Source organism: Dendronephthya gigantea, unplaced genomic scaffold (assembly GCF_004324835.1).
Source record: "Dendronephthya gigantea isolate DGI-Jeju-01 unplaced genomic scaffold, DenGig_1.0 000011F, whole genome shotgun sequence".
Taxonomy (NCBI): domain Eukaryota; kingdom Metazoa; phylum Cnidaria; class Anthozoa; order Malacalcyonacea; family Nephtheidae; genus Dendronephthya; species Dendronephthya gigantea.
Window position 1 is genome coordinate 2484480 of NW_021163021.1, and position 144179 is coordinate 2628658.

At 36.6% G+C, this 144179-nt stretch overlaps 4 protein-coding genes, 1 long non-coding RNA gene and 1 pseudogene across 5 annotated transcripts; 5 read left to right on the forward strand and 1 right to left on the reverse strand.

Annotated features, from left to right (window-relative positions):
* Positions 1–51272: 51272 nt before the first annotated feature.
* On the forward strand, positions 51273–53933 carry LOC114518694 (52 kDa repressor of the inhibitor of the protein kinase-like). The gene is made up of 4 exons (XM_028538697.1): positions 51273–51308; positions 51407–51745; positions 52127–52675; positions 53301–53933. The coding sequence occupies exons 1-4, from the start codon at positions 51273–51275 to the stop codon at positions 53931–53933; spliced, it is 1557 nt and encodes a 518-aa protein (XP_028394498.1).
* A 2818-nt stretch (positions 53934–56751) lies between these two features.
* Positions 56752–58089, forward strand: LOC114518695. The gene has a single exon (XM_028538698.1). The coding sequence runs from the start codon at positions 56752–56754 to the stop codon at positions 58087–58089; it is 1338 nt and encodes a 445-aa protein (XP_028394499.1).
* An 8008-nt stretch (positions 58090–66097) lies between these two features.
* LOC114518696 lies at positions 66098–66789 on the forward strand (annotated as a pseudogene).
* A 39-nt stretch (positions 66790–66828) lies between these two features.
* On the forward strand, positions 66829–67617 carry LOC114518697. Its single transcript, XM_028538700.1, has one exon. The coding sequence runs from the start codon at positions 66829–66831 to the stop codon at positions 67615–67617; it is 789 nt and encodes a 262-aa protein (XP_028394501.1).
* A 37200-nt stretch (positions 67618–104817) lies between these two features.
* On the reverse strand, positions 104818–105903 carry LOC114518698. Its single transcript, XM_028538701.1, has one exon. It carries the CDS (start codon positions 105901–105903, stop codon positions 104818–104820), a length of 1086 nt encoding a protein of 361 aa, XP_028394502.1.
* A 31662-nt stretch (positions 105904–137565) lies between these two features.
* Positions 137566–140197, forward strand: LOC114518628. Its single transcript, XR_003686508.1, has 4 exons — positions 137566–137651; positions 138874–138930; positions 139034–139101; positions 139224–140197. It is a non-coding gene; the product is annotated as an uncharacterized LOC114518628 (long non-coding RNA).
* The last annotated feature ends 3982 nt before the right edge of the window (positions 140198–144179 follow it).

A 144179-nucleotide genomic window follows, 5' to 3' on the forward strand; every position in this document is an offset into this window, starting at 1 on the left:
AATTTGCCACTTTCGAATCGAACTCCTTCCATAGTATATCACTACTACCAGTACTTGGTTCTGCAGTTGCTACATCTTGAACATCTTCCACTTTTGGTAATGATGACATCTGCTGTACCAGATATTCTACTCCTTGTGTTGCTGTATTATTCCTAAACGCGAGTTTCTTGAGGCGAGGATCAAGTAGGGTGGACTTCACAAGTACAGGATTTGCTTCCAGATTGCTTCCAAAACGACGCTGCATTTGAGCAACCAACTCATTCTTTAATGGAAGTGATTCTTTATTCCCAACTGTGACTACAATCTTATGCAAAATTAACGAGACACTACATACTCCCGCACCCTGTTTCAATGTTGGGTAGTGATGGTTTTCACTATTCGAGGTGTTAGTCTTCATTAACTGTTAAAATACAACATTGAGATAGGGGGAGGGGGGATCAACATTGAAAATTCATGGTGGCTCATATTATATTGCATGGGATTGTCTATAGTATAGTAATAAAGGCGTGCCAGCACATTAACGCACTATGTCAAGTATGTGATGAAAATTATGACGCGTTGCAGTTCCAGCTAGAATTAGCGAGAAATGGGGAACAAGCGCAAGTCAAAATACACTAAAAAATTATGTAATGAACTAAAAAAGGAGAGGACAAAATACTTATAAGCCAGTGGTGCAAAAAGCCCAAACATAATGTTCACTAAAAGTTTCACAGAGACAAAGGCAGACAAAAGAAAACAGCTGAGTAAAGTGCAAGGATCCGGATGGCTATTGACTCTAAGACAAGAGCATTGGTGTTTTATTTGGCCAAAATGAAAGGACTTTCCATCAGAAAAGTACCAAAAGTATGCAACGTTTTAAGAGCAACCGTATGGAGGATTAGCAAAGTGGGTATGAACGACCAGAAATGTGATAAAACACCAAAAGAAACCAGGGGAAGACCACGGAAATTAAATGCGCGCCAGGAAAGAAAACTTCGGCGCTCCATTCAAACATTAAGACAGCGAGAGGGGAACTTCACAATCAAGAGACTCATGGAAAACTCTTGCATTTCCCAAAATGATGTCTCGGAGAGTACGATTTCTCGATTTCTGAATAGAGAGGGTTATTACTACCTACAAGCTCGTAAAAAGGGACTTTTAACAACAGCAGACATGAAGAAACGTAGAGTTTTTGCACACAGAATGAGAAACGAGTTTTCGGATGATATTTGGACAAAAACCATCGCATTTTATCTAGATGGCACGGGGTTTACCTATAAAAGAAATCCTTTGGATCAAGCTTTGTGTCCTAGAGCAAGAGTGTGGCGTAAAAAGAGTGAAGGACTAATGCAAGGATGCACCACAAAAGGGAGCAAAACAGGCACTGGGGGACGAGTGGTGAAGCTTATGGAAGCTATCAGTTTCGCCAAAGGTGTGATCATATGCGAACCGTATGAGAAAATGAATGGCAGTTATTTTGCGACGTTTATTGACGAGAACTTCGAAACAATGTTTTCAATGGCAGATAAAGGGCCAAGAAGACTGTGGATACAGGATGGAGATCCAAGTCAAAATTCAGCGATGGCTCGCGCAGCCATGCAACGTGCGAACTGTGAACTTCTAAAAATCCCTCCACGAAGCCCTGATCTCAACCCAATTGAAAATATTTTTAAATTAGTTTCAGATAGGTTGCGTGAACAAGCAATCAAATGCCAAATGACGAAGGAAACCTTTGAGGAATTCCAACTTAGATTGATATCTACAGTTAAATCTATTCCCGTAGACATAATAAACAATACAATCGCGTCAATGCCGAATCGCTTGGCAGAAATTATTAAGAAAAAAGGACAACATTTGAAATATTAGATTCTAGAACTTAAGCTTACAAATACTCTTGTGACTTAAATCATTTTATTATTTGCAAAAAGCCGATATTACTGCATATGATTATTATATACAATGTCCATGCATTGCAAGGACGAGGGCAAGGTAACATTATACGCATGAGAGAATATAGACCAAATGTCCTTTATATATGTTTAAACCGTGGTAAATGTAACATAGGAGTGACAACATCGAATAATGTACATATATCATATGTTTGTAGAACAATTGTCAGTGTATTATTGCCGATTCTTTGCATCAATAAGCTACATTGATTTATGATTGGAACGTTATTTAATAATTAACGAGTTACCGAGACGGTTCACCATTTAAAAATTTCCAAAATGAGACAGTTCAAATGCACCAGAGCAACATTAATAGTGCAACATTTCAAGTATTCACTATCATACACCGGCTCATGTCCTTTTTCATAAAAAAAAGTACGAAATGACGGAGATTGAGGTACTGTACAACGGTGACCCGTTGTTCTGAAAGTAGAATGACATCATCATTCTATTTCAGTTTACAACGAGTCACCATGCTGGTCCGTTCTTTTTAGGTCTTTTAAAATGCACCAGAGAATTAAAAAGCCTACTGTATATTGAATGACATTGGCTTCATTTTCACCTGCTCGTTTTCCGGAATTTGTGAAGAGAAACTAAAATGGCGCCATCTAACTCTCATCATCTCGGTCTCAACCGAATCCAATGCACCGCCACGCACGAAACTGAAGTGCTCTTTCGCCGTGCAGAATATGGGGGCATCTTTCTCAAAGACAATGTCTTGAGAATAATGCGTTTTCGGTGCTGGAAAACGTACCATCTGCCCTTCGAGCAACAATAACAGATTATGCCAGGGGATAATCTGCGCACACCATCGGAAGTCATTCAAAAATATGACTTCGCAACTCTCGACTCCAAGCAAAGCTTGTTGTAGCGGGATTGCTGAACATGTCATAAATAACGGTCAGTGGATCAAGAATAAAAGTCTTTCCACAGTTTGATGGCCCTGTTATTAGAACGTTCCGATATTTGCCCCTCCCTTGCTCGAGTAATAAACGTATAGCGCCCACAAACTCGGTCACATCGATGTTGTTTTGCATCAGTATATCTTGAGCAAATTCCAGCCATCTTTTGTCGCAATTTGGGATGCACTCTCCTTGGAAGGCAGCTTCGAGACGCTCCAAACGACTTTGTTGCAATCGCGCTAACAGTCTCGGTGCTTCGTTTAATTCCCATCCCACTCGGATTGCTTCATCGACCGTTTTGGCACCTCTATTTGCTATAAATTGAGCCAAGTCGGTTTTACCTTCCCTTTGCTGTTGCTGGGCAAACGCTAGAAGCTGAAGACGAGACCTAATTTTTTTGCTTACCACCAGTTGGGAAACTTCGTAGACACTCATTTGACGTTTACGGCCCTCTCCCTTCGTACTTCGTCCCGTTGTTCGACCTGTTGCTCCTCTGCGTACAGCCTCGGTTGATTGTGTGGTTTGAGGAGGTTGAGCGTTGGTAAGATCGGGATGACCCTCGGATTGAATATACTCTATATCTTCTTTTGTCGTGTAACTCCAAGCCCAAAAGTAATTGTCATGACGATTAGAAAAGTTAACATTAATACCGTGCTGCACCCGAATATAATTCCTTACTCTTAACCATCTATGCCTTTCCGACAATTTCACGGTCATGTGAAAATGAAATCCGGATTCTGCATGGTCTTCTTTGGCACATACCCATTGAATAACTTGCATATTACAAGATGTGAATGCATTCTGAATTACAGTCGCGAAACTTTCACGCGTTGGACACAAATCTACGTTCACTTGACTATACGTAATTAAATAAACACGTCTGACTTGGCGATTACGAAGCGATTCGTTTTGCATTATGTGTGTATAGTTTTTGATTAAATGGATGTTTTTAAAATACACACGTCTCTGTATTACGTTACTATCTGCTTAACGAGTTGCGAGCCGGTCATGCTTACTTTAGTGCTTATGTCAGTTAGCAAATTACTTCACAATTTTCGTTAATTAAGGGCCCATTAAGCAATTTTTATGTCATGCCTATATGTTTTTTACCAACAAACATGCATTTTATTGCCACATATATAAAATTGTACCATTAACATAATACTTCAACAAATGTACTAATTTTTCATCGTGTTCCGTTACATTTCTCTACGTTTAATCGTGATAAAAGAACTTGACAAAGTGGTAGTCTATTAAAATCTGTACTTATTAATCGTCTGCATTCCAAACATTCCCGCTCAAGACAATCTTATGCAAAATTAACGAGACACTACATACTCCCGCACCCTGTTTCAATGTTGGGTAGTGATGGTTTTCACTATTCGAGGTGTTAGTCTTCATTAACTGTTAAAATACAACATTGACATAGGGGGAGGGGGGATCAACATTGAAAATTCATGGTGGCACATATTATATTGCATGGGATTGTAGCTGTAGGGATCTTGCCATTGGTATTACCTTGGATATGCAGACATACTTTTCACCACTCATCTCCGTGGTTGCTAATTCAAAAGGCTGTAAAATATCTAAAGCATTCTTTAACAACTTCAAATCATTGCATGTAAAACACATTTCACTTTTTCCTTGGAGACACAGGGTAGTGGTAATGGCATCATGTTGCTCAAGTAAACGTTGGAACATATAAAATGTTGAGTTCCATCTGGTTTCAACATCTTGAATCAGCTTATTCTCGGGTATTTCAAGCTGTTTTTTAATGTCACAAAGTTTGTCCGAGGCTTTTGCACTATGATGAAAAAATGTGACAACATCCTTACATTTCTTTTTCAGAGCAACCAAATCTGGATCAGCTTCCAGAGCTGCTTTTACAATTAAATTCAAAGTATGTGCAAAGCAAGGCACATGTTTCCATCCAGTGATTCTCGCAGCAGCTATTGCTAGCGGGCACACAGCATACACTAGGATTCATTTTCAGACTTATCGAAATACTGCAAAACAGCACTCCGTGGACGCTTCTTGTTGGAATTGGCGCCAACGCTGGAGGTTGACGCCATATTGAATAATGAATACAGAATACTCAATACTGATTAGTGATTATTGAGGAAGGAATAGCCTACACAGCCCACAACTAACCCCCTAAAATTGTCAGGCAACACAAATTTGGACAAGTATCGAAACGATCGATATTTTAAAAAAGAATCGATATCATATTTTGGATATTGAGTATCGAAAGTATTGATATTTTTTTCGATTATCGCCCACCACTAATTTTAAGCCCAAACACAGCTATGTTTGAGCGGGTTTCACTGACGAAAATTAAGTTTGTAGTTGTGCGTATTGGTGCCGTTTACTCAACAAAATAATGGAACACAACATATCAACGCAAAGTAAAAATTGCTTGAAATCTTAAGCCAAAAGGAAATGTTTATCATCTCGCTTCAGGGGTATAATTTTTTGGGCTGATTGCGAAGGGACTAAATTTTCTCATGTAATTTTGGCAAATTACGAAGCAAGCATGGAATCTATGAAATGGGCTTATAAAATGTGACGTTTTGCTGTATTTTTGCTTCGTTGTTAGCAATTTGTATAGTCTCAACAGACTCGTACGCTGCAATATTTGATATGTGAAAAGGAAATGTAAGTATATGTTTTGGAAACTTCATTTTTTAACAGCAATGTTTACAGTATTAGAAGCATCTCCTATTTTGGCAATTGCTAAAATACAATGAGTTTCCGCTAAGTTTCTCATCTTTTGCTGATTTCCTATGTGTGTAGTAATAAATCCATATGCCATTTTGTTTTGAGTTTTGGGGTAATCCGCTTTCGCATCGCGGTCTCAATGACCGAAATAGTTGGCGATGCAAGATTTAATCCACATTCCAGATTTAATCCACATTCCTGATTTAATCCACATGCCATAATGCACAAATATCAGCAGCTGAGCTATTTCTTGAACAGAAAATTCCTTAAAACAAACAGGACATTCAACTCTTTTTGGTGAAAGGAATGATAGTAGGCTATACAAGCATGATATTAAAATGTTTAAACTAAAGTTAATTTATTGTTACTATAACTCAACCCCCTGCACATTCCAATTCTTCTACATTCATTGGCTGATGCTCACACTTCTTTGCTCCTTCATTTGCTCCTTCAGGTACAACCTATTCATGCTCATCAGCTGCTAATGCAAAATTACAATCCAGTATCCTATATAGATTTATATCTCACATTGTAGGTGACATGGGTTATTGTACAGTTATTGTCCAAATCAACACAATAAACAGAATTTTTTATTAATATATATGTATGTAAATAATGTATACATGGCACACATGCTATTTTTCAACTCATCCATATTTAGAAACAGGAATTATTGATAGTATACAGCAAATTTCAAACTTACTTTTATTATTTTTGCACTATTGCCACAGGGTTTTGAGCAATGCCAAAAATGGTTCTGTATTGATTGTCCCCAAAATGCAAGGCCTGCATTTCTTTTTGCTTTCACAGCCTATAATAATGAAAAGATATAATGCATAAGATACAATCAAGTAAATTGAAGACTTGTACATCTGTAGATACTGATGGAAATGTTGAGTAACTTATAATAGCTAATACCTGGGAGGTGAACATTTTATACAATTAATTTGTTGCAAATCTTACAGCATTAATTTTCTTAGCTATGTTTCCATGCTAAACATAATTTAATGCAAGATGTCTTTGTATTTGTTTTTATTTCTCTAAATAAAAATAGATAACAAATTTTATACTTACTGTACTTCAAAAAAACTTTGTGAATTCTAATTGGGTGACAGAAATTTAGTTGTTTCAAGCATACAGTTAACTCCTGTGGTTCAATATCTGTTACATTTTAATTACACTTACTCATCAATGCTACAATCTCAAGATGGCCATTTATCGCAACGTCCTTCAGAATAATTGTGGATGTGAGTAATGCATCCATCCATCCCTCTTTTAAACCCAATTCGCGCTATGTTGTTACTCTTTCCATCAGCTTTGCTCACATCAACAACATTCATTTGGAGGATGGCCTGATCATCCAGGTTAGATGCTATGTCTCAACAGAGAAAATATCATAAAAAAAACAGCAATTTGGTAACAAACTGAATAAGATTTGCTTCAAAAGTATTTAATAAATCACTGCAAACATAGTCCATGCTGCAAACAATTAGTGCACACTGCAAACAAAAGTTAAAATGCACTGTAAGAGAAATATGAAATTGGCAGCAAACAAAATTTCGAAAACACTGCAAACGAAAATTAAAATGCACAACTGCAAACAAAATTTAGAAAACACAGCAAACAAAAATTAAAATGTGCGCTGCTCTCTATTGTATCTCACTAGTGAGGTCGAGAAGGGCAGATTCATTTAGATCATCGAAAAAATCTATCCACCAATTTGAATGCTGCCTTCAGAAGTGAGACCACTGGCATTTGATTATTTGATTGCCGGTGCTAGTTACATATTAATGAAACTCATCTAATCCTTCAGCATCCAACATTCCATTCCAGCATATAGTCCATTTTCAGTTCCAGGATCAGTATACATTTATGTTGGGCATCAACCTGCAGCTTGTACATACTTTTAAAAATACAGTGCCTACAGTTTTTGGATTCTTTTTCGATCTTTGCACCTCAAGAAAAAGTATTCTTCAGCTGAATCTATCGCCAGCCATGTATAGAAAAGCCAAATGGCTTTTACTTATTATAACCATTGATATACACCAGCAGAAGTTTGGGCCAGGTGATACATATGTTCTCCATTTTAAATGCCTGAATTAGATTTAAATTAGTTTTCCTGCAACTCGTATTTATGCGTGCAGTATTGATCTCTTTTTTTGCTTCTTCAAATAAATAGCTACGGTAGATGAAGTCTTGATCTTTGCAACTTAAGGCCGGCGCACACTAAAGCCTATGTGCTTAGCAAAAAGTCATTCGTGGCCATTAGCGTAAGCCAGTCGCTCTCGTGTGCGGGCGACTTTTCCAGTGACTTTCGACATTTGTGCCAAAAGTCACCTGAAAAGTCGCCCGCTCACGAGAGCAACTGGCTTACGTCAATGGCCACAAATGAGTTTTTGCTAAGCACATAGCTCTAGTGTGCGCTGGCCTTTATGGCTTGATGCCTGTGGATTGAATATCCACTCGATTTCTTTGCTCAGACTGAAGTTCCTCATTCAATTCTTTGCTTGCTGCTTTAAAATTTGTGCCTTGGTTGCTCCTTATTCTTTCCGAACATCCATGAATGGCTATAAACCTCCTCAGTGCATTTATCATGGAATCTACGTCTAACAAATTAGCAATCTCAACGTGGTTAGCCTGAATCGTGAGACATGTAAAGATGCAACCGTAGCGCTTTACAACTGAACGACCTTGCTTCACCTGAAAGACCCAAAGAAATCAATTCCGATGTATGTAAAGGCGTCAGTCGATCGGCTGGGAGATTTGCCATGAATTGTTCTCAGGTCGAGCATTTTTCTGTCTACATTCTCCACACTTCTGTAAATTGCATCTTACAGCAGACCTTCCTTCCCAGACAACTCAAAACTTGCTTCTTAAGTTGGTCAGGACTGTTTCTTGTCCCATGGGTCCAAGATTCCGATGACAATCCTTTACGGCCAAATCAGTTACCAGATTCTTGTACGGCAGTATAATCGGGTGCTTTGTGTTCTTGTCAATAGGCACATTGTCCAAATGACCACCAGCAACAATGAGGCCTTCTTTAATTTGCAGGTCAAGGCGGTAAATGGAATGTCCTTTTCGAATTACCTTTCTGCTCGACTTGCAACTGGCACCTAACACTGCAGAATCTTCAGTACTTTGGGGAATTCCATCATCTGTACATGACGCAGTATTCCCTGCACAATGGCACAATGTGACTCAGCCACAGTCAGGTGCTTAATTATCCTTTTCAATTTACCAAAACACCAATTCTTATATTCTAACAACCCGGCAACCGATCTCTGTAATTTCCATATGCTCAATCATTCGATCCATTGGGTGATTGTCGCTGCTCATAGCGTACACTTGAACTTCCTTCCTCAGCTTGGGGTCTCCATCTGTCATTTTGGAAACTTCAATAATTTCCAGCCAATGACATATCTCTTTCCATAAGGACGGTGGATCAGTAATGGTACACTTGATGAATACTCATATCTGGTTCTCTTTGCACCAAAACTCTCAGCTTGACCGAAATAACTGTAGCAGAAAGTTCCAACCTCGGTATCAATATTTTTCTGATGGGCACCAACCTTGTTTTTGAAAACATGTGAAGCTCAACCAATGCCACCTCACCAAATCCTTCAAGTTTGAAACATCAACTGACTTGAACATTTTCAAGGTTTGGTAAATCTGACATCCATCTTTTCCACTGTGCTTGTTCTGGTCCTTCCACATTCTTATCCCATACCACCTTTCGCCATACCGTCTCTAGCAACAGCTTGGCTTTCATAATGTATGGTGAGATGATATCAAGGGGATCAAACACAGAATAGACTACAGACAACAAACTTCAATGGGTGATCTCTCAAACAGCATTCACTTTATCTCCAGATATCTCCCACACAAATTTGTCCTGCTCAAGGTTCCATTTCAATCCCAGCGTGCTTTCTGTTGGAAGCCTTTCGATTTCTAGGTTTGTATGAACCTAGCTTTGTGGCTTTCTGGGATGGCAAGCAGCACTTCTCGTTTATAGCTACACCACTTCTTCAAGTTAAAGCCCCCTCTAGCCAACAATTTCCACAATTGTTCAACGAGTTGGATTGCTTTCTCCACCATCGCAGTAGACTTCATCAAATTGTCAAAATACATGTTTTTCTTCACTGTGACAATTACTTCCTGCTTCCACCATCACCTGATGAAACATTGACTCGATATCGGCGACGAGTCCTACTGATTCTCCTCTGAAACGACTGAGAACCCCAACAAGATGGCTGACATCATCAGGCCCTTGTAGCAATTCTTTGTTCAGCGTGCCTGCTTGTATTTTGCAGCACAATCATAGACAATTCTTACTTCGTTTGGCTTCAACGGGTGCGTCATGGGGTGATGGGGAAGATACCGCAAAGGTTTGTCTTTTACTGCTAGCTCTTCATCAGGAACTCTCTCTGCATGTCCTTTGTTAATGTACTTGCCCATCGTTGTTTTGTACCTATATGCAAACTCACTGTCTCTCAACAATCACTGCTTCAATGATTCACTTCTTCTCATTGCTAACTCCCTGTTATTGGACAAGCATGGTGGATAAGAGCGCCATGGCAACGCAACTTGGTAATGACCATTTACTTATGCAAAGGATCCTTGCATCATCTCTAAAGCTTTCTTATCTTCAACCAAGTGAGCCGGCCTGGTATTGACTAATGTGTCTCCATAGACACGGCCTTCTATTTGTTGTTTAAGTGTGCAGTCTTGAAAATCTTTGCTCTCCTTCTCCATTGTACAATTTTGTCTGTTTGTTGTTGACCAGAATATCGCAGCAGAAACTCTGATTCCTTAGCATCTTGTGTAACTGGTGGTCTGTGGGCTTTGAGCTAACATTAGGAGATTCCTTTGCTTGAACCAAACAACAGTTTCGCCCATCTGATGACTGAATCAAGTTGACTGAGTGACCTGAATTCTCTTTCTCATCTTCAACTGGGCCCATCACTGTCCAACCTAGGCTATATCAAACTCCAATTGGTTTGCCCGTTCCACCGACTTTGTATTCAAGTGGCAAGAAAATTTGAGGGTTTTCTTTCAGGACGATAATTAATGCAGCTTCATGAAGATCAATACTTTGAAGATGTGACCATTTCTCAAGATCTTGCTTCTTTGGGATGATGTCCTTTGATATGGGAATGTCTCTTATGGTCCTTACAGTGTCCAAAGCTCTCATGCAAAGTATCTTTAGCCACTTTATAGCCTTCTTCTGCTGGGAGGTTTACACAACTTTCAATAGCTTCTTTGGCCTTTCTACAAAAATGTTGGATTACCAATTGCAATTTTGACGCTTTACTGTTGTTGTTTCTTTTGAGACATGTCTCAAAATTATGAATGAAGGAAAGAAACCTGTTGGAGTTTCCGTCAAAGTGCATATATTCTATCTTAGGTGTTGCAACAATTCTGTTAAGGGCTGTAACCAAGGCAGTGGTTTCAGTAGTTTCCATGTTATTAGACCCTTCTTCATTCGTTTCTGCATTCAAAGGAGGGGGGTGTCAATGATCCAAACTTGGGAATAACAGATAGCACCCTTGTGGTTCAGGAGAAGACACCTTTGATTTATTTCTTGTTGTATCAATGGGGCTTTGATCGTTTGACTATGAAACCTTTCGGGTTATATGGTGGTGCTTTTGGGTCTAGCCTTTGGGTCTATCCTTTTGCCTCATTTCTTTGCTTGGCCTCAGCTTGTTTACCATTTACCTTTGCTCATTATCTAGGTTGCACATTTGGATCACATCCTCAGGCTTTTCCCTGTCTAAACCTAGCATTTCATGCTTTCTTTCTTTTTGAATAGCTTGCTCACAGATGCTAATGCTTATTTGGGCTTCTTCCCTTTGCATTTGCACTTAAATTAGCCACTCTCATTCTGTAGCAGTAGCGTACTTCTTGCTATGTCATGCCTTTTTGGAATTTTGTCAATTTTCAACTGGGCAATTGCAAGCTTTTCTTTTTTTCTTGATAAGGTAGTCATTCTAGACATTTTGGAAGATATAGTTCCAATTGATGAACTATGACGGGATTCATTGCCAATACTTTTCTTACATTCCATCTTCTCTCTCTCTCTCTGCTCTTCATAAACATTTAAGGCTGCTTGTCGTTCTCGGTCATTGTCTATATCATCTGAATTTTTCTCATGCGTATTTATAAAATTACGCCAATTTGTCTTGTATGCCATTAACTTTGACTATTGCTTCAACTTTTTATTTCACTTACTAAATTTTAAACTTTTATTTTTTCACCCTCATGCACTCCCTATGGTGGTGTACTACAGGGATGTAAACTACCAAGAATCCACCCACTTATCTGCAGATTTCTGTGTACGATGTAGCTTCCTGAAAAATAGGAAACCTGATGTTTCATGCAAACACCATTCAGTAATGACACTATTAAATGTCAAAAATAATGTTTTCACAACCAACACAGACCACACTAATTATAAATTGATTTGTGTGTTTTGCAGGGTTGAACCAAATTCATTGTTTTTACAGCATGCTTGCAAGTTTATTCACCCTTTGTTGTTTCAACTGCAAAGACGGAACGCCTCAAGTGATGGTAAAGCAGAATGGGACCATGGTTGCTATTACTCAGAAGTGTGCTAACTGTACAGATGGATTTGTTTGGTGTTCTCAGCCTTTAATATTGAGTCGATTTCCTGCTGGTAATGTCATACTGAGTTTTGCTGTCCTGATTGCTGGGGCATGTATCAGCAAGATCCTGCTAGTCTTTCATCACATGGGTCTTGCAGTATTCTTTATTTGAACATACTTTAGACATCAAAGGTGTTTCATTTGTGTTTATTGTTGTATTTTTAGACCAATAAAACTGGTGGTAACAACAGACGGAGTTGGAGGGAGCAAAACAGTCCTTCAAATCACTGGCCAATGAGGTTTTGACATCAAAACATTTGTATCAGAGAGGCATCGTGGAATTGCAAAGTGAATTCGCCTTGAGCATAAAAAGACCACACACTGGCATGTTGCAAGATCTGCAGCTAAGAAGTTATTGCCACAGCAAAGAAAAGGGCTGTGAAATTATTGACAACTGGATGAAGGGAATCCGCTGTATGCAGTGGCGTAGCCAGCCTGACGATTTTGTCCTGCTATGTAAATTTCCAGTTATTATATATTGTGTCTTTAGAAATCTATTGTTTTCACAATCAGTGAACACGAAAATATTAGCATAGCGGGACAAATCGACAGGCTGGCTACACGCTACTGGCTGTATGTATTGGTGTGCAATGTCCACTAAGGCTGGGTTTAGTGCTCTTATTAAAGCGAAGTGGCTATCATTTATGCAGCATGTAGCAGACAAGCATAATGACCATCCGGACCCACTCTTCAGCAGTTGTAAACATGCAGAGATAGAACCAAGAAAATGCATTAAAAATTGGTATAGTGTTTTGCCAGTAATAATTCTGACAACCCTGAAATTCTCCTTATTTATTATAAATAATTTGCCTTGCTTAGGAAATCTTTGAATCAATAAGATAATTTTCTCATCAATTTACCCTTGTTATGTGTTGTTTCAATTTTGTAAAACTATAATAACTTAGATCTAATTTCAACCATTGTTACTTCTAATTTTCTTCATTTTTTTAAAAACAACTGTAGTGTAGCAATCTCATTGTTTGTATCCTGTAGAAATGTATTTTCAAGTTTATTATCATATTTGTGACACCGTCTGATCAGATGACATTTCAAAGTGCGTAGCTGATTTTAACTTGTGATTCCTGTACAAATACTTGCCTGATTTTACTAAAAACGGGACTACTTTAAAGAGGAAATTGTCCTTAGTAGATTCATGTTTTTTTAAATTGATATGTTGCCAATTCGCTATGATATTCACACTTTAAAGTGCATGCATTTTACATATTATTCAATATTACACATCAAAGCAGCCTAATCCTTAAAATATTGCCCAAAATACAAACAAAAACCGGTTGCAGTGGTTTAGTTCACATCTTCAGGACTATTTTAATATCTTTACTGTCAAAATCGAGCCTTTAGAAGATTTTTGCCGATTTTTTATATAAACATACATAATGATATGAATTATCACATTGGCGGCAATAATATTTCACAATAATAAAAATATTGAAAAAAATTTCGAGCAAAAAAGCGGAAAATCTAACCCCTTGGTCTAATTTTATGTCAGGAATCACTGAGCTATAATATAATGGAGAGAGCAACCATAGATGCAGAAATTCAAGATGGAAGTAGCATGCGGCCACCATCTTACTGTGACCACTATAGTGAACTATAGGAAAAATGTGATCTTTTCCGCTGTTTTTGTCTTGTTATCATGAGGTAGCGGACTAAATAAAATCAAACAAACATATTTTAATTAAACAACTTTAACTTTAAATGCTACATTACTAGTACACTAATACAAATGAATTCCAACTTCTTTCCCACCTTCATGCAATTCAGAACATATTAATTCAAGAACAACCGTGTTACAGCATGCCCAGACTGCACCAAAATAATAATCACTTTGTTTGTGACTGCCACAATTGACTACCACATGGTTAGTATTCTGCCAACTTCCAGGCCAGTGTGAAGGCCTGAAGTAGGTGTCTTGTTAATTATAATTTATTATTATTGAATAAGTCAAGACAAAGATATGATTTAGTATAATTTGTCTTTTTAAGGTTTGAAATGTGTAACTTGTAAATGTGGTACAAGTGGAGCTCAGAAACCTTGTCACACAATAGACACTTGTGCTTCATTAAAAGAGAACCAAGAGGAAGGTTTCGGCTCAAAAGGTCTTTGTTTGAGAAGGTCTTTGTTTAGGGTGTGTAGAACTAGAAACAACAGGTAATTTCTATTGTGAGTGCAGGCTTCGTTTTGCTCGAAAAAACGCTCACAGAGAATAAAACCAAAGACGTTGGTACGATGTTCTTGTCCTTAATTAAATGATTGTGTACCTAAACACACTATTGCTTAGACACAGTCGTTACTCAATCCGTTCATTGCTGGTATATCACCGTTCTTCGTTGTTGAATATCACAATGTAGGACAGGTAACGAATACTATAAACATCGTATTTACAATTAATAAAATATTTAACTCAAAGACATATTTACAAAGTTAACTTACATTTGTGTCCTTCACACGATTGATGAGAGTTCGGTGTACGGTTCACTCAGGTATCGATATTAGGTCTATCTCTAGCATTCGCACCCTTGTCGTTTTATATTACACACAAACAATTAGGGCTAAAGTTATGCATAACTTATGCCTACTTGTTTCACATCGGTTTAACAAGCCTTTTCTTTAGTTTTAAAAATGCAATACAAAATGTAACTTTAAAATGTAGTTTAAAACATCGCTATTTTATTAGACTATTCCAAAGATATTACACTGTTAAAAAATATATTATAAAACAAGACGCCAGCTTAGGTGTTAACTCCGGCATGTGTGCCACGCCTCCTTATTAATCTTATATGCAATGTTCCTAGTTCCTGAAAAGAAATTATTCTATGGCTCCTTGTTCCCTGATAATTGGCCAGTGACAATGTCACGAAAATTTAAAGCATGCAAAATGAGGCCGAATAGAGGCTAGTTTAATAATCGGAATGCTTGATCCTCATTTTTCACAATTAATAAATGATGGAGACCCTCAATATTATAACAAAAACTGATGCACAGAAATCACTGTACTTGGCGCTCTTTAAGTTGACTGACAAATCTGAAATTTACCAAAATATTACATCATCCCATGTTTGAATAACACGCCAAAACCACGCCTGTTACGTTTATTGACATGAAAAATGAATAACGTAAACAATGGTTTAAAAACAGATATATTTTCTCTAATGTTTGCTCCTATGTAAAAAGTATCATTTATAGAATCCTGTGAAAAAAGGAGTTATAAAATCTTTTGTTTTCTAGTAAAAAAAAACTAAATACAAATATTATTAACGTTGAACTCAAAATATTTCCACAATTATTTTTAAACTTTTCCATGACATCATCTTCACACTGATTGGCTGAGCTTCTCTATAAATATGGGTTGCAAACACTCTAATTTTCAATCAATATTGAATATTCATTCGATATTGAATATTCTTCTGCGACAGAGACTAAAAAAAAAAGAAATTGAAGAACGCTAGGAAGAACAGCAACATGACGTACGTAGAGATACTCCTCGACAAAGAACTGCTGGTGGCTAACGTGTCAAAGATGTCCCCATCGTCGGCTGCTCCACCATGAAAATCCAACAACTTTTTGAGTCAAACAACCTAACCTGCCCCAGATTCATCAACATTAAAGCAAAGGTCATGAAGATTGAAGAACCATACGATGTCAGTGCGTTTCCTGATATGAAAACCAAACGCGAAGTCGTCTTAGCTGATGAGACCGGCCAGATCAACTTGGTCATGTGGAGACAACGAGCAGAAAAAGTCTCATTTAACACCGACAATGTTATCCTTCTTGAAAACTTGGTAACAACTACCTTCAATGCCAAAATGAATCTGACCACCAGTTTTGAGACAACCATCAAGGTTCAGCCTGGAGAGAAAATAGAAGTTGTTGCGGATCTGGAAACTTTTGCTACAAAGATCAAAATGACAACGACCATATTGGCAATAAAAAACTTTCAGTATGCACGCAAGTGCTTCCTCTGTAAGTCAACCATTGTCCAAACAGCTGTCAACTTGTGTGATTGTGCATCCTGCAAGGGATCTTTCTTATCAAGACTAGCTACTGTAACAAACCAGTGCCTGGTGAAGCTTTTAGATAATAACTGGTACACAGCAACTCAATCTGTAAGTATATTAATTTCACAGTTAAATAATTTTAAATCATGTCAACCCACTCAACTATTCTTCTTAAGGTTTAACTAAGGTTACCTTCTTTATATCTAGATTAAATTAACAATTTCTTTACTCTCTCCTTAGGTTATCTTGAGCTTGTTGAACTGGACAGAGCCAAAACCTCAGCTGGATGAAAAAGATAAGGTTCTTCTGCTGACAACAAAATACACACTGGAGATAGACCCAAACCAAAACATCATAGAAAGTGCTATCGAATATGAAGATTCTGAAATGCCAAAAGATGACCTTGAAACTTTGGACATTAACTAAGTTATTAATTTACATTTTAGTCTTTTATATGCATATACAGGCTGTTTAAGTTTGAAATTGTAGTTTTTTCTGAATTATTTTTATCATTGTAAATACTTGCTTTCAAAAAATCCATTTTTAAATAAAAGTTAATTCAGACCTGCCAACCTCAGAGAGTAGAAAATCTGGAGATTTTCTTCTCCAGTGGTAAAAAATCTGGAGATTTTGCAAAAAGTTGTGAGAATGAATTAATTTCACTGTATTAATGTTCACATGGTATGTTTATCAATACAATACGAAAAACTGTTGAATGAGAACTTATTTATATATACAGTTCGTTTAGTGTTTCAAGTTTTTAATAACTTTGCTTTAGTTCTTGTGTTCCCTGTTATATGCTGCAGTGGCCTTCTTTGAAGAAGTTAATAGTTCATCATTGGGTATCTACTTATGGCAAGGTGTAATTGACTCGGGGTATGAACACTTCATAGCTAGAATACTAGACAGTGTGCCATCAAGCTTTAAACTTGAACGACTCTCAGTTTTGTTCTTTCGGACAATGCTAAACAGACGTTCTTCCTCTGCATTACTGTGAGGTATTATCAGAACTGCTTCTGCAATTTTTAGAAGACATCGAAACCTTTTAACTGAGGTACCAGGTTGCTTCATGTTCCCAATGTACCACCAGAGTATATCAGCACGATAATGAGTGACTTCTGTACCATCCTCTTCAACTCCATCAACAACTCTTGCAGCTTCCCAAGCATCCTTACCAATATCTGCATCACTTAATCCTTGATAATCACAGAATTCTTCATAAAGACTATCAGCTGAAATTTCTCTGAAGACTGGCTGATATCTGTTATAGAAATATTCCACATTCTCCCATTCTACCCTTATGCGCTCTGGAACGTTGATCCACGATGCATTTGTTATCACTTCATCGTTCAAAGGAAATTTTCTAAGAATGTAGTCCAGTGAACTTTTAAAATAATGGTGGGCAGCAACAAAAACCTTTTGATGTACAGCTGGAGTGATGCTTCCTTCGTTCAACAACTTGTTGAGTGTGAACTTGACCATACCTCCAAGGAAAATGGAGTTGTTTGGTTTGAATATTTCCCCATCTTCTAGGTTAAGATCTACAATTGCAATATCCCTAATAATGTCTGGTTTGACAATACGATTTGCAATTTTTTTGGCCAGAGCTATCATCGACTTTTGCAAAATATGTACTGTTGGCTCACTTCTCTGCAAGAGCTGATTAAAGTGAGTGAACAATTGAATTGAAGCATTGTGGAACAGAAGGACACATTCCATGATAGGGTTTGAAAATGCTTCCTTTAATCTCTTAAACCTTGCATCTTCAAAATTTTCACTCAGGAAGTAGGCCTTTCTAACGACAGCCATCGACAAGAGACATGCTTCAGAATTTTTTGGTACTCCTGATCACAAAACTCGAAATATTCTGTCAGCTTTCCTTTCCGCTTAGAACTTTAGTCGAACCAGTAAAACAAGTCTATCAAAAAATCTTCAACATTGATACCAACAATTTCTGTAAAGGAATCGTTCGCTTGGGTTGCAGCGAGGTGTGCCAAGTGACATGGGCATCCACAAATGAAGATATTTGGATTCATGTTTTTACAGCGTGATGCTATAGAATTATGACTGCCTATCATCGCATTTGTGTTGTCCACACTAAGGCTAACAGAGTTTATCCATGGCACTTGGTCTTCTGTGAACTTGTCATTCATGACATCAAATATAGCAGCTGCCTTCCCACCATCCTCTCCACTGGTGATACACATATCAAAAAACTGACTTGTAACTACTTTTGAGGAATTAACATCAAATATACGAATAGTTACAGGGTTCATTTTTTCAACTCCTGTGTCATTTGAGCCGTCTATTCCTAAACTAAAAGGATGGGTCTTACAATGATCTACCAAATATTTATGGCAGTGAGGTCCCATTGCCATATTCAAAACAGCAGATGTTTTGGTACGGCCTGAAGCATAAGATGATGCTATTTTACTATCCGGAAAAATTTCTTTAAACAGAGGGCCCAAGTGATCTGCTGTTGATATTGGCAGATTATGCTGCACGAGGAAGTTTGTTACCATCACCTCAGCTTTAGTAATGTTCTTACTTAATGCAGAATCACTAGGTTTTGTGAGAAATTGCGCAATTGACTGGCTCTTGTTGTTTGCTTTTACGTTTCTTTTGTGTGACTCGCGTTCGCAATGAACAATGACATCCCGCAGTCCTTGATGGTCACAACGAACAGACTTTCTACATGGCACGCAATGGAAACTATAAATATCATTAGCGACTGATTTCACTGGATACTTTTGAGCCCACGATGGATTGTATTTTACACGGTACTTCGCAGCTCCGTGAAACTTTCTCGAAGTTTGACTTCTTGCTTGCATTGTACTTGTTGTTGCGCCTTCGTTGCCAGATTCGGCACTATCGTGGTCATCTTCTGAGAATGACGATGTGATTGAGTTGCTGTCATTAAGATTCTGTTCCAATTCATTGCTTTCATCAATATTAAAATTTCGCTTTGCCATGATGCCATGTTGAATTTAAATAGAAGCCATGTGATCACTGAGCTATACTATATTACTGTGATGCGTAGTTTTTGTAATTTATGCATTAGCCTGGAAGTAAATTATCAAAACTAACTGACACCCTCTGGCCCGAAACTAGCAAATTTCCTGGGCATTTTTACAGTTACTTTTTAATACTTCAAGTTCAACTATAAAGAATTATAAACAAGTAATTGTAAATGTTGTCTGATTAAAATTGCAAGAAGTGAACTAGAAAATTAAAATCGTGAGAAAACTGAACCATGTCGTGAGACCGTGAGAAATGTACAAAAATCGTGCGACACACGGTGGAATCGTGAGAGTTGGCAGGTCTGGTTAATTGAACAGTATCTGATTGTTCACTTTCATTATTTGTTCTATACTTCCTAGTTTTTTTTACCCTTAAGTTTTCAATTAGACATTTATTAAGAATTTGTCACCCAGAATTACATACAATACAATACAATAGAATGTGATGAAAACATATATAAAGGTGACCAACTAACTGTAATAACCATAAAGGCCTAAAATGGACAGTTAGCAAGTCAGAAAAAGGAAATTACTTAATGAACTGGAGAGCTAAAATAGCAACTACTTTAGACAAAACTATAATAATGAATACGTACACATAATACATAATAGACCAGTAACAGCATAAGAGAACAAATTACAATTAATAATAACAATTAAGCAGAATCCACAACAAATAAATAATTAAAGAATACTGACGTTAAAGAATTCAAATGTACAATAAAAGATCAACTAGAATTGATATATCGTTGAAATATATTGTTTTTTATACCAACCTTAAAACGGGATTTAGCTTGTCTTTTCAAAGGCTCACTAATAGAATTCCAAATTTTAGGTCCGAAAAACCTTATGTTAAATTTACCATACTTAGTCCTAATATTCGGAATGAAATAGGAGAAATTAGACGCTGACTGTGTGTTATGTGAATGTTGAACAGTCAAAAAAAAGGAATTAAATAATTCTGGCAAGTTATTATTATGAAAATTATACATGAATATTGCAGATAGCAAAAAAACAAGATCATGCAGTTTAACAATTTTAAGATTAATAAATAAAGGATTAGTCTGATCCTTATAATGGGAAAATGTAATTAATGTAACAATCTTTTTCTGCAATATAAAAAGTGGATTTATTGATGATGAAGAAGTGTTACCCCAGACAACCAAACAGTAAGTTAAGTATGAATAAATCAAAGCATAATAACGGCTCTTAAGAATATCCAAACCAACAAAGTGTCTGATTCTTTAGATGTTACACCAATGTTACGTTTAATTTTCTTTGATATGCAGGAAACATGATCTTTCCAATTCAAATGGCAATCAATGACAACTCCCAAATATTTGATTTTGCGATCACGCTTCAAAAATGGATTATTTAAAGTTATCAGAAAATTATCCGCAATTTTCTTCTGAGGCGGATAGAAAATAATGAAATTTGACTTTCCGATATTAAGTGATAATTTATTAGCACGAAGCCAAGTGCCAACACGCTTGATTTGTTCATTAATGGTTGACTCCAATCTTGATAAATTTTTATCAGTGAGAAAAATATTAGAATCATCTGCAAACAGATGAAAATCTAAAATATCTGAGGACTTGTGGAAGTCATTTACATATGACAAAAAAAAGGATAGAACCTAGAACAGAACCTTGAGGTACTCCACAGGAAATATTAAGCATATCTGATTTAAAACTACCCAATGAGACAAATTGTTTCCTATTGCATAAATATGATTTGAACCAATCATTGGTAGTGCCTCTTATACCATAATATTCAAGTTTTTGCAATAAAATTTGGTGATTCACAGTGTCAAATGCCTTAGACAAGTCCAGAAAAATTCCACAAAAAAAATTACCATCTTCAATAGCTTTTTGAATTTTATCTATTATAGAAAAGACTGCATGCAATGTGGAGTGATTTGATCAAAATCCAAATTGTTTATCATACTATAAATTGTATTTAGTTATAAAGCTCATTAACTGCCGACATACAAGTCTCTCAAGAAGTCCACTAAAGACAGAAAGCAATGAAATAGGTCGATAATTATTAAGAATGAGTTGTGATCCATGTTTATAAACAGGAATAACACTAGCAATTTTGAATTTATCAGGTACAGTGCTAATAAAAATTGAAAAATTAAATATTTTTTCCAAAGGTACAGAAACATGTTCGTTTATTAATTTCAAAATTTTTATAGGTACACTAAATGGACCATAACTCTTAAACGTTTTTAAATCACTTATCTCAAGGGAAATTTCACTAGCACAGATATAGTTTGAAAAAAACTATTAACTTGTTGAAGTCCTGACGTAAATGTCATAGGAGATTTACCAGCCTCCGTAACATTATCAGCCAAATTCTTGCCAATATTAGTAAAAAAATCATTGAAAGAACTAGCTATTTGTGATACATCAGATATTTCATTATTTCCAACCAAAATTTTAGATGGCAAACTATTCCTTGAAGATTTTAAAGATATTATTTAATTCCTTTCCAAATATTTTTGATTTGGGATTTATTATGCATAAAATAATTGTTATAATGATGAATCTTACTAATTCGTATGAGATGATTTAGCTTATTTCTGTACAGCTTAAATTTAGTGTGATTTAGATTTAATACAACACTTTTAGATTTAATGAACTTCCTGTAGAGTTTGTTTTTAATTTTCAAAGATATCCTAATACCAGAACTTATCCAAGGTTTTGAGCGACATTTAACCTGCCTTTTACCCATTTTAGTATTGGGAATATGTTTGTCAATGAGGTTAGATAACACAGAGTGAAATGTTGAAATGTATCAAACATATTATTAACATCATTATCAGTAGTATCGCCTAACCAGTCTGTAGCTTTAACATCATGGAAAAAATTTGCCTCATTAAAAGAAAATCATACACAACATTTCCACTAATTGTATGATGACTTAGAGAATTAAAGAAAATATTGTCGGGTAGCTGAGTGAGAAGTAATACGGGTAGGTTGAAGAATATGTGGATTATAAAAGTAAGTTCCCAGAGAATTTAAGAATTCTTCAGTTGGCAAATGAGAATCAGAGTTTAATAGATTAAGATTGAAGTCACCTGTTAGAACACAATACTTTTGTTCATTATTAATCTTATCAAGGCTATTATTTAAGGAAGTCATGAAAGCTGAGACATCACTATGTGGATGTCTATATACAACACCAACAATAAGATTATGGTTAAATTTGACTGGTAATTCAATCTAAAGAGTTTTGAGTTCTGCCACAGACTCAGAAAGATCATGTCTAATTTTATAGCAAAAACTGTCATTTATAAAAAAACCAACCCCACCAGCATTAGATAGGCTAGGTTGTGAAACAAATGTATAGCCCTCCAGTTGATTATTGCATGAATTCTCCTGATTAAATCTTAGGTTGGTTGTGAAACAAATGTATAGCCCTCCAGTTGATTATTGCATGAATTCTCCTGATTAAATCTTATTCTAGTTTCAGTCAAGCCAATAATAGAGAAATCACAAGAGAAATCAGAAAGTGCTGATGCATGCGATTGCATGGTATTTGAATAAGGTGATGACTTGATCAATCATTATATAGCTATGCCTATAGTCTATAGATATATATTTCGATCGTAGGTAATATATTTTAGTGTTTCTATGTTTGAAGATTGACGTACTCTTTTGAAGGGTTTGTTCAAACAAATGCTTTGTTCACTGCTTTAGCTCGCTATACTTTTGTTCGCCCAATTTTGCAATATATAAAATATGTGAAATTTGATTGTCAAAATTTGAATCAAAGAACCAATACTCATTGTAATGAACAGATGGCAGTGTCTCAAATCTCAACCAACTTATGTTTAGTGGTTACAATCGATTGACATCTTGATCCTTATAAAAGTACTAATTTCACGCTGACTACGAAGGAATGAAAGGATTTAAATAATTTATGTTCTCTCAGTTGCAAAATACAAATACAAATTATTGAGCTGTATAAACTGGATTGTTGCGAATCTCTGATCTGTGTATTGCTGTTGCGAGTCCACGACATCTTCTGTGCCGCGGGTGAGTTTTGAGTTCATGTCCAATCTTCAGTTTGATCTTCTTTGCCTCTTGTCCTGCGGTTCGTAGTTGTTTTTAGCGGGTAATTAGACGGTTGGTACAGTCTGTGCTAGTTCTTATACTTGCTGTGCGTACTGTTTGTACGGCCTGTGCTAGTTCTAATACTTGCTGTGCGTACTGTTAGTCTGGCCTGTGCTAGTTCTAATACTTGCTGTGCGTACTGTTAGTACGGCCTGTGCTAGTTCTAATATTTGCTGTGTGTACTGTTAGTACGGCCTGTGCTAGTTCTTATATTTGCTGTGCGTACTGTTAGTATGGCCTGTGCTAGTTCTTATACTTGCTGTGCGTACTGTTAGTACGGCCTGTGCTAGTTCTTATGCTTGCTGTGCGTACTGTTAGTACAGCCTGTGCTAGTTCTTATGCTTGCTGTGCGTACTGTTAGTACGGCCTGTGCTAATACCTAAAATTTGATTGGCTTGGGATATTTAGATCAAGGTCAAGGTGAGAAATATTATATTGGACGATTAAATATTTGGATCAAGTTTAATTGAGGCAAATTATCGAGATTATTCAATTCAGAATACATATCAAAACTCAATATATATAAAGGTTATTAACTTAGCTGAATTAGGTTTAACGGATTTTGTCAAGATCCTTCATCTCAAGAATACTGATTGGTGGGCTGTTTTCATCCTTACAAAGGAAGATACAACCAGCTGATAACCAAATAAACTTATACTTTAATTGTCTCTTCTTCTGCAAACAGGAATTGAACAATTCTCGGTTTTGTTGAGTGAGACTCTCTCCAATGTAAATATTATGTTCAGTTGTTCTGGTCAGACCAATATCTTTCTTAGATTTACCACGATGATGTTTCCTAGCAGTGTAAAAGCCTGCTTTAAGACAATGATTTTCATCAACAAGGCTAGCATTCACATCTTCTAAACCCTTTATCTTCATAATGAAGTCGTCATACTGCTTACTGAAGAAAGAAATCGATTCTTCAAGCCTATCAATTTTTTCAATCTTAGATTGCAATTTCTCCAAATTTTTAACAACTGGATTCAGCTTTTTATCGAGGATTTTACTCATTGCTTGTTCAAGAGCTTTTTGATCCATTATGAATGAGTTTAAGAAAAAAGTAGAGAAGAAAATCAAGCAAATTATCAAAATACATCTTTTATACGCGTATAAAAAATACTTTATATCGGCTTATAACTAACCAGACTAACCCGACTTTTGCTTAAACAGGTTCAGAATATTTAATCAGTTCAAACCAGCGATTTGAGTTCATATTTTTTGTCAAGTTATCCATATCTCCAATCAAAACATTTTTTCGAACTTCCTTTGTTATTCGACGAGTAGTCGTAAAAAATTTTGAAACAGGAAATATTTCGTTTAATTACGTCATTGCGTCAAAGCATTTCATAACATTATAGCATCTGTGAGTGCACCGGTCCCAAGTCCCTCTCCGCGTGATATCTACTGTAACAATTCATTTCCATTGTTTTGAGAGAAGATTTGTGGATTTGTGCAACTGTGAGTGCACCGGTCCTGAGTCTTTTTCCACATGAAATTGACCGTGATGTAAACATTTCCATTGTTTTGAGGGTAGATTTGAGTCCGCCGACCGATGCACTCGTGCAGATTGCGGGCGTTTTGCTACCTCTTTGCTTTAGGCCTCGATTTGGATTCTACTGTGACGTTTAAGCTTTCACTGAGCATATGCATATGCATCAATATGCATATTGATTGAAGTCATGGCTGCAAACAAAAGCATTATGCAAATCGAACGCAATTTGAAATTTGAAAATCTTAGTGGACAAATCTGAATGGACAGTAGTTTGTTCCATGTGAGAGTTTCCTGCCAGCCATAAGATAGTTGTGTAGAACTACTACAGCTTTGGTGATTCTAGTAACCATTTCCACTTTTGCATGAATGGGACGTCAGAAAACTCTGAACCTTGCAGCTGCAATGCCAAACGTGTTCTCAATAATGCGCCTTGCTCTCGACAATCTGTAATTGAAAATTCTTTCAGGTAAACCAAGAACTTCTCTTGGGAAAGGTTTCATGAGATGTTCTTGCAATTGGAATGCCTCGTCTGCCACCAAAACATACGAATACTTTTTAGGAGAACCAGGCAATGCAGCTGGATCCGGAATGATCCGAATCCGCCATGTTTGAAATAGTAGAATTAGCGCGAAATCTTTCTATGTTATACGCCTTCGTACTATTGGTTCAAAGTGGATAAAGCACAACGTACAAGTATTTGCTACGATTTGCTATGTTACGGTTCGGTACGTTACGGTACAGGCGAAGTGGAAAACAGGCTTAAAATGTATAGTTTTAAATACCACTTACCAGTAAACTATGCAATTTCTCTTCATCTATCACACGCTTGGATCCTGCTCATGTTTATGCCAAATATTTGGTCATTCATTAAATAGTTTAAAGTCGAAATGACGATAGAAATAATGTTACAGAGCAATTTAAGAGGCTGTCTCTGTAAAAACCACCCAATCAATTTCAATGCAAAATTAGATTTTTCTCATCAGCTCAGTTTTTCTTACTTTAGCCATGACTAATACGAAAACGAATTGTATTTCATTCGTAAGTCGATTTTGACATTTTCAGGATGGATACAAAGTCAGGTGTAGGCCACTTCAATTATGCACCGTTGAAAATCGGAAATATGACTGACATTCTCATCACTGTGAAACAAGCGGAATTCCATTTAAAGCCTTAGTTTTTATACAGTTTATAGATATGGCATAGCTAAATATTTGTACCAAACGTTGTTGAAATTGCGTATGAGAATTCGTCAGAACCAGCTATTTACTTATAACATGTAAACTGTTTTGCGACAAAACACAAAAGTATCACAACTTCAAGACCGAATTTTAAAAGTGTGGCACCTATTTGAAACATCTGAATCATATAAATAGAGACAATAAATAATGTCTAATTTAAAACAATAATAACATTTTTCTGCATGCAATGTTTGGGAAAATAACAGTCGCCTACAAATCACAAAATTTTCAAAATGCAGTGCGCCAACCGACAGATGATGGCCGTTGCAAAGTTCTATGTAATTCGGTCATTAAACTCCCTTACCTTGTCTAGCCATAAGTTAAGAGTTGTTATCTTCGCGTGACACTACAGTAAATCCAAGATAATGTGAAAAACTGAAATTGCATCCACTGAAGCTAATTTTGTAAATATATTAAACCGTATTCAATGAAGCTCGTAAAATTATAAAGTAAAATACAAGAACGATAGAACTCGCATGCATGTATTTTGTTTATTACAACGACCTTGCTTGCTTGATTCTGACAGAAAACAAAGCCAAAGATTGGCAAAGACATCAGGTCACCACAATAATACTTCAAGTCATAGCTAAACACGTAATAATTATTAATGCAGATCAATTGCATTAAACGGCTACTAATATGCAAAGCGGAAGTAAAGTTAACAATGTTTTGTTTACGTTTGCGATTTGTTTCCAGGCTCTTTTAGTGAATTTCGTTGAAGGTTGAATTACTGTTATGGAGCCAATCTGTTCTTTTTCTGAGCTTACAAAATCTACTTGTGGAGAATTTCGCAAATCGCCGAACATTCTGCGTAAATTACTTGAATGTAAAGATGACATAACAGGACATTTACAAGCATGTCGCCTTTCCAGGCTAGTTGGAAAAGTCGAGGAATATCAGCTAATCCTTGTAAGGGCGGGGATGTTTGATTTCCCGCTAAAGCAGGTTGAAAAGATGTGGGTTTGTCCGAAACACCGGTACAACTTGGGCCGAAACTGGCGCCCTTTAAGAACGTGTCAGTACCCTCTTCACTCTGGTGTTAAGAAAGCCCTGAAGAATATCGACGTCGTAACTCTGCCGATGTCCAGGCATACGCAAGAAATTTTTGGGATAACGGTTCCAATTGGTTGAGGTAAAATTAATTTGGGTGGTGTAGAATTGGCATTTTAATGTCTATGATCCCGTCTTGCTTAGCTCTAGAGCGGTATCCCCATGTTTGAAGACTTCTTTCCTTACATGTAAGGGCCTAATTCCACTGCACGGGCGCTATTTCTCAGCGAAATGCAAAATATTTCGCCGGTTTCTTTTGAAGTGTGACCACTTGAATATATTAATTCTGCTTGATTGCTCACAATTCAAAAGGAACAGGTGAAATATTTCGTATTTCGCTTGAAAATTTCGTCCGTGGAAGCAAGGCTTAATAGAAGGAAATTTGTAATTATGTATTTTCCTCTGTACAGCTGTTTGTTCCTCTTGTCTAAAAAAACATACTAAGAAGTGCGAGGAAAACCAAGACTGGATAGGACTAGAAGATGAAGAAAAAGAAAAGACAGCATCTTGTCTTCGCGGCGAATCACGGTGAGAACTGGTTCATTAAATAAAACCCCGGAATTGGGACAATAATTCCCCTTAATTTAAACAAGCAACTTTGAAAATTGAAAACATCATCATGATGATTGTGACATAGAACCGAATTAATTATAACCATTTAAATCTCACGTCTTGTATTAGTCCATATCTTGGCATTCAAGATGTTTTCATTTTTCGGTTAAACAAGCAAGTTACGTTTTTATTTGATAGACATAAATGTATGCACATTTCGTTTCTTAGGCTTGCTAAAAAAGTCGCTGAAATGACCTTGAACAACGCCAAACATCGGGAAGGCACCCCGGTTGCAACAAAGACGATGCTTGCACCAGCTGACTGGACACCAGGGCAATGGACGAGTGAAGACAGTGAAGATTCAGAGGAAGAACACCGCTTGTGTGGACAGGAAAACGATTTGTTGATGCTGGAATACAATAAAGCTTTGCCTGGTTTGTCGGAGAAAGTTAATGTTGGAAAATTCACCCCTTTGACATTTCAACTAAATACAACGTGGGAGGAAGCAACACACGGGGAAAATAAATCTGCCTTGATAAAGCCATGGAAGGATGCAAGATCGTGTGCGAAGTAATAGCGCCAAAGGCAGGAGATGAACTTTTGCAATCGTGTGTGCAGCTACCCGACCAAGGGAATGAATCTCTTTCAGATGAGCTTATTACCCTTATGCAAGCTCACAAAAATGCTCCAACCAGAAATTTTTAGACACAAATTTTGAGCCTTTATGCTTACCAATATTCCACGAAAAAGCTAAAAAAGCTACATGAACCGTACGAACGAATATCTGATTGGCAAATCAAGAGAGCGCGAGCTCATGCCCATGAATGTGGACCAGGTTATGTTGTTGAGAAATCCAAATCTCATTGCTTATTATTACGCTGTACGTGAAACATCAGGATTCAACTATGCTTCAAACGGACCAGGGTAACGACCCTGACCATTGGTTTGATGCAGTCAAAGAAAGAGATTTGAATCCAGAACGAAAGAAACAACCAACCCCGAGCGAATCACTTTTTGAGTGTTCTGTGCCAGGGTGTACCCAAGCTTTTGAATTGTTCTCCGAGCTGGAGTCGCACCTTAATGTCGGCCAACACATCGGAATCCGAACTACAAGTGAAAGCTTTTAGGACAAGGTTAGAGAAGATTGGGCAGAAAAATTTGCTTCAGTTGATGTAGCATCTCAAGCAAATTGTTGCACAACTTTGACCTTAGTCAATTCCACATCTCTGGAAACACCTTCATCCAGCGACATCAACGGTACACCTCTAACCATGGGATGGGCAATCAACAAGACCACAAGCTCTACTCGATTTTCGCAAAAGGTCAAGGATTATCTAATAGCAAGATTTTTAATTGGCGAAAAAACTGGTTGTAAAGCTGATTCAAGCCAGGTTGAGAAGGATATGAGAACATCTAGAAATCCATCAAATGAGCGCAAATTCAGTTCTGAAGAATGGCTAACGAAGACACAGATAAAGAGCTTCTTTTCTCGTCTGGCAGCTTCTCATCGCAAAGAGAACGGTTTGGTAGGCCTTTCATTGGAATGTGAAGACGATGTAGAGTGCCTGGTGAAGGATTCCGAACGACAAGAATTAATCAAGAGCATCACTCATGAACTTGGCTTGAAGCACCCTATTACGTTCGACATGTATGATCTTTGTGAATATTATCACAGAAAAAAGCTTTCGGATTTCAATGTCCCAATGCTTAAAAATATTCTTTGTCACCTTGAAGTCAACTTTAAGTCTAAGGATAAGAAGCAAACTCTAATATACAAACTCAAAAACGTTATTAGCGAGTGTGAATGTGATGCCACCCACTACGAATGATCTGCTAGGTCTTTATAAGCAAACTTAAGAAAAAAATTTTGCCAATGGTGGCCCCTAAGAACGTCGAATTTATCGACGGTCGACCCCAGTGGATACCAGTGTGGTATTATGCAAGAAGTCACATGATACACATGGTTCATAATTAACCACTGATTATCACTTAACAACTTACGTTTTAAGTATTTTAAATATTTTAAGTATTTAAAAATACTTCTCTGTTACAAAATTCTCAAAAGTGGAAAAAACGTGAGCTCATCATGAAACCTAAAAAATTTATAGCAGTTTAATAGAATTTTATTGCAATGTTTTCTATAATTCGTCTTTTCTCATATTTACAATTCGTTTGCAGTTTGCTGACAATTCACCTGGAGACTGGAATGAATTAAACAAAACATTGTTAACTTTACTTCCGCTTTGCATATTAGTAGCCGTTTAATGCAATTGATCTGCATTAAGAATTATTACGTGTTTAGCTATGACTTGAAGTAAATTTATTGTGGTGACCTGATGTCTTTGCCAATCTTTGGGCTTGGCTTTGTTTTCTGTCAGAATCAAGCAAGCAAGGTCGTTGTAATAAACAAAATACATGCATGCGAGTTCTATCGTTCTTGTATTTTACTTTATAATTTTACGAGCTTCGTTGAATACGGTTTAATATATTTACAAAATTAGCGTCAGTGGATACAATTTCAGTTTTTCACATCATCTTGGATTTACTGTAGTGTCACACGAAGATAACAACTCTTAACTTATGGCTAGACAAGGTAAGGGAGTTTAATGACCGAATTACATAGAACTTTGCAACGGCCATCATCTGTCGGTTGGCGCACTGCATTTTGAAAATTTTGTGATTTGTAGGCGACTGTTATTTTCCCAAACATTGCATGCAGAAAAATGTTATTATTGTTTTAAATTAGACATTATTTATTGTCTCTATTTATATGATTCAGATGTTTCAAATAGGTGCCACACTTTTAAAATTCGGTCTTGAAGTTGTGATACTTTTGTGTTTTGTCGCAAAACAGTTTACATGTTATAAGTAACAGTTTACATGTATAAGTATTTAGCTATGCCATATCTATAAACTGTATAAAAACTAAGGCTTTAAATGGAATTCCGCTTGTTTCACAGCAATGAGAATGTCAGTCATATTTCCGATTTTCAACGGTGCATAATTGAAGTGGCCTACACCTGACTTTGTATCCATCCTGAAAATGTCAAAATCGACTTACAAATGAAATACAATTCGTTTTCGTATTAGTCATGGCTAAAGTAAGAAAAACTGAGCTGATGAGAAAAATCTAATTTTGCATTGAAATTGAGTGGGTGGTTTTTACAGAGACAGCCTCTTAATACTTCTCTCCAAGAAGTATATTATTTGTTGCACTACTTGTATTTCGAAACATCATTAGATCAACATGGGCAGAAGATGGAAATTAATTAAGGACTTTATATATCCCTTCTGCGATGGGCACTTTCCAGACGAAAAAAACTTGCTTCGGTTTAAGAATAAGTTGAATAACTCGTTTGTTAACGAAAAAGCCATATGGTTGAAGCAAGGACATAACAGTGATTTCGAATGAAAGAACGCTACAAGTGGAACCATATAATACGACACACCCCCTGTTGCAATAGAATTTTCATCAGTCACATGACCAGCCCCGACCAGGGTCTTTTCTCCCCACGAGTAAAGACCCTGGGTGCAAGGTTGAATCAATATCAGGATTTACACTATTAATAAATTTGTCGTATTTTTGACGATGATCTGGATTTACCTGCATATTTAGAAAGATACTTAATGCATGCATGATGATCAAGTATGACTTGTATGTCACAATTTGCTCTCCAGCCCTGCAATTTAATTTGTTGGTGGTTATTTAGCTTTTCGTCATTTCGTTTTGTAATAAGTTTTGCTTTAAATTCAATATTTTTGTCTTTGGTATGTATTTGTTCAAATATTAGATCTGTTTAATCAGAGCAGTAAATGGGATAGTTAAAACAACATTTGAGATCTTTTGAATTCTTTGTAGGTTGAAGGCAATACTTTGTGCTACAATGTGTATGTTGTTGAATGGTATTCAGAAGGTCAACATAGTCATTATTATTCTCATTATCGCTAATGTTATTGTACAGTTGACTGCATGGATGAATTGAGGGTTTTTGCCAATTTCCTTCATTAGGTAAATTTGGATTCCAAGTAGAAACTAAATCATCAACATAGTTACACACACATTTTGGCAAAAATTCAACCAAGTTGTTCGGCAAAAAGTTCAAAAAGGCCATACTGAAGGAACTAAAACACGACAAAATCATAGACAATCTTGTTGGCTGTGGTAGCCATAGCAACCGAAAGCAGTATTTTAAAGGGGTCCTAAGCCCGGTTCACTCAGTGCCAGACCAGTTTATAAGCAACCTATTTCTCATTCCAAAACGAGACGGTTCATCACGCTCTGTGATCAACCTTCGGGATTTGAATGCTTTTCTCCAATACACTCATCTCCAATTTACTTTGTGGTACCGATTTGGAAGGACCATCGGAAGTACCTTTGCTTCCTTTGAAGAGGCACACTTCAGAAATATGCCTGTTGCATTGCTTAGCATGTCAGGCATTTGAATGATAATTTACCTGGACGATCTGTTGTTTATGCATTCAACGGATGTGTAAAGGTAGTTTATTCCAGAGTGTTGGAGCAGCGGATGTGAAAGACCTATCCCCTAATGTCTTCTTCAATTTAGGACTAAGTTGATTAAGTAAAAGTCCACTATTAGATCGAAGACTGTATCTTAATTGTTCCCTAATGCTATATAAACTACAAATGTATTCAGGTGCAATGCCGTGATTGCTTTAAAAGTAAGAATAACTATTTTATAGTTAACACGGTATCTGATAGGCAGCCAATGCGGGGTATATAACACAGGAGTTATGTGGTCAAATCTTGATACTTTGCTAATTATTCTCGCGGCAGATTTCTGTGCACACTGTAATTTGTCCAGATGTACTGAGGGTAGGCCATAAAGGAGGCTATTGCAGTAGTCCAGACATCTGATAACAAATGCTTGAATTAATGTTTGCATCGATTCTTTAGATAAATATTTCCTGATGAGCCTTATGTTATTTAGATGAAAGAATGAAGCTCTGCAAGTCTTATTAATATGTTCTTGTAGGTTAAGATTGGAATCAAGCCATGTGCCCAGAGTCTTGTGGAATTGATTTTTAATCCACCGACAGTGAGATGGTCTATGTTAACTTTACAAAGTTGTTGCTTAGTTCCAACAACTAAGAACTCCGTTTTTCCTTCATTCATTATAAGTTTATCCATAATCATCCATAATCAATTCAGAGAAGTCCATATTTATTCCATCACAGAAACTCGAGTTTCTGAGGTTTATGATAAGTACCGTAGATATGAATCTCCTTCTGCCCGACGACAAAGTGAGGTTGATAAAATCTCTGTGCATGACTTTGCTCAAACAGAAATTAGTCTCAGTACAGGAACTCTCCGAGGTGATTGGCAAACTTACAGCATCTATTCAAGCTGTTTTCCCTGCCTTTTTGCATTATCGGCATCTTCAGAATCTCAAGCACCGGGGTCTGGCGATGGGGGGTGGCTACGATTCATGCCTACCTATATCACGGAAAGCCAGGGAGGAGATTCGGTGGTGGATAGTCCACCTCAAAGGGTGGAACGGCAGGGCTATTTTGAGTCAACCACCCGATCTGGTGATCGAGACCGATGCCTTAAAGACAGGTTTGGGGGCGGTCTGTCAGGGAGTGAGAACAGGGGGGTTATGGTCCCAAATGAAAAGGAAACATAAACTGCCGGCTCGTTTGCGGTGAATAGTTTCACACAAAAGACCGATTATGAGCCCACTTGAGGCTTCGCATGGACAACACATCTGCTGTAGCATATGTGAACTGATTGGGGGGTACTAATTCCCTGGTGCTCTCAAATATTGTGAGAACTGTAAAGTAAACATCCACACAAAATGCCTTATTGATAGAATCAAAGGTCAGTCAGAGAAGCTCTACTGTCCCCTGTGTGCCTTGAATAAAGCTGAAAACACAAATTCAAATTTTGTTGAAGATGAAATTGACTCATCTGGTTACGTAGACCTAAATTTTTTTATTAAAGCTAGAGGGTTAAAGATATTTCACCAAAATGTGAATGGATTACTTAGCAAGATTGACCATATTCGTCTCTTGCTTCAGGAAACGCATAAAAATATTCATATATTGGGTATTAGTGAAAGTCATTTGAATAAATATGTCACGAACTTGGAAATTGCAGTTGATGGCTATATGACAATAAGATCAGATCGTACATCTGGAATAGGCGGCGGAGTCTGTATGTATATTAGGAATGATCTTAACTGGCAAGAACGGGCAGATTTACAAGTTAGCGGCATTGAGGCATCATGGATTGAAATATTTATCCAAAAATCTAGATCAATTCTGTTATGTACGCTATACCGCCCACCTGATTCATCTAAGCATTTAATTAGTGACTTTGACTCAAAGTTTAACGACATGGTCAGTACCGCTGTTGCCAAGGACAAAGAAGTAATAATAACAGGAGATCTAAACTGTGACTATCTATCCCCATCTGACCACAACTCAACTAAGAATTATATTAGATTAAATGGCCTAAAGCAGGTAATAAAGCAAGCAACTAGAACGACGCCAAATTCAAAAACACTTATTGACATTATTGTAACTACTATTGTAAGATTTACACTAGAAACTTTTCGAGATATAATAAAGAAAGTTTTAAATCTGATCTCAGCCAGATATCATGGGAAAACATCATTCGAGGTCACATAGATATAAATGATGCCTGGAACTCATTTAAATGCTCCCTGACAGCAATTATTGATAAACATGCACCTATTTTGGAGAAAATGGTCAGAGGTCGAGATTGTCCGTGGTTAACCTCCGAGATCAAATCCAAAATACAGAATCGTGATTTCCTCCTGAAGAAAGCAAAAACAAGTAGAAAGGCTGCTGACTGGTTAGCATACAAAAAATCACGTAATAGTATCACATGTGCGATAAGGAAAAGTAAAGCAAACCACAATAGATCTCTTTTCAACAAAAACGTAAACACTCCTACAGTATTCTGGAACCAAATCAAACGGTCTTATCCTGTAAAAGAAGAAAAAACGATGACCACCATGATTTTTGACATAAATGGATCTAAAACATCTGATAAAAATGCTATTGCCAACGGTTTCAGCACGTATTTCACGAATGTAGGAAAAACGCTACAGGCGTCCTTAGTCACCCTTGGAAACACTGTTTGGGAAAGCCACAATCATGCCAATTTATCGAAAATAATTAACGAGAAGGAATCACAATTCAATTTTGAAAAGATATCTGCCCACGACTTAGTTAACATTTTGAGGAAACTAAAACGATCCAAAGCTGCAGGTTATGATAATATCCCAACATCAATGATTAAGGACTGCGCTGAAGAAATTGCAGCTTCTTTAACCTATCTTATAAATTCGTGCTTAGAAGAATCTGTCTTTCCTCAAGCTGAGAAATGTGCAAAAATTACTCCAGTTTTTAAATCAGGTAACCAATCTTCCATGGACAACTACAGGCCCATATCGGTTCTTCCAATCTTATCTAAGGTGTTCGAAAGAGTTGTTCAAAACCAATTGTACCAATACCTTGAGAAGAATTCACTCATCTAAAAACCAATTCGCTTTTAGAAGAAATAGGTCAACACAACATCCTGTGACTTATTTTTCGGACTACATCAGAAAACATATGGATCAGGGCAAATTAACCGGGGCAGTATTTATCGACCTAAAAAAAGCTTTCAATACAATAGATCATGGGCGTCTTCTTTCAAAACTTCCATGCTATGTTATCAGTGGAAGAGAGCTTATATGGTTTGAAAACTACTTGTTTAAAAGGGAACAATTTGTCTCGTATGATTTGGCAAGCTCTGCAAGACAAACAGTTCTTACTGGTGTCCCACAAGGGTCAGTGCTTGGCCCTCTGCTCTTTGTGTTACTTATCAACAATATCGACATGCAATTACAGAACTGCAAAATCCTTCTTTACGCTGATGATACGGTAATTTTCACATCCAATAAATCGTGTGAAACTATTCAATCAAACCTAAATGCAGATCTCTACAAAATTACTTATTGGTTTTCGGTCAATAAGCTTGTTGTAAACCTCAAGAAAGGAAAAACCGAATTTGTGTTGTTTGGAACAAATAAAAAGTTAAGTAAATCAACACAAGTTGAAGTAATGATGAATGGAACCAGCGTAAATGAAGTCGATTCGTATGACTACTTGGGTGTCCTATTTGACAAGTCTTTAAATTACAATAAACACATTCACAGAATCATTAAAAAAGCCTCAGGGAGAGTCAAGCTCTTGTCACGCATTCGACAAAATATTAGCCCATATGTTCCTGAGATGATTTATAAAGTGATGATAGAACCAACCATTTGTTATTGCAGCAATCTGTTTCTTAGTATATCTAACACTGCAAATTCCTGGATTCAACAAATTCAAGATCGTGCTTTTAAAATCATTTAACAGGAAAAATGAAACTGTAAACCGCTGGTGCTCTATAAGAAATGTGATGAAACAACATTGTGCACAAGAAGTCTTCAAAAGTTTAAATGGTCTCGCACCTGAGGTCTTTAACGGCACCTTTGAAAAAATTTCCCATCAAAAGGAAACAAGAGGGAACAATTCAAAATTGCGATTACCAAAAGTAAAAACTGAATCTGGACGAAAAATGTTTTCATTTCAAGGTGCTCTAGTTTTTAATGACTTACCCGAAGAACTGAGGAATGAGATATCTATTTTAAATTTTAGGCAGAAATGTAAATCGTTTTTTATGGATTCGTAGGATATTAAACAACCATGTCTATAATTGATAAGGACTTTTTTAACATCTACGTTATAAACTCTATTTAGACAATATATTAGTATTTTATAATTTTACTATATTTTTTTAATACTTAGTTTAACAGGTCCTTTAATGATAGCAGCTATACTCTGGTTAGCTGATCAAGTAAACCTGTATAAATATTGTATATTATTATATTATTATTATTAGTAGTAGTAGTTACCAGGCTTTTCATCAGCTGTGTAAAGAGTTTATGAAGAATAAAGCATTGTTATATCTCACTTCTGTGTTCTCATATTATCTTTACTTTACAGCGCCCTCGCAAAATCCTCAATTTTTTTTTAATTTTTTAAAAACTTTGGAAAGGTGTATCTCAGCCGGGTTTTTACCAACACCACCCATATTCCAGGTAGATGTCGGCGTGGTCGCGCCCCCACTTCCGGTCGCTGGTCCTTTAGTGGATTAACTTTTATGCAGTCTTTAGTTGATTTAGGTGGTCCTTTAGTTAATTTTGGTGGTGCTTTAGTGGATCATGTATTTAATATATCAGTCTAAAAGACTTGAGACCGGAAGTAGGCATTGTCATGTGTTAAGGACCATGCCCTAATTACCCCCACCTCACTCTTGTTGAAAAGGGATAAAATCTTCATAAAATTTTCAGTCTATATACAACAGGTGGTTTTTTAGTGGATTTTCATAGTCTTTTATTGGATTATGTATTTAACAACATATATCAGTCTAAAACACTTGAGACGGGAAGCGGGCGTGGTCACATGTTTAGGACCACGCCTTAATTACCCCACCTCACTTTTGTTGAAAAGGGATAAAATCTTCATAAAATTTAAGTGCTTATACAAAAGGTAGTCCTTTAGTGGATTTTCATGGTCCTTTAGTGGATTATGTATTTAACAAAAAAGATCAGTCTAAAAAACTTGAAACCGGAAGTGGGCGTAGTCACATGTTTAGGACCACGCCCTAATTACCCCACCTCACTTTGGTTGAAAAACGATAAATTCTAATGGAATTTAAGTCTGCATACCACAGATGGTCTTTTAGTGGATTCTCCTGGTCTTTTAATGGATTTTCGTGGTCCTTTAGTGGATTTTGGTGTCCTTTATGTATTTAACAACATTTATCGGTCTAAAAGAGTTGAAACCGGAAGTGGATGTGGTCACATGTTTAGGACCACGCCCTAATTACTCCACCTCACTTTGGTTGAAAAGCGATAAATCTTAATGATGCATGGTCTTTTTAGTGGATTTTTTTCATCCTTGAGTGATTATTTATTTATCTTGATATCACCAAGAATATGCTATTTACACAGCCATGTATCGGCCATCACAAGATTCCTCTCACCATGAGGAATCTAATGATATGCATGTTATTGCAGGATGTTATTGCAGGGGAATGTATAGAACTTGAGTTATTAGTGAAAATGTCTCAACTCTGTCATTTTATGATAATTACATACCACTCATATTTTCAATAGTTAAAAGAGAAATATGCTATATACAGCTATGTATGCCCTCTCACCAGGCGGTGTGCGCACTACGGCGCAAAGGCTTCTGGGTAAAATCGTAAAAATTCCTTCATTTGCATGTGAACGCGGTGGAGACCACTGTTCCTTGCTGGCTCTGGAAAGTTTTGAGCTATGGGCATCAATACATTGCTGCCTTTTTTAAAGAACGTTACAGTTAAGGTTAATATTGAATCGCTTAAAGGACAATCAGCGGTAGTTGACGCTTCTTGCTGGATACATAGGGCACTTTATACCAGCTATAAGCAAAATGGCAATGAATCCAGGTGAGGAATATCGTATTTATCAATGTATTTATGCATTCATAATACCAGCGGGTTTTAATATATAATTCATCGGTTCATTGTTCTAGGTTGCAAGGCATCCTTCAGTCATATATCGATGTTCTACAACGAAGCAGGATAAAACTTTTTGTAGTGTTCGATGGCTTGCCATTGCCAGCTAAAGAAAGAGAACGAGCGAAGAGGACGAGGTAGTTATTGTCGTTTTGCATGTATAAAAGCGCGAATTACAAAATATGTAAATCATGTGCATACGTAAATCAAAGCGTTCATCTCTCACAAATAATCTCAATAACTATTAAGGAAACGAAACGAAGCGAGGACCAAAGCAGCAGAGCACATGAAGAATGGAGAAACATTAAAAGCAAACAAGTTATTGGCAGAATCTGCACAAATTACTTACGCCATGACAACAACATTTATCAGAGTAAGTTTGGCATGGTTCAGAATTTATGTGTTACCGTGTAATGCCCATATTTATGATTTTATTGAATTTATCGTGACTGGGAGAAGTGTTGTTGTTCTTTTAGTTATGTCGCTCTAAAAACATTGATTACATCGTCGCCCCATATGAGGCTGACTCGCAGATTGCATATCTGATAAAAAATGGACACGCCGATTTTGCCATCGGTGAGGATTCAGATTTATTGGCCTATGGATGCCAGAAGGTCAGTATTATCATTATAATATTAACATTTATTCATTGGCATACTTGGTGATTTTAAGTGGGCAATGTACTTCCCAGCTGCATGCAATCATTCACATTGATATCAAGACAGACAATTAATATAATATCAGCCAACAAATTCCGAAGTGTTTTATAAATTCCTTCCTATATTATTTTCACTGTTATTCCTGAATGTTTTGCTTGCAGATTTTGTTCAAGATGCAGATGAATGGCATGTTTGATAGCATAGAACTGAAAGAAGTCCTCAAATATCTCACAATGACTGAAGATGATTTTCTTCACATGTGCATAATAGCTGGGTGTGATTATCTCCCCAACATCAAATGTGCTGGTATCAATAAGGCAAAGAAACTGGTTTTGCAAGAGGCTGATCTAATGAAAGCATTACTAAAACTTGCATATGTTCCTGATGGATATGAATGTAGTTTTAAGCAGGCAAAAGCTGTTTTTCTCCATCAAACAGTGATAGACAAATCAACTTTTACAACCATCCCTTTGACGGAGTGGGAGTTTGGAGAAAAAACAGAAATTCTTCAAACTCTGTGTGGAAAGTATCCTTATCAAATAAGTCAATAAAGTCAAATTGACAATATATTGTTTTAATAATTGCTGATGCAATCTCTATTGTGATTGTCTAAGAAGCTGCAATTAATTCTCAATGTCTTAACACCTATAAAGACATTGGAAAAGTGCATGTAGGTGATGATTTTTAAAATGAACCCATAAAGCAGCAATGTGCCTGAATGTACCTTACTTCATTATTTTAGTCTCTATAATGCCGGATGATTGTACTTGTCAAGGGGGTGCTGGGTTAACATCTAATGATGATTGTGAGTTATCCTTAAATCAAACAAGCTTACTTCCTAAAGAGTATTCTATGAATCTTGCCACAGGAAATATTAATCCAGAACACATGGATATTGTGTTGAATACCTTCCAGCTTTTGGCGCAGGTAAATATTGTATAACCAAATTGTGGTTCGGATAAGGAAATGTATAGTACCAAATACTTCAGAATCAAATGAAATACATATAACTTATTATTGTTCATAGAATGAATCCAGTGGAGATGTGAATGCAACCCTGTTACCTAACAGCGAGTCTAACCAGGGCACCAAGAATAAAGGTGTTTATTTTTAATTTCTGCATGTTTGGCCACTAGCCTCATCAAGCATTTGCAAAAGTTTTTCTTAACACAAAATTCTAATTTTAACTGATTAACCATTAATAAACAAGTGCCTTGTTTTATTTTTCACTGTCCAATGCCAGATGATTTTACTTGTGATAGAAACACTGCTTCAAGTGTACTTCTAATACTCTCTCATCAATTTTTGTTAGATTGTAACTCCTCTGAAATGCATGTTACTGTCATATCAGTAGATAAAGCTTGGTTCTCATGGACAGTTCCTTCATTTCCTGTCTTATCAATAAACCTGAGGAAAATGAAGTTTAGATACAATGGTGAAGACTATAGTGGAGTGGTGAGCAAAGATGCAAATGTTATACCAGGGCAATACACCCGTACAAGCCATTGCAAAATTAATATTGACAATGAAGAATATACTGTGTTGTGGGTTATTCTTCCTTTGGTATGTCATAGTTTGGAACAAGACACCAATCTTTCTCAGAATGAAACTGATACAGATTTTAAAGGTCCACATACTCTTCCCTTCAAAGTGATGGGGACTTGTTACTGTTCAAGCAGACAGGATACCCTAGAAGCAGCCTATTTGAACCTGAACGATTACAATCGACATGTCTATGCTAAACTTGAAGAAGAACCAGAGAACATAACCGACAATGAGGCAATTGCTGTTTATATTAGCGTCGATGATTATGGTGAGAAATTTGAGAAAGTAGGATATATTGCAAAAGAATTAACACAATATTTAAAACCTATTGTAAAAAAGTTGGATGTTTCAGTGTGCAACATTCGCTTCTGCACAACATATTATAGAATAGGATATTACTTGACATTAGAAATCACAAAGGATGGAATGTGGCGCAAAGATGTAATTGAAGCCAGTAAAAATGTAAGATAAATTGTTCTGATATATGTTTAAGACTTCATTATACCGTAGATTAGGTAGATGTTAAAATTAATCATAAAAAATATGGGTAAATTACCATATGTAGCTAAGGGGAAATGTGGAATCAGATCCAGTATTCATTGAGTTAAGGCCCAGATGCTTCAGTTGTGTCATTCTTTACAGCTCATACATGTAATTCAACTAAGGTTGTTCTTCCAAAACATTAAATGTTTAACTATGAGCAAGCAAAGGACAATGGGTTTCATACAATATCTCTTTAAACTCAGAAAATTGCCTGTTTAACAAGTATCTTTTCAGTTGAGAGGCTTGTATATGCCTTTAATAGGTATTCTTGCAAACACAAATTTCAAAGATTATGAGCCTAAATAAGCAATAGTTAAACATTAAAGTTTTGGAAGGACAACCTGAATTGAATTAGCTGTATAAATGTTTGAATAAACAAAAGTTAATTTGCAGATATTAAACAAATATTTACTTCCCATGGCCAGTTAGCAACTTGTGAAGTATTCATTGTAAAAGGACCTGTGAAGGTGGTAAAGCCACAGGAGTTTTGTGGAAATGAGCCCTTGCAGTTATTTGTCCCCGTTGTGGAAGTGAGGCTCGGTTAGCAACGAACACACCAGGATAACCTCTCCTAGACAATTTAATCCTATCTAGCCTTTCCACTACACCAGGACCAGTGGGGTTGTTGAACGAGGGCAAGGCAAAGTCTCGGTATCGCTCTTTAGCACCAGTCCAATAATAGAATGCCAGGTCAGGATTAATTCTTTTCCCAAACTCATTCAGTTGATTCTTGGTAAAACTGCTTCAGGTCAAAAATCGGGCCAAACATCTCGTGCAGGAGGGCAACAAAGCCTTCAACATCATCGCTGGAGGACGCTCGTGGATGCTCGGGGGGTAAACCTCTCTCGAGATATTCTTGTCTTCTTATTTCACGACTCTCTAAATTGGCAATGAGACCAACAATCAGCTCCCGAGTAAAGCCGCAAATTCCTTTGATGGACCTATGTTAATGTCAATGAAACAGTAAACAAATTAATTTAGTAGATTTAAAAAAATCAGATGTTTTAGTTGATTTTGGAACAAGAATGCCCTCATCCATTCTATACACTTACAAGAACAATAGAATTTGGTAGCACAATGCTCAAGCTAGTCGGACAACTTAATTCCTTAGTTTACAGTATTACATTCAAGCCACCACTGTGTTTGAAATGTTATTTGTCAATGGGCCAATATTTACCTGTTAACATCGATTAGAGAATAGTTCCTCTCTGCCCTGTCCCATGGCATCCAGTCATCAAGGATCCAATCTTTCATTTCAGACAAGTACTTCGAACGTAGATCCTCACTCAACCCTCGTCCATCCACAGCTTTGTGCCAGTTGTGAATAATTTTCAAGATTTTTGCTTCATTGACATATTTATTATTTTCTAAAAACTCAATCACACCACGAGAAATGACACGCTCGCAATCTGGAACAGATTGTTTATTCTTACCAGTAAGAGCTTCATATGTCAAGCCAGTATTAGGGTCATGGAGAGCTTCTCGAAGAGATCGAAGGTCGAAATTAGGAATATGCCCTTCCCTGAGACACGAGATAACCCTTTTTAACAAATGATTATGGTCTTCTCGGTGGTGGACATATTTGTTTGTACGGACATCTTTTTCCGGCTGATAAAGGTAATGGTAAAAATCTGCAGGATCATCTAGGTCATCCTTTAATTCCTGCAATCGTGATCTGTACAGATAAATCGCAATTAACGACTTTAACACCTCTCCAGTTGTTTCTTCTCTTCCTGTGAAATAACATGAATTGAATGGGCGTTATTGAATATGTATATTTTTTTAAACCAGTCTGGAAGAAGCTGTACAGTGTAAAATCTGTATGGGAGACAGGGGCAGATCCTAACTGATGAAGTTTCTTACACCAGTCTCAAGTAACCGTACTTTACCACGAATCTGAACTGAGACAGACCAGCCAGATTTTTCTTTTGCTCGCAATATATGTATACAACATATTACATTGAAAATGTCCACGCCAGCCGAACCCTCCTATAGATAAATATGGAAGACCGTATTCTACCGTATTGCAACTGAAACTATTTGAAAATCGACAATACTGTAGTTTATGGCTATGCATATATGTTTAGTTGATTCCACATGCATTCTTTCCGTCCTTCCCTATTTATAGGAGGGTTTGGACTGGCACACGTACAGAGCTTGGGCTTCCTGTGGTAGAATTAGAAAACTGCTATAGAGGGTCACTGCACTCCTAATGTGACAGGATACTAAAATGTACTATTTGATGAACTTCTATTGCAATTTTTTTGTACAATTTACCTTTGATCCAAGGACTGGGATCATAACACAATGGAAATAATTTTTTTCTGAGGACCAGGAGGGCGCTACGAAATGACAAGGGTTTCTGTCTGTTGGACATCAGTTCATGGACAAGGATGACATCTTCTAATGGGACAGCAGCATGTTGGTTAATAGGTTTTCCTAATAAAAAATATTTATACAAGTTTCATGTATATATGCTTCTTTACAGACATGCAATACAAATACATAACATACTGTACCTTTCTCATCCATGGTAAACATCTTGGTTAAGGTGTTCACATTAATGCTCCTAGCTTCTCTCCTCGCTACCATTACAATTTCGACAACTGATACTGGGCGTGTTTTCCCTTTTGTTCGCAGTGAGTTGAACTCACCATCAGTGGTAAAGCCTACAGTAGGACATAAATAAACTAAATTAAAATCACACCATCATTTGAACTTACAAATAGAATGGCCTATCTTATTAGACTAAACAGTCAGACAAAAGTAGATTAGTTCACACAGAGCCAGCACTCTCTTTCTCTATTTGAAATCACTTGAAGAGTAAAATTGTCTCAGGCATTAGACAAAGTACAATAATGAATCTTGATGGAATAGTTTCATTAGTGCATAATGCAACTTGATGGAATATTTTCAGTAGGAGTTTGCACCTGAAATTCAGAACATAGCAAAATGCATTTTAATATGCTTACCAACAGTGACCATGTTGACAGCTACCATTGCATCCTCAATCTCTGACTGAAATTCTTGTAGTTTTGCATCAGTAATTGAGTGGTACGGCAGAAATCTCACAGGCACTGCATAGGGTTTGGAATTTCTTAACTCATCAGAAATCATAAATATCATAAGGTGGGTAGCAGCATTGCGTTTCTTCATGTATACTTGTTTGATATAATTCAACAACTTTGGTTCCAATTTGACAATACATGATTTACCAATTTGTTGCTGGCCACATCCAACTCCGTTGGCAATGTGTGTTATTTCTTGGATTAGCTCATTATTCTGCTTTAAGAGCTCCTCATATCCAATAAGCTCCCAAGAAAGTTCCATCATCACATTGTCAGATGGTCGTGATGCTTTCAATACCTTTTCATATGCAACTCTCGCTTTAGATTCTCCAGCTGTAAGGAATTCCAAATAACTTTTGAGCATTTGTTGTAGTTCTTCAAATTTCTCAACAGTGAATTGTGATGTCGATTGGGATATTAACTTCTTCACGCAAGAACAATCACTCTTATATTTCTCATATAGGTCCTGCAGATTACCATCCCCAAGGTCTTCGTCTCCTGCCCAGGTTCCCTGAACACTTTCTCTCAAACCTTTGCGGACATCGCATGCATCTGCTTTTATCCACCATCTCCCCACAGGATTGCTTGACGCAGCTTTCTTTAAGGCTTCCACCTAAGTACATAACTCATTTTTTTACATTGGTCTCTATTGTTCTGATTGTAATCATTCAATGCCAAAAATAGGAAATAAGTATGATACTGAAAAATTCTTTACATGGCTAAGCCACATAAAATCAGTTTTATTACATTTAGTACGGATAAATTATGTATAGAAAATAAACTTTGTTGACCAAGTTGCCCAGTGGAGGAATTAATTATACTAAATAAAATTATATGGCAGTATAATAGAGAAAATTTACTAAGGATAATAAGTTAATAATTGGATATTGTACCTGAACTTCAACAGTTCTTGAAAATCCAGATGCCCTGATGCGTTTCTGAATCTGCCGTACTCCAATGCTTGCAATGTTAACTTTACTCTAAAAATAAAAGAGAAGATATATATATATATATATATATATAATATATATTATATATATTCCAGTAAGAACAGTCTCTCTTACTGTACAAATGGTAAAGAGGGCTCAATATCACATAGATACAGCTGGAATATATTTTGTCTTACATCAGCTGGAAGATATTTTGTCTCATCTTAAAAGGTTGCTACAGTACAACAGTCTTTTTCATCAAAGATGAATCATCAGGTGACTCCTGATGATTCCCCTTGGATGAAACAGACTCTTGTGGCAACCTTTTGGGGTGAGACAAAGTATGTTATTTAGATATATATATACAATTACTACATTATAAACACAAAAATTAGTTGCCAAACTTTTTTCATAGGATGTTAGAGGAAATTTAACAGAACCTTTTGATTTAGTAACATGGAAACAATGGAAAATGGCAGCCATTTTCTTGCAAGTTTTGTGAATATTTTGAATAAATTTCAACCATGTATTCTTCTTTTTAAGAACAGTTCAAACAAAGCCAACTTGTTGGCCGACTATCGTCCGACATTTTTGAATTCAACATTATTGAATGATAATACTGTAAATTCCTTTGTATTTTCCTCATAAATTATTACTGAGTGTTTTAAACCATTTTAATTAGATTAGTTACCTTCATTGGATCATACATGGCAGGATTAACAGGTATCTTTATCTTAGTTGGTTGAATTCTATGGTGCTGTTCCATAACTTCCGGTGACATACCACCTTCCACAAGTTGAAGACTTTCTTCCCGGGAAAGAGATGTCCACAAATTAGTCACAGTTTTTCGATTAAAAGAATCGCACATTGATTGTGATTCCTGCACATGACTATGGTTGGCAGTAGATTGTGGTGGTGATTGAAATTCATCTAGATCAATGTGAAGGTCTGCCAAAGCATCTGCAATGAGAGAGTTAGTAGGATGTTCCATTGTTTGGTTTACATTCTCTGTGTTTACCAATGTTTGGTTTACATTCTCTGTTTACCAATGTTTGGTTTACATTCTCTGTGTTTACCAATGTTTGGTTTACATTCTCTGTGTTTACCAATGTTTGGTTTACATTCTCTGTGTTTACCATTGTTTGGTTTACATTCTCTGTGTTTACCAATGTTTGGTTTACATTCTCTGTGTTTTCCAATGTTTGGTTTACATTCTCTGTGTTTACCAATGTTTGGTTTACATTCTCTGTGTTTACCATTGTTTGGTTTACATTCTCTGTGTTTACCAATGTTTGGTTTACATTCTCTGTGTTTTCCAATGTTTGGTTTACATTCTCTGTGTGTACCAATGTTTGGTTTGCATTCTCTGTGTTCAACAGATTTCCAGTGGTTTCTAGTTGCTCTAGTTTTGACCTGGGAATGTCTTGATCGCAGTTATCATCTTGTAAATCATATTGCCAAAATGGACCTCTGTGGAGGCATAACCACTTGTGGCCAAAATGTGAGAACATAGTCTCTAGCCACTGAGCATAATGCTCTTCAATTCCCAGATTTTGGTTGGAGTTTGCGGCAAAATACCCGATGTTATAGTCTAACAATCCAAATGGCATTCTGTTCATTGGCATCCTAGTCTCAAGGGTATCATTATCTCTTCTTTTGAAACAAATGCAAAGGTTGTAAACAAGATTGTGTTTCTCTTCAGCAAGAAGGGATTGCATTGCCTTGAGGCTCAGGTCGAGAAAATTTGGCCTTATAAATGATGCCAGCTCTGGTCCACCTTCTTCAATTACCAACTGCTTGTACAGAAAGCATAGTACTTGCCATTTCATTCTTTTTGTCATCATAACAGTTTGGGAAATGAAATCTTTAACCATATCTCCAGTTGTTGATGTTGACAAGTTCTTGTTTGGTGACTGACTGAACATAGGAGACAGCAATCCCTCTGCAACATTAGCCCAAGTACTCATATCTCTTCTTGCTGGTGTGGAGTGGCCAATAGCTTCATTGGTTAAGTCCTTCATGTCAACAACATAATCTATCTGAAGTGCTTCTTCTGCCTCTTCAATGGTTTTATACATTTTGGACAAATGCTTGATGACTCGTGTTCTGCATGATGCCCCTATAATCAAGAAATATGACAATGAGTGTGAAAATAACTTTTCTGTATTTTTGGTTCTGAAGATGATTAAGTTGAGGCCATTAATAGACCCATCAAGATTGACAAGTTTACGTTATAAGTATTTTTTGTAAAACAATGTTTACATTATAACACTCATCAATTATAAGTTATGCATTCACTCACTATGCAGCATAATACTGTAGAACACAGTTAAATGCACTTACCAGTTCTTGTTGTCTTGCATACATTCATCACAGCATCTGCACACCCACTCCAAAATTCATTGTTTTTGAATGTTGGCCACTTGTTTTCATGCGCATCCTCCCAAAAAAGACAGATGTACTGCACCAGGGCAGTTTCTTCCTTGGTTGTCCATTTCGTCCAAGAGGACTGTCCATCAGTGCTGTTTTCTTCTTTTCCAAATAAGCACTTTCTACGTGCCTCTAAATTTTCTGACCCTTGTACATTGCGGATTTTTGCCGCTGCTTTACCAGGTGTATTGCCTTCAGGAGCGGATGGCCGCTTAACACTTGCTCGTGAATTTGCCTGAAAGTGACAAGTTTATATCAAAATTAAAGGATTTAAGATTGGGGAGCGTTTGGGAGCGTTAACATAGTTTGCTTAATCAATACTCTTTGTTATTATTTCTGGAAATTTTAATGCGATAGATCAAGTTTTAAGTCTTCTATAACAAAAACAAATCAAGCTGTTCAAAGACTGTTCAAAGTACTGCATGACAAGTCATACAGACAAAGCCTTAAAAAACCATTTTAAAAAATATAACAACACACATGGCAAATACTAAAAATAGTAGCTATTCTATTTAACTGAAATAAAGTTTAAAAAGACAGCCAGCTTGAAAAATAGCTATAAAATATGAACTTAAACTTACCATAACATTCAGCCAAAATCCGCCATTGCTAGCTTTCACGCTAAAAATTGGCTCCCAGAAGCCTTTGCGCCGTAGTGCGCACACCGCCTGCCCTCTCACTATGAGGAATCTAATGATATGCATTTTATTGCAGGGAAATGTATAGAACTCGAGGTATTGTGGAATTGTATATACTCTAGGTCATTATTCAATACCACTCATATTTCAAATTTTGAAAAGATAAAAATATTCTATGTATAGCTATGTATAGCATATCAAAAGATTCCTCTCACCATGAGCAATCTAATGATATGACTTGTAGGGGAATGTACAGAACTGGAGATATTAGTGAAAATGTCTCTACTACAGGTCATTTCAAAATAATCGAAAGTCAGCTATTTTTTATTTTGAAAAGGAACTATGGTATAAAGAGCTATGTATTTGGTATAAATGCTCTCATCATGCGGAATCTAATGATATGCATTTCAGGGGGATATCTACAACTTGAGTTATTAGTGAAAATGTCTCAACTCTAGGTCATTTTAAGAGAATTACATACCACTCATATTTTTAAGAGAATTACATACCACTCATATTTTCAATTGTTAAAACTCACCCACACTAATAAGCACACTAATATATATCTCATTCCAGTGGAATCAATACAACTGGAGATATCAGTGGGATTGTTCCCATTCTTGGTCATTTTAAGATAATCCAGGGTAAGTCATTTTTTTTTTGAAAAGTAACTATGCTATATACAGCTGTGTATGGGATATCAAAAGATTGCTCTCATCATGAGGAATCTAATGATATGCATTTCATTGCAGATCATTAGATACAGGGGGATATCTACAACTTGAGTTATTAGTAAAAATGCCTCAACTCCAGGTAATTTTAAGATAATTACATACCACTCATATTTTCAATTGTTAAAAGAGAAATATGCTATTTACAGCTACGTATGGTATATACACAGCTACGTATGGTATATCAAAATGTTCCTCGCACCATGAGGAATCTAATGATATCCATTTCATTCCAGGGGAATTTATATAACTGGCGATATTAATGATATCCATTTCATTCCAGGGGAATTTATATAACTGGCGATATTAGTGAAAATCTCTGAATTTTTGTCATTTTGACAAATCAAATATCACTCATGTTTTCACTCATAAATTGTATTTTGTACAGCTCTCGCAAACACGATTTCCCGCATTTTGGCAGCGGAAGTTTGAAAAATGTTTGCCGAAATCAATCGTCAATTTTTCCAATTATGTCTTGTACAATCTTGGCAATTATGCCTAATCAAACATACATTTTTCACTTACCTTTGTATATATAGTCTTATGGGTGTTAGTCATCATTATTTTTCAAACATACCAGACGTCAAAGATACCTCCTTTTGTACTTCATACTGTTTGAAAAGGAAATACAGGTTATCTTTTGTTGTGGAAAGTAAAAAATGTTTCACAACACAAAAAATAGTCCTACATTGCCTTTTATTGTCGCTCTAAAATATGCTGCCTCAATTGCTTGCTAAACAATGAAACAGTGCAGGAAAACTTGACACTTGCCACAGCAAAAGGACATATCAGGAACACTACTAATCCAACAGTCAAACTTTTATAAAATGTTCAAGGCAAAGGATCTTCCAACAGCAGCAGATAATAACACAGTCAGGGGCGGATCTTGGGGTAGTCAAACTAGTCATGCAACTAGGGTAAAAATTGCACAGACTTAATTAATTCAGAAAACTTCCAAGTACTCCAGTTTCAATATTCCATACAGTGTCCGAAGTCCAAATGACCAAATCAGATGTCCAAATACTCTCCAGTAAGTCCAGTTATATATTTCATGCATCGCTTGAGCCAGCGTGCAGATTAGTCAAAAAAGCGAAGGTCTGCGTGAGTTTTGACTAATCTGAGGTAGATTCAACGCATTTGATTGGTCAATTTGCATTTTGACTAAAGTTTGTGGGGGGTTGACTAAATTGCGTAATATTCTAGCATTTTGATTGGTTGTTTAAAGAAAATTTCTGGCTTCTGATTGGCATGATGCGTTTGACTAGTTTGCTGCATGGGGTAATCTAGTCAACTTCAGTCAATAGGAATAATAATAGCATTTTAGTCCTTCTGACTGCTCCTTGACTGGAAATTTTCAAATTTGTTGGAGATTTTTGATTGAATATCAGCCAGTATAATGCCAGTTTACGAGTATGAGACAATCAGGTCTGCGATTCAAAGAGACGACCTGAAGTGAAATGGTCATGGAAATGAAGCAAATGTAACATCAGTCGAAGAGCTTCTTGCCGCTATTTACAACGGAAACAAAATGCTGTTGAGAAATTTCCCTATGGAAATTTTTATACCCTCGTATGCTCTTGGAAAGAACTGTACAGCAATAAGGTAAATAATTCTGTTGATTTTCATATAGGCTGTATATTCAATAATAATGAACTCAAAATACATGTTGTGGCACTTGTATGAGACATTGTATTTGCATATATTTGCGGTTCCCGGTCAGGCCAAAAGGTCATTTTGAGCTGATTATAATTTCATATTAGGTAATATTTTATATTTACATCTACCAAGCTTTTCTGTCAGGATTTTTATCTAACAAACCAGTTTATGACACGGATAGAAACATAAAAGTCGAAGCTTAAAGCTTATAAAAGCATAGTTTTGTCGTATAGTATGATGTAATATGATCTGTAATATGCCCATGATGAATATTTGTAAAATATTTTGTGAAGTTCTTTGTGAAGTATTATGAGATATTAAATATCGTGTGTAAGACTACCCTAAAAGGTTTTGGTTTATTCTAGATCTGAAGAGTCTGGCAACTGTCTGTATAGTTCTGCATCACTGGTACTGGTAGGTGACAATAGACTAATACAATGTTTGAGGATATTAACCTCAATTGAGCTCTTTTTGAATGGCAATTTTTACTCGCAACATCCCTGCTTTTTGTCAGTTGCAACTGAGCATAGTGAATACTTTCACAAAACTGCATGGAATCTATTACTTTTGTCTGTGTCAGAAAAGTCATTAGATACTGGTTTAACCAAAGATGATTTTGTAAAACAAGAAGCAATTCTAAATTGTAGGGATAGGCAGTGGTCATCCTTTTTATGTATCCTTGGTCTTTCTTCAGTATTGTGTAGGGATTTTTATACCTATTACCCTGATTGTGGTGAGGATAGGTATAAGCTATATTCAATAGGCATGTGCAGCCCCGCCAGGATGCTCAGAAAAATGTGGATAATATCCATATTCTCTTCTGTCATGAAGGTATTATTAAGGCTGGAGAAACCTTTCAGCCTAATCATTTTGTCCCCCTTCTCTTCCATTCGCTTCAGCAGAAACATAAATCTGCTGTTGGTTCTCAGGTATCAACAACTGCCAAGAAGAAAAAAATAGCACCTATATTGCCTAAGAAAGCATCACAAGCTTCACCTAACATTTTAAAGTTTTTCCCCAAAGCAGAAAAGCCTACATTTGATTTTAGAGCTCAGAAAGCTCCTAATGAGACTTTTTCTTCTGCTGAAGCACTTGCTGCTCATAAGAAAGTTGTGACATCTGCCCCTTCAGGTTCAGTGGGTGCTTCTACTAAAGAACCCCAGAGTGCGACATCTATGTTACCCACTGTTGAGGTGAAGCAGAGTTTTGCCAATAACTTTGACATTTCCTTGTATAGAGAGAGAGTTAAAGGTATGGATAACTCTGAAGTTTGCCATTTAATCAATAATGTTTTTAAACCAAACAAGCACTTTCCTTTTCCTGAGAGAGGTGGTAGGACCTTTAGGTACGAGTGGCTAAATTTATATGCCTGACTATGTTATTCACCTCACAAAGATGGGGCTTATTGTTTAGCATGTGTTTTTTTTGGCGATCGCTTTCCTGCAAAGGCTGCGAAAATCCATAAGTTATTTTCAGAACCTCTTACCTATTGGAATAATGCTGTTTATACTTTCAAACAGGATACTGGTTTTGGAACAGGGGGGGAAATGGGATTGCATGGTAGTACATTCCCTATTCTATCTGCCTTACTAGCTCAAATCTCCGGGGCAACTCAACCAATTGAGATTATTGTAGACACCAATCTTTAGAAAGAGGTTCAGGAAAATAGATCTAAACTTGCTTCAATTATTGATACTGTTGTCTTTTGTGGCCGTCTTGGTTTGCCATTACGTGGGCATCGTGATGATGCCAAATATCATCCTGAAGTTGGAAGCTATTCCACTGGGGGTGTTGGTAATTTTGTTGAATCCCTTAATTTTAGAGTTAGAGCAGGAGATAAAATTTTAGAGGATCATTTAAAGACTTGTGGAAAAAATATAAGTTACATTTCCAAGACAAGTCAAAATAAGATTATCAGCTGTTGTGGTCAAGTGATCAGTGATAAGATCATCCAGGATGTAAAACAAAGCAAGTTTTTTACCATTATTGCAGATGAGGCTGCAGATTCTTCCCATAAGGAGCAGCTCTCCCTTGTTTTATGGTTTGTTGATTCAGATATGACTATCAGAGAAGAGTTTATTTCATTTCTAAACTGTAAATGGGGGTTAAGTGGTGCCCAACTTGCAAAACTTATTTTAGATGCATCAAATGACTTATCTTTGCCTATAGATGACTACAGGGGGCAGGGCTATGATGGGGCAGGGCTATGATGGGGCAGGTGCAGTTGCTGGGCACATCAATGGTTTGGCTGCTCATATTTTAAGGCAAAACCCAAAAGCACTCTACACCCATTGCTATAGCCATAGACTTAATTTGTCTGTATGCGACTCTCTAGCTATAGTTGAGGTAAAGAACATGCTTAAATATGTTAACGAGGTATCTCATTTTATTAATATTTCTCAAACACGAAATATTCCTTTTGAAGATAGTATTAAAACCCATAGTTCAGATACTGAAAGCAGAAAGACCAAATTGGGTGATGTTTGCAGAACCAGGTGGGTTGAACATGTTGAGGGTTTGGATACATTCCCGGAGCTTTTTGTGCCATTATTCCATACTCTGAAAGACATGACAAATAATGTAGATAACCAGTTTAATCCTTCTCTTTCAAGTGATGCATCCTCATTTCTAACACTCATTTCAAAGTTTGATTTTGTTGTTGCATTAGTTATAACCAGACATGTTTTTGATGCAACACTTTCTGTCACACAGCTTTTGCAAGGGAAAAGCATTGATATAATGGATGGCATTCACATGATTAACAGTTTAAAGAATAATATTATTATAATGAGGAATTCTGTTGACACATATCATGATATGTAGTATAATGAAGCTTTAACATTAGCAACTAAAGTGAATATTGAAGAGTCTAAGTTAAGAACTGTGGGTAGACAAACTACTAGGGCAAACCATCCATACAAGACTGTGTCAGAATATTATAAAAGAATTATCACCATTCCTCTCATTGACCATCTAAATTCTTCTCTACAAGCACGATTTGACACTGATAGTGTTAATGTTTACAAAGGGCTCAGCATTGTGCCAACAAAACTTTTGTCTTTATCTAGTAAAGGCATTGACTGGAAAGAGAATTTTAAGATTGTTGCCAATTTCTATTATGATGATTTACCAAATCCCTTAGCCTTACTGTCTTTGTGGGACACGTATTGGAAGACGTATGAAGGACCACACCCATCTAACATTGCAACAACTTTGAAAGCTGTTTCTTTTGAGGGCTTTGAAAATATTAAAGTTATTCTCAGAATTTTAGGAACACTTCCTATTACCTCTTGCGAGTGTGAAAGATCAATCTCATCACTTAGGAACCTTAAGAATTATTTACGAAGTACTATGGTTGAAAAACGCTTGAATGGCTTTGCCTTAATGAAAATTCATCAAGAGATTGTTCCGGATGTGGAAAAAGTTATTGATAAGTTTTTGGTTGGAAACACATGATTAAAATTTCATTGAATATTGTTGATAAATTAAATTTTTTACACCTGAATGTGGTAGATGCATATTGAAAGCATCAGATAGAAGAAAGAATCCTCCTTTTTCTCAAATCATTCAAACTGAAGAATCAAAACAATATTACAAATGTCGTATTAAGATTTTGGATTTTCGGTTAGGTTAGAATTTCGGTTAAGGCTAAAGTGTGGTCAAAATGGTGGTTCTAATAACTAGGGCCACAACAAATTCAAATCTTTTCAGCGTTAACCAATATATCTCCGCCTCACTAGCTGATTTATTGAGTTTCTTATTGTCCCCACTAGTACGTATTTGATCCAGTGGCTGGAAAATAGCTTCAAATGCTTCTAAGAAACCATGAAAGACAAAATGCTCCGTCATTAAGCTTGGAATAACATAACCAGGACCAACGAGAAAACGAATTAGGAGAGAACTTACAAAATTGCTTCTTAGTGGAATCATATTTACGAGATGGAAAGTTGTACGTAGAAGAAGGACGCTAATGATTTTTTATAATGTCGAACTTAGTGTCATCGTCAATATCCTGTTGATTACCAACAAAATTTCCAACTTCAAGTGGATCAATGTCAGAGGCATCCAATTTTAATTTTTTTGCAATCTCCATATCCTTGTTTGGAACTTTCCGTTTTAATAACTCTGAAACCACACATTTTTATTGGTAAACATTATACATTGATATACAGCTAGTACTAACTAGTAAGCTGTATGATCTTGGCAACAATGTGCATGCACCTGTTTAATTAGAAAAAAACTAGCTAATTTTAAGCAATATGATTTAACAAAACTGAAACAAAATTCTATTACTTCTAATTAGTTCCTGAAGCAGAATAGATAATGAGTTTTAAATACCACTTGACGTTTCTTGGCATATACTCTTGCTGCTGTCAGAAGATCTTTAGAGTTGTTTCCCTTATCTAAAAAAGAAATTAACATAAATTACAATGAAGTGGTAAAATAGCCATCATGGCCAATGGATGTGTATTTATAAGCTCCGTACTCGTTCTTAGTTTTGTACTGTTTGTTGCTCCCAGAACGGTTGAGTGTTGTTCTGGCTCGTTATACGGGTCTTGTCTGCGTACAAAGTATGTATTTAAGGAAGAATGTTGTGAAAATAAGTGTGAATATCAGCGTTCCTCAGCTGCCGATTTTGATACTTGGAGTCATGATGAATGTATACAAATTTGGATTTATTCGCCCGTTTTACATAACAACTTTAAAGAAATCGGATTGTTGGATTATTGTTATGGTGAGGTAATGCTTCTGTTTGGGGATGGAAAGTGCTGTATTGGATGGAAAGTGCAACAAAGTTTGATACCAAAAGTTGATCTTGAAGTATTGTTCAGCCGAGCTAGACGAACTCGGCCGATTTGCATACACATTCGACCAGCTATTTACATATCTTTTATAAACGATAAACAATTTGCTCTTTGTTTGCCGATAGCTAAATATAATATATAATTTTTCCACAAGAAATCCAAGTTGACATGGGCTGCTTGCTTTTATTATTCCAATTCTTGTGCAACCCAACAAATTCTGTTGAAAGGGGGAGACATTTCTACCAATCCTGGCCCTTGGACTCGACAACAGTTTGTTCAAAAGCCTACTTGTAATATGGCTTGATAAAAACAATAAAAGTAGTACTATCTTATATTATCTTATTACACATATTTCATGTGTTACAAAGTATGCAATTGGTGCAATTATTTTCATCTAGTATTGACTGCATGTCAAAACTGCGTATAGTCTTTTTAAATTGCTCGAGTGATGTTAGGGGATTAAGTTTTTGAGTCTCGTAAGGACGCCAATCCTCTGACTTGCTTTTTTACAACAATCAATAATTACACCTAAAAGTTTCAAGCTTTCAACATATTTAACATTATTTCCTTAAATTTGCAAACAAATATCCTCTCATGAAGTACGATTTTTGTGTATCGTCATTATTTTGTATTTATCATAGTTTTCTTTCAGCAAGTTGCTTCTATACCATTGAGATGCTTTTTCCGCCTTCATCGTGAGTTTCTCTTTTACTACATGTAACTCCTCATCAGTTTCGTATAACTGATGGTCATCCGCATACATAGAAATTTGTGATGGGATCTCATAGGCTAAATCATTCTGAAATATGTTCCAGAGAAGTGGTCCGAGAGCGGATCCTTGGGGACACCCCCTGTTGACTGGTTTCCATGTACTTTTCGTTGTTCCCATTTTTACCCTGTTTGAGCGGTCACCGAGGTAAGAGCACAATAGATCTAAGGCACTACCGTCGCAACCATAAGCTCTCAATTTACTGAGCATTAATGGGGGGTGAAGAGAATCAAACGCTTTGCTCATGTCAGTCGATAATATGGCAACGTTACGATGATTGTCCTTCGCCAATTTCCAATTTTCAATTAGGCAAACAAGGGTGGTCTCACAGCTATGAGATCTACGATATGCGGTAATACAATGATTCAACTGTTTATCAGTTTGTTTTGTTAGTTGTTTACCAACTAGCTGTTCGAAAACTTTGTCAACTGCGGAGAGGACAGTTATTGGTCTATAGTTGTTCTTTTGTTGTGGATCTTTGCTTTTAAAGATAGGGTGCCATTCCCCTCTTTTCCAATTTTGTGGCCATTTTCCATTTCTTATACAAGAATTATACAAGTTACTGCACCGTGACTCATTGTATGTTGAAAAAGTGGACGCAGGGAATAAAGCCTCCTATGAATTTTCGGAATGGACTGTCAATTATTCGTCTGCGCAGAAAATTTGTATGGTAATTGTGTACCGCCCACCAAGTGCCTCCATGAGTCTATTTTTTATGGAATTCTTTGATCATCTTGAATCACTGTTACTATGCAAGGAGGCCTTAATGATCTGTGGGGATTTTAACATTCATGTTGACTCCATTGAAGACCTTGAAGCAATGAAATTTTGTGATTTATTTGAGTCAGTTGGTTTGAAACAGCATGTCCAAGAAGCCACACATGTACAGGGCCATGTCTTGGATTTAATTATAATGCGTGTTTCTGACTATATTATTATTAGTCAACCCAAGGTGGATCGGTATATCTCAGGTCATGCATCTGTTGTCTGTAGTCTAGCCACAGCTAAACCTATCCCAGGAAAACGTAAAGTTAGGTATCTGAAAATAAAATCTGTTAATCGTAATGCCCTGAAACAGGACTTAGTGGCCTCTGGTTTGTGTACAACTTCATATGGCAGTTCAGACAATAAGATGCCTGAAGAAATTGATGCTCTTGTGAATGAGTATAATTCTATTCTGACTCGACTGACTGAAGATCATGCTCCATTGAAAACTAAGATAATCAAAGCAAGAACATCTGCTCCTTGGTACAGCGCCGAAATTGACCTTGCAAATGGACAACGTCGGAAGGCAGAGAGGAAATGGCGAAAAAGTAAGTCGCTGACCGACTTTAACCTGTTTAAGACCAAAAAAAATTATGTGACACACTTAATAAATAAAGCACAAAGAGAATATTATACTGATTTTATTAACCAAAACGGTGACAGTAAATCTAAACTCTTTCGTGCAGTGAGAAGTCTCTTCAATGCGAATGGTGAGATTTGTTTTCCCAATTCATCAGACAACACTTCGCTTTCAAATGATATTTGTTCATTTTTTGTCAGCAAGGTTGTGAGAATCAGAGCTGAAATTGACGCCATGCTTCTTAAATTACAGTTAAATAATACAGTACCTGATGATTTAAAGTTTACATCACAGGGAGGTAATGCCTTGACTTGCTTTCGGGAGCTTAGTCAGGAAGAAGTGAAAACATTAGTTATGAAATCATCTAAGAAGTACTGTTCTCTTGATCCAATGCCAATGCCATTGGTGATGGATTGCCTGGATACATTATTACCGGAAGTTACGTATCTTATCAATTCTTCTTTGGTTAATGGTTACTTCCCTAAAAATTGGAAAGAGGGATTGTGGAATCCAATTTTTAAGAGAGCAGGACTTGGTGCTGTATTTAATAACTTACGCCCGATTAGTTATTTACAGTTTATCTCGAAACTAACGGAGCAAGCTGTATATGAGCAGATATATGATCACTTGGTCTTGAATGGTTTATTTCTAGAATTACAGTCGCCCTACTTAACATGGACCGCCAACATGTGACACTACTTGTATTGTTAGACCTTAGTGCGGCATTTGACACAATCGATCATACTACCCTTCTTCATTGATTAGAAACATAATTTGGAATTGAAGGAAAAGCCCTTGAGTGGTTTTCGTCGTATTTGTTCAACCGAACACAAGGGGTAGTATTTGGTAATGGTGTTTCAGATAGATTTCATCTTCCATGCGGTGTTCCTCAAGGTTCTTGTTTAGGACCGTTACTTTTTACCATGTATGCTAGCAAATTATTTTAGGTTATCATGGAGTATTTGCCATCCGCGCATGCCTATGCAGACAACAGTGAACCGTATTTGTCATTTAAGCCAGACAGTAAAGAAAGTGAGACTGGTTGTGTGTCTGCTATGGAGACGTGTATAAAGGCTATCCGAGCCTGGATGATTGAGGATAAGATGAAGTTGAATGATGGCAAAACGGAATTCCTAATAATAGGATCCAGACAACAGCTAGAGAAGGTTCATATTAATATGCTGTCTGTTGGAAATATTGATATTTCTCCTGTTTCTGAAGCAAAGAGTTTGGGAACAATTGTTGATAGTGCTATGAGTTTAACTCCACATATTAACCACATAGCGAAAGCTGCATTTCATCAACTTTACAATATAAGGAGAATCCGTAAATTCCTTACATTAGATGCAACAAAAGTATTAGTACATGCTTTTGTTACAAGCAGGATAGACTATTGTAATAGTCTCCTTTATGGGCTGTCTGCAAAGTCATTGAGTAAGTTACAACGTGCAGCACCAAAACTTTTTAACGACCTTCCTTGTGAAATTAGACACGAGACAAATTTTAATACATTTAAGATGCTAGTGAAGACATTTTTATTTAGGATAGCTTATGCCTAATTATATCGTTCTTATATTGTAGATTTTAGTATATCACTCTTAGTAATTTGTGTAAAATAGATTATTTAAATTGATATTCTGTAACGCGCATTTGATCATATTTGAATGTAAATTTGCGCGTAATAAGTATTAAATTATTATTATTATGAAGTTGCTTAATATGAAGTGCCAAATATGACAAAATAGATTGTAGTCTATATGTATTAGTGCATCATATGTATGTTATATCTTGCAAAATATATGTTATTGGTGTGTGATATACATCAAGAAAAGACATGGTGATACATTAACGTCGCATGACGAGGCGTATCGAAACACAAAAAAAAATTAATATTTGTGACGTATCACTCTGCTTGTGATATATTTATCACGGTTATTAAATCATGATACATCACAAGGGTCGATATACTTCATGTTGTTTCATATTTAATGGCGCAAACGCAAAATATTGCCGGGAGAGGAGTCGTTAAAAATATAATTTTCATGTTATCACATGGTGGTTTTAGCACAAAACGCCAAAACCAGGTTAACAATACAAAAGTACAATTTAAAAGCACATGCTTGTTTTTAACAATACTTTTTAGTTTTTGCCTTTTTAATTGCTTTTGAGGTTGACTTACTGCATACAATGGGTGATGCAGCAAAAAGCTTAAATTCTATTGTGGAAAATGTCATTATTAACAATTCACAATTTTGTTCTTTGATAACAGATATAATTGAACATGGACAAAATGAAAATGTCAACCAGCAAACAAGTCCTGCTCCCGCAGCGGGGCAAAATTCCAACCAACGAACCACAAATCCCGCTGTGGGGCAGTGCAGCTGTACTATTCAGCAAACATTTGCTGTTACACCAACTCAAAGCTCAAGCAGATGTGGTCAAACATTCAGTAGCCCTATTGCCAAGTTTAGTGCCATTTTTAGACGAGTTGCATCATCTGCTCAGTCGCAACCAGGTAGTGTTCAGTCACAACCAGGTTTCGTTTCTTGTAAAATTGCCTTTTGTTAATTTCATAATTTTGAACTTCGCAACAAGTTTTGGAGCTTAGCAGGGAATTTCGGAATATTTTTGTAGTATTTACTATTGTTAAACCCTTACTGACAGAAAAAAAATGAAGAGCTGGTGAACTCACATGTGCCAGATACCTCCGAAGAAATAGAAAAGGGTGATGATAATGTTGTGAATCATTAAGCAGAATCTTTACTAATGCAGCCAATGATTGATTCAGAATTAAATTACGAAGAGCAGATAAACCAACATCTACCCGACACTTCAAAGGAGTTACAAAAAGATGACGATTCAAATCAATCCTTCATATCAACCATAGTTTGTTACCAAGTTGTACTTCATCTTGCAGTTCAGAAAGCATGGATCAATTGCCTGATTCGCAAACTGAAGTTTCTGATGAACAAACTCTCTTTCAATCTTTACAAGTAATTGAAGATTCCGTTCCAACTCAAGTAGAAGAATCCTCCAAACCTCCGTTAAATACAATGAATGTCGAGTCTCTATTAGAGTCATATCTCATGTGGATAGGTCAACTACGTTACTGCTCAGAATGGATCACAAATCTCGTCAACAATGCTGCAAATAACTCCGTCATCCATTACAAATCTGCATTCACTGAAGTGAGGGATACTTGTGAGAAAATAGTCAAACTTGCAGACCAAACACAGGATATCCCACATATCAAATTACACAAATTATCGAATATTTCTGACGAACCATATAATGTCTCAGAACGAGATGGTCCAGTTGAGCATGACCCTGCAAAAAGGCCCGAAAAGTTTAGCGAGGGGCAGATAAAGTATCTCATTCATATGGACTGTGCCAACCGAAATTATCCGCTTACCCAAAGAATACAGACTTAGCAAAAAAAGGAAAACAGTCATCCTTATCCCCAGTATGGTACAAAGACTATCCATACCTAGAATACAGCATCTCAAGTGACAAAGTCTACTGCTATGTTTGTAAGATGTTTGGAAAAGGATGTGCGGGGCGTGAGAAATCCCAATTACCTTCGATTAAGGAAATCAACGAACATAAATATCTTTACTAAGTAGTGATGAGGCAGTAAAAATCTCAACATCGTACCCCATGTACCTGTATTTGCCATTCCAGTTGAATCTAAGTAAAATCTCAATGGCATTTTCATATGTGGTAGCAGCAATGCTTCAATATTTTTCATATGGACAAGCATTTTTTGTCTTAGTGCACTGTGATGGCCTTGCCAACAGGTTATTGCACAGGACAAAGCACGAAAAAAAAATTCTATCTCCTAATATTCTTTGAATTTTTATTCGTGGGACCAGTACCTTGGCATGGCGGTTCCAACAGAGTTTTCATGTTCCAGGTTCAGTTCCTCTAACATGATGCATGATTTTATACCTTAAAATTTTGTGAATTTCTTCAGCAGAACTTGTCATGTCACAAATTCAAACTAGACCTTGTAAAGTGTATCGAACCTATAGAAAACAAATTAATTTGCATATTTATCTCAATGCATGTTTCTGTTTGCTCTCAGTCAACACTTTTTGGAATTCTATAGCGTTTTTTAATCGTCGCTCGCATGGTCTACACACAAGATGAGGCAAGAAACGTCTATATTCCGAAAAACTTTCTTTGGAGTTTCCTTTGAAGACATTTCGGAAAGTAACACGACTCCTTACAACGAAAGCACATGCCACTAAATGTAACCTGATCCTAACATTTAATATAATATTACGCTGCTGCGATTGGATCTTCCATTTAGTTTTGTCATGCATTTTTCTTCTTCGCTCCTGGCTTGTTTTGTGCTGTGTTTGATGTGGTTTTATGGTTTCATCAAACAATTCATTGCATATATAATGTATGCATTATACTCACATGCCCACTCTAATAAATTATATTTGCTATCTCTCAGATTTTGGGAGACACATGACCAAAGGAATCCAGGGTCTTTGCTGCAGCATGGACCGAGGAGCGTAGGTAAAAGACCCTGGTTACGAGGTTGCAAAACTCCCCTCTTCACTTGGCACCCGACACCAATTAATAAATAACGAGTTAATTGAGTTGCTGGTATTTCAAAAAAATATTGTTTTTAAATGTCTTAACGTTTAAGTAAAAATAACGTTTCCACACTTCTGCCTAGTGTCTTCATCAGGGGTGAACTGTAGTAATGACACTAGACAGGAGTGTCAAAAACTTGGGTCATGAATAGTAGCTAACCTTTCAAGTTTCATTAAAAATCTTTAAATCAGAGTTGCATTACCGATGTTGAATCAATCCCTTGATTGCTGTTAACTTGTTACCATATATCCTTAGTTATTATAGAATCAGTTGAAATAAAAAATATCCCTGATACAATGCGTAATTTGTGTGGTAAAAATATTAGACTCTTTGTCCGCGAGAACTTTTAATAAGCGACTGTCGACTGTTGTGTGATGCGACACATTGCAAGAATATTTTTAAGCCGTTAAATCAACATCTACTGAGAATTGCGGAACAGTTATGCGGTCATCCTATTGTGTTTGATTAACGTTTGCCTCATCTTGTGTGTAGACACTGTGAGCGATGACTAAAAAACGCTATAGAATTCCAAAAAGTGTTGACCGAGAGCAAACAGAAACATGCATTGAGGTAAATATGCAAATTAATTTGTTCTCTATAGGTTCGATACACTTTACAAGGTCTACTTTGAATTTGTGACATGACAAGTTCTGCTGAAGAAATTCACAAAATTTTCAGGTATAAAATCATGCATGTTAGAGGAACTGAACCTGGAACATGAAAACTCTGTTGGAACCGCCATGCCAAGGTCCTGGTCCCACCAATAAAAATTCAAAGAATATTAGGAGATAAAACTTTTTTTTTTCGTGCTTTGTCCTGTGCGATAACCTGTTGGCAAGGCCATCACAGTGCACTAAGACAAAAAATGCTTGACCATATGAAAAATATTGAAGCATTGCTGCTACCACATATGAATATGCCATTGAGGTTTTACTTAGATTCAACTGGAATGGCAAATACAGGTACATGGGGTACTGATGTTGAGATTTTTACTGCCTCATCACTACTTAGTAAAGATATTTATGTTTATATTAAAGTAGGAGAAATTTTTAAATTGCAGAAATTGTCTGAATCCATGCTGAGTGGTTCTAAACCTAGAAATACTTGTGCAATTTATTTGCAACATACCAAAGGTGTACATTATGATGTTGTGCTTGATGTCTGTAGGAATGGTTCTAGTCAATTACCAGAGAACATACTTTAAATCTCTTTCAAGGTTTCCAAGATATACTCCTTTAATAATTATTACAATGAAGTGGAATATTAATAATAATACTTTTAAGGATGTACATGTGCAAAGACAAAAAGGTGAAAAGGCCTTGCATGGGTTGATTAAAAACAACCATTTGTATCATCATGTTACAATAGACAACAAAGTACTTGACTGAAGTACTATATGACCATGCAATAATGGCATCCCAAATGACATTAAACTGATACAAACAGTGGATGAGAAACCTGATTCCAGAAATGAACAAGTGCGTAATAATTTTGACAAATTTAATGTAGAGAGAGTGTATAACGTTGAAACACCAAGCAGTAGTTTTCTTCCTGTTAGTGAAAATGGAAAATTAGTAAATATTAACAAAAAAAAGTAAATATTAACTAAATTTCTTAGTACGTTTTCTGAATAAATGGCCATTGCCCAATCAGTTCGACTCACATTTATAACTTTAATGCTAACAACAGCATTCTTTTTTTTTCTTGACCCCCAAAGTCGAAAATCTGTAAAAAGTGAACATTTTTACCAAAATTCTGGAAACTTTGTGTGCATGCATAAGTAGGCGTTGTCTATCCCTGTCCCAATTTTTGAAATGATTGGTTAAGAAAAAATGCGAGAAATTCAAATTTGATTCTATTTTTCAACACTTTTTAATCCCTTACCCACCTATAGTAGGGTTATGGTTTGAAATTGGTTGTTGTTGACCTGTCCACATGTTATATTTCAACCTAATCTTGGCAGAAAAGAACAAAAGGAACTCTGAGAAACCTCAAAAAAGTATGTGAATTTCCACTGTTTCAAAGGCCCCACATTTCAACGGTTTTTGACTTGTTGTATCAACATGAAACTTTGTGCCATGATACCCAGAAGACCTTGCTCTCGTGTGGTTGAGTTTCGATTTAAAATATTTATACGATAATATTTTACGGATTTTTAAAAAATTATACTTGAAATAATGATACATTAAAAAAAACTGAAAAATATTCCTATATAAACCAAATTGCTCCAAACTTTGTACACATGTGCAAATGGGTGTGGTCAACATTTGTGCCTAGTGTGGTCAATATTTGTGCCTAGATATCTTAAAAGGAAAGGGAAGAATGAGGGTTAAAATGAATGTTGTCTGTTGGTGAAAAAACACCCCACCTGAAAAATCCAGTCAAAGACCAACCAAAGTGAGAAAGGGTAATCATGGCGTGGTCCTAAACACGTGACCACGCCCACTTCCGGTTTCAAGTTCTCACATTGATATATATCATCAAATACACAATCCAGTAAAGGTCCAGAAAAATCCACTAATGGACCACAAAAATCCACTAAAGGACCAGGAAAATCAAGCAAAGGACCACCAATTGTATAAATACTTTCAATTTTATCAAGATTTCATCCCATTTCAACCAAAGTGAGGTGGGGTAGTTAGGGTGTGATCCTAAACATGTGACTACGCCCACTTCCGGTTTCAATCCTTTTAGACTGATATATGCTAATAAATACATACCAACTAAAAGATTACGAAAATCCACTAAAGGACCAGAAAATCCATTAAAGGACCAGCAAATCCACTAAAGAACCACCTGTAGAATAGACTTAAAATTTTATCCATTTTCAACCAAAGTTGAGTGGGATAATTAGGGCGTGGCTCTAAACGTGTGACCACGCCCATTTCCGGTTTCGAGTTATACACACTAAGATATATAAAAAACTCATATTTTTATGGTTAAAAAGTTTTTGCAAAAAATTTCTCAGCATAAAATGTTTAAAATCACATCAAAAAACACATAAAAATTTTCCGGGAAGAAATTAAATTGGAAATATTTTACTCCCTAAATGCCTCACCTAATTTTAGTTTAAGGTGGGAGTTCACCTAAGATGTGCTCAAAAATTAAAAATGAGTTTTAACATTTTTTTAAGTCTTTGATATCCTAATTATAATGTGGCCAAACCATTTCTTTAAATTCAAAGTATTTATATGGTTTTGAGAAGATTTAAGTTGCACCTTTAATGTTTGTATACTCGTTGCTATAGCAACCAATATGGTTTGCTTTATTTTTGCCTCGTTTCAAAGAGTCTTTTTTACATAAGTCAATCCAAAAATTAAAGATTTGCATTATACACAATACCCAGCCTTACATGAAGAACTGACTGCCCTGAGAATCGTGGGCCCTCGGCATGATTCTGCCCTTCGAAATAATTCGAATTATCTGTGTGTTCTGCGTTCACAAAGACAACAAGAAGTTTTTATTCGCTAGAATATAGCTGTTAAATTTGTTAAACGAGTAATGGTTGGAAAAAAACCTAGATCTGCATACAAACGGAAGAGGAAAGGTAAATTCTTTGGGCGCAGATACGAAGCGGGGCAGACAAGCACAACAGCAGAAGTTGATCGTGGGCAGGATGATTCTGCCGCGCGTGAAGCATCCTAAACATCGGATCATTCGGATGAGCCTGATGTCGTTGAGAATGTGGTTGGGACATCAAGAAAGAAGATGAAAAGTGGCACAAGCGACATGGATAGCCAGGTTTTGATCAAAAATAAGGAGGAGTATAGGATGGTCAGTTTAAACTGTCTATCTACAGCTGTATCAAATATAGAACATGTGTGTGGGCAAGGTATTTAAACATTCATCATATATTTGCCATCAGCATTTATAGTTACAAAACATTTTTCAACCATATGTCCACATCATGTGTTTTGTTCTTATTTCCTTGTTTTTTTCAATACAAATACAATTGATATTAGATATACAATTGGTGTTCCTATAGCCATAAGTCAGTCCCAGTGTTCATCACAACTTGCTTCCCAGCTACATTTATGGTTCATTAATGATAGGTTATATGACTATTGGAGAAGAAGGTAGACATGCTGGTCTGATGTCAGAGTTTACCCTCAACTGTAGCCATTGTAAAGAGTCCAGTACCTTCTCTACATCAAGAAATGTTGTTAATCACGGCGTGTCTTACGATGTGAATCGCCATGCTGTATACCATGCAATTGAGAGTGGTGGTGGATACAAAAGCCTGGCCTCATTCTGTAGTATTTTCAATATGCCTTGTATTTCAAAACCAGCATATTATAAGCATGTAGAAAATATTATGGAAGCTCTCAAAGAAGAAGCAAAACAGGAGATGAAGAGAGCAGGAGAAAAGCTGAGGAAGCTTATAATAGCAGAAAATCCCGGAAAAAGTGAAACTGACATTTTAGATGTTGCCATCACCTTTGATGGTACTTGGGCCAAACGTGGATTTACTTCCCTTACAGGAGTGGTATTTGTGATCTCTGTGGACAGAGGTTCGAGAGGTTTTGGATTACCATGTCCTTTCTAAAACATGCCACAAGTGTTCCTTGAAAAGATCCAAATTAAAGGATGATCAGTTTGAGGATTGGCTATTGGAGCATGATGATTGTGATATCAATTTTGTAGGGAGCTTGCCTGCAATGGAGTCAGAAGGGGCAGTAGTTATATGGGAAAGGTCTGTTAGCAACCATAATTTGAGGTACAATGGTGAGTGATGGTGACAGTAAAGCGTTTGGCTCGGTGGAGGACGTGTATGATGACGTTTAAGTAGAGAAACTGGATTGTGTTGGGCATGTCCAGAAGAGGATGGGCAAGCACCTCCTTAACCTTAAATCTACTACGAAAGGGAAGCTTGATGATGGAAAGACAATTGGTGGTTGTGGACGCTTAACAGAATCTAAAATTAAGCAATTACAGAAATATTATGGGCTAGCAATTCGCCAAAATACTATCAAAAAGCTAAACCCAACAGAAAGGGAGATTGAAGTGGCTGCCTACAAGATGAAGAAAAATATAATTGCAATACTTCACCATTGTGTAAAGGGGAATGATCCTGCTCAAAGTGATCAGCAGCATTGCTTTTGTCCGCCAGGAGAAAGCTCTTGGTGTAAGTGGCAACAAGACAAAGCTTCCGGGACATCCACTTACTCTGGTGAAGATTGTTTACCATCTGTATTCAAAGAAGTGCTAAAGCCAACATTTTTGGCCCTAAGCGAAAGCGGATTGCTGCAAAGATGTGTGCTTGGCACCACACAAAACCAGAATGAGAGTTTGAATGGTTTAGTTTGGGCCCAATGTCCAAAACATAAACATCATGGGTCCAAAGCAGTTCATTGTGCCGTCGGGTCTGCTGTCTGCCACTTCCACAAAGGGGCTGAAACTAGACTCAGGGCAATGAAAAGGCTGTCCATTGATCCTGGGTCTCATACTAAAACAGCCTGTCTGAAGAAAGACAAACAAAGAATGAGAAAGTCAGACAAGCAGGCAACCGATAAGGAGAAGAAGAAGCGGCAAGGGATGAAGCTCCTGCAAACTCAACGGGAAGAGGCTCTTTGTGATAAAGAAGGTGTTTCATATGAGGCAGGAGCATTCTGACACTGTAAACACACAAGTAAACATAGATACTGTTAAGTTTTAACAAATCCAATGATTTTCAGTAATTATATGACTGAAATATTGTTTTGATACTAGAACAAGAACTTTAAATTCCATTTTCTTAAGAGCAATATTTTTACCGGTCAGGAAAAGATATCTCAAGAAGGATTCAACCAATTTTTATGAAATTTTCGCTGATTATAGATCTTAATAAGTTTTGTGATTTGAGTTGATTACTTTTTTCATAGGGTAAATAACTTTAGAGTTAATGGCTGTTTCACTTTCAAAAATTGTATGTCGAAAATTTAACGAGCCGTAGCAAATTTGTTCAATTTCATGAGAAAAATGTTCTCAACTCAAATCAGCAACTAGTATATGAATGCAAGTTTGATGTATAAAATTATAAAATTGAATGCATTTTGCAAGCTCAATCTTTTCCAGACTGCGGCCTGGTATAATATATCAATAAACAGCACAGAGCCACCTTAATATTAGATTTCAACATCATGAACATTTCTTTTTTGGAATCTTCAAGCTCTAAGCTTTCTGGCAATATATAGTTTGTGGGGGGTTTAACTAAACCTTATCCAAGGGAAGCATTTTCCACGCAAGACATAAACTCTGGTTAACTCCCACTTAATACATTGGGTGGTCCTTTAGCGGATAACACGAAAAAATCCATCAAAGGACCACGAAAATCCACTAAAGGACCAGAAATCCACTAAAGGACCACCCGTATTTTAGAGACTTCAATTTTATCAAGATTTTATCAATTTTAAACAAAAGTTGGGTGGGGTGATTAGGGCGTGGCCCTAAACATGTGATCACGCCCACTTCCGGTTTCAAGTTTTTTAGACTGATATATGTCTGTAAATACATGTGTGGTTAATTTGGTGATTTTATTTTAAACTATGGCATAGTTCTAAACACATGACCATGCCCAAGTCTTTTTGACTGATATATGTCATGAAATACATAATCCAATCAATTAGCACAAAAATCCACTTAAGAATCAGTTTTCCATTTTTTATATTAAAAGACTTTTCCCAAAATCCCAATTTCAATAATAATAACAATTATTAACAATATTTACAATTATTTACAATAGGAAAATTGTTCTTTTGGTCCAGTAGAAGTGAGTGAGAAGCCTGCTGGCAAACTTACAGAAGACGAAAAGAAACTGTACAATGAAACTTTGAAGATGGAACAGCACCTTATATTTTAAGCTTACAACCGTATTATTGAGAAAGTTAAGATTATGCGTCAAGACTTTTCGAAGGCAGTGGTTTCTGGTAGCAGAATTGGCAGTGGAAAGATTGTCTATGACAACTACGACGATCTACAAGATATTTAGGGTGGTTCAGCAAATACAATGCCTCTTTTGACTGGAATTGATGGTTCTTTGATAAATGATGGAAACTGTGAGGTATTTTCATATCAACATGACTTAAGCTTATTAGAATGTGATGAAGACTTGCCAGGTACATTATTATAAACTATACATAATTATTGTATAAAGAATCTTTTTATTTTATTAGTAAAGTGAAAAGTACAATTATTATGACTCTAACTACTTAACGAGCTTGTACTGATTTCATTTTTACAGTTAATGAACCAAATGTTAACCAGGATCTATCAAATTAATCGATAACAAGAGAAAACACCTGGAAGGAAATCTCTCGGCTGCGAAACGTGATGCCCTTTTCTTGGAGGAATCATAAAACAAAAATTTTTTTGAAAGGAACAGATGCAATCAAAGAATCAACTGTGTCAATGGCTCAGGCTGTGCAAGGAATTAGTCAGTCCATGGTTCAAGTTAGTACAGTACTTGGCAAAAGTATTGAATTCATGGCTGGTTGTCCTTCTACACCTCAGAATGGTGGGTATCTTGCTAAGAATCATAATGAAAGTCATCCTTTTAACCCCTACCATGGAAGCAGTATGATGCTGCAAACTCTGAAATTTTCTCTTGCATTTTGCTGTTATCTTTTGGGAGTTTTAAGTATTTTGGCCCTAAAAGTTGAGTAATGACTTTGCAGACCATTTGAATTGTTTTCGAAGCAGTTGAAATGTGTATTTGAAAAGTATTGGCGTCATTCTTAGGGATCCAGTGTCCTTTAGGTAATACAAAGTGATAGCCAATCTTTTTTCTGCTCAAAGAGAACAAGAGTTTGGACAGTTCGGTTTTGATGAAATGTGGGGTCTTATTTCATCCAACATCGCAAAAAACTGAAGTCGAGAAAGTCTAAAATTCGTCTTCCATTCTTCATCAGGCAAGCTGCTGTTAACCATGTTCACCCACCACTGATCACTTCTGCCCTCTTGATACGAAAGAGCCTTGGACTCTGTAAGAATCTCATCATTCTCTGACGTTTCTGTATTTGCAAGTGCAAATTTCTTCTTGCCAAAGACTTTTAAGTAGAATAACATTTCTTACGAATATATAAATTTGAACTATGATAAATATGCAATGCATTTGCAAAATTATTACACAAAAGCATGAAAAAATAAAGTTGACGTTTCGGAATGTTTTCATTTTTCTTTCCTGCATTTGTAAAAAACTTTTTGAAATTTCGCGCGCTACATAGTCAGTACGTCATGTAATTACAATGTACCGTAACAAATACTGAGTTACCCAGTTCCATATAAACACAAGACAAATCAGTTTAACAGACAAATTAAATACTTCGGGTTGTATTGTATTCATATTGCGGGTCATGATGCTAGCATATAATTACGTAAGATCACCAATGAAAATGAATTTTAAGCAAAATTTTAAGCTAAATAACAATAAACTAAACCATGTCCAAGGTAATTGTCACAGTCTTCATACCAGGGGTGGATCCAGAGGGTATCAAGCGTAGCTCTAGATACGGTCAGATTTTCCTGTAAAACATTTTCTATAATATATTCCAAAAATATTCCATTTTATTGCATGCTATTTATGTTTACAAAAAATAATGAAAATTTGAGTTATTACAGCTCTTAACATATAAACGTTTTTACGTCCTTAAATAGAGCTTTATCGAAAAAAAGCAGAGAACTTTCCGAAAGCACAAACCAAGGGATTAAATTCAATCGAAAATTGATAGGGAAAATATTTTTTATGCATCCATGGTGTACTGATACAGTCTGCGGTTCAAATTTTACTAAAAATAGTAACTAAATAAGGCATTTAGATACCTTGGAGTGTATCTAGCCAATCATAGGTCATGTATCTGTGACGTTGGATACCCTTTGATACCTTGGCTGTGTTTTGATGGTGCAAGAATAAAATTTATCGTGAAACCTTGGAAAGTTCGTTCGATATTGCTAACAACAGCATTCTTCTATTATAAAACGTGAGTCGAACTGATTGGGCAATGGCCATTCATTCAGAAAACGTACTAAGAAATTTAGTTAATATTTTCGACCAGTCAAGTTGTAGAGAAGATGTTTTAAGAGAACTTTCGGATCTGAAACAGTTGTGCATGGATTTACTGGTCTAGAAGAGGCAATCGTCAGAGCGCCAGTGCGTCAATGTTTGTGTATGCACGTTCTCAAAGCTACAATTTCCGAAGAGCCAACTTAATAGATGTGTGCTTCACCTTAAATATATATCACTCATATAATTGACTATAAAAGTTTGCGGTGACTGTGCTGAATGAAAATTTTGTGTGTAAATTGTCTTGAATATATTTTAATTTAATTCATACTGTTTGGATTTAAATTAAGTCTAGTTTAATTGCTCACAAGAGGCCTTCAGGACTCCCAATGCATGTCCTTTCTACATTTAACAAAAATTTGCATGTTTAGATAGGTTCACGCCTAATGGCTTTATGTACATGTAATGAATATAACTATAGATCGTATATCAATGATATTTGATATGGTTTTCCCCTGATATGGTTTTGCCCTAGCCTCGTAGTAAAACTTTATAGTCTTTGGACATAGTATTGATAAAAGAGTAGTGAATGTCATTAGTAACAGTATACAACAATACTTCGGACTGTTGACAAAGTTATTCAATTTGCATGTAGCAAAAGACTACATCAAAAAACATTACTGTCATATATGAAATTAAATGAATGTGTTACCCTGTACAAAATAATAAATGTCAAAAAACTAGCTATTTCATGTAAGGTGTATTACGTTGAACCCACTCATATTATTTAACTATAACCCACTTTAGTACAATGCCGGATGCCAACCATCCTGTCATTAAATCACAACACAATAGTGGGGCGTTTACCTCACTTCAAAATGGCTTTGCAATGAGCCTTTCCGGTACAGCTCTTTCCACATTTGAAAAGTTTGGTTTTAATGCAGCTGTGGTTGAAGAAGCCAAAAATAATGCGAAAAATTACGAGTTTTCATCTATGATGTGCCTTTTTGCATCAGCATCACTACTTGGTTGCGCTATTGAATCCTATTACCCTATAACCAATGACTTTGCTCCAAGAGAGGACTGGGATTCTCTAGCAAAGATGTTCAACTGCACCGTTTTCCCAAGGCAAGATGCTGATGTGGACACACTGGAATGTGTTCATATTTTTCGGTGTGCTACTATGCCACAAAGACATTTAAAAATCCCAACAAATAAAAATCACTATGTTCTCTTGTGCCAACCAATCACTAATCTTGAACCTGGTGCGAGTGACTTTGAGCCTAAACCACTTTTGATGTGCCATTATGAAGCCAAATGTACTCCCTCATCATCTAAGCCAACCTTTTCATCCCTTCAATAAAAAAGAGAAGGTGAAGCTGTTAATACAAAAAGGAAACAACTAAGTTCGGATGCGTTGCCTCCGAAGAAGACAGCTAAGACAGCCCAACAACAATCAGCTTCTTTGAAAAAAATTTCTCTCTCCACAAGCTCTTGTAGTAAAGGCAAACTTGTGGAAACATCTGCTATGAACCCACCAATCATAAATGTAGATGTAACAAAAATTAATACTCGAAAAAGTCATCGTCGAGATATATATAGATATATATGTAAACAAGAGTTCGTCCCTTACTGATGCTGAGAAGTATGAGATCCTTACCAATGTCTGGAAACCTGAATCCATATACACTTTTCCTCTCGTAAACTCCTCAGGGAGAGTTTCCAATACAACTAGCTAACACGTTTCCCATGGTTGGCTTACTCTGCTGCTGCCAATGGTGGGTTTTGTACCAAATGTGTTCTGTTTGGAGGTGAGTAAGGCTAGTAAGCCTTAGTAAGGCTAGGAAGCCAACGCTAGTAAGCTGCAACGGTTGATGCAGTTACCTCTTATTCCTTCTACATCTTCTGTAAACAAATTAACACAGCACACAAAAAGTTCTAAATTCCATGAAACAGCAACCATGCAAGCATCGGAATTTAAACGTATAATGGAAAACAAAGCCAAACCAATCAAGGTCCAAATTAGTTACGCCCGTTGAGAGATTAACAAATGGAATAGAGTTCAACTTTGCACCATCATAGATACTGTAATAACCTGTGGTAGACGGAATATCGCACTTAGGGGTCACCAAGATGACTCCCAGTACTATATCAAAGAAGATGTTATAAATCCAGGGAACTTCATTGTAATTCTAAAGTATGGTGCAAGATGTGGAAATTTGATGAATGCCCTTTTTAAGGATTGTCCTTCAAACCAAAGTTATCGTTCCAAAACCATACAGAATGAAATACTGGAAATATGCGGAGAGATGATAACCGAAGTTCTGGTTGGCAAAATTAAACAAGCAAAATTATTTTCTGTATTAGCTGACGAAGCAACCAATTGCGCTAATATTGAACAGATGGCAATAGTCCTAAGGTTCGTGCACAGCTTGTTCAAGATACGGGAGGAATTTCTTGGTTTTGTTCTGTGTCAAAAGGGTTTGTTTGGGGAAGCCTTAACGGAGGACATTTTCAATTTTGTCAAAAACATCGGACTATGTATGGAAGACTGTTGTGGTCAAGGCTATGATGGAGCTGGAAATATGGCTGGGAAATATTCTGGGGTTGCAACTCGAATCCAGATGGTTCATGAGAGAGCTCGCTACATTCACTGTAACTCGCATGTCTTAAATCTTTGTATTGCCTAGTGTTGTCAAATACCTTTTATTCGGGACATGATGGATGAAGTCCGTTGTGTTTCCAATTTTTTTAACGACTCACCGAAGCGAGTAAGTGTCCCTTTTATACCTTGGTATAGATGAGCTTTGCACTGAAATCAAGCAAACACATGATAGCTTTTATTAGATGGCTGTCGATTTGGCTAAAGAAGTGAAAATCGATCCAACTAAGAAGACGATGGTCAATCAACAAGAGCATCGTGTTTACGTCCTGGCAGATACAACATTTGATTATTTTAAACGAGCAGTCACTATTCCTTTTTTAGATCAACTTCTTGGTCAATTACAGGCGCGGTTCTCTGAAGAAAATTTGGATATTCTGGATATGATGTACAGTATGTCGACCTCAGTCGTTTTGGATCCAAACTGAAAAGATAATTTCTTGCCATTTCTGAAAAATTACGATGATCTACCAGATGTCGATTTTCTTCATTGTGAGTTACGCATGTGTCGACTCAAGTTTTCTAACCAAGAACCTCCTCTTCCATCATCGTTTGAGCAACTTTTGCCTGAAATCGTTGCACTTTCTTTTCCAAACATTCTCACGGTGATGCGCATATTTGGGATGATTCCTGTTACGACATGCAGCTGTGAAAGATCTATTTCCACACTACGGGGACTTAAAACATTCACGAGAAGCACAATGGGCGAAAAACGATTAACGTCACTAGCAATGTTGAATGTTCACCGGGAAATCAAACTGGATTTGAATGGGGTAATTGACTGTTTTGCGCTTAAACATCCAAGAAGAATGCTTTGGCTGACCTGCTAAACAGTGATGAAACTGTAGATGATTGAGAATGATGTTTCATGTCGAGTGCCACATTTAATATAACTGTAAGACTTTCCATTGTGGTGCTATTTTATGGAGAGTACATTTGAACATTTTCCCTTCCTATTCAAGATTTTAAAGAACATCAATTAATATAACTATAAGACATTGCATCATGGTGCTGTTTCATGGAGAGTACATTTAAACACTTTCTCTTCCTTTTCAAGATTTTAAAGAACATCAATTAATATAACTCTAAGATTTTGCATTGTGGTGCTGTTTCATGGAGAGTACATTTGAACATTTTCCCTTCTTTTTGGCTGCGTTAGATCATATCGAACTAACGTACATGACGTCATAAATTTTGCAATAACGGAAGTATAATAACAGAAGTCTTATATGAAGTCTTTCTAGAGCTGGTTCATAAAAATGATAAAATAAAAATGGCGATGAATGATGATACATTTATACATTTATAAATGTACATTTATACATTTATAAATGTACACGAAAGTGTAAATGTCTGTTACCCTCATACTCAGTATAGGAGTGATCATATACTTTCGTAATAGTATCTCTGGCTTTACCTTAATTACGTTTAGGGTTAGGGTTATTGAAAATTTTATGATGTCATGTACGTTAGTTCGATATGATCTAACGCCGACTCTTCTTTTTCAAGATTTTAAAGAACATCAATTAATATAACAATAAGACTTTGCATCGTGGAGCTGTTTCATGGCGAGAAGCAGATCCTTAACTCCGCAAATGCCGGTTCCAAGCACGGATGAGAAAGGAGGAGGGTTGGTCATTTTGATTTTTATTTATTAAGATTTGACGCCCAGATTGCGGCAAACTGCGGTTTCTGATGTTCTTTTTCTCAAATTTTCCCGGGGGAGCATGCCCCCAGACCCCCTAGGTGTCTTGCGCCTTCAGCGCTCGGTGGTCAAGGTGCCCATGATACTGTCAATTTTTGCTCTGGATCCCCCCTGCATACAACTTCTCTTGAAACTCCTCAATAGTTGTGTGTAGTATAGGTACCTTCAAGAAAAATGAACAGGTGTCTGCAAAGAATGTTGCATTGCTTTTGTCGAAAAATTCAACCTCAATTTTGTGCTCCAATCCAAGAGGAGGTATCCTATCTTGAGAAGTCATGTAATGGATTATTATTCTATGAAAAACCAATATCCAGCTAAGTCCTCAGTAAAAGCCAAGGACACGAGAAGCACAATTGGAGTTAAATATTTATTTTACATGTTTAGTGGGTTATATTGGCTTACAGCATGCACGTTTTTCAATTTACATATTTTAGTTATGATAAGAAAAGAATAAGTAGGAACTTTTTTCCAAGTTCTTTATGACTTGAATTAGGAAGTGCTTAAGCCTGCAGCACACAAGACCTATCAGCTGAGCTATGGGTTCTCATTCTTGGCGCTGAATGTGAGCTCGTTGCTCTAATCTAATTAATCAAAGAACCAATAACTAAGTGTTTTTTGTCACATGACTGAACAACAAATATGGCGGAAACTTTGTGAGAGATATTGTTTATTTTGCTAAGAAGACATCGACATTATAAAGAACGATGTAAAAATATGTGGACAAAAAGATGGATAGAGAGAAGGACAGGACAAGGCGTATATGCAAATCTTTTAAGAGAATTTAATGCAGAAGATCTAGAATGTTTTCATCGATTTCATAGACTGGACCGAGAGTCATTTGAAAGTGTTTTAGCATTGGTTGGCCCAATTATTGTTAACAAAAACACTATTATGTGTGAAAGTATACCACCAGGAGGGAGGCTTTCTGTTACTCTGCGATTCTTAGCCACATGTATTAAAGGTTCTATTCTGAATATCTTGTCTTTTTACTCTTTTAGTATTTTGTCTTTGACTTTATTATTAAAAGAAGAATTGAAGTTTTATCGGAATTTGTCTTTTATTCTGAATTGACGGTAAACTGATTACTGATCACGAGCTTATATATCTGAACTTTTTCCTTTCAATTTAGAGTTGGTGAAAGGACAGTTTCGAACATTGCTCAGGATACCTGCAAAGCAATATTTATCTCAATGCAACAACAGTACATGAAGGTTAAAAAACGCGTGGACAAAGTGTCACTGTACACTTAGTTGTAGATAGATAAGTGACATTGCTTTCAATGTCAATACTATTATTTTCTTATGATATATTATATTTTACTTTTAACATAAAATGATAACATAAAATATACATACACTGCAGTGGCTATAACATAAATAATAATTGCATACCTGCAATATTACCTAGTAACCTATGGCTAGGCAGGCTAGCCATACAATAGTAGATTGTCTGTGAATTTTCAGATTTCCGATTTAAAGAAGGCCTTATATAACGATTTCCTCAACCTACCAGAACCAACCTTCATACATGGGATAGATGAAAACAAAATACATCACCACATAGTTGGTGATAATGCATTTTCACTTTCACTACAAATGATGAAGCCATATCCCCACAGACATATCGATAAAGCGAAAAGAATATTTAAGAGTGATTGTCCGAAAAAAACCGGGCAGGGTCAAAAGATGGGGGTCAGCCGATTTTCCTGAAACTTATACCATTTAATAGGCATTCGATATAAATAAGAATGGCCAAGTATGATCTTCAACAGATTTATATTCTCGGAGTTGACCACCCCTCTCGGTTTTGGCTGAAAATCAGCCAAATGCCACCTCAAATTTAAGCCTATTTTGATCTCCTGTAAAAGAGAAACTAAAAAACCCACATACTTCGTTTAAATTTCCTTGCATTTTTAGATATTATAAGAGACGATTTGAGGTGATCAAAGTTTTACCATTTCGATGGATTCCATGAATTATTTACTTTCGGCATCACACCATGTTTGGTGCGGTAGTGAAAATATTGGTATTTTCAAATTTAATTTTCTCGAATTTGTGGCAGTTTATTTTTGATATTTTTCCACTGCAATATAGTGCAAGGGTACAGGTATGCGTTCCAAGTTGTTTGAGCGTGGAACTTTTTTGTGTTTTAAAATTACAGCCTTCCAAAATAAGTCATTTTCAATGTCGCACTATGGAATTTTATGCAAATTTTTTGTCAAAGAAATGTGTTGTTTTCTCTTCAAAACAAAATTTAATCTCGGAGTTTTTGTGTAAATTATTATATTTTCCTTTTATAATAAGGCTTAGTTCAATTTCATTTTATAAGAGTTTATATCCAATTATTTCATAATTTTTAGCATTTTTGCAACATAAAGTCTTAACTTTTACTTCAATAATAAATTCGTAAACATTAACATTTCATACTTATTAAAAACAATGTTTTTCTAAAGGAGCATGTAAAATAAAACTAGCTACATTACGCATTGTTCAACTAATTTCTTTACCTATTCATCGATACTTATTTGACAACTGCAAGCTTTGACGTGCTCTGTCAATGGAGCAATGTACGATTTCTTCCTTCTTGCATTTCCAGTTATTTTCAGTTGGAGAAAATCACAAAGTGATTTTAACTGGATAAGCTTCAGACTTGCCATTTGATGATCTAGTACCAGCTGGCAAACGTTTATTTTGTCAACAATAATCGGGTGTTCTGGCTTTTCTATATTTTTAGTAACTGCATTTCTTAAGTCGAAACGAGCTACCTCAGCCTCTAAAACCGCCATATCATCTTCATCAAGATCTTGATTGTCAACTTGTTCTTCCCTTCGAAGCGCACCAGCTTTTATCTGGCGGATCTTTGCATTATGTCTTGAGAAAAAACTTTTGATTTGCTGTGCAGTTTTCCATTTCTTCAATCTTGAAATAGAGTTGTCCGTTGTCATCCTTCATTTCCTTCATTTCTCTTGACACTGTCAGAGGATCTGCTTTGGTGCCACTTTTTTCTCTGGCTTCAAATTTGGCGATGAGATTTTTTTCTTTACTAACTTAAAGAGCCCATCCCATTGCTAGTGTACGTTGTTCAGCTGCAGGATGATAATCTGCCTCAGATGTAGAGACTGTCAATTTCTCTTGAGTACCACTACTAATCCCAGTTACCTTTTCTGCCCACCTCAGTCTAGCTCTGTCATACATTAAAACTGACTCAAGTTCATACATGTGTTTACCTATGTCCATATGATGTTGGGCCTCTTGTTCAGTTTTAAATGTGAGCCCACAGTTTGGCTCATTACAGCCAAAAATGTGTTGATCAGCACAAACAGTAGATGAATGAACTGTTCCTAAGACTCTAGTACGTGGAGAGAATGGCAAAACCTCCTTAAGTCCTTCTATGGTTTGTCCTCTGATAAAGTCAGTGTATGGTAATAGCAGTCCCTCTCCAATCTCATAGGCTTTCCACGTACGTATTCAGTCACCCTCATAGCTAAAATTATAAATAAGGCTTATTCCAGGTATTTTGTTGTTTTCGGGTAGATCTTTAGAGCTATCCAGCTCAGCTATACTAACTCGACATCCCTTTAAGCCACCATGCGACTCAATTGCTTTCTTCATGTCTTCTGCTGTGTTGACATCATTCTTCTCATTAACATACCTTCGGATGTGTGCTTTAATGGGAGCCATTTTTCTGTTGCAGAAATCTTTTCCTGCTTGCGGATCTGAGAAGTCATAATAGAAGAGTGTAACACCAGTGTGTGATCTTATTTCTGACAGGTAAACAATCAACGGGCCATTATGGTAGCATCCAGCGTTGTCTCGCCTAAGGTATGCTTTGGTAATGTTCGGGTACTCTGACTTAATGGTTTTGAAGGGATGGTCAAGTACTGATGCTACTGAATAGTTATTTTGTGTACAAGAATTAAAGATGTGCACAAAACATTCAATGTCTAATTTTTCATCCTTTTTCGTGACTACGGCGCTGATGTGCCAACTCAAGCCTTGATTGCCAAAGAACTCGGACATACTCTCGCGATATTTGATTGGAAGAAACTTAATTGCCCAATCGATGACAACAAGACAAGTTTCATCATTAAGATTTGCCATGGCGACTTGCTTAGCTTCTTCCTGGGTAACAGTTCTCAGCAAATGTGCTTTCCAGGCATTAATGGCTGCGGTGGATTGATTAAAATCAAATCTTAAGCGACTTTTTTGCTCTTCATTCATCTGAATAACGTCAAGTTTTTCTTCACAATACTTGTAAAGCAACAATCAATGGCTTCACAACGATCACAAGATGTATTGTGTTGGTGCAAGCATACGCCCTGGTATTCCTTCTTCTTAGTATCACTCAGAGCGTAAGTACAACAGTAGTCAATACTGTTTGATTGTCGCTCAACGTGCGTTTTAAAATCGGTTTTTAGGTACCTCTTAGCTTCCTTTATTTGTTTTTCTGTCTCTTTTTGTCATGAATTACCGACGCTTTCTGGCAAGGCTCGTATCACTTCAATCAGAGTATCGATGGCTTCTGTACCCTCAGCTGTAACATTATCAAGACCCTGAAGGGATTTCTGCATTGATGCACTGCATGCATTTAATATACGGTAAAGCGACCGTGCACTGGCTGGCTGGAATACCTGTTGCTTGCAATATGCTAGATATTGTTCAATGATACGTGTTGGAATGAGTGTCCTTACAACAGCAGGGATAGTTATGCGTTCTCCAGAGTCAAGTTTCATTGATTTTGTGCCAAAGGCAATATCTTGCAGGTATTCAGGCCTTGAAATAAAATCTAAGAAATGATCAAGCTTTTCGTTGTCAATGCGAGTTCTAAAAATCTGTTTTTCTGCTATTGGCTGTCCTGGTCCAGACTTTGTAGCGTGTTCACAAGCTTGGTCAATCTGCCACTTTGAGAGGCCAGGTACTAATCTTTGCAGTTCTTCTCGTGTAAAGTCATTTACAAAAAGAGAAAGAATTTGGCGCTTTGATTGCCATGATTGGGCTTCACTATGGGCTTTGACCAAAGTCTCCATTAGGTTTGAGTCTATTTCTAATTGCTTGACTTTTGATGAATGGTCTTCACTTAAATTGGAATCTTGTCTCAGAGCTTTCCATATCTTACCTTCTTGGCCAGGACTAACGACAGACAGAGGTTCATGAAATAGGTCTTTTGCTTTGTGCAAATAGTATTTTTGTTGAGTACTTGATATATCGTTCCATTCAGTATTGAGAGTTGACTGTAAGGGACTGGCACGCCCATCGGTCAAGTACGTCAATACTTCGTTTGAGGCCTTCCTCTTATTATTCTGTTCCTCTTTTTCGTCTAGCTAAATACTTCTTTCTTGTTCGGGCAAACTTGCAGAGCTTTGTGATGACTGTGAAGATGACACTGCACCGTTATCATCAATTTGGGCACCCTGCATATTTTCTTCAAAGACCTATTAACCACAAAAATATTGATTACTAGTAGTGTTCACATGTTTTATTTTATAGATTTGATCCACTGGACAAACAAACAACAAAAACACACGCTCACCAATGAGCATAAATGAAATTTACCTCCTCAGAAAAGGAAACTTGAGGTCTTCCTATACCACTTGTAGAAGGAGTTTCATCACTAAGCTGAAATTTCAATATTCACTTCAATTTACATCCGTTGATAAAGAAATCATGTAGTATGCAATACTATTTGGCTAAGTCAATTACAGTGATTTTAAATGAAAACCTTAACGCAGATGCAATAAAGCTTTTGATTATCAAATAAATTTCATAAAAATCAATTGACTTATCTGAGCCACTGATCTGAGGAATTTATTTTATATAGCATAATACAAAAAAAAACGGTATCTCAAAATAAGTACCCGAAGAGGCGCATAAGACTCTGATGTTGGTTGTGTTTCACTTGTTGAAGGTATAGCTTCAAGGATCACATTCTGGCTCGTTGACTAATTGATTTATTAAATAAAGATATGTTAACCAATGAGCTAAACATAAGATTAACAGAATAATACTATCACCCAGTATATTATACATAATCGCAAAATGTATCTGACACATACTGTAGTTATTACATTAGAATCATCGGATTTATAATGTGACAGTCGACAGATGTTGCATATTGCTAAAAAAAATTATACGTAACACGTATTAGATTTTCGTAGAGGATTGCCATTCACCCATGCCCTTTATTATTACGTTCAGGATATGTTGCTTGGCATTTAATAGCGGCAATGTAGATTATCACATAGTTAACAGCCTGCGCCCGAGCTGACACACACTTCCATTGCCTTACTACATAAGTTGGAATTAAGTACTGTAAATAACTTACCAGAACCAATTGGGACAGACACCCCATGGCGCGAAAAGATTTCGGCTGACATGCTAGCATGAACTCTACAATAACTTTTGAGCTGTTTTCGTTGCCCTTTGTGGGAGGGAAAACTACATGTTTTGCGCTTTCTTCCTGGCCACTCTAGCGCAGGCCCCTCTCTGTGTTTGGGGCATATTGTCATCTCTCCAACTGTGACTTCTTCTACTCCAAACATACCGTAATGGTTCAAAATAAGGTCTTTCTCCGAGTTCTTTCATCATCGAGACTCCGTTTAAAGCTAACACCGAGAGTCTTGAGATAGTTTCTTATATCTCTGTCTTCTTATATGGCCCACAAACTGATTTATTTTTGCCAAAAGAGCAAGACATCAATGGCGTTGTTGTAGCACTCATGTTATTGTGAAAAGAGAATGAAATGTGAGTATACCTTATTTTTAAAGGTCATCACACAGTAAGGATCATATTACAAACGTAACGTTGCCTTAGAGACCTAATGAGGTCGATTGCTTCTAAGTGATTTATTACTAAATATTATGCAAGTGTTGAAATAAAAATAAAAAATAAACATTTAGCACTAACAAAGTATAATTGAAAAAATTTTAAACTATGTTTGAATTCTTTAAAACAGCAACACATTGAGATCCTGTCACGCGACAAATGCATGCACCTTGCTGTGACATGGTGACAAAGTCCAAAATATTTGCAATTAGGCTTCAAAGAAGGAAAACAGCCTGCTATCATATTACAAAGGAAAAATATAATAATATAAACAAAACTAAAAAATTAAATTTTGTTTTAAAGAGAAAACAATACATTACTTTGACAAAAAATTTGCATAAAATTGTGTAGCGGGACGTTGAAAATGACTTATTTTGGAAGGCTGTAATTTTAAAACTCAATAAAGTTCCACGCTCAAACAACTTGGAACGCATACCTGTACCCTTGCACTATATTGCAGTGCAAAAATATCAAAAATAAACTGCCGCGAATTTGAGAAAATGAAATTTGAAAATACCGATATTTTCACTACCGCACCAAACATGGCGTGATGCCGAAAGTAAACAATTCATGGAATCCATCGAGAGGGGTGGTCAACTCCGACAATATAAATCTGTTGAAGATCATACTTGGCCATTCTTATTTATATCCGATGCCTATTAAATGGTATAAGTTTCAGGAAAATCAGCTGACCCCATCTTTTGACCCTGTCCGGTTTTCTCGGACAATCACTCTTAACTACCCCCTATCTAGAGTAAGACGAGTTGTGAAAAATGCTTTTGGAATTCTTGCCAATCGATTTCATGTATTTCTAACATTGACACACCTCAGCCCAGAGAAAGTTAAAGATCTTATTATGGCAGCTTGTTGTCTACACAATTATATTGAATTACATATCTCAATGCTTGAAATTTCGCTAATGAGTATCGATGTGAGTTTAATTCTCGCCAGCGAGCTTTTGTAATTCTCGCTAGCGAGGTTTTTATAATTCTTGCCAGCGAGTGTCCGTAATTCTCGCTAGCGAGTTTTTGTAATTCTCGCCAGTGAGTTTTTTTCAGTAATCCTCGCCAGCGAGTTTCCGTTAATTCTCGCTAGCGAGGGAGATAGTGGAGAGAAGCAATACAACTACAGCAACTCAGGCTGTTCAACCTCAGGTAGTAAATACTTGCCTATTCATGTTATCCTTGCATCTTGTATTTTTTGCACAATTTGTTTCAAGGTCGAACTGCTGCAGTGGCCTAGCTAGCATCGATAATTGGGAAGCAAATATTCATATATTCATGGTAATAGTCTGCAAAGACAGTAGATTTCAATACTACTTTGATTCAACCCAGCCAATGACGTCACTTCGGGCTATATAACATGAAGATAATTTTTCAAAATTTTATCCAAGGTGACGGACAAAGCATTTAATTCAACTGCAAATAACTGGTCAATAAAATAGTTCGATAGAGAATTAACATTTTTTTATTGTTAGATACTCCAACAGTCTTAAAATAGCCAAAATAAATTTTCGTTGTCAATGTCCTTTAACTGTTGACCAGTTGATGGAACAACTTCTGGGAGATCCTTTGGTTGTCGATTAGCAGTTTGCTTCTGCTCTGGGTTGTTTTAAGCAATCTTTCCCAAGTTTGAGGAAGGGAGGTTGCAAGATTACAATTAAGAAGATCGTTGTTTGATTGTATTTTGTTGAGGCAAATGCTCGCTTTGGTTTTTCTCAACCTCAGTCCGTTCATAGACCCTTTTCTTCTCGGCTGCAGCTATCTCTGCTTAAAGCTGCACTTGAGATTTCATTTGTTGGATTTTTAGTTCTTCTAATTGGAGGTTATGCATTCTTTACATAGCATTTGCTCTGGCTTCTAGTGATGCCTGTCTCACCACTGCCCTCGCTTTGGCACTTGATGCACTTCTCAATGAACTTGCTTTTGAATGACCATGTGACAAACAGCGTGATCCCATGGAGCTCACTGAATCTTCTGGTTGGATTTGTCTCAGGTTGAATTGGTTCATTTGATTGGATTGAATTTAGTCGATTTGATAGTTTGCTTGAGCCACAAATTAACCCTTTCTTTAAGCTCCGAAAATAATTCTTCTATGGAATCAGCGTACACTTTTGACTCTTTAATCGCTTGTTCATCTCTAATTAAACTATGGTAGTTATGGTGTGCTAATTGAAATTGGCTCCAGACTTCAAGCAGTTCCTTCAATGCATTTTTAACAGCCACAGTTTGGACCTTTGAATTGATTAGCTCATTAAGTTTATTAGCTTTTCTGGTTACATATTCTTTTGTGGTAGTTCAAAATTGTCTTAATTGATCCATATTGTGATCTATCTCAGGATCCATAAGGGACATGATAATTGATTCGATTTCTGGACAGCAAACCCATTTATCTGATTTGGTCACTGGAGTTGCATGAATTAGATTGTTTTGATTTTTGGGCAGGAAACGCCTTTAAACGACTTGGCGGCTGCAGTTGCATGAAACAGTCAATTAAATTCTTTAGATTCTTCAAATTACTTCATGATGTAGCAAATTCGAACTTGAATGTACTTCTCCTCAACCGAACAATAGTTTGTAGTCACTTGGTCACACAAGATGTAGGTGGTGTGCTGATATTTCTAACTCGACAGAATAGAATAAGCAATCAATGCATACACAGACAGTTAATAAATGATGACTTTAATATCAAAATGATTGATTGACCATGCAAATTGATATCAGCTAGATACAGCATTCTTATGGTGGCATACTTCCTCCTTTGAAAAGCCCTCCATTTTCTCCAGTATATGTTAACATGGAACTGGATGTTTGAATGTAACCCTTGAAAAAGGAAAACCTTCCCAGCACCATAGGCATTTTCTGTTCCAGAAGGAGGATTTGTCAAGGATCAAGTTATCCATGCACGGGTGGTATTACATGAGTGAACATGGTGAGAGTATAGCTACTGATTTCCCTCTGAAAATTAAGCCAGTATTGTCATGGTCACCATCCCATTACATTGTACGACAAGAAAATGTGTGCAAAGCACTTTTGTTCCCGGTGAGAAAACTGTGCATTACGGTATTCAAAAGGCCATGCAACATACAAAACTTATAAATATTGTATATACGTGTACACTAGTTCCGATATAACCAAGGAGCAGCGTGGCAGCGTCTTCAAACAACATAGCATCAAATGTGATATAACAACTACCTAAATACACAAAACAATTCTCAACGTTTCAACCTGAGGGCCTTCATCAGGAGAGTTATTATGAAAATAAATAGGGGAGAATACATGTTTTGTATGGGGGAAAAACACATGATAAAAATGGGCCAATAGAAAACAAAAAATAAAAGCACATTGGAATTCATTACTTTGCCAAAGAGTCACCAGATTGTGGGCTAAGAATAGCAATTAGGGAAGCTTGATCAGCAACGAAAACATATTACAACCAGCTTTGATGTAAACAAAGAAATGGTAGTCATATTACTATGGGTGAAGTAGCTTAAATTAAAGAGAGTCTTTCATTTATGCCAGAGGGTGCCAAGACTGGAGGGTGCCAAGACTGTGGATGAGTTGCATTTCTTGTCGTTTACGGCTATCATTAGTACCGGAAATGGGGCAGAGGGCTCTAATTTTCATGTCTGTGACACAGAGATTACCAGAGGTAAATTGTCTGGCAACAGGCTTTGTGTTATCATGGTTGTTGACCGACCTACAGTGTTCACCAAACCTTACCCTTAGAGATCTTCCAGTTTCACCGATATATAGTAACCCAAATTTGTTGCATGGGATGCAATAGATGAGGTTGGAGGAGAGGGATGTGAAATGGTGGGATGTGAATTGATTGGGAGCCGAAATAACAGTGCTGGATTGGTAAATGAGCATGTTTTACATTGGCCAATGCCACATGGGAATGTGCTATTGGGCTCTGAACAGTTTTGCTGTAGAGAGCTATTAACCAATGCATTCTGGATATTTTTGTTGTGCTGAAAAGAGACTAGGGGGTTGTCAGTGAAAATGGAAGATGTCTCGGGATCATTCTACAGGATATGAAAATCCCTAAGTAAGATATCCCTAACAGCAAAATTGAAGGGATGATGTGTTAGAACTAAAGGAGTAGAATTAATCCTAGGGGGTGCATGAGACGGGAAATGTCAGAGGCAGATATGTTAGATAAGGCAGTGTCAATAAGTGGGGATGGATAGCCGCACCCGACAAAGAATGTTTTCATCTCCAGACATTTGGACTGGAAGTCATCATCTTCACTGCAAAGGCGGCAGAGAGGAAGGAATTGAGAGAAAGGAATAGACCTCTTAGTGTGGCTGGGGTGGTAGGAAGAATATAAGAGGTAGCTATGGGAGTCAGTGGGCTTGTAGAACACTAAGAGCTTATTGCCATTGATGAAAACCAGGACATCTAAGAATGAAACACTGGTCTCTCTGATCTCCCAAGGGAGTTGGTGTGCTGGATGAAATCTATCAACAAATTGGATGAATCTCTCCAACTCAGCACGGGAACATGATGCTGTACCAAGACAGTCATCAATGTACCTTCCCAGGTAATCAGGTAGATGACCAGATTTACCTTCAATAAAATTCAAACCTTGATCGCATCGTAATATGGACACTGGACCAAAAATCGCAAGAAACCGATGTAGAGCGGAGATAAAAGAACTGACATCCATCCTTTCTAAGACATCTATGTGTATTGCTCGACTGTTTAAACAAGTGAATAAAATTCCCCATAGTTTGGAATTGATTGCTCCGCCTCTGACTTTTCGTGTATGTATTTGTCCACAGACCAAACCCATCGAATCCAACATTTGTAAAGGGGGGAGGTGTCTCAAATCTATCAGGCGGCAGATCCGCCATGTATTTGGAGAGGAGTTTCCCTCGTTGTCTTCTGCAGATAATACAGGCGTTTAGTATCCTCAATATCGTTAGTTTACCTCCAACTATCCATAATCCAGCTTGAAGAATTGCACCACCTGTGATCTGGCATATTTGATGACACACTTTCTCATGGTAATAGGTAATTAGAAGTTGTGAAACATGATGGTCTTTTGGCAGGATATTTTTCAATTAACCCTTCGGTTGATTGGCAAATTGAAAATCCGTTCTAAAAAGGAAAAATATTTCCTTCCCACCTGTAGTGGTTCGAAGGAGATAAAATACAAACGACGCATGCCTGGTTTAACTGTGTCATCATTGGATGGAAAATCCTGGAATCTACCGACATTAATTGAGTGTGAAAATGTCCCACAATTTGAGCGATATAACTATGAGAATTCATAGGGAACAAGCTTTGACAAACCAGAATGTAAATAATAAATCGATTATGGTTGAATGCTTCCTCGGTTGACACTTCGTTTGCATTTGTGGCACTGGGCCCATGGGGCTGCTTTTGGACCGTTGATGAATTGTGGTTCAAGAATAGGAATTTCTCTTACTATTTCCTTTAGGTGAGGAAAATGTGACACCGTCTCTGGTGTGGGAATTTCTCGCTTATCTTGTGGGAAATTTTCACACTCAATGTCGGTAGATTCCAGGATTTTCCACCCAATGATGACACAGTTAAACCAGGATGGTTGTCCATATTTTATCTCCTTTGAATCACTACAGGTGGAAAGAAAATATTTCTTCTTTTCAGAATGGATTTTCAATTTGTCTGTTAGTTCCAGAGTAGTGCTCTGCTCATCTCTGCTCTGCTCGAGTATATGAGTCCAAGGCATTCCTGAGTGGGGTGTTTGTCTAAAAAGAATTGGAGGGCCTTCAAACCATTCTGGTGGGGGATGACTGTACAGAGATTTGACATCCATTGTGAAAATGAATTTGTTGGATGATTGAAAGTGAATGTTCTTGATGATTTGAAGAGCATGTTTGGTATCCTTGATATAGGATGGTAAATCCTTTACCAAGGGTGCCATGGCATGGTCTAGAAGGCTGGAAATGTGTTCGGTGGGACAACCACAAGCAAACACACAATGGGTCTTCCTGGGTTGTTGATTTTGTGGATTTTGGGGAGAAAGTAGATGACAGGAGTGTGAGGGGCGTTGGTAAGCAGGTTGAGTGAAGATTGTAAAATTTAAGATATAAGATGAGAGTCTGTCCCAGAAGCTGATGGACAGATAATCTGGCAGATTTTTTAGTTGTTGTCACATACCAAATATAATAAACTTTGTCTTTTTTTGATTTGTCAACAATTTATTGCAACAACACCATCCAGCTACATTGTCCAAATCGGACTTTAGCTCTTTCAAATCATTGTCCAAGTTTTTCAAATTCACAGACTAAAACAAGTTTGCATCATCAACATATGACTCTGTATTTGCATATTTAGGTATAGTTGGCAAGTCCTTGATATACAGGTTAAAGAGAAGGGCCCCACTATTGATCCTCAGGGTACTCCATGTGTTATCAATTTTGGATCAGAGAGATGCTTTTCGATTCTAACAGATTGGAATCTTTCCTCTAAATAGCTCTTAAACTATTTAATAGCCGACGCAGAATTGCCAAACTTGATTAACTTCTGCAACAAAATGCCGTGACTAATGCTGTTGAATGCTAATTCTGTTGAAAGCTTTAGATAAGTCTATAAGAACCATAGCAGTGAGGTTCTTTTTGTCTATTTGATCTATTATATAATCGGTTGTCAAAATATTTAGAGTTTCTGTACAGTGTAGCTTCCTATTTCCACTTTGGTGTTTAGATAATTTATTTTTTTCCATCAGAAAAGATGTGAGTTGTAAACAACCGGTTTACATAGTTTCTCCTGGTCCAGATAATTTTTTATTAAAGGAATCACCTCAGCCACCTTCCATGCCCTTGGAAATGTATGAAGGGAGCAGTTTATCAGGTTTGTTATTTAGTAAACAATGGGAGTTTTGCAATCCTTGCATAACTCTTGCTGTAATTTTGTCAATACCTAAGGATTTATTAAGGAAAAGCTCATCAATTAGTTTGCTCACATGCAAATGAGATGAGGGTGTGGTCATCCACTTGTTGTACGCCCATTTCTGGTTGCTGGTCCTTTAGTGGATTTTTTTTGTTTTTTAGTGCATCACTTTTTTAGTGATCCTTTAGTGGATTTTCCTGGTCCTTTAGTGGATCACTTTTTAGTGGTCCTTTAGTGGATTTTGGTGGTCCTTAGTGGATGATTAATTTAATACCATGTTTCAGTGGAAAAGTCCTGATAGACTTTGAAAAAACTTGGGTGGGGTACTTAGGGCGTGGTCACCCACTGGGTGACACAACAGTCACCCACCGGGTGACACAACGGTGACACAGCGATTTCCTGTTTGTGCCTGTTTGGGCTTTATTAAGTTTGCAAATAATGCAGCTCCTCCAGATTTGTTTCCAGAAAAGGTAAGAAGAGAATAAAATGTTTTCTGACTTGTATTATGGAGCTAAATATAAAATATAACACCCTTCAACTTTAGGAAGAAGATATTGTTGAAGAGGTAGATCACACTGAGGTTAAAGATAAAGACGATGGCTAGGAGTGAAAATGGTATTTATAATACACAGTTTTTCCTGCTACATCACTTTTGCACATATCGTTATTCAGTTTTTTCAATACTTTAATGAAAAGACAGAGAAAAAAGACAAAGTATTCAGAAACATTTGTTTTTTAAGAATTTTTGGTTTTTGGAATTCGTAATTATAGCGAATTAAATTTTTACAAATAATTATGCATGCGGGCGGATTGATGTGGATTGCTTTTTTGTGTTCAGATGTTTGGACTCTTTATTCATATGAGAAAATACATTTCATTTGTATTCTATCTGTTAAAGAATATTATTGTGATATGAATAAAATGTATCCCAATTTTTCAAAGTTGTTTGAAATTTGTGATAAAAGTGAAATTAATTGTTATATGTTTAATTGGCATTGCTTTTCAATGTATTTTAATGTTTTTAATCATTGTTAAGTTTGTACACACTTTGATTTTAGATTAAAGAGACATTGTAAAATTTTAAAACAATTAATCATGGAATACTGTGACTTTAAAAGAAATGTAAGATTGAAAATGGTATTGGAAAGATTAAAATTGTAATTAAAAAAGAATTTTTAATTAAATCTTGTTTTTTATTTCTTCATTTGCCCAACATTTTTTGTCATGGCAAGTGCAGATGAGTTCTTTATATCTTTTATGGCAAATGATAAAATTGCAAGAACGATTGCAATAAAACTTTATCAACATACTGAATTGGAATTTGAAGAATTATCCTTGTTTATTAATTGGGAATTTATGAGGGTTGGTGAAAATGAAGAGGAATGGTTTTGCTCACTCTCTCGTTTAGATAATGATACAAAAGAACAAAAACAATGGGGTGAAAAACGTTATAAAGTTTTAAAAGCAGAACACATTGAAATGAAGGGGACATTTTTTGAAAATATTAATGATGAATAGTTCTTCTCTATGTACTTATAAAAGGATGATGATTGTGATATATCCTTTGACTTTTTATAATGGCAAGTCATACTGACCATTACGATCGCTTAAAATCAATTTTCATGCATTTTGATAATGGAAATAATAGTATGAATAATGACATTATTTCAGTTATTAATAAAGGCGGTGTTGCAAAACAATTATTGAATGGTATATTTCTCTAGAGTGGAAAAAAATTCACACTTATTTCAATCAAAGGGTGATATCTTTGAAGCAAAGTTGCCTGAAGGTAAAGGGGAAAAGATTGCAAATGAAAGAAATTAAATTACAATCCTTATTTTGGGTGGGGGAGGGGGGCAATACAAACAATGAGGGCGTGAGACAACGGGGGGTTAAGAGGCATGCCCCCAAACTTTTAAATCTTATTAGTAAATTTTTATTACTGGGGGCGCTAAAACGCTATTGCTCGCATTTTCAGTCATGTAATTTCCCGAAGGTAAAAACGCTATTTCTCGCTATTTCTCACATTTTCAGACATGTTTTTTCCAGAAGGTTATTTCTCGAAGGTAAAGTTTATGGCAATCTTAAAGACACAAATCGGCGATTTTTTGTCTTTTGGATAATTTATTTCAATATTTCCATATTTATAATGGCGCTAGAATATATTTAAATTAAAAAAGGGCATTGGTTTAACTTCCCGTTTGAACTGATGAAATGTTAATACTTCATGTTATAATGTTATTCTTCACCTAATCAAATCTTAAAAGTGATCCCTACAGTAACTGGGTGGACAATCCCCCCTAGTCCCCTCAGCCCCCCTTAACACACCCAGTCCTCCCCAGTCCCCTCCCAGGTGAAAAACCAAGATTAGTGAAACGAATTTTTTAATTTGATGATTTTTAGAGAGTGCAAGTACACGAATAATTAATTTTTAATTGTGTACTCTATTTTTTTCCCCTCCTCCTCCTTTCTGCATAATAAACGGTGATTTTATTGTAGCATTTTTTATCTTCTTTTGTATAGTTTTATTTAATCTTGCAAAGTACGGATTAAACCTTTTTCCCAGTTTTTGTGGGTAGCCTGCGCATGCGCGGCTAACCACTATGTAGTCGAAAAGTGTCCAGATGTATGTTTGTAAGTGCCACATCTTCGGCAATCGTCGGATGTACGAAAGATGACGAACGGTACGTTCTACTTCTGGAAAATTTCGTTGTTTTCGTTGAAGCAACCGAAGTTACGTTAATACGTTTGTCAAATTTTAAAGTGAAGTTAAGTACTTTAAAGACGAAAAAGCAGTGATCGGTGAGCGTTGAATCTACAACTACGAAGTTGCACCAATAGGAAATAAATAGTAACAAGTTGCCCTGTTTAATAACTCATAATGCAATATTTCACCTGTCAATTTCTTGCTTGTGGACATGCAGCTATTAAACCAAATACATTACCTTATTGCAAATGGCAGTAACAAGTTGCCATGTTTTATAAATTAAAAATTATTATGCAATATTTGTCCTGTCAATTTCTTGCTTGTGGACATGCAGCTATTAAACCAAATACATTACCTTATTGCAAATGGTGGTAACAAGTTGCCCTGTTTTATAAATTATAATTTGGCAAATGGTAGTAACAAGTTGCCTTGCTTTATAAATTATAATTCAATATTTCACTTGTCAATTTCTTGCTTGTGGACATGCGGCTATTAAACCAAATGCTTTGGAGTTCAAAAAACAAAACTGTTAACAAAAGTGCATTTCAACTGATCAAAAATCTTTAAAATATTGTTCAGATACATAGATAAGTTCTTAAAAAATGTTAATGCTAAACGTTTGAAACAATTTTGAACTCTTTGTTATGTGACTGTAAGATGATCTGGCAAATCAAGTAGTTTATCCTCAATGAAATCTTTGTTAAGATCTTTCTCCTTTTAAACTAAGCTTTATGTTATCAGACGATGTGTGCCACGATCCCGGAACCTTACTCTCCTTTTTGTTCTGTTCACCTATTCTGCTTAAAAAATTTCATTTCCTATCTCTTGCTTTTATATATGTTTTAATATGTCCTAAAATGTATTTAATACAATAAGATATTATAATATATAGATTGCATAATAAATCGACTTTGTTATAACTGTATTCAACCAGCTAACTATAGGGCGTTTATTCCGTTGTCTATGGCATTAGAACATAAGACTAAAAAATAATATTTTATTGCATCAGTTGATATTTACTCAACACTATAGCAGCTTTATTGCATTAATAATGTTTTACAGGCTACCCACATGTACGCATTGCGTACCTATTTTTTCTTAAGTGATTTGTGAATTCTCGTTTTGCTAAGATAATATTGCGTTGTTTTTTTTTTCTCTTCATTTATATTTCATCGTAAATTATTTCAGGCCAGTAATTACGTCCGTAGGAGGTAAATAATTCAGCATTGCTTGGAATTTTTCTGGTTTAATACAATTTCAAATCTCTTGTGATGATTGAATTAAATGGTTTTCCACTATTTTTTCGTTGTTGTTGTTTGGTATGCATTGATGCATTTGCTTTTTGCTTTATTCCCATTGCAAATCATGCACGGTGCTGTTCTGTTTTTTCCATATATCATGTCGATGTTTCTTTTTTCCCTGTATATTTTGCAATAAACATATTTATGTTGATCCGTTTTTTAAAAGTGAGTAAGGCATTTGCAGCATCTCCAATACTGGATTTTTTCATCCGGAAATTATTTTCCTTTTGATGTTTTCACTGTTCTTTTTTGCATTTTTTTTGCATTTGACATTTTAGATTTTAATTTTTTTTTACAGCCATTTTTCTCTTATTTTTTTAGTAAATAATTTTAATCCCAAAATAATTGTCAAAATGCTTTTTTATAAATTTTATCATATTTTCAATTTTGCTTTTAACATTGCTGCTAATATTTGGAATTTTTAATGTTTTTTAGAATTTCAGGAGAAATAAAATTTACTACATTATCATCTCTTTCGTAAAAATCAATAATATCGAAGAATATAAAAGGTGATATACGAATTGTCTAATCATAAACTTCGAAATCGAATGTTGTATACTTATCCCCTAGTATAAAGTATACTTCAATTGTAGGGATAATATCCATGTTAAGGAGATATAGGAAGTGTCTGTTTTAAGGCAAAAGATCCTTTATTGACATTTAAATGCAATTGTGTAGTGGTTGATCATTCACCTAATGCTGAAATAGGTACATGCATAAAAATGGATAATAAAAAATCTCAAATTAACTAAATTTATAAAAACTAGCTAAATTTATTAAAAAATTATATTTAGATATTCCTGATGGAGTGACTGAAGAGGACAGAAACACTCAAGAAAAAGAAAAAGAAAAAAAGTTTGTCAGTTTGTTTTGAACATCATGAAATTTTACAAGCAAATGATAATACATCATTTTCATTGGGACAAATTCATGAAAAAAGAAAATTTTTTGAAAAATTTAAAAGTAAAATGTTAACATATGTAGTTAATGTACCCAGAATTCAAGACATGAGTATCTTTGATTTTATTGATAGTTTAAAAGAGCTTTTGAAGCGCTTTTGAGTGTCGCACATTTAAACAGCACAAGTGATAATGACTATGCGCATTTTGTTTTTTAAATGCGTCTTCATACCCGTTTTCAACACCTGTTGTGAAATTGAGTCGCAATTTTTTTTGGATATGTTTTCAAATATGATGCAAAGTAGAGATAATGCAGTTCGGGAAGGGTGGACAACATCGGGTTTCGATTTCGATATCTTCACTGGAACATGTAAAAGCTAAACGAAAAAAAAAAACAACTAAAAATAATAGAAAATCAAAAACTTACATGTTTTTGGGTAAGGGGAAAGACGATTCAGGTGCATATCAAATTATTTGTGTTGATTTCAAAATTTTAGGATGTTGTTTTGGGGTGGCGTTACTAACTGCTCTTTTACATTTAAGACCCCAAAAAAGTTTGCATTACTTAGAAGGGATAATAAATTGATTAATGTTTTTACGGAAGAAAATATTAATGATATTTACGAAAAAATTATTTTTCCCGTTGGGAAAGTTTCAGGATCAAATTATGAGTCGTCTATGAGAATTACCTAAAACAGGAAAATGTTGATCTTGTTGTTTACTCTGATAAGTATTTTAATGAGATTGTTTTAACACGAGGGTTGATGAAACAAATGATGTTATTATTCTATGGTTGAATAATAGTCATTATGATATTATTACTAACTCACTAATTTTCCGTAATAATCAATATTAATGTTTTCGTTGTATGAAACAATTTTCACGTTTTGAATTTCAATACAATCATCTTTGCAACCCCACATTATTGTATAAAAAGTGTTATTCATTGCAAACAAAATGCATAAAAACATGCAACAAAATTAAATGCAGTAAATGTAATTTGATCTTTAACAATCAAAAGTGTTTTAAGGCACATCTTTTTAACAAAATTTTTGAGTCCACACAGAAAAATGTCAAATTAACACCATGTGATTACTTTTTCTTTTGTGATATGTGTTTTAAAATTTCCCACGCTTTTTTTGTTTGTTTTAAATCGAAAGGATAGGTGTAAATTTTATTATCACAGTTGCGAGAAATCATTTTGCGTAAGTGTAAAACATATAAAAAAGATCATAAGTGTTTCATGAAACCGCTTAGGGAAAGTAGTAATACAACAAAATTTCCAACATTTTTTTTTACTTCGAAACAAAAACTGATGAAAATGATCACCTTCTATGCTGTGGTTCAAAAAGTTTGTCACTATTGTGAAAAACAGTAATTTGAAGGATGTGAAGAGAAAGATGAGAATGCTGAAAAATTTGCGGATCCGTTTATTAAAAAAGCAAATTGTTCAAATTGCGTTTGCGGGTATAGACAGTATGTTTTTTATAATAATGGAGATAATATTATTTCAGACTTAATTAGTTTTATAATTGAGCAAGGAAATAGTATTTGGATTGCACACAACGGAAGTCGTTTTGACACAATTTTTTATCACGAAAATTAATTAATGAACAGGAAAAAATTCCCAATGTTATAATGAATGGGAATAAGGTAATGCAATTAAATGTATCCTTTGTTAATGTGACATTTCTTGATAGTTACTTGTTTTTGCATATGTCTTTAGCTAAATTTCCAACTTGCTTAGGTTCTGAAGATTTAACCAAAGGGTATCACCCCTATTTTTTTATGATTTACAATACAAAGGTGCAATGATTGATGTTTGATTTTTTGACCTAACAAAAATGGGTGATGAAGAAAGAAAGGCATTCAATACTTGGTATAATAAGAAATGTAAATCAACATATGTATTTAGAGATGAGATTTATTATTATTGTGTTTCGGATGTTAATATTTTTCAAAAGGGATGTTTAATTTTTTCAAATTTAATGAATGAAATTGCGAATGTTCAATCATTTTACAATTCGTCCATGCTAGCAATCAAGTGTTGCATTAAAGGTTTTTAAGTGAAACTTTAAAAAAAACATCAAATGGCGTTAATTCCAAAACAAGGATATAGAGGGAATACAAATCAATCATTAATTGCATTATGTTGGTTAAATTCTATTCCTAATTTAACACACTCAAAATTGCATCGAAATGGTGAAAAGCAAATTTGTGGGAGACATGTTGTAGCTTTGATGAAAACACAAACACTGTATATGATCCAGGGCCGGATTAACCATATGGCAGAAGCGGCATATGCCCTGCGCTTTACTCAGTTCAATGTTCAATTTTTTTTTCGGTGTGTGGGAGACGGAAAAAGGCCACAAAGCCGCATGGCCATGCACAAAATAAAATAAAGTGACTCCAAAAAGCGAGGCCCCATAAATAAATAAAAATGCAATTAAAGCTTATATCGGAGCAAAATAAATAACGCAAGGCCTTAGAAATCAACAGGCGAGGCCCAATAAGGCACCCCTGCAGCCATATTCTCCCAAGAAAATTTTAGGGTAATGGAAAAATTCAGAAATTGAAAACTTCAAGTAAAGGCGGGGCTGCCCAGAGGGGGGGGGGGCAAAGGGGGAAATTTGCCCCAGGCCCAGGGTTGTAAGGGTCCCTGAAACCCAATAAGAATAAAATTAAACTGCATGTGGTTGGAATCATATAGTCCTCTTTCAAAAAACGTCTTAGGTTATTTATAGTTTAGGCAATATTATAATCGATGTTGCAGAAATCTCACCCCCAAAACGCAGGAAATCGCATTTCCTCCCTCTTTCTTGAGGGAGGAAGCCCCCAAACACTGCTATAGCCCCCAAAATCCAATTTTCTTACACCTCTCGATGTTCTGGTATGCATTATCACATTATCGCGCTAGAGTAGTACAAATTGCTATTTTTTGGCAGATTTTAGTCCCGTAATGAAGATTTTACCCGAGCCCCGAAAATTCTGTGGCCGGCGAGTAAAGGCTTTGACGCTTTACGGGATTGAGGGGCCCCCCGCTGAAAGAATGCCACATGCCCCGCGAAAGGTTAATCTGGCGCTGTGTATATCAGTTTCACGGATGTTATTTTCATGGATGTGAAAAATGTTTTAAGCTCAGGGGTTTCAAAAGTACAACTAGTGAAAGTTTTTTTAGTTTGCGAGAAAAAACAAGACGATTCACAGAATAATGTTATCACGCGAATATAAAGTTATTGAAAAATGGGAATGTGACTTTCTAATTGAAAATAAGTTAACTAAAAAAAGGTTGCACATGAAAAAATAAAATATCTCAACTTTTTACCACTTGAGCCAAGAGATAGCCTTTTTGGTCGACGAACATGCCCTGCTTTTTTGAATTACGATGTGAAGGGAGGTGAAAAAATTCGGTATTATGATTTTACATCTCTTTATTCGTATGTGCAAAAGAAAAATAAATTTCCAATTAGTCATCCTGACATTTACTTGCGAGAACAATGTAAATCCCTTGATGTTAATAACATGACCGGATTGATAAAATGTTAATTATTACAACCAAAATCATTCTTTTTTCCTGTTTTGCCATTCCGTTTTCAAGGGAAATGAATTTTTGCCCTGTGTAATCAATGTACGATTGGGAAATTGATAAATTGTTCGCATTCTGTCAATGAGCGCTCTCTTTGTGGAACATAGACAAGTGTTGAAGTTAAAGAAGCAATTGGCATGGGATATAAAATAATTGAAATTTTTGAAGTACATGATTATACATAGTCAGCAGAGATTTTCGGGGAATATGTGAACACGTTTTTAAAGATAAAACAAGAAAGTAGCGGAGTTCCAAAAGAATGTTTTAATAAAGAGGGAAACATTCATGATAATCTTTTAAATCACTTCATAAATTAGTTTGAAAGAATTGAAAAAATAAAATTGAATAAAGAGAAATTAGTGCAATAAATCCTGCATTAGGAACAATTGCCAAATTTTTATTAAATGCATTATGGGATAAATTGGCACAAAATGATAACAGTGTTGTTGTTGATTTCATTCGTTCATATATGGAATTATGCGAATTATTAAACGACAATACCGTCGATGTAACATCAATTGATTTTATTTCGGATAATTGTGCGTGAACAACACATAGGAAAAAAATGTCAACATCTGTTCACTTGGATAATAGAAATGTTGTTGTTGCTTCATTTGTGACCGCTTATGCTCGATTAGAACTATATAATGTATTGGAGAAATTAGGTGAAAATGTAGAAAATGTATTGTATTATGATACTGATTCTGTTTTTTTTGTTGATATTATTCCAACTGGGAATTTTCTTGGCAACTTAACAAATGAAATGGAAAAGGATAATGATAATTGTAGCGAAATTTGGATTACAAGTTTTTGTAGTACTGGACGAAAGTGAATTCGTATTTAACAAATGAATATTTGTATTTTAATAAAAAGTCTAAGGAGAAAAAAATTAAATGTGATGAAATTACAAAATGTTTTTCATTGAATAATTAAGCAAAAAAAAATTGAATCAACAAAAAGGTGTGTGGAAAATAAAGAACAAATTATTGATATTTATCATAATCGAAAAATTACAGGAAATAATCGGCATCAGGTAATGGTGTTACCCAAAATTAAAAAATTAAAATTCACCTTTAATAAAAGATACATTATTGAAAATTCTTATAAATAATTTCTGTTTGGTTTTTGTTTTAGGGAAACAAGATAATCAATGTAACGCTACCCCTTTCCCATCCGTTTACGATGTGCATTACGGGACCAACACAATATGGAAAGACATATTTCATAAAACAGCTACTTGAAAACATCGACGAAATGATTGACCTGACACTGATAAAATTGTCTTTCTTTATACCTCCTTTCAATCAATTTACGATAAAATTTGAAAAAAAATTTATGAAAAACGAAATGAAACTGATCTTCAAGATATAAAGTTTATTGATTGTGATAAAGGTATTCCAACAATCGATTATATAAAAATGAATTTGGTGTAAGAACATTGTTAATCCTTGATGATCTAATGGTTCATGTTGGTTCTGCAACTGCATTATGCACAGCAACAGAAAATCAAAGAAATTTGAATAATTTGTTTGCCTCTATATGTCCTTTCAACATTAAAAAAAATAGTCATTATCATTGTGTGTTTATCAATTATACAAATGTAAAACCAATTTACCAAAGGGCTAAAAGCAAAGGAATTGAAAAAACAAGATTCGATTAAATATATAATGACACTAAAAGATAAAAAGAATTTGTATTTGGTTTTTTGATGGGGAACCTGACAGTTATGCAAATGCACGATGTTGCACAAAAATAATGCCAAATGAAGACACAACATTGTATATAATTAATTTTTTTTATTAATGAAGACATTGTATATATATAATTTTTTTTATTAATGGAATAAAAGTTTTACATTTCTGACTATTTTCTACTTTTTTTACATTTTTGTTCATATAATGATTTAATGTTAAAATTGTTTTTGGATATTTTAAATAATTTCCTGCCGCCTTTAGTATCTCCTCAATCGGGACTGACCTGCTTTTGCAGCCGATGTGCTAGCAGAGCGTGTGCTATGAGCACTAAACACCGATGTGTCGATTCCCGATTGCTGTAGAACCTCTTTCAGCCATCTGTTGTTGTAATTTGGGCGTCGGCCTTTCCATAAAAAATGTTTGTGTGTAAAGTATGCGGGTTGCGAATGTTGAGATCTAGTGCCTCTTTTGTCATATTGCACCTTGTAATGGCGAGAGTGACTGCCGTCCACTGACTGAGCAATTCGATTAGTTGTTTTAATATTAGCTAGGCTAGGCATGACGAAAGGTCGTCAAACAAAAGGCTCGTCGGTGGATATTGCGTCGAGCAGAGTGTAGAATACTCTTGATTTAAACAAGGGCGTAAGTATTCACGTCTGCGGAGTGACAAATCGATGTTTGCGTGCCCCAAAAGTGCCAGGGCATCTGTGTGGCAGTTTTAATAAGCTTGTCCACCAATAAAGGCGTACTTTTTTGGCGTGTGTCGAGCAAGTTCTCAATACACTTTGTCACAGCTGTGCCAGCTTTAGTGATGGCATGTTGTACATTTGCGAGTTGCAAGTCTTGTTGTTTCTTTGCATGGCTTATTTGTCCCCAGACGGATGTTCTCGGACCATTGCTTATTTACAATGTCCGCCAGCTAAGTCGGGAGAGGTGAGCCTAACGTCTCATCAGCATTCAACTCCTTTGCAATATCGTTCAAAAGGTCATCTTGAGCCTCTGGCGAGTCGCGTTTTGTGTCGCCAATGGCGGGCTGGTCTCGATTGTATAAGTTTTTCAGCGTCATTGTCTACGCTAGGGCTAGGAGAGCCTCTGTCTTCGCTCTTAGAGCGTTTACGTTTCTTGGTGTGTCGCCGTTCATTTTCTGAGGGGGAAGAAGAGCGCGACAAGCTGGAGTCACTTGATGACGACCTACGTCTAGTACGCCTTCCTTTCACAACTGCTTCAAAGTTGTCCATTCTTTTGTCCATACGAGTCATATTCGACGACACTTGTTTTAAAATCTCAGCCAAATTAGGTAAATTCGCCTCCTTCGGACATTCGTACTCGAGAAGTTTTTCTGTCTCTTCCTCTGAAGGTTGCTTGTTGTCAAGCACATCGTCCCTGGCATCGACCTCTGAGTCAGAGGACTTTGGCATTTTCGTGGCGATCTGAGTCGTCTACGTCCTTGGAAGTTCGCATAGTCAATAGAGTATACTTACAACACGGTTTTCTCTGCAGGGTCAGCAAAGAAATAAATTATTTTAGTCGCAAGCTGAAGCGAACTTAGCGAAGTACAAAAGATGTGCTGATCATTAGAAAACGGTTTGTGCACTGACATTAGAAATAGCGCGCGCCATCTCACATGATTCCATTATGACATAACCAATGACGAAATAGAATTTCTTCTTCATCACTGCTCATTTCATCATCTTCATTATTTCCAATTGATTCAGGTGTGCATGTTAATTTCTTCATCATCAAATTCATAAATGAATTCATCATCATTATTACCAGCATCATAATTATTCTCTTAATCAGAACCAAATTCAATTTCTGATTGGGGGGGAAGTTCGTCTTCATTTTCCGTTTCTTCTTTTTGTTCATTTCTCTTACTTTTGTTTTCCATTACTTACGCATTAAGCGATATCAGAATTTTTTTATGTATAATCGGGCGTTTAAACCTGACACCATCAATAACAACACCAAATGGATAATGAATACAATATCTTTTTGATTTTAAATATCACATTGGTGATTTTTTGGTTGTGGCTTGAATTTTTTTTTCTTATTTTTTTTTTAATGTATACAGTCTTTGAGGCTCCTGTTGATACGAAATGTGAATTTGATTTCAAAAATCTCCTATAAATACAACACGCAAATTATTTGCAACATCTTGAGAAAAATGTAAATCAACCGAAACATTTTCAGTTATATTCAACAGAAGAGTTTTTAAATGACTATTTCGATTTGATGTTAAGTCAAACATTATCACAGAATATCCATTTTCATAATCCTCGTAAGGAAAAGGCATTTTGCCAAATTGTTGTTTTCCGAGATTATCACGCAAAAAATTGTATGCTTGTTTCGAATTCTTAAGTTCAGGATATACAACATTTCCATTTTCTTTAACAGAAACAAATTTTAAATTTCCCATACAAAATTATTTGGGCTTCGTGCAAAACCACCTTCAAAATCTCTTTGATCAATTAATAAAATAAACAAACGTGAAGGTGTTTTTCCATTAAAAATATTGGCTGCTTGATAATTTCGAATGCTGGCATTAATCATTTGAACAATGCTTCAATATTCCGAGGTGTAATATTTACACTCTTCAGCTTTATCAACCATCCTGTTATTTATTGCTGTTCGCATTTGTTCATTTCGTTTAAAAACGGTCATTTAAAAACGGGACAAGCAAGAATATCCCCTGCATAAAATGACGCTCTTGGTCTTGTTGCAAAAGAATGTCTTCTTTCAGCACCATAATTTCCAAGGTCATCACCAAGGTTGTGAGAAAAAACTTGATCACCGTGATCAGCGTAATTGAAAGCACCCACTGTATCTCTGTATGCGAGATTAATTTGCTGACCGTCATTGTAAGTGTTTGGCGTTTTAGTCATTAACCATTCAAGGTATGCATGTAACCCCTCATAATTACTTGACAAGTTAATTAAAGTATGATTTATTCTAATCTCCTTCGTTTTCCACATGGTGCATAAAAAACATGGGGATTTTAATAAACATTGTGAATCAGCTACTGCAGCCACAGCATTTTTCGTGACATGATTCATTAATTGACAATCAGCAGAAATTTGTACTTTGTTTATTAAAATTAATCTGGATGGTGTTGCTGAGTGATGGAATTTGTAAACATCAGCAAGCGGGTCAACAGGGGTGTCATTAATAATTTCATGATGATTTTCTACAAATGTTTTATCAACAGGAAAATTTCTGTATAACTCAATCCCTGTTGCGTAAGCATTATCTTGTTTTTCAATTCTTTGATCGGGGTCACTCAATCCTGCTTCCTCTGCACTTCGTTTCACCATGATGACACAAATAAAATGAAATGCAGACAAAACTAAAAATTAATAATATATTTTTTTCTTAATCGCTTACAATTTTTTTACTTAAATGTTAACTTTTAAAACATTCCCCAAAGTTGATGTCCCTATCTGTCTTTTCTTTCTTCCCCCTCTTTGTTTTTTCTTTCCAGGTTTACGTTTTTTCCCTGGAAAATCCCTTCTCCCATTTGTTGATATAGATGTAATCTCCTTCGATGATAAACCATTTCTTAATCTCCACCAAAAATTGTTTTTAACACTTTTGCATCGATTCGGGATTTTCTTATCTGTTGTTTTCCTGAATTTCGTTTTAAAGTTGTTTCTTGATTCAAATTACTCAAAAAAATTAGATTTGTACTTGTAGCTTCAACAAATAGACAACTTGCATTATAGGATTTGCGCCGCTAAGCATGATGGTAGAAGGCTGTAAGTTGCTTTCGAACGAAATGGCCGGCGCTGGAGCGGGCAATTTCATTCGGAGGAATATATGGCAGTTTTTAGACTATTTATTGCTTCAATCGACATTCGTTTTCCTATGGGAAATAACAAGGGTGCTATGCTCTATATTCTGAGAGAATTTGAGGAGTTTTTATCCATTAGCAACCGAGAAAATACTCCGAGAGTGACACGCTTTGAAAACTTACTTTGAAGAATTTACTAGGGGAAATTTCGATCTCCGCAACAAAAGCAGGTGAGTTGGCCTTTCATTATGCGATCGGCTGAATTTTATTTCAAAATATGATGCTCGGATAGTGCCTTGCATTTGATCTCACAGTTGTTTTGCATGTTCGCGCATTAAAATGGCATTTTTGACCTCCTGAAATTTACAACCTCTGTCGCATTTGTGTTCGAATTTGCTATTGAACCCATAGAGACTTCACTAAATGTTTATATTTGTTTTGGCGCGAAAATACACTAAATTCAAATTCAAGTCGTCTTCTTGTGGCACAAAAATTGAAAGATAGACGTTTTCTGGGTTTTCTGCTGTTATTTATCCTTTAGCTGAAGTGTAACTGTTCTCCTCTCCTCCAGTACTAAATTTTGTATATAATACGTGAGTTCTATCGTAATTTTAGGCAAGATGTAGTTCAATATAAATTTTTAAAGTAGCTTTAGATTTGTATATAAATTTTTTAATAAAATATTTAGTTAAATTATAAGTAGCTAGAAACAATTTAGGGTATCTATTAAATTTGTCAATATTTTAAATTAGTGTAGAATTGAATTAAATTTTAAATTTTTAGTCTAGGTCAGCTCAGTATTTAAATTTAAATTTCATATATAATATAATTATAATGGAGGTTGAACCACACACTTCACTTGAGGTAAATAACATGGAAATACCAACAATAAAAAGGTAGACAAGGGATTTAAATGGCCTTCCAGCCTTTAATTATGAGCTATTAACAAAACATTTGGAAACTGAACAATCTGGTGGTGCTCACAAATATAAAAAGTTGGGATATCAAATGTTCAAGGATAAATATGTTGGTCAGGTTGAAGTTAAAGGGAATGTAATCAAAGCTAACATGTCATGTTTTTTGGTTAAAGCTATTGTAAATGCTGCAATGAAAAACACAACATACACTGTATATGTTCATTTAAATGAAGCTAATGGGGAGGTTGTTTATAGCAATTGCACATGTAAAGCTGGCAAAGGTGGAAAATGCAAACACATTGTTGCATTGCTGTTTCAAATAATTGAATATAAACAATTAGACCTGACCGAAGTCCCGGATCACCTTACTTGCACACAATTATTACAGCAATGGCATGTACCAAGAAAGAATGAGTCTGATGAGGCAGTCCTGTATGAAAGCATTATTTTTAAAAAGGCTGTCTATGAGAAGGATATTGAAAACAATAATAAGCGTAAAAGATCACAACTGCCCAATGAAGTGTACAATACCACCCTAGATTTTACTAAGGTAATCCAACAAACTGAAATCAAGAAATTAGCATGCAGTTTGAATTCTCATCAGGAGGAAAGCTATCTAGAACAGTTGCTAGAGTCAAATGATTGAAAGCCATATGCATTTGAGGCTGCCCACCAGAATCTTCCATCAAAAAAGAGACACACTGAATCCCTCACCATGAATCTTAATGACACTGCTATCCGTGATGAAGTTTTAGATAATTTACAGTCCATTTCAGTTGAAAAATCAAATAGCTACAGCGATACAGTAAAGGAATTAAAGCATGCTACAAAAATTACACACTCAGAAGTACTCCAAATTGAAAGAAATACCAGGGATCAATCTTCCAGTGAGAAATGGTTTGAGGAGCGCAGTAAGAGGCTCACATCATCAAATTTCGGTGCAGTAGTTAAGAGAAGAAAAATTGGTGTTTCAATGAAAAACTCAGTACAATCAATAATAACTCTTGTGTTAGGATAGACGTGCTTAAAGCAGGAAGGCATGTTATCTTGAATAAATTTACGGCTGGGGCAAATTGGGAGGGTGCGAAGGCGTTGATGCATAAAGGGAATCCAGGTTTTAAAAATACGAGAAACACTGCTTGTCGAGATATTAAATCTGTGAGCAATATCTTGTAAAAGTAAGCCCAAACGTAATCTTGTGAGCACAAGGAATAATTCCTGTTCAGGAGACATTGATCTTTGTTTACCGCATTTTGTTTGTGATGCCGAAGTTATAGGAGCAGTGTTGGAACCATGATACACAAGGTGTTCACAGGCCGGAGAAAGGTACCCGTAAAAAGCTTTAAAACTTGAATAGTTGGGAAATCCAGTATAAAATCTAAAATCGTTGTCACTGCCTATGAATCTTTCTAATCGGAAGGCACTTAATTGTACTTTTTTGATATCTTCTTCATGCTGTTTTTGTAGCTGCTGTTTCTCATCCTCAAGTATAGCCATTTCCTTCTTAATTTTATTTATTGGATCCTCAATCTCAACAACTGTAGAATTAATCTCACTAGTGACTGCATCATCTCTTATTTCTTTACTTGTTTCACTTGATGAACATTGTGAATAATTATTATTGTCAACTGTTACTCTTACAGTGGGCCTTTTTCTTGGTTTACTTGTTGATGCAAAAATTGTTGGAATGTTGTTGGTATATGTCTTCTTCCCTCCCACAAAATGCATTGAACACACCCTATGGGTGGAACTAGGATCTCTTACACCTTTTCTTTTCAAAAGTCTTACCCACTTTTTCTTTAAATCAGGATTTTTTGGAATCTTATGAAAAGACAGTTCAGGGTTTCTCCGATTGTTGCTTTCGCATTGTGGGATACAACAATATCTTTTCCATAACCTTGCAGTGACTTCACTTTTTTCAGTGTTATTTACCTCAAGTGAAGTGTGTGGTTCAACCTCCATTATAATTATATTATATATGAAATTTAAATTTAAATACTGAGCTGACCTAGACTAAAAATTTAAAATTTAATTCAATTCTACACTAATTTAAAATATTGACAAATTTAATAGATACCCTAAATTGTTTCTAGCTACTTATAATTTAACTAAATATTTTATTAAAAAATTTATATACAAATCTAAAGCTACTTTAAAAATTTATATTGAACTATATCTTGCCTAAAATTACGATAGAACTCACGTATTATATACAAAATTTAGTACCGGAGGAGAGGAGAACAGTTACACTTCAGCTAAAGGATAAATAACAGCAGAAAACCCAGAAAACGTCTATCTTTCAATTTTTGTGCCACAAGAAGACGACTTGAATTTGAATTTCGTGTATTTTCGCGCCAAAACAAATATAAACATTTAGTGAAGTCTCTATGGGTTCAATAGCAAATTCAAACACAAATGCGACAGAGGTTGTAAATTTCAGGAGGTCAAAAATGCCATTTTAATGCGCGAACATGCAAAATAACTGTGAGATCAAATGCAACGCACTATCCGAGCATCATATTTTGAAATAAAATTCAGCCGATCGCATAATGAAAGGCCAACTCACCTGCTTTTGTTGCGGAGATCGAAATTTCCCCTAGTAAATTCTTCAAAGTAAGTTTTCAAAGCGTGTCACTCTCGGAGTATTTTCTCGGTTGCTAATGGATAAAAACTCCTCAAATTCTCTCAGAATATAGTGCATAGCACCCTTGTTATTTCCCATAGGAAAACGAATGTCGATTGAAGCAATAAATAGTCTAAAAACTGCCATATATTCCTCCAAATGAAATTGCCCGCTCCAACGCCGGCCATTTCGTTTGAAAGCAACTTACAGCCTCCTACCATCATGCTTAGCGGCGCGAATCCTATAATGCAAGTTGTCTATTGATTCTTTTTTTATTTCTCCCCCCTTTTTTATGCTTTTTATGTAAAATAAATTTCCAGCATAATTTTTTCCTTGTGAATTTCTGTATAACATTGATTTACATAACTCAATATCTTCTTCCCTTTGTGCCATATTGAAAAATGAAGAAACTAATTTCAATCAGATACTAATATCCATCTGATAACACAAAATGCAAATTAGTTTCTTCATTTGTAAAAGCACCATTAGTACTGTCTTCATATTCACAAATACAAATAAACTTAATTGTCATGGAAATTTCCTTAAAAATTATATATACAAAATCGACTGTTTTAAAGTTGCATGCAGAAAAAAAAGTCTCAAATAATTCAAGATGATTGATATAAATTTTTTCAATTTGTTTCAATTGAATTTTTGAGAAATTAATAAAAAACCGCCAATCGCTGCCAAAACTTAAACTCATTTTTTTTCAAGTTGAAAATTTCTCAATTTCTCAATATTTATAGCAACTGTACTGTACATAATTTATTTATTCATTCATTGTGAAACATATTGACCTAAGTTATAATTGCACGCAACCGAACGCGTATCATTGTAATCTGTAATTCTGTATATCAAGCTATTATACCATTGTATGCTATTATACTGGCATTTGCATTGTTTAAGGTATGCATTGACAGTACTGTTATGAAAATTGGAGAACGTATGTTGCAATATATAAGCATTAATGAAAAGCAGAATATTTTCCTAATTTTAAATATAAACTCATTAAACTGTATAGAGCCTAAAGTCAGCAAAACGCTAAACGCTTTCCCCTTTTAGATTACGTGCTTCGCTATGAGCTAATGTAAATCAATTTATCAAAGTGCCTAAAAAGTGTGAAAGATGATAAAGTACCGTATGCAGTTACGCCAGCGTATGAAAAATATAATTCGTAATACATACGCTGACATACACTGATATGCTAGGTAATGGCCCATAAGGTGGCATACGCTCACATACAGCGTTAACGGCGAGGGCGTTGAGGCAACAGCTTTTTTTAATTAAGCATACTTAAAAAATTCCTGTACTGACGTTTGGTTTGTGCGATAAGTGGATGGCACAAAATACATGGGATATGCCAGATTTACGGTACTCATGCATACATTTTTTGTACATATGAAAGTGTTTTCATTAATTCTTATATGTTTTAATTCTGCTGACTGAAGGAAAAGGTTAAATCGATGAAATTTAATTTTTCCAGTTTCCTTTTTCTACTTATATCCAAGAATAATAAGAATAATCACGTCTTGAAAATCTGGGCCTCGTAAACAGGCCTATCGCATCGAGTCAAGTGTGATGAATGCCAAGCAGAAATTAATGTAGACCATGCTAACACCCACATGAAAAATGTTCATAGTGGACAGAAAATGCGGTTCGCTCCCCTGGTAGATGCTTTGCAATCACAGTTAAATAGACTTCTGCTTAGTACCACTGCAACAGCGGAAAAACCATCATCGTTTCGAGACCGGCTGCAGCAGTAGGAACAATAGGAACAAGGGGAAAAAACCAACCCGGATTGAGCTATTCCAATATTGAACCAGACATGATTGTTGAACTAGAGACGACAAAGTCACCGAACCTGGAAAATATATCCCCTGATAAAGAAATACTGGAGCCAGCATGCTCTGGTGATTCAATTGGTATAATTGAAGAAAGTACAAAATGTGCAGAGCCTTTGCTGTTAATGTTTGAAGCTAATGCCAATGGCCCAAACCAGCCAATTTTACATGAGTACCCAGCGAAAAGGTTTGGAAATGAAACATTTTCCCATAAGTTCAATCCTCTATGGTATAAAGCGCATACTTGGCTCAGCTAAGAACCAAATAATGACCAGTGCATATGCTTTCCCTGCAAACAGTTTGGTTACAACAATTCCTTTGTGTATAGCAATTGGAAAAAAAACAGAAAGGCTTTGTAAACTCGGTAACTCTGATAAACACATCACTACAATAACAAAATGGGCATTGTTTAAAGCCAATAAATCATGAAGTACATCAGTGCTCGAACAACTTAATAGAGCCCACAAGGAAAACGTTGACTGCAACCGGCGTTATCTGCGAATTATCATAGAATGTCTCATGCACAATGTTCAACAGAACTCACCATTGAGAGGACATGAAGAAAGAAGATGCTATATCATTGAATCTCTTCACTTTTGCTGTAAGGATTTAGCATGGTTGAAAAGCATGCTTCAAAGCCAAACATTAGAAACGTTTGTTGGATTTTTCACAACCACATCAACTGAAGGAGAGGTTCTCTTTGAACTTGTGAAGAAAGCAATTGTCAACTTAGAGCTAAAACTTGAAAATATTGTTGGAGAATGCTTCGATGGCGCTGCTAATATGAGTGGAGTTCACAAGGGACTGGCGACACGTATGAAAGAGTGTTCTCCTTTGGTAGTTTACAATGAAATCTGTCGAGTCAGCCCGCAATGCCCTTGGAACAGTACAGAAACTGTATACGTTTCTTGAAGCAAGTCCTAAGCGTCGTTGAATTTTTCAAGACTTGGAGATTGAGAAAGATCACATCAATCTAACCCTTAAATCCTTAAGTGTTACAAGATGGCCGTGCCGTTCCGAGGCTGTGAGAGAAGTGGTCGAACAGATGACAAGAATTATTCAATCACTTATCTTAAGTAGTGGTGATCACGATCCCACAACCTATACTGGCAGCAATAACTTGCTAATCTCAATTTGCAATTTTAATTTTGTGTTTGGTTTGTTATTGCTAAGAGTTGTCCTGTCAAATACAGACAGTCTCTCCAAGTACCTACAAAGCAAGAACATGGATGCTATCACAGCCAAAAAAAAACACTGACTCAACTATCAAAGCTCTTGAAGGCTGCCGAAGTGAAGAAGGATTCCACATGCTTTGGCTAAGAGCGCATGTTATGGCAAATAACATTAAGAAAGAAATTCAGGGTACCAGATTTTCAGTCAAAGATGCTTCACCCCCAAGAAACAGAGTTCCGTCGCATCGATTGCAGGCCCTAATTGGCGAGTCATCCACTACAACTCTGCACCAACAACCAACTCCAGAGAGTCATTACAGGATTACAACCTACTACCCGACATTGGACAAAGTTATTCTAGAGATGCAAACACGCTTTCAAAGCAACAATCAAGACATCTTGTGTGCTCTGGCAGACGTGGTTTTCAGTCAGAAACCGTCAGAAGAAAGCATTGCCTTGGTCTCCTCGTTCTATTCATTAGATAGTGCAATCCTAGAAGCATACGTCATACAGAACCCATAAGACAGAATGATAGGGATACATAGATAGCAAAACCATAAATGCCTTCAAACAAATAAAAGATGAAAGCATTTTTTTCAAAAATCTCAGCACGTAAAATTTCTAATTATATTAATATCCTTCTGAAGATATCTCCTTTCATCATTAAAATAACTTTTATACTGTTCCCACTGACTTCGTAATAACGCATCCCTTTCACACATTTCTTTATGTTGAACATCCCACACATTAATTCATCAATATCTTTTTGCAAATCCTTTTTTTCATCTTTAATTAACTCAAATTCAATGATCAATTCGGCATTTCTTTCCTTTAACATTTGACACTCCAATTTAAACCTTCTTCACAGGAGGAGCAATTTTCCGTACTATGCATGCGGCTGCGCGCCACTCTTGCTTGAGTTTGAATGATACAAAACCTTGTTGGGGTTTTATTATACGGGAAATCATGAAATACATGAAATTTGGAAGCTATGTATACAAAATACATTAAATTTAAGGTCATGAATATCGTATTTTAAAATACTATTTTATTTTTCATTTTATTTTATTGCATTAGGGGTGTGGGGAATAGCATATTTCATTATGAAAAATTGGAATTTTTAGAATAATATTTCAAAGCATATATGTACTTTCTAAAGGCTTTCTAAAGTTTTAGCTTTAGAATTTGTACCTAATGTGATGAGTAGCTTTTTGTACCAAATTTGCTGGTGGAAGTCCATTTGGCATATAAGAAGGAATAAATTCAGACCACCTGCATTTATCAGTTTGTATATTCTCCTTAATAGAAAGTTGAGGGGGCTCTTCAATGTCTACAGAAATCCTCTGACTATGGAGACAACAATACATTTTTTAAATGCCAGTGTTGGAAGTAAGGAATCAATCATTGATAAATCATGTTTTATGGAATTCGTAAAAAGGATGTAAACAATATCATCAAAACTGGTTCGAGTAAGTTTTTCTTTCAATGCCTATTTTTGTATCTGCGAACGCAGATATATTGCTATCGCAAACGTACTGTACGTTAACACATAGCCATTCAGCAATGCGCTTATATAATTAGCCAATCAGCGATTGGTTTATTATGTGCTCACACCATAACCTAAAGCATGAAAAAATATAAACATAAACTCGTGACTTGCTATTGCAATTTAGGCTTCAAGAAATCTTGTTCTGTGTTTTTTTTATCCAAGTTTATCTGCATGAGGTAAATAGTCAATCTTTTCGGAGATCAAAACAATCTCTTCAGAGATTGAAACAATCTCTTCTAAAGAAATTCACCAGCAAACCATTGTACAGTGCATTTGTATTGTATAAATAGCAGCTGTGTTAGGTGTATAGATTCAAATCACTATACACGTAGCTGCTGTTGTCGCCACCGACTAACTGTACAGAAATTGACAAAGCAGACAAATACCAAGCAATCTAGAGACCGTGCACCTTCCAGGTTGCCTTTAAGAGAATTATATTGGCTATGAAAAAGGGAAAAAGTAGATCCACTTTAAAGCATTATTTTGTAGGAAATGCTCCTAGGTCATCATTGAGTATTTTAAATAAGATAGCTTGTAATTTCAAGCAATGTTGTTTTTAATTTGTGTCAATGCAACATATTTTTATCAATTCATTCGGATATTTAAAGTCTTTTGTCAACTTAGTAGAAAAAAAAATATATACAGTAAAAAATCATTTTGTAATGTTTTATACAGTCTCAATATTGCTATAGTAAACAATATCACATATCTCAAAGGAAACTAATGTTTTGAGATATTGAAAGAAATCCTGGTCCTGTTTAAAACAACAGTCCCACTAGACTGACATCAAATGTAGTGTTAGAGCAAAGGCGACAACGCTTTCATTATATTTAAGACCATTTGATGTTGGTGGTGATGGTGACTGCCTTTTTTTAGCTGTGTCTCATCAGTTGTGTAGTGACCCTGATCACCATCTACAAGTTCAAGCATTTGGCATTGCTTATATTAGGGCTAATCCTGAGAGATTCATTGAAAGTAACACTGAAAACTTATCGTTAGAATACCTCAATAATATGTCCATGCAAGGGTCATGGGGTGATGCTATGATTATACAAGCTGTGGCTGATCAGCTGAAGTTAAAGATAGTCATTAGTGAAACACACAAACAATTTTCTGAATCCATTATAGTACTGGGATATTCACCAACAGATCAACTTAGAGATATTTTTTTAGGTCATATAGATGAGTATCATTATGTATCAACTTTGCCACCAGGTACTTCTAAATCCTGAGGACCTGAACAGTCAAAAAGGAGCTCTCCGCCTAAGCAAAGAAAAAAAGAATATATGAAAAAATACATGGAGGAAAAACGAGCTAATGAAATACAGAGCCCTGATGCTAAGCAAAACTGAAGAGCATATGCAAGGGAATATAGGAAACAAGCCAGTGAGACCTCCCAGTTCTCAAAACAGAGCACATCTATATTACTGTCATGATTGACATTACTACATATTACTAAGCATATTTCCTATAGCTTGAACAGCGGTAAAAATAGTGTAGCTAATCATCAAGCCCCATTCACCAGACAACGGAAAATTAAAAAACATGCATGGCCAAATCTGTATGGTCCATTTGCTGTCCAAACTAGATTGTTGTGAGCAGATACACATACAACTAGCCTACCTATTTTTATATATTGTAGCAGGGGGTTAGCTAGTGCTAATACCATCCATTAGATGGACTCTTCCAAATTGAAATAGCTAAGGGGGAAGTGTTGATCTAGCAATGCTTTTTCAACCCATTAAGTGACATCACCCTTAACCAAACAAGTGAAATACTTGTGTTAGATAAAGTAAAAATCAAACCAGAATCAAACAGTGCAGAGTGTAGTGCCACTTAGATGGTAATTATATTGTTTTTCCTATTTTCAGTTAAATGCACAGCTTAACTATCAAGTAGAAATTGTCCTTGCCAATTTGATGGACACTGGTGGGAGTCAGATTTATCAAACATTCTTAATCTTTTATAGATTTAAAGATTGTTCATCTGATGAAGAATATTGTGCAAATTGTTTCAACCAAGCCAGGAAAAGAATTGAAAAAAATGCCACATATGTTATTTATACCATTGAGGTAATTATTAGCAAAAATAAAACAATTGTATCTTCACAAAATCAAAAAACAGTTGGTTGCCATTTATGTAGCAGTTATAGTTGACTGTTTGAGAAGTATGAAGATGGTTTTGAGGGTCTATGCTAATTCACTGTTTATTTTTATATGATCATGAAGATGCTATGAAATATGGCCTGTTCTGTGGAAAGGCAACAAATGAAGGGCGCAGTGCTGGCTTATCATGAGTTATATTACCTTCTTGATCTTGATTATCCCTTGTTACATTAGCTTGGATTTACCTCGCTTCATGTTCTTCGAAGATTCAAAAACACCGCAAGAAATGGTGCCATTTTGTGTTATGATCATACCCAAAGCCAAGGTTTGTGGAGCTACCAGGAACCACAGTTCTCCATCAACATTTTAGAGTTTCTTGCTATCAACTTTCGGTTGCAGTCCCTTCTTTCTGACAGTTTATGATAGCTACATCTGCATTCAATCTGATAACACACCTCATGTCACATATATAACTGCAATGGGGTGGGGGTCATTCGCACAAATGTAATTCTTTTACAAAGGCATCTGGCAATGGGTGATTGCTCATTGTGATTGGTAATCAGCCTTTTTTATGCTGAGGAACATGAATATCGCTGCTGATCAGCTGTTGCATAAGTTTAATCCCAGAACTAAATGGAAATAAGCCTTCCCATATTTCAAAGCCGTTTCATATTCCTAAAGATTGCTTCATTGTTCAGGACCCATCTATCACCCTTTTTGCTAACCGCGTAAACAGTTAAACACTTATGTGTCATGGCGTCCACACCCTTGTGCCACATATATTGATGCCTTTACACTTGATTAGGCATTTTTTCTAATGGATTTTTTTCTCTCCTTTTGTCTTTTTACTTGATGTTTGCGGGAAGTCGTACCAGACCGTGTGACTGTAACAGTGGTGGTTCCTTTGTGGGCGACGCAAGTGTGGTTTTCCCGCTTGTTGAGTTCACTAATCATGCCTCCAAGAGTTGTTCGGTTGCACCTATTAAGTTTGAAACTGATGGTATGGAAAGTGTCCGGCAACACCATATTGACAACCAGATTTCTCCAAACGTTACCAACATCATCATCAAGTCTGGAGATTAGGTACTCAGAAACAGAACTCTGTCAATATCAACAGATGGACCAAATTTTGTTATGAAAGGGAAATTAGTTTGAGTTTTTAACACCTTATATGAATAGGACTAACCCCTAGATCCGCCCCTGATTCACTGATGCCAATCCCCAAAATAGCTACTTCTCTGTTCCCAGACATCCTTATGTCAATCGCTATATGAGAGGTGAGTCGTAGAGTTAATATTTTTAATAACTTTGTATCATCAGCGTACATAACTTCCAAACAACCATCAGATATTACTTCTGGGAGATCGTTTATGAAAATAACAAAAAGTATCGGGCCCAGGATACTTCCTCGAGGCACGCCTAAATAATCACGTAATAAACCAGTCAAGAAGACGCCTGTAAACTATCTTGAGGTTTTTGTGTGTAGCTGCTGCGCATGCGCGGCTATCCACTATGTAATTGAAAAGTGTCTGTGGGTCCGTGTGTTTGTCCGTCCATCTTCGGCCATCATCGGATGTACGAAAGATGACGAACATACTCGCTCGCGCGTTCTTCGCTGCTTTCGGAAAACCTTGTGAGTTGTCTATTGATAATAATTCAAGATTTCCATGTTAATTTATATTGTTTGAGCTTCGAAGGTATTTGCAAATTTGTTCTTCGTTTGAAGGTTTTGGCAAATTTTGAGGCTAAGGTAAGATATTTTTTACGATATTTGTTTATTTTGATCGCTAATTTATCCATTGTTCCATTGTGTTTGAGAGATTTCGATCACAAATGTACTTGTGTATACTAAATATGCTAATCGATCTTTTCAGACTTTTCGCACAAGGCAAACTTGCCTGCACTGACTTTTGGTCAGGCGCCCTACGTGACAGAGTTGCACGTACCAAAAAATCGAATAAACCGGAGCCATTGTTGCTCGCACTGGTCGTCATAGATCAGGCATCATTTACCTGAAAGACCTTAATTAGACCTTGCCATTGTGCAGGTATTGAAATTAGACCTTCCCACTGTGCAGGTATTGAAATTAGACCTTCCCACTGTGCAGGTATTGACATTGAACCTTGCCATTGTGCAGGTATTGAAATTAGACCTTTCCATTGTGCAGGTATTGAAATTAGACCTTCCCACTGTGCAGGTATTGACATTGAACCTTGCCATTGTGCGGGTATATAAAGTGGCAATCATTGTGCTGTTACATTCAAACAAAAACCTTCCATCTTGCAGGTAAACATAGAGATTTTAACAGAGAGATTTTGATGTCAAAGCTTTTTGTGACAAAGAAATCTTCGCCTGAAAGAGGGCAAGTCTGGAATGACATTGCAGACAGATTGTGTCAGCTACAGCAACCATATTTCCGGGTGAATCAAAAATCAGTACGGGATCACTACAAGAAGTTAGTGGCAGGATACAAAAGAAAAATGCGAGATGAGTTAAATGCCAGTGGAATAAGTCCTGAACAAACTGAGATTGATATATTATTGGAAGAAATAGTGGAAAGAGAAGCAGTACAAGTGGCAGAGAATGAAAATATTGATAATGAAGAAATGGAGATTAAAAGAGCAGAAGTAGAATTGGAAAAAAACAAAATGGAGCAACAAATGAAGCACCTTATTTGAGTAACAAGGTAATATGATGCAAGCAATGATGGAGCAGCAACAACAGCAACAACAACAAATGTGAGCCTTGCAAATGCTTGTTCTTCAACAACAACAGCAACAGAGTCAAGCATTTATTGCACTTCTTCATAAACTATCCAAGTAAGCTTGTATTTAGCATACCATAATCACATAGTTCTAAATTGTTAATAAAATATGGTATATGAAATATATATAATTAAATTAATCAAATTGAGAAAATGTTGAGAATTTATGTACAAATTGGTATTTATAAAAAGGTTATTATAATTAAATTACACTGTTTATACCTATTTACCAGTCACAGCTGAAATTTTTTCTAGTCATTTGACCACCATAAACTTATGAATATAAGTCCCATATGTATCTTTGTTCATCAAAATATCCTTATATTAAATGAGCTATTCAAGAACTGTGGGGAATGTGGAATGGGGTGTGTATTCATTGCAGTGAACTTGTTGAACCTGTTGATTTTACCATGTGATATTGCTACATCTCAGTAAATTTACATATCATGCTTTACGTGAATGTGAGTCTACCATATGAAAGTGAGCATGAACAGCAGTTCAGTGTCATTGTTAACATTTCTTTTGGCCTGAATATCACTTCTTCATTGACAGGTACCGTCCCCTTCAGTTTATAAACCATGAGTGCACTCTTGCTTTGCTTTTAAAAATATTCAGGTCAACTTGGTATGTAGGTCATTTTCATTCAATGCAACTATTTTACCTATGATATAAACAAATTTATCTATAATATAAAGTTATATAAATCATGCTTGTGTCAGGCAGTTTGCAAAATGTGGCCTTTGGTTCACACCATGAACTGATAAAGGAAGTTATAAATGATTGGAAAAGATTTTATTCATAAAAGTGGAGTATATATAAACATCTAAAATAGATGGAGGAAGTTATGAGTGCTTTTTTACATACCTTACCATAAAATTGAACTTGCAACGTTCTGTATTCACCAAGGAATGCGATCTCTTCAAAGCTTGTCTGGATGAGATTATTCTGATCAACATTTATATAATTTGTTTCTCCCTCAGTTGCTTGAGCCACATTTTGAACCTCAAGAGCTCTTCCAATAACCATTTTTTGCTGAAAACACCTCAGGATTTCAACATGACTCAAAATAGAATTTTCTTCACAGAAGGCCACTGTGTTACTCACCACTTCATCTACAGTTTGTCCAGAAAGGATATTTTCCTTGGTTTGTGTCAGATCAACTGTTGGTATATTTAGTGTTTCACTTATTGACTGTGAAGCATTGGGTGGATCAGGAGGGGATTGATATAAGGCATTGGGTAGATCAGATGAGCATCGCTGTGATGCATTGGGTGGATTAGGAGAAGTTTGCTGTGCAGTACTGGTAGATCAGAGAGAGTATGCTGCAATCATTGGAGGAGGGTTGCTGTAAGGCATTGGATGGATTAGAGGGGGTTTGCTGCAAGGCACTGCTTGGATCAGAGAAGGATGGTGGGCTGTGTAAAGCATTCTCAGTTAAATGAGATCCTGCTGAAACCACATTATTAGTTGATGGATTATGGTCGGTGGCAGTGGTATCCGCGTTAAGATTACCGTCATCTGAATCTAATCCCTCAGTGCAAGACCACAAATTATCTCAAAGTTTGCGGACAAGAATTTCTTGGTTACATATGTAACACTTTTCTTTCACCTCACACTCACTTTGTTCCACTAGTGGTTGCGTAATTTTGTAATAGCACAAGACAAGTTAAACATTTGAAGTAAACAACTAAATTTTTAATGGCAAACATGTTTCGGCTTACACTAAGCCATTTTCAGTGCGAAGTGAGCCAAGAATATTTACAGCAGGATGTGTGATACAATAAAGTGACATATGATACAAATATTACATTACAATAACAAATACATGTGTCAATTATTATTTACAAAAGTGGGTTTTTATATTTACAAAATAGGGTAAAGTATATTTACAAGTTGAAAATGGTATTAAAATGCTGTATTTGCTTATTGAGATCTGGTTTGAGTTTTTTGATGTAGAGAGCTTCTTTCAGTTTGAGAGAGAACTGAGATTGTGCATGGTCTAGTACACGGAGGCAGGATTCAGTGTATGCAGCTTTGCATTGTGGTGAATTGTGGAGATGTTTGTATACGTGCAACTTCTTAACAGAGGTGGTGTGTTCCTTAATGCGTGTAATTCAATGATGAGTGGTTTCGCCTGGTGTAGGTTTTTTTGTGAAAAGTAGAAGTCCTGCAAGTGTTTGAAGTCACATCTTTGGTGATGAGTATGTCTAAGAAAGGCAGTTTGTTGCCCTGTTCTTTCTCAATAGTGAACTTGATATTTTTATGTTGTCGGTTTAGATAGTCAAAAAATAATAACGCATTGGTTTCGTTGTGGAATATACAAAAAATATTGTCTACGTATCGTCTGTGAAATAAAATGTTGGGTCCGTCATAGCTACTTATTCAATTCCCTTCATGGTGACCCATGAAGAGATTGCCGACCATAGGTGCTAATGGCAAACCCATTGCGACCCCGTCTGTCTGATCATAAAAAGAACCGTTAAATAAACTTGGGATCCAAGGATAGTGCAAAGTTTTAGCTATAATGCAAATGCTGTTATACTTGTGATTGTGCAAAAATGCGCGGTTATCCAGGTGATCTCGCGCTCATATTTCAGCCAATCAGCACTCAGAAAGTTTGTGAAAATAGAAATCCATCTTGCAGTGTTTAATCGATTATATCTTTTGTTATTCTTGATGGAACCATTCGAAATTTTGTGATTATGTTTAGTTATAAGAACTATAGCTCTGATATAAATTTGGAACCTAAATAGAGTATATTTTATAATAAAATATTTCTGAGAAGAATCCCACAAGATACTTTCAAATTGCACTATACTGTATAAACCTTAAAGTAAATAAACCTTGCATGATTTACATAACCGATGCGTGAATCGATCACTTGTCCTGACAGCACGAAAATATAACCAAACATACTCAAATTACATTACTATAGTCGCGATATTATGTATGGATATCAACCATAACAATATAATTAGCCTTGAATGCCTACTGTGTGGATCCACAGTTTTCATTTTGAAGCATTTCTTATGACAGTAAAATTGGTTTGTGCATAGGCGTACGGGACTTTTAAAATGTGGTCGCGCAGATGAAACATGGTCTAACGTAATTAATGTAATAGTTACTTTGCCCTTCTTTTGGACTGATTGGACGCCTGTATATATTCAAAACCGATCTGTCTATTTACATAACCATATGCGCGCAATCGCACTATAGCCTACCTAAATAAAATACAAAGCACTAAATAAATATAGCTCTATGAAGTTGTGCTGTAAGAAAACGAACTAAATAATATTAGCACTTAATTGTCAACATTTTAGCGTGAATTAACTGCAATACGTAAAATACAAAACAATCCTATGCTTCATGAAGTTTGTGTTGTCTAGCACTCTATTCAATGAAGTATACAATCTAAATAAATCGCGCAGTGTAATATTCGATGCGTGTGTTTATAACACGATGCGCGCATCAATGGATCAGTTCAAATATAGTGTTTATTACGTGTAGTAATAGTGCATGTCGTGTAGCACCTTAGCATACCATTTAACCTGATAATACTGATCGGCACTTGCTAGTAATATCGCCATTTGCTTCAGATTTGTACATTTTAAACAGAACTGTCTCGCTCTATTGTTTCTCTACAACAAATAGTCATTATTAAGCACTGTTATGGTTAAAAAATTTTTAACCTCCATAGTCGATTATACAGCAGTATCAATTGCTATCAACACATGTTAGATTCGTGAAGTACATTATCAAAATAAGTCATGTATATTATGTTATGCGTGTAGTTAAAATACGATAGTGGATGTGGACGTATTCTTTCTTGGTTCTACGTTTAATGAGTTCACAAATTCTCGAACATTTGTTCGCTTTTCGCTTAAAATATTTCAAAACAACACTTCGTCGCTCCATCGCTCCTTATTGTATTTTGCGCTTCTGAATATTAATCGCAGCCTTATGCGCATTAATGCGCTGTTCAAGATGAAATCGCGTGTACCGGGGGGAACAACACACATATCATTGTAACGAATGTTATAAAATTTAGAATAACCACAGTAATTCTTTCATATTTTGTTTAAATTGGAAAATGCTAAAAGAATATACAAATCAGAAAACTATATACTTGATCAAACAAACTTCCTGATACCCACCCACATAGGATCAAAGACGACAAACAAAAAACACTCCGCGCCCCGGAGTTTACACTATGACTGACTGACTGACTGACTGACTGACTGACTGACTGACTGTCTGATGTGAATTTTCGCCACTCACCACAATACTGCAAAGTTTGCACTAAAAATGTGTGTTGGATGTTGCGATAATAAATAGTTGTTTGAGATCCTGTCTGTTGATGGTGAGGTTAGTGTGTTGTGTAAAAATACGGTCTAGTGCAATGTCTATAGTCTTGGTTAGGGGAATGTTTGGTAAGAGACTTTGTACGTCAAACAAAACAATGTAGTTGTTGTTAACGTCCTGTTTGTGTATCGTCAATGAAAGAAAAGGAAGCCTTAGTGGTGTAGTTGTAAGGGGTAACAGGGTTGAGTAACGTCATTTAATTACACACATTAAGGAACACACCACCTCTGATAAGAACTTGCACATACAAACCTCCCCACAATTCACCACAATGCAAAGCTGCATACACTGAATCCTGCTTCCGCGTACTAGACTATGCACAATCTCAGTTCTCTCTCAAACTCAAAGAAGCTCTCTACATCAAAAAACTCAAACCAGATCTCAATAAGAAAGTACAGCATTTTAATACCACTTTCAACTTGTAAATATACTTGACCCTATTTTGTAAATATAAAAACCCACTTTTATAAATAATAATTGACACATGTATTTGTTATTGTTATCTAATATTTGTATCATATGTCCCTTTATTGTATCACACATCCTGCTGTAAATATTCTTAGCTCACTTCGCACTGAATATGGCTTAGTGTAAGCTGAAACATGTTTGCCATTAAAAATTTAGTCGTTTACCTCAAATGTGGTTGTGTTAACAATGATCTCTGAATAAGCCACAGGTAAATTTTACCCTGCCCATCTCCGAAAGCAGAGCGTATGTGTTTAGCATTCCAGGAACAGCTAATTACGCTCAGATCTCTGCAGTTTGACGCATGTCGCATTAATTCAAACCCTCCACACGCTTTTAACTGTGGATATCCCATTGCGGTTTCTCTGGCATCATGGGTGTCTGAAGTAATTTTGTTTTTCACTGTTTGTTCATCATCTTTTAAGTCCAACTTGATTTTTTCAAGCCCAGACCAGCTTTTAAACAAAGCTTGCTTCTCCATTGCTGATGTTGTTTTTGACGCTGTAGCATCAGCCATACAGAGAAATGTTGGCTTCCATGGATCGCTCTTTACCGCTCTTCTGCTTGCTCCACTGGTGGTACTTCCGGCTGCAGCATGTGCACTACTATGGTTGTCATGCCTTCAGGGATTAAAAATTGATAGACATTCTTCGCTAGCTGCCAAAGTTTGGCTTGTCGAAGCGGAGCTTTAATCTTACACGCATCTCGAAGATGAATGCGATCGCCAATAGTAATCACTCCAACACAAACTAATTCCTGATCGGAGGCGGCCAACGTAGCTTGCGCATCCATTCTTTGCACTTGAAAATGATCAAGAAGAGTTTCCATACCTAGCGACCGAAGTATCTCTTCCATTGTATAAGATTAAAGGACAATTACGCTACTAGAAATAAGAAATTTTGTAAAATGAAGTTTTTATCGCCCTGTATGTAAATTAGGGTCGGAAAGGACATGTGAGTCAAGCATTGATATATTTTAGAAGACATGAAGTATAATGGATTTCCTTTTTACGCTGCTACCCAAACATACTGGCTCACTACCACATGATGTAAAATTGCTATGCATAATGTTTGCACAACCGTCTATAACGTTTCAAGCACCGCATATAATGTTCAAAGCACCACATATAATGCTTAAAGCACTGCGTCTAATCATAAAAGCACCAATTGAAATGACGATTGATCACTTAAGACAGCTATGGCTTCCCATACAGTCGCCTTTCAACATCAAGCTTTAGCAGCATACCAACTGCTTGGAGACTTGCTGCATGAATCACTACCCCCTCTTGCCATACACCACAGGCCACTTGGTGTATATTTTTTCATATCAACTTGGTTTTCTTTTCATTGCTTGTTTTTGTTGGCGTTTTTATTCCAGAGCACACTTCTTCATTGAGATACATCAGAAGATAGGCTTGGGAGTAAACCGCTTTCCGTAAAATCTTATTACCGTAAAATAAACATCCGATTCAAATAGCAAATGTTAATATTATGGCGTATATTACAAAAACAATTCTACTCACCATCTTTCCTGCTACACGTCTTTCGAACCAGCCTCCGACTGTATATTAAGTATTTGCAATTTATCTTCATGTTCCGACTTTATTTGTAATAGTTGGCAACACATTTTAAAAATATCATTCGGGTATGGACACTTTCATCTGCAGTCAGAGCACTGAGTGAGTCAGAGCCTCAGAGAAGCGTCATCTTCAAGATTGTTCGATCGTAGCAATGCCAATAAACAGTTTGTTCGGCGTTATTTTTTATTCACCCCTGATCGGATAAGTAAAGCTTCACGACATTGTCGCATCCACAAATTAAACGAAACACCACAGTAATATTGAAAAAGTACAATTCAAAGTCTATCTTCGCTCGCGCAATATATAAAATACAGTGTTTTACGGCTTTACAAGAAATGCAACTTCCCGAAATGACATCACATCCCGTCTCACAAGCGTTCTCGCCCTAGTCCTTTTAAGGTCATGGTTTTAGTCAAAATCACCAACTTTGAGGCCCTCAAAGTCTATGAAGATGAAATTTTCAACTTATCAAATATATTGCAAAAGTTCTTAAAATTGTCTAAACTATTTAAAAAGTCTATTTCCTCAAACCATGACATAGGCACTTTAACATAGAACAAGTATTGGAAATCCTACATATGTATTGTTATGGCATGCTTTGTCTGTTTAAAGCGAAAGGTTATGCAGGTAATGAGCTATGTGCAGAACTACATAGTAGGTTATATATAACTTGTTAACATTTCTCCTTCATTAGCATTAAATGAGCTAGAGGGGCCAAATATTCCAAATGGAGTGTTTTCGTTGCAATGACTGTATTTTATGTTGTATTGTACACATGTCCTTATGCCCAGTTATGGATTGAAGATTATCCCATATCGCATGTCATACTTGGTATGACTCTTTATTGTTTTTAGTGTACAAACATGAGATATGGCATTTTTTAATCTTTGAAATTTTATTATGGGTGTAGAAAAAAACAATGACGTTGCCAGAAGCATAGTCCTTTGTAAGTCCAACAATTTTGACAGTCCTGCCGAAGTGATATAAGCAGAGCACGGAATAAACAGTTTGTACAGGAGAGAAAGAAGAAAAAAAGACCGTACAAAAAAGTTGCAACTGCATTTTGGAATGGTGGGAAGCAAGAGGCCACTAAAGAGTAAAAAACAGAAGCGAATATTTCTAATGGTCTAAAATTCAGCTAGCTCAGCTGATGAGGAAACCCGATGAAACTTAGTGTAAAATTATCAGTATAGTTCCAGAAGCAATAAATAGGCACTGCCAGACGTTTTAGTCAGGGGGGTGCATGCACCAGACACTATGATTGGCTCAGTGAACTATAATAAATAACTGGAACGATACCTCCTCGTTGTTTTTATGAAGCCAAAATTTGCGGGACTTTACCTCCAGACACGCGTGTCTGGAGGTAAAGTCTCGCAAATTTTGGCATATTTTTGGCTTCATTCACGCGTGACTCGCGAGACACTGCAGATGCAGAGCGAATTTGAAAGAAATTTGATTTTTTGTTTGTTTCATGGTTTTAAATGTTTTTTATGGAATTTTAATGGAATTACTCTTAAATTCCACCAGGTGAACTGTTTTACGAATTACAACTGGAGTTGCCGATCAGATTGGAAACAAATTTTCTTAAACGGAACAAGTTTATAGCAATGTGCAATTTTGACAACAATATTTGTATGAAACAGATATCCTAAAGCTAAAATTTCATCGCAAAATACACTTGGTAGACATTGTTTAATATTATAAGTTTATATTTATTTAATTTCAAGTGACTAGATGGCAAAAAAGTTGTATTAATTGTAAAGTAAAACAAATATTCCTGGATTGTCACGCTAGGCTCTATGCTTTTTAGTTTTTCCTAGCAAAGAACCATCTTACTCCGCATTTCTAATTATAGATCCATAAAATGCATTCTACCAACATCAAGAATGTCTCAGCCGGCTGTAAGCACTAACAAAATCAGTTATTTAACTCCCTAAAGAAATTTTTCGGGGAGTTTTTATCAAATTTACAAAATAACAAAAAAAAATTGTTTTGGCCGTGTTTGTTTTTGCGTGTAAAGACTGGGGGTGACTTAGCTTCAACTTCCTGTCAGAAGGTAGCGTTCCAGTTATATTTATTTCACTGGATTGGCTAAACCAAAATTGAGCTAGATCAGCTGATGAGGAAACCCGATGAACTTTGATTTAAAATGACCAATATACTTGCAGCAGCAATAAATAGGCACTGCCAGACATTTAAGTCAGGGGGGTGCATGCACCAGACACTCTTCTGTGAATTTATTTAAAGCAAAAAGAAAATTTTTTCATATTTGGTGGAAACACACTAAATTGAAAAATGACATTTTAAAACTTTTTATGCAATCCTAAAATCAATAAAATGTCTTAGAAAAATGGATGCGGCAGAAACAAATAGTTTACAGGTGAGTTAAAGAAAGTAAAAGCAAAACAGTTGTTTCTACTTTCTAAAAATTTTTAAAATATGAAATGCCAGGTGCATTGTATTATGCAAATTTAGCAGAACTAGAATTAAGAAATTTTGTCTCTTCTGTGAAAGTAAAAAAATGGTTCATATATGGTTCCACACTCTCAATGGCTCGTTCAATGATGTTGTGACGCCAAATTATGCCATTTTAAAGACTATCAAAACTTCATTATACACCAGAACACTAAAAAGACCTTTATTGCACGCCAATACGCCTGGATTTTTTTGCTTCAACCCTGAAGATCTTCGGCGTAACGCCCTTCAAATGCACTCTGGGATGCATAGTGTTTCCATAGTTGCCAAATCATCATACTTCCCCATTGTACTTTCCATTTGGAAAACATTGAACTATATAACATATTGTTATATAACATATATTTTATGCACACTTTAACCATTGTCAGACAATAAGAATGCAAAAATTGTCACAAAAGCTTTTACTCTTAGGTTTATTCTGTAGGTACAGTGGTGTAATATCTGCTCTAAAATTTTAAAAACTGTAGCGTGTTTTTGCAAAGCAAAACATGTAAAGTTTAAAAGTTATAGCTAGTAATCATTTCAACATAGTTAAAATTTTATCATTTTGCTACACAATGTCAGCATACGTTGCAGAACGATGAAAGCGATGACAATTGCTGCTACGTCTGTCGCCAAGCAGAGAAAGGCCAATTAAAAAAGCTCAATGCCAGTACGTGGGAGACAGTAAAGTGCGCTGCTAATTTGCGCAAGTTTTTGAAGTCTGACAAATATCTTGAGGTTACCCAAACAATTTTGGTAAGCGGTGGTTGTGAAGCCTCAGATCTCCATAGCGCCATTCCAAAGTCCAATGAGCAAGGAATGTTGAAAAGGACTTGCATCTTCTGCGGTAAAAGTCGTAAGAAGAAAAACGGAAAAGACGAGATCAGATTGAAGGTTGTAACAGTTGCCGGTTGCCAGTCACTTCAACAGAGGGCTAGGTTTTCAGAAAATGAACGTATTAAAGGTCTTTTTCGGAGTGGTGTAGACCTAATAGCAAAAGAAGCAGAGTATCACAAATCATGTCGTCAAAAGTTTTTGAAGGAGACAGATAAACAAGATAAAGCTGCTGAAGAAACCTCATCCAAATCCTACCACAAGACAGCTTTTGCATCCTTACTCTCTTTCATCTAAGATGAAGTTTTGACGAAGCAGCGCTCCATTTTAATCAGCGACTTGCTTGGAATGTACAAGGAAGAGTACAGCAGCATCGAAGGAAGTGGATCAGAGTAACATGGACTAGTCTACACGGCTCAAAATCTCACATGAAAATTGAAGGATAATTTGAAAGATCAAGTTACAATAACACTGTTAAACAACAGGAAAGGGAATTTTATCCATAGTTCAGATATTCCTAAAGACGAAGCCCAAAGTCGTCTTCACGAGGATGCTAAGCGGTACGAAGAAGACAGCAAGTTGATTTGGGCAGCCCTACATCTCAGATCCCAAATTATGCAGCTTTCAAAAACAAGGACACCTAATCCTGCAAACTGTCCAAAATGTTAAGAAATGCGCCGCAGAGATACCAGAACAGGTAGACCTTTTCTTCAGAAATCTTATTGGTGGTATTGCACCAATTCCTAGCGGTACACAAAAGGATATCCTTGATCAAAAAGTGACTGCAATGGGATTGGATGCCGTTTACAACGTCACTCGCGGTACGGTTAAGCCGTGGAAACACACAGCCCTTGGTCTTGGTTGAGCATCCCTTACAGGATCAAAGTTAGTCAATCAGATTCTAAATAGATCAGGACAATGTATCAGTTATAGTGAAGCCAAAGGACTTGAGACTGGATTCGCCTATTCCGTAGCAGGTGACGAACACGACGCACCTGATGGAATTCACCTTGATCCAAACGTAGCAACCGCCTGTGTTTGGGATAACAATGATGCAAATGTGGAAACTCTGGACGGGAAAGAAACATTACACGCCACGGTAGGTCACACATATCGGAATGTTTCACGGGATGGCATACAAGCTAATTCAATTCCAATTGTATTTTGAGAACAAAGAAACCGATAGAGTTTTGCAGCAGAAGAAAGGGAGATACCGGCATTCAAGAAATCACTCAACTCAGCCAAATTCATAAGTTCTACTGTTACAGCTACCGCTGATTCCACTGATGCAGCATCCAATAGTACATCCCTAATAACCAAAAAGGGACATCTTAACGTCCTTGACCTGTATTTGTTTTGGAAGCTCGTGGAAGGCAACACTCCATTGTACGCTGGGCTTATGAGCAAATACATCAAGGACCCTCTGCCACTGCAGCGAATTTGTTACATGGATCCAATATCCAGGTCGCCCACAAATAATGATGTCGTGAGGGAGACGATGATTCGTACTATGAATGTAGCAAACAAAACAGGCCAAGAATATGCGGTCGTAACATATGATTTGCAGGTTGCCTTAAAAGCGTATTCTATTCAAGCAATCGAAAAGCTCTTGATAAGTTTGATAAGCTCTTGGCAATGCTTGGGCATTTTCACGTTGAGTTAGCATTCTACGAGGCAGTTGGTACATTCAATAATGACGATGGAATTGAATTTATTCTCAGCGAAGCCAATATCTTGGCGGAAGGGTCAATGGTGGGATTTAATAAAGGAAAGTTTTACAACAGATGCACGCGAATCCATGAAATACTGGCCAACATCTTGGAGAGAAAATTGTATGAACGCTTTGTTGTTGAAACTCCTGAAGTGTCCGAAGGTTCGTTGCAACAAGTGATGTCTACAGTACCAGAGGACCCCAGAAGGGCAACAGCGCACGTAACGGATCCAGTGGTAACTGATTTCCTGCAGAAATATGAAGACTTTTTCCAACAGGTTCTCAAAGGAAGCCTGGGGTCAACGGCTCAGTTTTGGGCCATTTATATCTTCATGATCAATCGTCTCCACAAAGAGTTACAGAGATGTGTTAAAACGAATGATGTCAGTGGCTACATTGAAATATTCCCAACATTACTGGTGGTGTTCTTTGCCCTGAACCAACCGAATTATGCCAGATGGGGAACACTCTTTCTGGATAAGTTAAAAAGTGCACATCCAAAACTGCATAAAATATTAGAGAGTGGAGCATTCTCTATAAGATGAACAAAGAAGAGCTATAACAGGTCAGCTGTGGACCTTTCGTTGGAGCAGACAGTAAACCGTGATTCTGCATCCAGAATGAAAGGGATTGTGTCCTTTCTTGACTCTGAGAGCGCAATGCTACAGCAGTCACTGAGCTAAAAGCTTTAGTGGGTCTTGAACAAGGGAAACTGCAACGTCACAATGCCTCCCTCACAAATCTAGAAAGACAACAAACAAATGGCAGAACTGGGTGCAAAGATTGAAAAATTTTGCAATCCATTCCGACATGATGCTCCAACATCTTTGGTCAACATTGCAACTGGTCAAGTAGCATTACAAGCCACCGTCCATAACAAACAGCAGTCGATTTCTCGAGCCTGTAAAGCACACATGCGTACAGAATTTTGCAGCTCAAAATGTGAAGATGATAACAGCATCGGAGAAAGCAAAATGAAATGCCGAAAGCCTAAGAGATATGTGTGTACAAATGCTTGTAGTGGCTTCAGAAAAGACCGAATTAGATCTTCGGAAGATTATCTCGTACCCAATTATGGCATACCCTCGCTGGCTCATTGTGATGGGACGCATATGAAAACCGATAAATCAGCATTACTGAGAAAGCTAGAGTCTTTTCAGAGGGGAATGATCACAGAAGCTGAGTTACCGATGAGTTATGCGAAAATCTATGATGGGGGGCTTCTTCTACATTCTGTACTATCGCTAACTGCTATAGGAGCATCGTATGCCTCAATTGCCTGAACCATGATCTCATTAGTATGTTCAGGGAGGGCACAGGAAGTGCATATTTGCTTTGATAAGTACATGAAAAATTCCATAAAGGATAGTGAAAGAAAGCAGTGTGGTGCAGTTGACACAGCATATACAATAACCGGTCCAGATCAGACAGATTAGACAGAGCGGTAAGACTCTTCTTATGAATGGGACACTCAAAAACGAACTGGCCAAGTTTCTCTTAAAGGAGTGGGGGAAATTGAACTACTGGGAATTTCTTAGAGGAAAAAGGTTGTTTGCATCTTATGGAGGAGACTGCTTCCAGTATATCCCAGATGCGCAGCAAAATATTACAGTATCTAGTCCTTCTTATCTCCAAGGTGATCACGAAGAAGCTGATACATTGATTGCTTTTCATGCTGCAAACTTGTCTGAAGAAGACAATGTCTTAGTAATTTTAATTAGTAATCACTGATGTCTTAGTAATTTTTATTGGTGCCATTGGATGGCAGATTCAAAGAGACTGGTCTTTACCTAACATCATCATGGATTGTGGTATGGGAAACTACCAGAGATACATCAACGTGACCAGCATAGCTGACATCCTTGAAGAGCCCATACCTGGCCTTGCTAGCGCATTGCCTGGATTCCACGTTTTCACTGGATGTGACTTCACTTCAGCCTTTTTTAGGTAAATTCCTTTAATAGCATTTAATTTAAGTTGGTATAACGTCTCAAAGTTTACAAAATTGGAGGACTTTATTGTCAATATAAATGTTTTAAACGCAAATTCGTAATTAGGCATTAATTAAGTTTAATTAATTAATTAATTAAGTTTAGGCATTTTTAGAGTTATGATACTTGTAATAGGATAAGTACTCAATAAAATGCAGGTGCCAGCAATTTACCGCAACCATTTGGCCAGATTATGGGCTTTTTTGCTGGCTACTTTATGTCTAATATTATTACATGAAAATAAAAAATATATATACACAAAGTTCATCAAGTTTCCTCATTAGCTGATCTAACTCAATTTTGGGTTAGCTAATCATGGTGTCTGGTGCATGCACCCCCCTGACTTAAATGTCTGGCAGTGCCTATTTATTACTGCTGGAAGTATACTGGTTATTTTAAATCAAAGTTCATCGGGTTTCCTCATCAGCTGATCTAGCTCAATTTTAGTTTAGCCAATCATAGTGTCTGGCACCCGCACCCCTAGGTAGGCAGTGCCTATTTATTGCTGACTGCTTGCAAATATGGCGTCAAACACAAGAGCGAAATGAACACTTGAAGAGGGCGAAATTTATGAATTATTTACAAGGTAAGATACTTTCAAAGCATTATTTCATTTGACAAGAGGTACTTGTATGCAATCAGTTAGTTTATAGGCGGTACATTGCATGAACTACCATAATATTTGAACGGTTTTGGTGTGTTTGTATTCTTCCTGAATCTGTTGTGACTTGGTTTAAGAATATTTATTTGGCTCATACACCTCTACTGTATTTAATAAAATATACATTGTTAGATCTGATGATGATAAAAATGGCGAGCCAAGACATGATGATGATGATTTTGAAGATGATGATGATGATGATTTATATGAACCAAGTGAACCTTCAGATTCTTCAGAAGGTAATAAATAAATATATATTACTTTACTATATGTTTTCTAGGAGGTATTAGCACCTTGTATACATCACATAACAATAACTACAATGCTGTATTTATTTGATATGGAGTGAGAGAGTGTACTGCAAATTATGTATGGTACTTTATTGTTTGCATATCCCTTCCATTCTTGCGGTATGTTTTAGTATTTATAAACTACTGTAACTACTGTACAATAATTCACATATAAATATTGTTAATTATTTTCAGATGAACGAAATATAATAGCTACGAACAGTCCAGAAATTGCGCATCAAGAGTACGTCGAATCGGATACAGCATACTCACAAACGCACTGGGAAGCCTCTCACTCGAAAGTGCAAACGTCAACCAGAGACATGGAAATGTAATATACGGAAGAAAGCAAGGCAGTCTGGAAATGAATATGTGAACAGCAAAGGGCATAAGACAGTTGCTAGATCTGTAAAAACAAAAAAAGATTGCAGTAATTGCAAGTTTCACTGCAGTTCAAACATCACCAATGAAGACAGAGAAGCAATTTTTAAAGAGTTCTGGGGGTTAGATGACAATGCAAAATTGAACTTTAATTGCAAGAACAACTACACAGACAAACATTAAAAGACCTGTTGCTGGGCCTGGAAGTCGACGACATAAAAGCATAAACTATACACTTCTCCTGAAAGGAGACCTTGTTCGAGTTTGCAAAGTGTTCTACCTCACAACATTAGATATCAACCACAAGCACGTCCAGCTTTTTCATCAGAATAAAAAAGATGTGTGTGGAACACCTTCTGGTTTAAAGCGAGGTAATAGAGTAAACCGGCAGATTCCACAGGACATCAAGAATTATATTCGTGCCCATATTGCATCATTACCTCGTGTAGAGTCACATTATAATTGTGCTAACACAAAAAAAGAGTATCTAGCTGAGGGGCTGAGTTTAATAATTTTGTATGAAAAATATGTTGAACAATGTAAGGAAAATGGAAAGACACCAGGAAAACAACATCTATATCGCCAAATCTTAAACACAGAGTTCAACATAGCTTTCCATGTTCCAAAGAAAGATAGGTGTGATGCATGTGAGGCAATGAAACAGAATGAAAATCCCAGCGAAAAGGAAAAAGAAGTATATGAGAAGCACTTAGATGGTAAGAAAGAGACGAAACTGGAAAGAGACAAAGACAGGAAAAATGAAAACTCATTTATAGTCTGTTTTGACCTGCAGAATGTTTTCGCCTTGCCTGTTCGGCAAATAATAAAGGGTATGGTGCATTATGGCACGAGGGACTAAATGGCCATTCAGGGAATGATATTGCAAGCTTAGTTGTGAAAATATTGGAGGCTATTGTGGAAGAGAATGGTGATGACCCAAACATAAAGCATATGATCTTATGGAGTGATTCATGTGTTCCCCAGAATAGAAATAGCCACCTCGCCACCGCAATAAAGATCTTCTCAAAGAAACACCCAGAGATTGTTTCAATTGAGAATAAATATTGTGAACCAGGTCACTCTTGTATTCAAGAAGTGGATAATTTGCACAGTCAAATTGAGACAGTTTGTCGTCACTGAAATGTACAGTTCAATTGGACTGCTCCGCATGCTAAAAAAGGTAAATCGGAAAAATCCTCCATTTCATGCTAGAGCACAAAACCATAGTGCAACAACTTCTCAACCAAACAACTCTGGAAAACCTTTTTTATGGCAGAATGGGAGGAATGCTTATCCTCCCAAAAACAATTACCCATGTCAGCAGTACAGACGTGCTCCACTGTTTTCCCCAAAATCTCAGCAGATCAAGAAAAAATTCAACAACAACTTCAATCATTAAAAACACAGGTAAACCAATTTGCTGAATTTATACAGAACAAATACATCCCTTATTGTAATTTTATAGTCAAGCAGTTTCAGGGGCGGCAGATAGCCTTTTACCTGGCCAGGTGGGAAAACCTAACATCTGACAAAAAGTTTGCAATTTATTGCTGGGGCAAAGATTGATTTTGAATCTTCCCCTCCAGGGTCACATCCAAACCCTAAAAATACCATTGCAAAGATCATGTTCAATTGGCTGACCAAGAGATTTGTAAATTGGTCAAAAAACAGGTTATAGTTGAGTGTTTTCATGAGCCAGGAGAATTTGTGTCTCCTATTTTTACACTGCCAAAGAAGGATGGCACAGTGCGATTAATTTTAAATCTAAAACAGTTAAATAATTTTGTACATTCAAACAAAATTTCAAAATGGACAGTATTCACACTATTCACAATGCTCAAAACAAAGCACAAAGAATAAAATAACACAGATTATCATGCATAATGCATTTAAATGAAGAGTTTAAGCCCCAAGGGGGAATGGTAGCTATAAATAAGGTGGTTCTCACTGCATCTCCCACTTCAAATTCGATTGAGCGCCCAGGAAGATAGTGGCGGCTTTTCTAAGGATCCACCACGAATTTTCAAGCTATAGAATAACGTTAAGGAGTATAGTATAATGGCCGAGCAACCGCAGATGCCAATGGCACCGGTTGGTGAACAACAACCTGAAGGAGAACCTGTACATGCTCAACCGGTTCAGAATGAAGGCGAAGCAGTTGAGAATCTCGAGGTATACTTTACATTTTTATTCTTTATATATATACATGTATATAGTTAAAAGGGCATATCCAAGGCGCATGGGTGCGGCTTGACTGAACACATGTTTTTAATCCGGTTCAATTCAATAAAATCCTTGAACAGTATTTCTACTCAACTAAATTAAGTTGTTATAATAACTTGTAGGTACACCACGTAAGTATTAAATACTGCAAAGCTTTCGGTCCGTTAACCCGGACCTTCAATACTTACGTGGTGTACCTTTAATACTTACGTGGTGTACCTTTAATACTTACATGGTGTACCTTTAATACTTACGTGGTGTACCTTTAATACTTACGTGGTGTACCTTTAATACTTACGTGGTGTACCTTTAATACTTACGTGGTGTACCTTTAATACTTACGTGGTGTACCTTTAATACTTACGTGGTGTACCTTTAATACTTACGTGGTGGACCTTTAATGCTTACGTGGTGTACCTACAAGTTATTATAATTACTAAAGTCGCCATGCAATCATACAAGAAAATTATTAAATTAAGTTGGTTTTACTCGTAATGAAATGTCTTGCGTTTCACTAGCGAGGATCAGTGATCAGGTGTATTACCAATCATGATGTATGGGACTTTATGGGACTGAATTTGTACATGTAGATTGATAATTGATTGTGCATTGCATGCGTGCTTTGATATTTTATTCGTAGTGAATTTTATTCGTCTTGTTGGCAAGGGACTGCCTAATAATAACGGTCGAAGTTTATTATGAGACATTAAGCTCTGAATTAGATTTGTATATTGATGTTGCACTGAATGTGCATATTTTACTCGTAGTGAAGTTATTTTGTCCGCAAGGGACCGCCAAATGATCACTGACGAGGTTTATTATGAGACATGGAGCTCTGAATTGAATTTGTATATTGATGTTGCACTGAATGTGCATATTTTACTCGTAGTGAAGTGATTTTGTCGGCAAGGGACCGCCAAATGATCACTGACGAGGTTTATTATGAGACATTGAGCTCTGAATTGAATTTGTATATTGATGTTGCACTGGATGTGCATATTTTACTCGTAGTGAAGTGATTTTCGTCGGCAAGGGACCGCTTAATGATCACTGACGAGGTTTATTATGAGACATGGAGCTCTGAATTGAATTTGTATATTGATGTTGCACTGAATGTGCATATTTTACTCCTAGTGACGTGATTTTGTCGGCAAGGGACCACCAAATGATCACTGACGAGGTTTATTATGAGACATGGAGCTCTGAATTGAATTTGTATATTGATGTTGCACTGGATGTGCATATTTCACTCGTAGTGAAGTGATTTTTGTCGGCAAGGGACCGCTTAATGATCACAATTTGTATATTGAATGTTTCACTCTTGATTATGCACTGCACATGCAATACAGCGTATATAGTTCGCCTCATAATTATGATCATATTGTTTTTCGAATTTTGAATGCCGTCGTTTCACTTACAGGCGTTAAATAGAAAATATCTTGAATTGAATGCTAAAGTCGAAGCACTGACCACCTCGTCTGTAGACAGCTTGCTTACGAAAATGCGAAACTTGGAGTCTCGTCCGACTGCGGAATTTTCCTGTTTTGAGGCCATCGATCTTCTTGAGGCTATCAAGAATTGCGCACAAGATCACGATCATGCAAAAGCCAACTACTATAAGCTAGCTTATGAAACGTTGCAATCAAAATTGAATGGAACTTCGGATGAACAATTCCGGGCGTATATTATGCCCCTTTTAGGGGATAAGGATCACGAGAAGATACTAGACATCGTAGCCAAAGTCGAGAAACGTTCCCGCCCTTCTCAGGCAAGGAACAGAGATTCATCACGCCAACGGGCTGGAGCGTTTTATCGCCCTTTGCAATGTTATTACTGTCAACAGTGGGGACATATAAAGGCAACTTGTTTCAAGTTGCGGCGAGATCAGGGCCAACGACCTAGTCGTAATACACAGCAACAGGACACAAAGTAACCTTACTATAAGTCTGTTATACGTGATGGGTGTACTTTCCATGTTTTGCAAGTTTGACTTATTCTTTAATTTTTTCTTTTTTTGGAATTCACCTGTAATAGATACTTTGATAAGTTATTCTGATGTTATCTGTATTCACGTGTGTATGTTCTTGGCATCATTACTTGACTATACCATCTATTGAAAGATGTTTATTATAATTATGGGACCTTCATTGCAAAATTGGTATTTAAAATTGGATTTGGTTAATAAACTTTTATGTAAAGTGTGTACAAGATTGTGTGTATTTTGCTTTCTGCATGATAATGTGGAGTTTCTTTCCTCTCTGAATCCCTTCTTATATGGACTTGGGTGGGTGATGGCTGTGAAAACAGAGTACCTCAATCAGCTCTCCTAGTTATGCTGGGTCGCAGCCGTTGCCCCCCGCTGGTCCGTGGGGCCCCATATCCTATATTGTCATTTTATTCATACTCAGGGGAGTTGTCTATGCTTATTCAGACCTGTACTACTTTTAGGGATCGTCCAGGTTAGCATGGGACTGGGAGTACAACTCCTCTTTCGATCATCAGTTAGCTTCAATGCAACTTCCACCACAAGATATACGATGGGTCGATTCGATGGGTGGCCCCATATGCACCGGCGGGGGGTCAGCGGCTGTTCCACCAGAGGTTATGAAAAAAATAGTTCAGGGTGAAACTTTGCCAACAATACAAGACTTACGTTTTCGAGACCCCTCTTTCTTTCGAGCTGGGGAATTGCATAATCATATTGATGAGTGGGAGAAGCTGGTAGATGAGGTCCCAAAACCCGAACAACTCCAAGTGCTTGAATGGATACGTGGGAAAGTATCGGTTCCCAACTATTTTTGCCCATTTAAAGGTACCTTTAAACAAAGATTCTATGATTCAATTTGCCCTCCAGCGTCCCAATTTCCCAATAACCTCTCCTGTCGACCTTTTGTTGATTTTATTCGCTCGACGTTGCTGGATCGACTCCGGACTGGGGCGATATCGCTTCGAGGTCGAGTTGGTAAAACTTCTCCACCACATTTGGTCTTGCCGTTAACAGTCGAACCCACAAAACCCAGATTATGTCATGACGCGCGCTTCTTGAACTTATGGATGCGGGATGTTCCATTTAAGTTAGACAGTGTGACTCACCTCCCTCGATATGTAGGCAAAGACAACTATCAGACTGTCCTAGATGATAAATCTGGCTATGACCACATTTTGCTGACGGAAGAAAGTCGTACTTATTTTGGTATTCAGTGGGGTGGTTGGTATTTTGTGTACAACACCCTTCCCTTTGGTTGGAAAATATCGCCCTTCATTTATCACACGACTGGTCTTTTGGCTACTAACTTTTTTCGTTCTCTCGGCATACCTTGTTCTCTATATATTGATGATCGTCATAACGGTGAATTACAAATTGACTTCTCCTGTGCTGCTTATGCTCAGTTGCAAACAATTGACCAGCAGCATTTGGCGGCTGCCAATTCAGCTATCTTTATTGTGGCCTATTACCTAATCCGTCTGGGTTACTTTGTTTATTTTATATTTTGACATAGGTAATTGGAACCATATTGTAGTTCTTATATAGTTATAAGTTAATTTGTAACAATTGTCTGAATTAGACAAACTAGAGAAAAAAATAGGACGTTATGTGTATGTGGGCTAAAGGGGAACATAATGAGTAATTTGTTGAATGGTTAATTGCGAATTGAGGGGCGTAGAAATGGAAATAAAAATAACCAGATGGGGTAGTTTGGAATTTGTTGGACAACCGCCAACCATGTGGTGTGTTTGAAATAAAAAATTTTTTAAAAAAGGGTGTTTTGTTTGTTTATGATGGAGTTCTTCAAGAAACTATGTAGTTGCGTTTGTAGTAATAGGTTGTGTAGCGTTATTGGTGGTGTTTAAGTCAAGGTTATGTAAGGAGGTAGGTAGAAAAGTAAAACAGAAGACAAGAAGGCAAGCGTGCGAATCAGTATCCCCGTACGCGGCGTTTCATCCTTTTGCGGACTCGTCAGCGGGGAGCAGGGTTGGCTTTGTGTGAAGGAATAATGAAGATAAGAAGTGAGTAAAAGTGGTGTGTGTTTGTAGGAGAATCATAAAAAATCAAGGTTAAAGTTATCAAACCTGCGTGAGAGTGTATTCGTAAAAGGCAAAATGGTAAAATTAAACTGTGTGTCTTACCAAAGTTGTTGTTGACTTTAGATAAACCAACGCGGTGAGCCATCTCAGGGTTGATGTGAAATGGAGTGTAATTTTACTTAAAAATTGTTTTGAATTGCTTGACAGCAGAGCTTGTGTTCGAGCTTGTATCCGTTCAAGAGACTTGATCGAAAAGGGGTCAAGGATTGCACGTGTGTGCATAAAATGCGTTAATATGTTACGTCGCTGAGGTCACGTGTCAAAGTCTGTGTTGGGGATAGTGGGGGTTTACGTGTCAATTATGGTTGTGTGTGGACATCCGAGGTTTAAATGTGTTTTGGTTGTGAGTTGTACTTCATGTAGTATGGTTGGTTATAATTGTTGAAGTTCCGTTTTATCACCGTAGTCATGAAAATAAAAAATTAGGGTTGAAATGTTTTGGATTTTTGGCGAGGAATTACAGAATTACAGTGCAGTATCGTCATCTGTGGGTAGTAAACTACCCCGGGTCCTAAAAACTTACGTGGGTCGATGTTCGGCGATGCATCAACCGTGAGGGTTTCAATCGTGAATATAATAGGGTTATCAATTTGAGGTAGTCAAGGTTTTTAAGGTTTGTATTTTGAAGTTTTATGATAAGCTTGTAAAACGTGCATATAATTGTGAGTGTAAGGTTGTAGGTATATAGGTATCATTATTTAGTAGGTGTTTAAATTATCATCGGTAATTAGAAGTCAACGTGGACGTTGTCATGCGTTTGAATTACTATAACTATATATATATATACAGCATATGGATAGCGGATTGTACATTATATTACATAAGGATTGTTCAACGTGACTACATTATCCATGACCATGTTCATGTGGTTTGATTTGAAGTGTATTTAATCCGTGTGGTTGAACATTTAGGTTTTGTTCGGGCATCTGGTCATATTTATGGCTTAATTCTGCTAAGGACAAGTATTTTTTTAAAAAAATAATTCTATACTTATGTCCGCAGGATGCCCAGGATGCCAGATTTGATGTGACTGGTTAAGTCATGTAGTTTTGTTGTTTTCACAGGAGAGTGCCACAGGGTTTGCTTGTCATGTGTTAATTGGTTCTTGCATGTTCTCACTTGTAACCCAGTGTGTCCCAGTAAGTTCTTTGGTTTGTTATATCCACTCTGGTGTTTTCAAGGTGGTATTCAGACACAATGTCAATTGGGAGTGGTCAAAATTTTTTTGTATCTGTGTTTAGGATGGTGTGGAGGTTTTTGGCTGGTTTTGGTTAGGTTTGGGGTTGATGGAAGGCCTGGGGGATTTGGGTTATGGGATGTTATTATGTTTGGTTAGCGTTGTGTCTGGTATTAAGTTTTGCTGTGATAAGTGTGTCTCTCAGGTTAGTATTACGTTGGTAGGCTACAATTGGAGGTTCTTGCCATAGACTCCTCAGTGTGGGGTCATTCTCCAATATGTTCCAGTGTTTACGTAGGATGTTTGCAATGTATTTTGTGTTTGTGTTGTATGGAATGGAGAAAATTGGGCGGCTTGTGTTTTTTTGGCTTTGTTTCCTATTGAGTAGGTCTGTTTGGGTGTATTGTAGGGCTTTGTTGAAGTTGGTGTGATGGTGTCGTGGTCATATCCGCGATGGATCAGTGCAATCAGGAGGTGGTTTAGTCGTTGTTGTAATTTGTTGTTGTCTGTAATTATGCGTCTGTATCGTAGAGCCTGACTGTAGATGACTGCGTTCTTGCATGTGGTGGGGTGGAATGAGCTTTTGTGTAGTAGAAGGGTTTTGTCAGTTGGTTTAATGTACAGGTCTGATTCCAGTTTGTTGTTTTTGTTTTTGTAGATAGTTGTGTCAAGGAAGTTGACAGATTTCTCAGAGAAGGAAAAGTCAAATTTGATGGTAGGATGAAAATTGTTTATGTATTTAAGGAATTTTTCCAGTTTGTCAGTGCCATGTGTCCAAATTGCAAATATGTCATCTATAAATCTTATCCATTCAATAGGTATAAGATTTTCAGGAGCTTGTTGGAGGAGCTCCTGTTCAAGTGCTGCCATGAATATGTTTGCATAGGTAGGTGCCATTGGTGATCCCATAGCAGTGCCATGAATTTGTAGGAAGTGTTCGTTGTTAAAAGCAAAGGCGTTCTTCTTAAGTACAAGGGATAGGATGTCATGAACTAGTTTCCATTTCAGGGGTAATTGTGTTGATTTCTTTCAACATGTCTATACAGGCTTGGATGCCTTGATCATTAGGTATGTTGGTATAGAGACTTCTTACGTCAATAGTAATAAGTATGAACTTGTCTGGTAGTGTGTTATTCTGAGCAAATATCCGGCATAGAAAGTCTGTAGTGTCCTGGACATATGATGGTATGTGTTGTAGGAGTGGTTTGAGTAGATGGTCAGCATATTGAGAAAGCTTGACTGTTGGTCCACCACAACCGGAGATAATAGGTCGACCTGGAATGTTAGTTTTGTGTATTTTGGGTAAAAGGTATAGTTGTGGTGTCCTGGCTTGATTGTCAATTGTGAGATATTTAAATGTTGTGTTGTCAATGGCCTTAGATTTGTGGAGTTTGTGTGCTAGGGTTTTGGTTTCAGTTAGAATTTCAGGGGTCGGGTCATGTGTTAGTTTCTGGTAGTGTTTCTCATTATAAAGTTGTCTATATGCCTCAGTAAGATAATCTTCCATTGGCCATATCACAATGGCTCCTCCTTTGTCTGCTGGTTTGATTATTATATCATCATCCTTTTTTAGATCATGGATGGTTTTAAGGCTTTGTGAGGATAAGTTGGTTTTTGTAGTTTGTTTTTGTGTTCCAAATTCAATTTTGAGATCGTAGAGTACATTTGATATGTATTCTAACAGGTTGCTGTTGTCGGGGTTTGGTGCTGTGAAGTTACTGGGTAGTTTAAATGGATGTTTTTTAGTGTCCTTTCTGTTTCTGAAGAAATATTTATTGTACATGCTTTTTTTATATTTCAGAAAAGAGGCATATATGGTCTTGTATGGTGTGTGTTTGGGTGTCGGGACAAAGGTAAGGCCTTTCGACAGGGTTTTTTGTGCTTCCTGTGAGATGGGTTTGTTAGAGAGGTTAACAATAGTATTGTGTTGGGAGTTATATTTGAGTTTTTTATGTAGTTTATTTTTGCTTTTGTGTCTGTTGTTATTTGTGTTCCGTTGTGTTTTCAAATATTTTAGGATGTTTCGTTTGTTGTAATTGTTTGTATCTGTGTTGAGTTTTATCTGTTTTTTTGTTATTTGTGGTGTGTGGGTTTGTTGCGTCTTAGAAAATCCAGGATTTGTTGTTGTGTGTTGTAGTTCAAGTGAGATGGAATGTTTATGTGGGGTGCTGATTGTTGTTCATTGTTGTTTCGTTGATGGGTTCGGTGTCTGTTGTTATTAGGTTGTCGATAGTGGGTTGGTATTCGAAGTTGTGGTGTTCTTGTTACTGTTGTTGTGCTAGTACTAGTTGTTCCGGGTTTGTGGTGGTGTGGGGTGTGGGTTTGCATAAGGGGTTTTGGTTTGTGTCTGTTGGTCGGTGTGTGTGTGGGTTTGTTGGTTGGTTGGCTGGTTGTTCTGTATGGTGTCCTATGGGGTGAGGAGGTTGTTGGAGTGATTCTGGTATTTGTGTTGTTAAGTCGTTTTAGTTTTATGTTGCGATTGTGGGATGGTGCTAGACAGGCTTGTTTTGTGTATTTGGTTGCAATGGCGTCTGTTTGTTGTAGTATGTTGTTGGCAGTCGTTGTGTCACATTTGTTGTTGATTTGTGCAGATTTGTGTTGTATTTTGAACTCTGTGTTTGTTATTTCCTGTTTGTGATAGTCAATGGTTACAGTCAGTAGTTCTTGTGAGGCATTCATTAAGATGTCCTCCCATCTTTGTCGTAGGTCTTTGTTCAGGTAGTGTTTGCTTTTGTGTGTGATTTCTAGTCCAGGGGGTAGTGTCTGTGCTTTTTTGTGTTCTTCCAGTTCGTCAAGTGTGCATTTGAGTTTGGATAATTTGGTTTTCTGTGTGCTAATAATGCGGAATGTTTCCAGGAGGTGTGGTGGTATGCTGTTGGGGTTGGGAATGGATTGTGGTTGGTCATTGTGTGGTGTGGTGTTGGTTGCGATTTCGGGGTTAGTTGTGATTTGGGGTGTGTTGTTTGTCTCTGGGTTTTCGTCTTCTTTGTTTAAAAGTTTTTGTTTTTGTTTTTGTCTATGCTTATTCAGACCTGTACTACTTTTAGGGATCGTCCAGGTTAGCATGGGACTGGGAGTACAACTCCTCTTTCGATCATCAGTTAGCTTCAATGCAACTTCCACCACAAGATATACGATGGGTCGATTCGATGGGTGGCCCCATATGCACCGGCGGGGGGTCAGCGGCTGTTCCACCAGAGGTTATGAAAAAAATAGTTCAGGGTGAAACTTTGCCAACAATACAAGACTTACGTTTTCGAGACCCCTCTTTCTTTCGAGCTGGGGAATTGCATAATCATATTGATGAGTGGGAGAAGCTGGTAGATGAGGTCCCAAAACCCGAACAACTCCAAGTGCTTGAATGGATACGTGGGAAAGTATCGGTTCCCAACTATTTTTGCCCATTTAAAGGTACCTTTAAACAAAGATTCTATGATTCAATTTGCCCTCCAGCGTCCCAATTTCCCAATAACCTCTCCTGTCGACCTTTTGTTGATTTTATTCGCTCGACGTTGCTGGATCGACTCCGGACTGGGGCGATATCGCTTCGAGGTCGAGTTGGTAAAACTTCTCCACCACATTTGGTCTTGCCGTTAACAGTCGAACCCACAAAACCCAGATTATGTCATGACGCGCGCTTCTTGAACTTATGGATGCGGGATGTTCCATTTAAGTTAGACAGTGTGACTCACCTCCCTCGATATGTAGGCAAAGACAACTATCAGACTGTCCTAGATGATAAATCTGGCTATGACCACATTTTGCTGACGGAAGAAAGTCGTACTTATTTTGGTATTCAGTGGGGTGGTTGGTATTTTGTGTACAACACCCTTCCCTTTGGTTGGAAAATATCGCCCTTCATTTATCACACGACTGGTCTTTTGGCTACTAACTTTTTTCGTTCTCTCTGCATACCTTGTTCTCTATATATTGATGATCGTCATAACGGTGAATTACAAATTGACTTCTCCTGTGCTGCTTATGCTCAGTTGCAAACAATTGACCAGCAGCATTTGGCGGCTGCCAATTCAGCTATCTTTATTGTGGCCTATTACCTAATCCGTCTGGGTTACTTTCTGGGTCTATCAAAATCAATTCTAACCCCAAGGAAAATAGTCCCATATTTGGGCTTCCTCTCGGATTCGGTGGTGCAAGCATTTCATCTTATCCCGGTTAAGAAAGAAAAATTTTTACAGTTATTGCGAGCAGTTTTGGGGCGATCAAGTGTGTCCGTTAAGACCCTTCAACGCTTGGTGGGAAAATGTGTCTCCTCTCTGGCTGTCCCGGGTACCCAACTTTTTACTCGAAGAATGAATTGTGCTATCGCCAGGGGCCTGGGTAGCAGTCGCCCTGTGAAGATTGATAACAACCTTCGAGAAGAGCTGCGACATTGGTTATTTCTTGAGACGTGGGACGACCCTCTCCCATGGGGGGACGAACGCCACGTACGTGTTTCTCTCGCAACAGATGCATCAGGATCCGGTTGGGGCGCGTCAGTTCAGTTAGCTGAGACCATCACTACGTCTGATTATTGGAATGAGGAGGAAAGGGGTTATGATATTGCTACCAAGGAAGCAGCCACGCTAGATAAAACCTTATTATCATTTGCCGACGAATTGAAAAATACTTGGGTCGTTGCACAAATGGATAATATGGCTGTTGTACACGCGTGGCCGACTGGTTCCAAAAGTATATCATTGAATACGATGCTGAAGAAGTTGTTTTTTACCACAGTTGAACTTAATATCTCCCTACATTTGACCTACGTTGCCTCGTGTGACAATTTAGCAGATGCCCCTTCTCGGTGCCTTTCCATTCTTGACAGCAAATTGCACCCCAATATATGGAAGATTGTTCAGGATCATTTCGCTGGTTCGAATGGCCACACTTGCAATTTAATGGCTTTGGACTCAAACGCCATGGTCGATCTTAGTGGTGTTATCTTGCCTCATTTTACTCCGTTCCCTACCCCAGGATCAGCTGGTGTTAATCTTTTTGCTCAAGATCTCTCGCAGGATGTTGCCTTTTTGGAGCGACATCACTCCACTCCTGCTGGTGGGACCATTGCTGCGGTTTCTCCAGAGTGCACGACGCAACTGTACCTTGGTTTCCTTAATTCCCTATCCTAAAAAATATTGGTGGCCTTTAGTCCAAAAGTATACCTCAAGATCGTTAAGGCTGGCAGAGAGGGATGATCAGACCGCTTTGTTGATTCCTTCAAAAAATGGTTGGGTCCCTCACTCGGGACTTCATGGCGAATTATGGGCCTTCTCACTGGATTTTTCCTACGATGTCTACTTTTAGAACATGATGTAAATAATGTTGTGTGACTTCCCTTTGCAGGACCTTTCTACTGTTGCGAAGCTCTTTGTTCCCTCAGTGAGATGTCCATCGTGTAACTACGCTAACGACGTTACCTTTCGTTTTTGCCAAGGCGAAAACTAATTGCCCCCCCTGAATTACCACCCATAGAACCTCAAGTTCTGATGGACATTGATGCACGGCTCAGACAGTTGACTTTATTTTCACAAGCCACCAGTTATTCCAAGCAAAAAGGATCGTTACAGAAAGAACTCGAACAGTTTTTGGGTACTCTCCCCGGTTCGCCAACCTTAGTCACTGTCACCCCTCAAGATATTTGTCGATTTCTCGTATTTAAAGATGGGAATGGGAAAACACAAGTTCACAAAAACGGATGTAATTTCCTTGGCCAGAAAGGCCTGCAAGCCTGTGGCTGTCTGGTGCGGCTTTCCCATAAGACGGTGGACTCTTACATTGGCAAACTGAGATCTATCTTCAATTTCATTGGAAGAGTTGGTGAATGGGATCGGCAGCTTGGTCTGGGCAATCCTGCTGTGGATAAGTCGGTTAAGGAATATTTACGAGTGTTTACCATGGAACAGTTACAAGCTCGTGTGCAGCCGAAGCAAGCGAGTCTGTTTTTTATCGATAAACTGGATCGCC

Bases quoted from the DNA above. Each gene is read 5' to 3' on its own strand.
- LOC114518694 (XM_028538697.1), top strand. From the start codon at position 51,273: ATGTGGATAATATCCATATTCTCTTCTGTCATGAAG. The intron at 51,309-51,406 runs GTATTATTAAGG...GTTGGTTCTCAG, and splicing joins TATTCTCTTCTGTCATGAAG to GTATCAACAACTGCCAAGAA. The intron at 51,746-52,126 runs GTTTGCCATTTA...ACCAATCTTTAG, and splicing joins AAGGTATGGATAACTCTGAA to AAAGAGGTTCAGGAAAATAG.
- LOC114518695 (XM_028538698.1), top strand. From the start codon at position 56,752: ATGAGTCTATTTTTTATGGAATTCTTTGATCATCTTGAATCACTGTTA.
- LOC114518697 (XM_028538700.1), top strand. From the start codon at position 66,829: ATGGGCAAGCACCTCCTTAACCTTAAATCTACTACGAAAGGGAAGCTT.
- LOC114518698 (XM_028538701.1), bottom strand. From the start codon at position 105,903: ATGGAGGTTGAACCACACACTTCACTTGAGGTAAATAACACTGAAAAA.